The sequence below is a fragment of the Ciona robusta genome, chromosome 5, assembly GCF_009617815.1.
Source record: "Ciona robusta chromosome 5, ASM961781v2".
NCBI classification, from domain to species: domain Eukaryota; kingdom Metazoa; phylum Chordata; class Ascidiacea; order Phlebobranchia; family Cionidae; genus Ciona; species Ciona robusta.
The window spans coordinates 534,288-656,580 of record NC_143239.1 but is presented as its reverse complement, the minus strand read 5'-3'; the positions used below and the strand labels follow the sequence as shown (position 1 = coordinate 656,580).

Below are 122,293 nucleotides of genomic sequence, written 5' to 3'. Positions count from 1 at the left end.
TAGGAAATTTAATTATTTAAAAAACTTAATTAAAAATTTCAAACAAACGGTTTGTTAGAAATATATATATATTAGAAAATAGTTTTTTTACACAATAACTTTAAATTAAGTCAAAAAAACGAAGAAAAACTGCACAAAACGTGATCGACTCCATTGACTACAATAGTAAACGGGAACGACCCGCGAAAGAGAGACAGTGTATCGTGCTCTCTCCTTTGCCGACATTGGAGATGCGCGTTGTATTCTTTTTTATTTCTGTGATATGTATACGTGGTAGTCTGTAACTGTGTACGAAGTGTGAAACAAGAGAGCTTAGCTTTAACGACTACTTACGCAGCGTTATAAAAATGGTTGGTCAAGACAAAATGGGATAATTTTTAACTCTGTTTCTCGTCCCATTTAGTAGTAAACAAATAACATTTAAAGAAATATAAAACTATATCCTCACGAATCACATAGACCGTTGTTTATTGTTTAAAACACGATCAGGATATTATGTGCTAAAGGTGTCTTTTCCCATCCTACTATATATCTTTATTATTTAAATCACTGATTTTTCATTAGAGCTATTAAATCTCCTTTCATTTCTATGCAACAGCGTGGCATCAAAACATCTCTGTTCCTAAATTTTGAAAAACAATAAATGAATCGTTTAAAGACTTTCTATACAGTAGTACACCCATGTGCATAGATTACAATTACGTGTAGACACATTAACAGTAAGCTACTAAAAACACTGCTGCACTAGTGCTTGACATTTTGCAAAAAGTCACAACAGTCACTCTCTGTTCAAAGCTAAAACGCTATGTCGATGTTTTGACTGAGTTTGAATACGGCAATAAGCATGCTTTTAACCACTAACAAACTGTGAAGAAACAACAATTCGAAGATAAATTTTAATTGGTTTTTGATCATCAAATACAGCTTAAGTATTTCATAGGAAACTTAATATAAAGCAATAAGCCACCTTCCTTACCAGAGTGGAATTACAAAATTAATTTCTAGAATACATTCTTTGGTCTGGAGGCAAAAATACAAAAAATATCCTGACATTTTATCAAAAACGAGGAAAACCAAAATTTAAACCAGTGCTTCTTCAACGTTTAGTGGCACGAGCAAATTATTAAGCATAAATTTAATGGCGAAGTTTTGGTCTGGCAATCGTCTAAGTTATAACTTTTTGTAAGCATACAATAAATTAACTTAACTTTAACAATTAAAAACTTTCTGGACCTCAGTAAATCAAAACCAGTTAGGAGGACGTGATCCAGGGGTTGAGAAGCACTGATTTAAACAAACTGACGAGATTTAAATTGGAAGCAAAGAAGTTAGTTGGCCAACTGTGGCAGCATTACCACACAAATAAAAAATATTAAGAAAAAAATGTTAATTTTTTTAAAGCAAAAAAAAAATTTAAAAATAAAGTAGTATTCTAAACAATTTTAGTTGACGTGATTCCTGAAAAATGTTTAAATAGAAAAAAATTTAAATGATTAGTTTGGGGCAGACATGAATAGGTTGACAAATCATATTAAACATAAGGTTCCTTTTCCTGTGTAGATTGTATGAGCTGATTATACATATTAGTATTGCACAAATCTATATTGGTAGAATGATTGTAAATTAAAGCACTCAGGTGAAAAGTAACCACTAACAATATAGTTGCTAATAAGTGCAGAGTATCATTAATGTACCAGAAGTTCTTAAACTTTTTAAAATGAATCCTTACAGACATAAATATAATCTTCAGTTTACATTTTTTTTTCAATAAAGCAAACTTACTCATGGAGGGGTTTATTAGCTTGTACCCATTTTGGAACCGTACCCCCTTAACAAAAAGAAACAGGACCCCAAGTTTAAGAACCCCTGGTATACACTAGTGTACGTTCCATGTATAACAATAATGTCATCGTTTATATCGGACACTCTTCATGCTACAGAAGATTGAACACTAAAGTTAGATGAAAAGTTTCCACTGATGATGAAAAAAATTTAAATTCCAAATTTAATAAAATCCGATTGTTTTTTTCAAAACACCATTTTACTATTTTTTTAATATTTTTTCCTCGCAAGTGGAAACATGTTAAGATTTTATGGTTTCAATAAAAATGACGATTTTTGAGGAAAAAAAACAATATAGAATCACAAAATCATACAAGCCACTTGGTCTTTCTAGAGTAAAAAGAATAAAACTGTTTACAGTGAATAGAATGCACATCAATTCCTTGGACTACGACCAGGTTTCTTGGGTGGTAATAAATTGGTTTTCTCGCTAGAATCGTGTTGTTTTACCGGGAGGGGTGGGGGAGGCTATGAGAGATATGTTTATGTAAATATAAAGAGGTGGTTTACGTATGCATAAGTTTAAAACACTACTCAAACACATATTACAACACATCTCTCTAACCCAGTTTTTCTTAAACTGGGGTAAATTTACACCGTGGGATAAATTTCTGGATTTAGAGAGTTATTGACCTACCAATCAATATCCACATCAGTTAATGGGAGAGAAAAATTGTGCCAATCGTACTACCTTACCAGACATTAAACAACTCGCTGCCAAAAAGCAAGGGCATTTGTCGCATTAAATATAACTGATGTAATTAGTTGCATTCCCTTTTTAAAAATGAGCGTCATATTACATATTGGGGAAATTCTGATAAACATTTCTGTTAAAAGGGTAAAGCATACAAACAAGTTTAACAACCACTGCTCTAAACCAAAGTAATAAACTCATAATAATACAGTTTAACACAAAGATAAATTTTGATCATAATATGCATTATGACATCACAACTCACCTTCCTCGTGACAGGAGATGATTTTTCCTCGTGATGTTGATCCGTTTGATGTTTCACTGGAAGAGGAGGAGGACTCTTGTGTCCGGATACTGTTGTGTGATGTAATAAACACAATTATTCTAATAATTACAAACAAATAAAAGGCCAATAAATAAATTGTTACTGTCAGACATAAACATACCCCAGTCAGTTGTTAGGCAAAAAATAACAAAACTTAACGAAGGCAAGAAACTTAAACATCGGCAAATGTTGGAAAGAATGTTGTTTTTCAATCACACATTAATAAACAATGTCATTCAATCATATTGTAATTCTAACAAACTTTTTTTGGCAACTAATACTACCTATCATGGACACATATGTTACATGAAATATACATGGAGGGTGTGGCACTTCATGTGTCTAAGTAGCACTTATTTATTTTATAAATATGAAGATTTGGATCAAACAGTTTACCTGGTTTGCTTCCCAACACCCCGGGTATACCAACTTGACTTTTGGGTCTTCTTGGTCTCTGTGGTGTCAACTACAGATTAAAGTTTGATGATTTTAAAACAAAAACAAACAGTCATGCACATTCCATGCACAATAAACAATTTCCTTCAATGAAAAATCAACAATGAACAAAATCAAGAATGTTAGTAGCATCAATTTTAAATTAAAGATGACAAATAAATGTGCACGCTTCTTGTATAATTAATATATTCTTTGATTGTTTTTTTATCACGTACATTTACCTCAACTCAATTTAAAGACATAAAACAAATACAGCATATATTTTTAAACAAAAATCACAACCAACTACTCCATACATTACCTAATCTTAAAATTAAAATTTTTCAAAAACATTTTTTTTAAGATTTAAATAAATTAGCTAAAGTTTGTCACAAAAAGAATTTAAAATTCTACTCAAACTTTTGAACTTATGACTTGGATCTTGATGGAAGATTAAAACATCAGCGAATCATGGATGAATGTAAACCATGGATTGCTTGCCATCTTATGTGGGCGCATTATATTTCTAACATACCACCAACAACAGATGGATGCATCACCTCTTCCCGTAGTTCAACCACTCCACTTCCACTCCCCGTGGACGAAATGGAGGAAACACTTTTATCAAGGGAGTTTGTTGATCCAAAGTTGTTGACGAAGAATTCGGATGTTCGGCTTCCTCGCTTCCCAGGCTTATCAGCGGGTGCCGCTAGAGAGGTGCTTCGGGAAATGACGTTACTCAAGCGTGACGTTGGACGTTTCGCTGGCACTTCTGGTGGGGTGCTGATGAAACATAACGAGGGTGGATAATATTTTACCTTAATAACCAACAAGAATCTCAATCAACCTTTTACAATTTAAATTTATGGTGAAACTATTTTTTCTTACAAAAAACTGGTTGTTTAAAAAAACTTTTAAAATAACGAGCGAGTCAATAATTTTGGCGATTATAAAATACTTTTAGGTGTGGTGGAACAAACCTATCCAATCTAGTTGTCAGGATAAGTTTGAACATAATTTTAAACATCAAGTTAACAATAAAATAATAAAGTTTTGGTTAAATTGAAGCTTACCCATCTGTGAGATGGTAATGATCAGATGTGTTGGATTGCATTGATAGAATCGACTCCGGTCGTGGTTGTTTCATAGACATCACATTTCTTTGAGGAGAAACACGACGCACGGGTCGACCCAACTCAAACACGGGCTGAAAATATATATTTACGATTATGTAGTTTTATGTTTTATGTAAAATTGAAACCCTTAAAACAATAATATATGGACTTAAACATAATTTAAGAAAAAGTTCAAGATGCATTGTAATAAAATGAACACCAGGACTTTAATAATTTTGTTTACTGCAAAGTGCTAATTCTAATTCAGGATTCAAAAGTGCGGTAGGTGTAAAAGTGCCTATTACAAATTCTATGATAATAGTTTGGTTATAATTACCCTTTTTCCATATTGTTTCTCAACATAAGTTTTGAGTTCTTGAAATGAAGATTCCATGTTTTGATGGAAAGGTTGGAGTTGTGAGGGGGCAAGTTCGCCATGCAAGCGAACTCCTTCAGCAAGGAGGGGAACCTGGGGAAGTAGTTGTGTCATATATGATGTAACATATGTGTGCATTTAGCCAACACCAAGCTGCAAGAGAATGGTGGAGTGCTACCTTAGTAACTGGAATATACCAAGTTCTGCTACCATTGTGCATTTGTGTCGCGATAATGACAAATAGGTTGTCAATAACCTCCATATTTAAATAAGTAACCACATCTACATAATGTTGTGTTGTATGAACCATGTTAAACAAAACTTTATCCATACTTTTATTTTCAATGGAAATTATTGTTTTAAAATATAATAAAATATAAAATACACCTATGTACTTTATAATTTTATGAGATAACTTTCTTCTCTACAATGTATTTTATGAGTCCTCTTCGTGGTGTTTACTGAGCTCATGCAGACAAATTCCAAATGCTTGAATGAAAGTGAATTTTTCACATAGACTACATGTTGATTCTTTTACTGCATGCAACAATTTTTTACTGCATGCAACAGGCAAACCCAACTTGATAAAACATTTTAACTCCCAAAGCTTTACTTTAAACCTAACAAGGTCAAAATTTGGACACAGAGGATCCAAGTTTTGGCAGATCTCCAAACAAAGCTCATATTCTTCCTTGGACACCTGTTGTTTAGATAGCAACGATGCAATACCAGACAAACAAGCATTGCTACTATGTTTTATCTGGTTAGGTAAAGACAATTTCCTAATTTCTGCATGCAACTCCGATTGGAAGTTACACATCAACAAGGCCATGATCTTTCCATCCCATTTTTCTTGCAAACAGCAAAGTTTCAGTGAGAGTGTTCCATAAAAACATCATCTTGTTGTCCCTTTGAATGATAAACTTTAGCACGAACCTCACAAGCCACTACCACCATGAAGCGCAGATGATGAGCCACCTCTTCACTAAATTCTCCTATTTCTTCTAATTTATTGATGACATCAAAACAAGAAGATTCTCTCAATGAACAAAATCGACCGAATGCTGAAACAAAGATGGTTGCACTTCTATATATCACTCGCTTCATGTTGTAGTTTTGATGTCCTGAAAATGACTTGACTTGTTGAAGAACAACATTTAGGTTTGCCAAGTCATTCCCAATTTGATTACGTAATGCAGTAAAGTTGCTTCTTTCGTCATTGAGTTTTGTTGTAGAATGTGCCTTGTCTTGATAATCAACAAAAACATTCCCATCACCAGCTCAAAACATGTCTTTGATAAAACATCAGCCAAGTAATATCCCTGCTTCAGATCTTCATCACTGTCCAAGTACTTTATCATTTTATCTACTGGTTTAATAAGTTCGGTTCTCCATGGTTTGTTTTTAGTCAATGGCCGTCCCAGTGGAAGTTTGCAAGCATGAGCTACCATCCCGTCAAACGTAACCCCATTGGGTTGGGTGAATAAATAAATAAAAATACCTGGGGTTTATACTTGGAATTGCAACACAGTTGATCATGGTTTCTCCGAGGTTGATTAAGATGATGCAGAAGATTGTGGTGAACCATCTGAAGTACTTTATGATCATCAGCCGATCTTCCCTTTGAGAAACTTCATTTTCAAGAACAATGATGTGTTCGAAATCTGAATACGGGGTGATTTCTGCTCGTACCAAAGAACCCATTCCAACAAGAGCATATTTACAAGGTGGTTTACCCATGATCAAAATACATTCATCACATATGAATCTCATTAACTCTGTGTACCTTCTCGTAATTTTATCCTGAAGATTTTGAACATCTGTAATCTTTTTCTTTTCCAATTCAAGTAATAGATCACCTTCTACATTATATGGAATTATTTCAAGTTGATTAAAACCTTCACCAAAATCTTTCCGAAATTCAGTAAGGATGGTTTTTACAGTAGAAGCAAGAAAAAGTAAATTATAATCAAATTTTATCGTCCCAGATTTCTTCAAAGTACTGGAACAAAAACTTTGCAAATCAGTTTTAATTTGATTATTCTGTGGATCTCTTACAATAGCAGCATTTAAGAGAGCTGCAGTGCGGAGAGAATTTAGCTTTTTATTTTTGTTTTTTCTTTTATAAATCTTAGCAAGCTTATGAAATATTGGAGCTGATTTATTTGGATGAAGTTCTTTTCCACCAACATCACACAACTTCCTTAATTCTTCAACAAGAATCTTCTCATTCTCCTCAACATCATCTTCTATAAAATCAACTTCATCCATTTTAAAACCTTTCGTACTGTAAAGTTACTCAACAAAATAATACTAACTCGAATGTTCAATTAGTTTCCAATGCGCACATATACATACTACCACTACCTTGTAAATGAATAATGTTAGTTGGATAAATATTTACTCATAAAACAAGCTTCACTCATTTTAAGACCTTCCTTATTGTAAAGTTACTTAACAAAATAAATACCATCTCATTGGTTCAACTACTAGGTGTAGATTTAAGTTGTCATTACATTGTACTGGAGCAGTGGCATTTCATTCTTGGCAAAGACTGTTCTTTGTAGTTATAACGAAAGCTGTACTGTTAACCCTTTGGTTGTGTTTGTAAACATATTTTTGCATATTTAGGTGTGCCAGAGTTTGGTCCCTATTTTTTTTTGTCTTTTTCCCTGGTTTTAACTTTAGTTTTTGTAGGTCTGAAACTTGTTGGTAAGTACTCAAACTGGCATGCATTTCCCCAAAAAAATATTATTGTTTTAACTTATCAATTGAACATAGCCACATACTCTGGACATTTCCTCCTATTGGTTAATTTCCAACTATTTTTATATTAAAATGTTCATTGGTCTCACTGGTACCTGCTGTATCATATTCTTTACATAAAGTTGGTCTTTGGTAAAAGACATAACAACTCTTTATAACTTTTTTATATATTCACAAAAAAAGCATTCATTATACCAAATCCTTTTTTAAAAAATTTAGTAAAAAGAAACGGTTAAGTTAATTAAATAGCCTACTATACTTAGCCCTTTGATCATCATTTTAAAAATGTTTAAAAGGGGCATACCAACGAAAAAAATTTTTTTATGTATACTTGTATAGAAATGATCAAATGTAATCTCAGGGTACCTACAAAGTTTAAAAAAAAAACGATAGAGTAAAAATAATTCGACCATAAGAAAACTTTAACCAATTTTAGTCAAACCTACTGAAGAAAATTCAAATTTCTTTTGGACTTTTTAAACCAACCACTTTATTATATTTTAATTTACTTAGCATCATACATGATTATGCTGACTCAGCACTTTTTCAAATTTAGTTTACAATATAAACAACCAACTTTTTTTCAAAAAAAATGTTACAGTAGGCACCAGTAAGACATAATAAACATAAATATAAAAAAAAAACTGTTCAAAATGAACTAATAGGAGAAAAAGTGTCGAGTTATTATAGTGTGTAGCTATGTTCAATGGAAAAACTATAACATAATAAGTCTATGTTTTACAATATTTATATATACATTCACAAAAAAGAAGCATTTATTAAACTAAATCCTAAATAAAATTTGAATTTTTTCAGTACTTTAGAAACTAGAAATGATCACAATTAAAGGACATTTTTTCTTATGGGAAATTCCATGCATTGGGGCCACTATTTTTTACTGTGTTAACTGTCATAAAGTATTCCTAAAGTAATGGCTGCTCATAATGGATTTTTAAAATTTACTTAGAAAAGTAAACTTTTATAATCTGCTAAAATGTGGGTTACCTTCACAATGAGCTGTCTAATAAAACTTATGGTAGATTGCAATCTGCTCTTTGCTATTAGCTTAGCATTTAGAAGTCACCCACTTATTATGGTAATTTACAATGTTGGGAACATTATTTAATTACTTTACACCAATTCTTAGAAAGGGTAAAATACATAAAACTTCAGTTAAAGACATTCTAACCAACCTGTAGCGCAATGAGGTCTTTTAATCTTGAGACTTTTTCTAAATCATCTGAGTTTTCTTTCATGTAAGTTTCCGTGAAAAATGCCTAAAAACCAATGAACATTAAAATTCATGAAAGTGACTCTAAAATTGTAAAATATATTCCTACAACAACAAAAAATAATTAGGTTCAATATACAGGTTAACAGGTATAAAAAATCTAATACAAAAATTGAAAAATGAGCTAGTGAGCAATACTTTACACAGAGACCAACACAATAGCATATTATAGAAATCCGATGTTTCACAACACACCTTCTCATAGTTGGTGAATCCCCCCATCACCCTTGGGTCAACTACCCCGTTTAACTTCATGGAGAGTGGGTTAATGGGGAACTCGGGGTTCTTGTAATATTTTAAAATCATTTGTCGAATTTCTTCATTGGCAGTTTCCATCGCATCCATTGCATTTTCAAGCGGGCTGATTTCTCTCTGGGTGGAAAATAAATTCACATGATGTCGAGGGTTCCATTTTATTTCAAAGACATTAACTGAAAGCCCTGAATTTAAAGCCAGGGTTTTAAAGCTGATATCCACCAAACTTTCATCACTAAGAACCCACAGATTACAAACCAAATATCTTTCTTCTTCTGATTATTTAACTTATTTTAACATCCCATCTTTGTCACTTTAAATTGCTGGAATACCATTTTGTCTATATTCCATAACTAATGATGTTTCTATGTTATATGGTATACAACAACAAACTAACATTGGTATCCATCAATAAACTAAAGATACCTTCGATGTGTCTTCAATTTCAAACCACCTCAGTATCCCAGGTAGTTTGTACCTCGTTGTGTATGTGTATCTTTCAATCCACATACTCTGTATACGGCAAGAAATATATTTATAAGCAAAGTAAACCTTAGAATTTGAATAAAATCATTTTTTTTTTTAATTAATAAAATCTGTAATTTACTGCAGAAGCAAAAAAATTAAAAACTATTAAACAAAGCTCATAGAATCAACTTTTCTCACATATTTGTTTTATGGACAAAGCAAAGACCTTCTATTTAACACACTTTTGTCAGAGTAAATCAATAAATATTGGTAAACATATTAAATATTATAAAAGTCAATAGTGTTAAGCACGAACAAACACATAATCAACCAACCGCGAACTCGTTGTCTTTATCCTTGGGACCTTTCCTGAATGGCTTGGAATATTGGAACCTCTGTAGTTCGTTTACTTTGTAGAAACTACAATATAAAAGTGGAGGACATGTTTTTTAAGTTTTGAATTATTTTTAGAATCCATAAAAGCTGAGGATCTTAAATTTGGTAAACATAATGCTTAAAGAATCGGACATCTAAGAAATGCAAAATTTCTGGTAAAAAAACAGCGATTACCTTATAATATTTAAAATGATGCCATTCAATTACTTTTTCAACAAAATCAATAAATGTTTCAGACAAATTATTAAATTTGATAATCATGATGTGGAAAAACAATTGTTTTATGACATGTATGGAATGCAGTGTTTACCTTAAAATTTGATCATCTACAGTTTTCCCTTTAAAATGACTGGGAATTTCCATGATTGGAGCCACTGTAAATATCTGGACATCTGTTGGGTGTTGGGTTAAGGAGACAAAAGCAATAGGGGTAAATTACGTGGGAATTAGGGGAGAAAGGGGCATTTTTAGCATTATAGGCAGAGGTAGTAAAATTATGAACATAATATTAGGAAGTTAGAAAATCGTTACGAACCATAAGTGCAACAAACACAATAAGTAATATTTAGAAATGAAGGATACACATCTTGTTTGAGTTTTTGATGACATCATCAGGTGGTGAGGTGGTGTTCATCTTCTGTGCGTTTGGTAGATGGTTCAATGTTCGTGTGGTGAAGTCACATAGTGGTTCATATTCCTTACCCCGATATATGAATGTTCGGTTCTGTACAAATGATGAAGTGCTTGTACTTTTATGTTCCATGTTAATTTACAACAAACAAAGCCGACAAATTAAAGCTGATAAAGTCTTTGCAGTGTTCTTGAATTGTCAGTTTCCAAATGTCAGGACACAGTTATAATGGTTAGGGTGGCATTGTGTGCTAAATATTTCATATTTAATATCATCGAACATGGTAATTAAACAGCATGTATAAGGCGTATAATATCGCCCCCTTTATTTGTCACACGATGCAGACATTTTTTTTATAATAAATAAACTCAAAGGAAACATTTATTACAATTCCAACTGATATAATAAAACAACTAACCCTTTGAAATGCTGGGAACTCTTGTCCATAGAAACCAACAAAGAAATATTGTGGTTCTGGTCGTAAAGTATCAGTGATATTCCGATATAATTGAGCTTGTGTGGTCTGGAATAAATCACAAATATATTATTGTAGTTGATTCGGTGGATAACAACTTTTCATCCATAGCTACCACAAAGTAAGGATAAATTGCATGTTCATAACTGCTTCTCTTAATTGTAAACCATTCATAAAACAATGTTACCCAAAGATGCGTACATAACTCATGTTTGCCCACCATGGGAGGGTATATAAGCAACATTTATTCAATATACTAAAATAGTAAACACTCACCAGTATCTCTGATAGTTGTTGATATCGGAATGTTTCAACTTCATGTTGAACAGCAAGTTCTTTACAAAGTTTGATTCCTTCTTCCCACATCTTCCCGCGTTTAAACAAATCAATGGTGTTGTAATAAATGGCTTCCTTTAACTCCCTGTGTGTGCTGCAATCCCTGTAACGCTGGTTTGGTGTTTCAAGAACTTCATCTGACCACTGCACAATATAGTGATAGTAACATTATACATTTATGTCAGATCACCAAAGCTTTGCATTTAATTATCTAATATTTAGGTTTATTTGGAAAAATGTTATCAAGTACTGTCTCTGTCATTTGGAAGTTATTATAACTTACAGAAAGTAACCTTGCATGTTGTAACAAAGTGAACCCAGCTTCAGTGTAATTATCACATTCAGTATGTAGATCATGTAGTTTGAATAAATATCGAGCATACATCTCTAAGCGGTTGATATCTTTGTAAAAGTTCTGTAAAAATAATAAGTATTAATTTTGAAAAAACACACATAATCTAAACAATGAAGCTTGGTAAGTTTATAAAATCATTTGTTTAGCAGATATATTAAAAAGAAGATAATCTACATAAAATTTGTATTTCTCGAATACTTCTTGCTGGCATGATTAGAGTACATTCTACACTTAAATATAATAAACAATATTATGTAAACAAATACATGAACTCACAAGTAAATTAACTGTACAACTCATCCTATTATCTCGATTTTCTTCCCTGATAATATCTCGATAATCAAGCAAACGTCCCAACAGGGTCTTGATCAAATTCACGAAATCGATGCCAGATGTTCGAAGATATTGATGTTTGCCACACCATTCAGACATTCTGTTGTATACCAGGTGGAATATTAATTCAAGTTTTGTGAGTAATAAGGGTAGAATATATTCAAGACATTAAAGGTGTATCTATACACTACAGCTCACTGTTGAGTTACGATATTGAGGAATTTGACGCAAAAAAGAATACATTAAAATCCTTTTGAAGCATTCTTACAAATAAAATTTGCAAAACGTAGTTTTATAAATTAGCTCTCCAAGGTTTTTATACCTTATGCTTTATATTTAGGCTTGGTGTTTTCAAAACATAAGGTGCATCCACACACCTCAGTAAGCCAGCACATACAAAACTTACATTTCATGAAATATATCACGATATTCTTGATCTCCGTTCCCCCCTTCAACCAACACATCAAGTTTAGTGATCATCTCACTTTCAAACTGAAATAATTGATCAATGATTAATATTATGTAGCTAATATAACAGGATCTGATGAAAGTAGATGATATAAACAGAAGTTACCATCTATATTTCCCTATATTTGAAAGTTAATCATTTTTCATAAACTATATTGATAATCTTAATATTCATTAAGTAAGCTTACTCCTTTCCTTTTCTTACTTGCTCAAATACAAACACATTTCCTAATCGCACAAAAAAAATGCAACGAAAAGGTGCTATTACAAGTTAGAACACAAACTAGTAAGAGTCATTCAAGATTATATAAAAATACTATGCATGGTGATTAAGAGTTGAAATGCCATATCCACTCACTGATTTAAAGTTGCCAGTGCTATGTAGTTCACATTGCATCATATCAAAGAAGATTGGGATGGTGGCTCGCCTAAGGTCAGGTTCAGGTATCAAAGTCATTTCCAACATGGGTCCGACCATTCCAGGGATAAACTTGATCTTATGTGGACCTTGGAAGTAATCAACTCAAGTTACAAATATGTACATGTTGTTATATTTAAAAAGATTTGAACCTTAAACTCTTTAAGGTTAGACAAAAATACAAAATTTACAGTGAAAATAGTGCGGCAAAAATGAGATCAACTTTATTCATGTAAACTTAAATATAAAAAAACTAGTCTAGATATAGTTGATAGTTGATACTGATATAAGAGATTTAATATGTTTTAGTGATACTTGAGCAAGTATAAAAAGATAAACCTGATAAAAAACTAGAATGTTTAAATTTATTGCTGCTAAAAACTGCTAATGAATTTAAATCTAATCCAAAAATTAATAAAATGTCTAAAAAAGAGAAAATTAAGGAAAAAGTATAAGTATATTACCCAAGTTGAACCACATGACTCGAATCTCGTATCCCATCTCACAACGAAGATCACCATATCTGGATATTGATGGCAAAATGATACCTTCATTAGATTTCTTTAATGTTGAATATATAAACAGTTCTTGCAACACATGATATATATCAATTACTTTAATAAAGGCTTCTGCCTTGAATGTTAAAATACCAAATAATTGCCTGAACTAAACGACTTTACTTGAACAATTGTTATTGCATATAATATATTATTATTTTCTCTTGCAAAAACTTTCCAAATGGGATTTTTGTATAAAATATGATGATTTTTACTTCTTTTTTAAACTTTGTCGTTTGTTATGAGTGAAGTTTTCCATTTGAAGAGATTCTTGAGTTAGGAATGCAACAGCAAGGTGGAAGAAGTTGTTCCATAACTGTGGTGTAATAAGGAATTTGTTAGGACAGAAAAAGTTCAGTTATATATAAAACCACTCAAATTCAAAAATAAAACCACTCAAATTTTAAAAAATGATTAAAAAGTTACATAATTTGTTTTTAACTTTTTCTAGATAAATCTTCTTTAAGGTTTGTATAAAACAGAAAGAATGGCAATACGAGTTTTACTGCACTTGGTATATTAAATATATGTTATCACCTGGAATTGGAAAGATTCAGCATCAAGAAAACATTTGTTCAACGTTTTGGTAAAAAACTTAATTGCTCTCATAAATGTTCTGTGATAAAAATTAACTTTAATAATTAAAGTAAAGATTGGTTGGAATTTAGGAGAAAATATGAAGATCATATTAACCATTGTGTTGCTTTACTTCACCTAAATGTCTTGCCCAAGAATACACATGCTTTTAGACAACCAAGATAATAGCTTATATCATAACTGTTTCATGTTTCTTCAGTAAACAATGTAAAACAAGCTAACATTATTAAACGTTATACAACAAACAACTCACGAGTTTTGTAAAGAGAGCATGGTCACCCAATCTAATCGATAAACATTGTTGCTTATCAAGTCTTGGAACATGCTGAAAATTTCCATCAAGAAATCCTGAGAAAAATATTGAAATTACAACTTTCTGTTCATTATTGCTGTTTTCTTATTTTAAAAATGTTAGTTTTTTAAAGCTACATCAAACAGTTTTTCACAAAAAAAAATGCTGACAAATTGCATAACATGTATAATTTAATAATAAATTTACAGTTTTTTCTGAAAAACGAAAAAAATTATTATAATGAAAAACTTATTATTTATTTTTTTTACTTTAGTAGCTTTATGAAATGAAAATACAATAAACAAACAAAATTTTGTAGACCAAGCTTTACTTTTATTGTAATTATTTTACTTATTATCTTTTTGATTTGCATGTTATCAAAATATTTCACACATTACTGACTTCTCACCATTAGATCAGTTTTAGTTGGAAATGAAGAGAGATAAGCATCGTAATGATATTCCTCCATTTGTCTCAACATTGATATCAAACAAGCAACAAAATTTCCCTGATAATATAAACAAAGTGTGTAAACAGAATATTATAAAATATGTATTTGGGTAAACAGTACATCAACATGTTATATATCAAGGCTTGGTGAATAGAGTTTCATGAACGCATGCTGTTACAATACTTGTTTTAAATAGCACACTCTATGTGGTGGTTTTATACACATGTCTGAAATAAATAAAAAAAAAACAATATAAACTCACAGCTTGCTGCGTGTGTCGATCAAGTTTAATAACGACCCGTATAACCGTTCGTAACAACATGTTAGTCACTTCTTGAATATCTCCTTTTGTTGATCCCTGGGTTAAACACATCAATATTAACGTTTATATAATTGAAGAACCACCCAAACTAAGTTTACCAGAGATTTAATTTCATTAACTAAAATAATCCAAGTATTCAGTTATCAATTTAAAATATATAATGTTTACTTGTATAAATACACTTCAGTAACATTAATAGGAATTTAGGAAATTTTGATTTCACTAAAAAAGTTTGAAAAAAATGTCCAGAAACAGTTTCGTAAAATTTGTACACATGCTACTGCTGTTATTCTGTTCTTTATATTTAAACAACAAATATTTTAACATTTTAAAAATATGCGTGAAGTTCATTAGTCTTGTCGAGTCATATGATTTTATAGATCAAGGTATTTGTCTTCCCTGTTTAAACATAACTTCACTTTAGACATATCATATTTATCTCCAACTTTTGTGTTGTAAATTATTATGAAAAACATCAGCCACCAGAACATTTGGTATAAAAGGTATTTTTAAAAATCGTTAATACAAAGCCAACAAAGTAAGATTGGGGAAGTTAGGGTTTATGACATAACAGCTTTCAATTAACATGAAACCGCAATATTACATAAATATTGTTATTAAGTAAGTTGCTAAAAATAACTTACAACATTATTGGATCGTAACAAAGTTAAAATATCAGCAAGCAACTTTCCACAAGTGTCTAATTCTTCTTCCTTTTCCATAAGTTGTTTCAGATGATGAGTCATCATTTTTAAGAGGATGATTCGGCAATCTGTAACATAATCAATGAAAATAAAGCAGAAAACATTATTTGGTAAATTTCATTACCAAATGTCTATTAAAATCTAGATGTTTCGCTATTTTTATCACTTTTTACAGAAATTTAAATCAATGTTAAATTTTTGTTAAACAACAGCTTAGGCACAAGAGTATAAATTGCAAATGAGAAAATGATTTTATTTATTCCTTGTATACGTGCAGGAGATAGCCTTACCTTGCATTTTAAATATGTCACTATGCACGATGTCGAGCATGCATTGAACTTTCTGCTTTGTGAGTCGCTCAGCTGGAACATTGGATACGAATGTCTTCAAAAGTAAACTGGGAAAGTAATATGTTAAATTACTATTCTAATTTAAAGTTAATAGAAAAAAATATTAAACAGACTTTGAATGCCAACATGTTGTACAGAATTGAATGTAAAGCTAAACCGAACCACAATCACAGATGTAAACTGTGTTGTAAATTAAAACTAACCAGATACCCATGTCATATCATGACAACTTTCTTTTGCTTTTATTGAAAACGCTTTTTTTCTTTTTTTTAAATGACTAATGCTAAAGGCAGTTATGTTCTTTATAGTGCCATTTATTACAATTTCTCAAACTGTATGCTGTTACACAGGTTCAAGTGAGCCCTTAAAACGAGTTTAGTAAAAACTGCAATCAAATATTAAAATGGTTTAATTAGTAATTTCCATCAACCTTTCTTCTTGTGTGATCTTTCTATTCGTTAATGAACTTTCAAATTTTTTGAGCAAATCAGTAAAACTTTTTTGTTTTTTCTTTGTTGAAACTTCATTTTCATCATCAAGAGCATCATCAAGTGATAACTTCTTCCGTTTAGAAGGTGTCTTGGATGGAGTTTTTGCTTTTTTCGACTCTATTTGCTGCTTTTTACTTGGCGTTAATGAGATTTCTATGAAATTAGTAAGTGGGCGAAGTTTCCTCTTGGAAGGAGTCCTTCTAACAGGTTTGTCGTATCCAGCAAATGATAAACTACGTTTTTTATCCATTTGCAACTAATGTCATTAAACTACACTACTTCAGTGTCGTCTATCTGGGTGATGAAAATAAAATAGCTGTGCAACATTGTTAATATATATAATTAACTATATAAATGCCTTAACCTCAGTGTTAAACCACTATAATGTGATTAACTAATACCCAAATATATACTGGTTCCATATAATCAAATACCTAAACTAACTGAATTTAGCTGCATAAAATTTCTGCTATCTATCCCATATCCATGTACACTTAAACTATAGAAGCTAGCTGCACATTAGCCGAGTGAGCAAGCATGTAGAGCACAGCACTCACTAAAGTAAACCAACACATGACAAACAATCTGTTTAAACAGCCGCGCGTGACAGAGCAACTTAATCCAACCAATAGCAGACGTTTCCACATGAGCAGTGAAGCGAGACCACCATGAAAGCCTCAGGCAAGATAAAGTAAACCAGGTTCATGATTTGAGGAAGAGACTTGGACGCTCAACATTACCAAGAATATTCTTGAGGTTAATGCTTAGTACAAGATCACAAAATATTTACATAAATTCAAAATATTTACAATTTTTAATTAAAATACTATAACAAACAGGCGGTTTCAACTTCCAGGCAAATATCTAACTATTCCAACACGTATATAATATTCTTCTGCAGTTTTACTATTAAGCACTGAATGTAAATAATTCTTTTGTAAAGCTTCGGTATGCTTCCAGACAGAAACATGCTTACCTGAGTTCTTTAGGATCAAACACAGTGATGATATCTTTGATAACAGATGTGAGATACTTCATAGCTGTTGCCTGGTATAACAAATATGATGTAATAAACAACTTATGTAATGAATATTCACTAAGACATATATATACATCTATATTTTAAAACTTTAATTTGATGCCAACCATTGAAATGAATCTAAAGTTTTAAAAAAATAATCTAATGTTCGTATATTTAAAAAAAGAAACCAATTTATTTTTGTTATTTTTTGAAACAACATGTATTATACAGACATGGCTATTCTACTTATAACACTCAGTTTCCATACTGTAACATAAACTACAATTATACGGAGTCAAAATTTGCATAGATTTATTTCATCTACAACGCTTTCATAAATTTTCAACAAAAAATACACAAGTTTTGAAAGTAAGATATTTACCTGAAGAGCAATAGTTGGTTTGTCAGTTATTTTCATCAATCTGTTGATTGCTTCGAACACATTACGTATTCCTTTTTCAAATTGTTTCTTATCTTTATCATCAAACCTGGTGAAATATTTTGTTATTCCAACAATTCAAAACCAGAAATAATAAAACAACAATTTAATAAAGCGAACTTAAGATTACCACAGAAAGAGTTTAAGGTTGAGAACAAATTATGGCCCAGTTCAGAAGCTATAGGCTAGGATGTGAACTTAGTATTTATTGGATCTTGATTGTGAATTGTTTATTTCATTTTGTAAGCTTTAAACTTTCAGCTTTGAATTTTCAGTTATATATCAACGTTAAGCCTTATTATTTGTACCCTGCATATATCAACACAGTTCAACTCACTGTTGAAACAATATCCTTGATCTAACAATGAACTTGAATATATATTCCAAAGCCTTAAGTGCCTTCATCAGTGGTTCTCTGTAATTCTCCTGTTGTGCTTTATCAAGGTACATGACAAGAACCTTGGTCAGTTTTCTGTGGAACAAATATTATGTTGAAAAGCTTGAAATTTCACCTGAAAAGTTGGCAGTTAATTGTAAAACTGTGCCAACCACAGAAGCAGGCATTATTTTAACAGACAATGTGTGATGTGTCGTGTGAAATAATCATTGTTTTAGATCAGACAACACAGGTAAAATCTCGTTGCCGTTTAAAAATAAATTGTATTATTAAACATATGGAAGATAATTTGGACAAATATGTCAGAATGACTCTGAGGGTTTGAATAGATTTGGTAGTTTGAAAATCTTGCCAAAATAACTTTGCGAAAGTTTTAGTTCCAAGCTTATCCAAGTTTAAAGTGTTAATATGTGACATTTACTAAAATATTTGTGGCAGCATACACAAATTTTGTAGCATGATGGAATTTAGATAGAATTCCATTATTGGCGGGAACAAAAATAATTTTATTACATTTTGTAATAATGTACAGGTGTCCCAAAAACTTTTGACATTTTTTCACATGACCATACTTTTGACAATCCTGGCTAAAATAACCAAACAGTTTTTACTTGCTTTAAAAAAAACTAATTCCTAACATAGTAGTTATCAAGGTATTGCTTTAAAAAACTGTCAGTTTTTAGACACCATGTATTTATGAATCCACATTAATAAAATAGAATAAAAAAACAACAATGATTGTAAACTTACTCATAAGCAAGTGTGGCACTGAAATGTTCAAGTATATAACTATCCAACACTGCATGGAAGTGATAGAACTTCTTCTCTGCTATGAGCGCAATGATGTAGATCTGTAAATAGGGGTAATATTTCACAACGCATTATAAAATGACATATCATTTTCTTTATTTTCAATAATGATATGATACAAATATGCTTTTTCTGTGTGGCTTTAATTTAGGTTTGTTGTATTTTTAATTATTAGATCTTCATTTTAATAGCCAGATATTTAAAAGAAAAAATGTTGTTTCAACTACATCTACCAACATATATAAATAATGTAACAACAACTATATATTATTCACCAATGCATCAAACACTAATGCATCATAAGATCCATTATCAAGATGTTCCATCATAATATTGAACAAAGCATCCAACGTATCTTGAAGAAACTGAAATAATAAAGAAGTTTTAGATCAACAACTAATTAAACTGGTAAAACCGATAACTTATTATAAGAAATTGTCAGTATGCAGAAAAAACTTGTCATAATCCAAACTCCATCCCACCTTTACAACTTCCTCCCCATCAACTTTCATCAACGATTGCAAATTCTTTTTCAAATTCTTCTTCTGTGATTGCCATTTCAACAAACCAAGCAAATCAACTGCAACAAACAACTTTATTAATAAAAATAGAAAACTTCTTCCTCTTTAAAGTATTTATACCTAAAATATTATAAACGATGAAAACAAATCAGTTCACTTGATACAGCTACTTTCACAAATGGAAAACATCTCACCATTCTGTGTTAGTTTCGTGGAACACACAAGCGTGGATATTTGGAAAGTATCTCGACTTAACGTGAATCCTTCCACACGAGAGTTAAACAACCTGCTCTGACCACTAGGTGATGCACCAGGTTTAGATTTATAACTATCTAAGTCTGATCTTGAAGGAGGAAGAGAAAGATATTTTTTTGCATCGTTTGGTTCCAATCTACGTGATTCAACCTGGAATTGTAGGGGACTTTTATAACTTGTTAAATAAAATAACAAAATCAAAACTATTTATAAAAATAATTTCTAAATTAATTTTTTAAATTTACAAAAAGTAATGTGTTAAAATGTCTTTTATTTAACTTGACCATTCATAATGATAATGAAATTATGAAATTACTGAATAATCTATTTGTAAATCACAATCCAGAATATTTGGATATGATTATTTAATTAATATTTTGATTTCAATGAAGTGCAAACTGATGTTTACCGTTGATACATCAGTCAAAAAATAAAAAAATGGTTAAAATCCATCTCGCTCTAAAGCCATTGGAATCGTTAAACCCACCTTATACACAAGCAGGTTATGAACCCCATCTTGTAATGTAGTTCCTTCACTCTTCATCAAACGAACGTACGACAATCCAAAATCTTTCTCAGCTTTGTCTTTGTTCTCAAATGTTGATCGATGACGATATGTGAAACGCAGATGAGCGCTATAGAAATCCTCAATCGGGATTACAACCTGACGATGAAATATACAAACATTAAAATCCATGGCGCTACTTTCACAAATGCAAGAGATTGCCATGATATAATATATAAAACAGGTAGAGGTTTGTGATATTGCCTCTAATACATAAGTTCCAATGCCATTTATAGATAACATACTTTTAGACAATATTTTCCCCTTAACGCAACACCTACTTGTATGTTGAAGTAGAAATAAATGAATTAAAAATATTAATCCCTGTGTGGCAGTATAACATAAATCTTTCGCTTACAGGTTACCAAGTATTTTAGGGTCATTTTTCTGTTTATGGCTGACAATTTAGACAACCCATTAGTGACCACTGGGTTGGAGCAACCATGGAAATTTATACCTTGTATTAATTGTAATGTTGAGTTTGAATTGTTTGTTACTAGGAATAAATGAAACATTACCTTCACTGTCTCCATCCATTTTGGTGATTTATTCTGATAATAAATATGAGATCGATATTGACTTTCAGAGTTCTCACCCGAACCCATGCTAACCACCATCTGATAAACAAGTATGGATTTTACATCATAATACTAATTATGTCTATATAATAACTTGAACTATAGACATGAACAAAATTATTAATTAATCAATAAATTGATTTTCTATGTTGTTTCTTTATGAATGAAATAAAAAGTCTATGAATATACACTAGAATTTTTTTTTATAAAATGACAATGTATTAAAGATATTTCGTACTTAACCATATCTGCAGAACCTGTTACATTTTATTTTTTTATAAATGCAAAATTAGTATGGCAATATTATATTAAAGATAGAATCATAATAATGATTGAATGAACTAATTACAAAAAAAAAGCAACCAACACTTACAGGGATAACATGTCCTTCATCATTACACACACACATTGTAACTTCAACATTCTTCTGCGAACTTTTTATCCCTTTTTCAAATTCACCCTGTGGTTATTTAATGTATGAGTAGAATAATGGTTAGTCTAAGCAACATATTGAGCCAAACTTAAGTTATTTGCGATAAACTGCGTGTAAACATGTGTATACATTCATGGTATTTACAATTCTTCATACAGTGATTATACATTATGCATAAATAGAAACACTTATTTTTTCTGTTTCATTCGTTATTTTATCATTATTTCTCAGCTGTACATTACATATTAAATATAATTTCACATGTCAATACATATTATTTAATGCAGGGTTGTCTAAATCTTAAGCTTCACAGAACACTTAGGTCTTTAGGCTTTTTTGCAGCACACTCGATTTTAAAACCTTGAATTTTATAAAATCATATACCACACGGTCCACACGATGTGGTATATAAGGACCACATGCCAATATATTTTTATAAAATATTGTCAATTAGTGAAAGTTTTACAATAGTCTGCGCCTGATTTCAATACACTGGCTTCCTGGCACACAAAGACACAAACTACGATGTAGATGGTGATTGCATCACTTGTGTCACAAATATTATTATGACACCACCTAACCTGGACAATAGTAACATAGAGATCATTCCTGACATCACCGGGCATTATAATCTCAGGAAATCCCATCTTCCGAACTTCTGCAGTGGAACGATCAACAAGATGTTGGAAGTCGTGTCGGATCGTCTTCAAATCTCCGTGCAACATCTTCAGTGAAACCCACAAACCTTAAAAGATATTTCGCTGACAATTTTTCAAGAACTAATCTTCTGGCACAAAAAACAAATACGTTTTATTTAAACTAAAAGTTTTATCTGTCTTGTGCCGACACTGCCGAGACTGTTAAGTTGGGTTTAAGGAAATCTGCATTATTATTTTGTGCCAGAAGATCAGTTCTTGGAAAACGTGTTTATATAAATTTGAGCACGAGTAATACATTAACAAATAGAATTGTTATTTCAAATGAAGCAAGCACAGTGGCACGAGTCTGTCTGTTTGTTTATGGTAGCTAATATTATTAAACTAAACAATATTTGTTGATTGAGGGTATACAATAAAAAGTAGCACTCACATCTTTTAACCTACTATTATTTGTGTATGTTTTATTCAGAAGCATTTGGTTCTTTTTAATTGTTATAAAAAACACACAAGCGATTCTTGCATTAGAAATAGTAGGTAAACATAACTAACCTTGCCCTTTGTGGTTGATCTCCCTACTACTTATTGCTCTTGTTATAACTTGTTGCAAATTCTCATTTTCTCCCGAAACTCTGGAATAAAACTTAAGTGTTACTTGAATTTACATTATAAAAAATTCTAATCTGTGTGAGTCCATGCAACTGGCTGTTATGATATGCATAGGTTAAAATATCAAAATATACAAAAATAACTTTATAATATTATCCGATTTATTATACTGTAAAAATAACAAAAGGTTCATAGCCATTAATTAAGAATCCTACGAACTTATGCTCATTACCAATTTTACAATGCACTGAAAAATATGCAGAAAGTAAAAAAAATAAGCGGCAGCATAACAATGTCCTCTTCAGTTTGTGTTGATAGAGATACGTTAAAACTTTGACCTCTAAACACAAACTAAATTATTGTAGTCCAGCAAACAAAAGTATTTTTAACAGAAAATCTCGAAACTTACTGCATGAACGGAATGAACAGTTGTTTGTCTTCATCGCTGTCCTGTGTTCCCTTCATAATGGAAGTTATATCCATAACAGCAACCCCAAATGCTCGTCGTAGACCTGATGCTCTCTTCTTGTGATCGGCTTCCTTTAATTCCATTCGCCCTGAGTGATAACATAGAATGTTTATTCATATACCTCATGCTGACTGTCAGTTACAACAGAAATGTATTCTTACACACCAAACGCACATTAGGTTCCATATACCTTATGCTTGCTGTCAAGTTATTGCAGGGGTGGCTTAATTAACACAATATAAACATAGTGTATTAGTTGGTACACCCCGTGTTAACCATCAAGTTATAACAGGAACATACATTACACACATATAGTGATTGATGATTCATACAAAGTTTACTCGCTGTCCAGTTATAAAATGATTATAGATACAACTTTTCTCTACTATACTAGACACAAATAAAGTATACCAATTGTTTATATGGCCGCTGTATTATTGTACAAATTCCTAATTTAATTTAAACTCCTTATTATCCATGTATGACCTTGGTATTTTTAGCTGTTCAGTTAATTTACACATGACCATTATTTCTCACAAAAGCTTCCAAGCATAGAATACAAATATTTACCAAGTAAACCTAAACAAAGTAAGTGAAAGTGCTGCACTTACAAACCAATGAATAGACTTACTATAGGTGGAAAGAAATAATAATAAAAGATAACCTTAAAGAGATATCTGCAACACACAAGCTTCCCATACTAGACTTGCAAACCATACATGTAACAATGGAGGATTACAATTATCAACTTTATTTCCTGACGCATTACTCACCTATCCTTATAATCTTACACACAAGGAATATTTTTTCTCGAAGAAGATCCTTACTTCCAAGGTCCTGTAAAAATATTTAATGAACAAAAAGCAAATAAAATACTTGATTTGATGCATATAGAAGCACAATTTATTACAACTTGAATGTTATAGGCAACTTTCTCAGAGTAACAATAATAATACGCAAAAATAAAAGCAGTAAGGTGAACTAAAAAATGGAAGATAAAAATGTTGGTTTGATCCCAGAATATAAATGGTGGAAAGTCAGTCAATTTTTCTGGATCAAAGGTGTTCAAGTTCAACTGTTTATATAATACTGCTATAGTGGATCTTGTTTTTCCATCATTTGTAAAAACGAATACATACACAAAACCTTCACTTTCATTTTGTAATCCAGGAAAATACATGAATGGCTCATGTTAACCATACTCACAAACAGAGAAAAAAGACAAAGATCGTTCATTGTATAACCTAACAAATGTAACAATACATGACCCTGACCTTATTGTTTATGTGAATGACCTCATTTATGAACAAATGGTACTTTTAACAGTATTCAAACAACGAAAATATTTTTAAAAAATTGAGAACTTACTGTAAATATTGCTTTCAAATTATTTAACATATCAATGTTCTTTGGTAAACCTTGACTACCCCATCTCACATAGTAGTTCTCGCTAAAAAGTGAAACATATTCAATTAGTAATGCTAGAACTCAGTTTCAAAGCTGTTCTCACTGCAGTTGGAACATCTATTATGCTCTTGAAACATTCTGGATGAATTAAACTTCAAAATAAACACAACTTTACATTTTAAAAATTGCAGGTTAATAAAACAGACATGAGTTATTTAAGTATAAGCAGCAAGTACCTGATGAAAACATTCTCCCCTCCATCATATAAAGACATGAAGACGTCAGCTTCTTCACCAATCCGACAAACAAAGTTTTTTACAGCAACATACAAGCTGGTGGATGATGATATCATCAAATAATGATGTCATAAACAAATAAAAAGGTATAGCCAATCATACCAATGAAAACATTTTAAAAGTTGCGACATAACTTGTAAAGTTTCCAAATGCGATATAAAAAAGCAACATTCATACAATAATATTAAAGACATAACATAAAGATATCAATACTGGGGCTAATTACATTATGTTTGTCCAACAATAACTGCACCAATAAAAATGAGTATATTAAATATTATATGCAGTATAAGGTAAACATTTGGGGAAATAAATCAGATCAGTACCCTCACTAGTTACCAATAATAAGCATAAAATGCATCACACAATCTTAATGCTTTTTGATGAACTAAAGCAACACCAATAACAATAACTCAATTCTTTTTGTAAGTATTATATATATAAAATAAACATATAAATATATTATAGAGATATAAAAAAAAACATAACAATATATACATATTTTTGGTATTGACCTGACATATTTTAATGGAAGACCAACCTGTAAACATGAGATTTCCTTGCTTCTTGTATGGTCTCCATCACTTTTGTTTTATCGTGTCTATCTATCTTTTTCTCCTGAATCTTTTTATCAACTTTTGTAGAAGCAACTTCATGCTGATGGTAAAGTAACAATAAGGTTAACAACTTTTGTTTTTGCAATAGAACAAAAACGTTAATATTCATAACATAAAACCAAAATATTATGAGTAATAAAACCTAAGAATAATGATGGTCACTTAATAATTGTAACATGGTGAGCTCACACAAGAGTTATTACACAAATCAAAAGTTACCATGATGTACAGCATGGAACCATACATCCTTGTGTCTTGCCCAAGTACAAACAAACCGCGACAATGGTGGATTTAAGGAATGAATTCACATACTCACCATTCTGAACACTTCAAGTGAACTCAAATCCCGAATGTCAGCAAGTTGATACGTCTTTTCATTACGGACACTAAGATCAAGTTTAAGAAGACGATTTCCAACATCCACAAGATCAGCAAGTTGATGACAGATCTTTGTCATCTCATCAGCGGGAAGAGTTCCGGATAAAACTCTCTTCCTCTTTTCAATTATCTCCCTCATCATTGTTCGAACGTGCTTGAAAACATCGAGGTTGTCTTGTGCCTGTAGAAGAGGGATTTGTTACATTATACATGCTATCCATGTAATGTAGCAAGATGTATTTACCCTGGTAAAGATGACCAGAATAAAACATTAAAATGTCAGTATACAGAAAATGATTGCCTTAGATGTAAATGATGCATGATAGCAACAGTTTATAAGCATCCATAAAATGCTAATGTTATTAATATATGTGTACTAGACTATGTAGTTAAAACTTTATGTATTGGTATAACAAACAGTTTATATTTTGTAAATTATTAACTCTTTTAATCACTACGACAAAGTTAATAAACAGTAACAGTTGGCTGTTTATTAGTAATAAAAAGCGGTATCAATTTGGAAGAAAATAACAAAAATACTAAGCATGTGTGAACATGTGTGGTGTTATCTGCTTTGCAAACATACACTTGCAAGTGCATTTCTAGATTATCTGCGCCATGTTAGGAAATTATCAAACTACAGTTTAGTTGCAGCATACATGATACATCTCTATAATAGGGTATGTTTAACTATATAAAGTAATATATACCTTGTACATATTCTTCCATATGGTTCCCCACTCCCTTAGTACATTGGTAACTTCTTGTACAATAGGAAGTTCAGTTGGAATGATGTTTTCAGTTCGCCTGGATTGTTTTATGCAAAGTGAAAAAATGATTCATGCTGCACACTTTATTGACCCCTTGGATCACGACCCAGAAGTGAGTTTGTAACTGGGGGTTCATAAAGTCTTTGATTAACATTTTATATATTTACCAAATTTTGTGAACTAGTTTAGCCCAGTCCAATTGCTGCTACTCACTGCCACTAATTTATTTCTTAATATTTTGGGCGATGACAAAAATCGTTGCAGTTGAGGACAGCTACAACACATGTAAAAATTGTGTAACAAATCGTTGTTAAATTGCGGCACCCATTTTAAGAAATGAGATAGGTCTACATGATTCTGCATTATTTTATAATAATAAAACAGAGTTAACCAACACCTTACCCCCTTCTCTCAACCACTGCTTCCTTAAGATGAACATAGTTGGAAGGAAACACTCCCTGATTAAAATAAATTTTAATTGGGAAGATATTATAGGCTTATCAAAACAAAAAAACAAAACAAAGCTAAATGTTAGCTTTAATATTACTTCTTTAAATTCAATTCTAAACTCAAACCTTAAACAAATCCAATATATAATAAAAGTTAGAAGTCTGTAAATTAAATACAATGCATCTAAAGCTGTACCTGCATTTGAAAACAATTAAACGTTAAAACGGTTACATGACTTAAATCTTACCTTTTTACTTTTGTTTCCAATAACAAAACCTCTATACCATGTTCCTTAAATCAAATTAGTACAAGTTACAGGTTTTGTGTGACAAGAATATTTAATTAAAAATATTGTATGATATGTAGCAGGCTTAAACATTTTGACTACACTTAACACAACATGGTAGGCTGGAAAGTTATTATTTTACATGGATATTGATGAATGTATTAGGGATGTGCCAATTTACAAAAGATTCGGGTTCGTACGAACCCGAATAAACAGAAACGCTATTCGCACGAATCCGAATAGATTCGCGTGTGACGCCAGCAACAAAGTGTGACGTCAGCAACTTCACGGTCTCTTGGCGTCATGTATGTTGTTGAGCTACTAAGAGTTGGCACTTTTGTTCACTTAATGCAGAGCGCTAACTTGTTCATAAACGTAAACTTATTCGTATACCTAATTCAACTCGTTCGTAATAAACTAGGTCAAAGCGTCCGATCACGCGTCCACCGCATGTCATGTTTGCGCGTGTAACGTCGAGGTTACTTTAGGTCACTTACGCGTCTTTTTGAACGTCAACGTGATACACAAATAAACTGCATTAGCTGATAAATATAATGTTTGTTTAATGGAGGCATGGCCTACTAAAGATACGGCCCTATAAGTCGGTTTTGACTGGTCCGAGCTAACAGGCCTATTGTTTAAAATAATGCCCATTATTAACACATAGCCTTGCATTGTTTTGCGATTGTTACGTAATTCAAAATGTGAACTTTTTAATTAGTTTATTAATGTAAAACAATAATGAAAGCAATCAACGTATAATATGTAAACATCAGAACATATAAAATCAAGAAAATTATAAGACGAACGCAGTTATTTACAAAATCGAAAACGGTAAAAACACAGAAAATTTACTTTGTTCTTTGGCGCTTTTTAAATTCCGTTAAAACATTTTTACGCACAGAGTTGTTGTCAAGAATTTGTTTTTTGTTATAAAATATGTTAATTATTATTTTAACAGCAAATTTAACAGCCCATTCTTGATGTTCTCTGCACACAAGATTAAAATTCGTTAAATACTTTTTAAGAGCGTATTCAGCAGCATCCTTCACAGTAAAATTGGCAGTAACAAATTTCATAATAACGCCATCAATCAGATGAAGTGTGGCAAAACCTTTGCAAACAAATTGAGACAGCTCAGCTGAGGCAATGGTCAGACCGCCACGATGTAAAATATTAAAATATGGCGAATCACACTCTTTGCCAGGGAGGGCATGCTTGCATTCGTCACATTTAGATCTTTTGATTAACTTTTTAGCAACATATCCTGCAATCACGTGAGTTACTTCTAAACTGTCTTTACACAACTGCACTACGTTAACATCCTCCTCCATCTCTTCAAGTTTAGAAACAAATTGTGTAGTAATTAATGGGTATTTTTTTACGAGAAAATCTTCGTCCCAAAAACTTATATCCGCTTTCAACAAAGATCGACATGTTAAAATTTTTTCGGATGCAGATACTTGATATTTGTTTTTCCGATCTGGAATGAAATTGATGGAAAGACAAACTTTTTAGCGTTTAATAAGTTGTTTCGGACATTTTTTACCAAATGAACGTTATCGAAAAACAGATATGTATCAGTTGCATTATCAGGATGATTAATCGAGTACTGGTTTTTGGATGGAAACTGTTTTAACAGAAAGTTATAAGCAGCAACATTTGAAGAATGATTATCTGCAACAATACCTCTTACTCTAAATCCAACATTAGCCACTTCAGCGATACATTGTGATAAATTATTAGATAACCACTCTCCACCGATTTTAGTCTCCGGACAAGAACGTATAACTAAAGGAGTACTTGATTTTAAGCCTTGAATCATAAATACAACAATGCCTTTATACAAATTTCCATCTTCGTCAGCACCAAAGTATTCACCACTTTGAAATTGGGCAGATTTTTGCAGATACATTTCATCTACCAAAAGCACCACGTCTTCAGATATTTCTCCAGCATTTTTTAGCAGAAGCGCAGCCTTATGGATGTCAAGATTTCCTTGTTTAATTTTACTAAGCAACGAAAATGAAGGCAAAGGGAATTTTTCCAGCAAAAGTTTGTATGCCTGGGCAGATGTGTAGCGAAGCGCAAGACTAAATCTGACCATGGCTGTAGAATATGGTGGGCGACCTTGTGCTTTGTAATGTTGTCGCTTTTCCATTTCCTGTAATAACGATGGTTTCTCTGACTGAAAACTCCCAAGGTATGCCGGAAAATTATCTAATTGGGTAAAGCTAACAAGTTTTTTACCCCTTGCTGTAAACCAAGGCGGCAATGGTACCGGATTGCAACAGTATTGTAGCTTTACGTGCAAATCTTTGTCTACTTTTATCGCACCAAGTACTCGAGGAAAATAAATTTCAAAATCAAGCTTGTAGTACAACACATGATCCCCGGTTTTTCGAAAAGTATACCCTGGTGGACAAGTACCTGCAGTTAACTGATCAAAGTGAGCAATTTGGTCACGACTAATGAAGGTATCCATTTCATCTTCAGCATACGTTCGATGAAGAGGGGGCTTTCTGGTTGTTTCAACCGTTGGTAAGCAAGATGCTTTCTCAGCAAGGGCAATCTCGGACGGTATTGTGGGGACTGGATTCAGTCGCCAATTCAATTTTTATATTTCCCAAGGATCAAAAACTGCGGTTCAAAATGTTTGATGCACATCACATTGTTATTTGTTGGGTAAAAATTGGGGTCATTTACAAATCTAATCCATTGCCTTAATAACTCGGGTTTGTCGAATGGAAACGCAAACGCAGACAGCTTTTCGGGATTTGAGGCATAGCCAGATTTGCAACCATAAGCGGCACATTTATTTACCATTCTTACTATCTTCAAACAATACCAGAATAGAGTTGTATCACGATTTCTTGTACTTCTTCCTAATCTTTAAATCTTCGTATCGTTATCTTCATGTATAATATCATACTACAGTACGGACAGACAAAGCAAAAAAATGCAATTTTGAATTACGTAACAATCGCAAAACAATGCGAGGCTATGTGTTAATAATGGGCATTATTTTAAACAATAGGCCTGTTAGCTCGGACCAGTCAAAACCGACTTATAGGGCCGTATCTTTAGTAGGCCATGATGGAGGGGAGGTAAAATTTATTTGAAAACAATTACAAATTAACCGATTAATTAATTACAAGTTCACTAATAACTAATTAATAATAATTAAGCAGGTAGTTTGATTTTTATCCGCTATATCAGATTTTTAGGTTTTATTTAGTCAAGTTATTTAGGTGCATTAAAATCTCGGTAATCGGCAACTGTAATTTACAAAATATCGGTGTGGGTTTGAATATTGGTCGGGCTCTACTCAACGTGTTGCAATAATTAAAACGCACAATCAAAGGGAGATTATTAAAGCATCTTTAAAGCGTAGTTAAAACAAAGTAGACTCCCGGTTTCTTTCTCACATTCCATTTTTTCCACCGTTAAAACAATAACCTTGCATCGTCTTCTGCGCATATATACCACATACTTGCTTACGTCACACACGTGTTACGTCATAGAAGGCATTATTCGGCGGGGAATTCCTCGTGCTGTGGTGCAATCACGAAAGCAACATGTTGTGTCGTTGAGTTGAGCATCAATTTAAACTGATATATTTTATGACGTGCGTAATAAATATTCGCACACGAATCTTGCGCAATATTCAGGTTCGCGCGAATATCAAAACTGTGCTGTTATTCGGCGAATCTATTCGGGTTCGGGTTCGCCTTGGCACATTCCTAGAATGTATATTTCCAGAAAATGCATATTACTCTGACACAAATAAGAAAAACTGCATATAAGAAGTTACAATATTACAAATCTTGTGTCATGGAACAAAACATAACCCGGCAAATTCAACAATTTGTTATCATAAACGAACCTAATGTTTTTATGTTACCTTCATATTCTTCGATTATGTGAACTACATCTCCCACAGATAGATTGAGGTGGTTTTCAGATTTGGTGTAATAACTGTACACAACTGAAAAATAAAAAACGGGATAGCTACACTGTCATTTTGACTCATTTAATAAAACAAAATGTTATTACAACTTCTATAAAAATTAAATGGAAGCTAGCAGTCTGAATATAATGATGAATTCCAGCAGAAAAAATAATTCTCAATGCATGATTGGCGTGGCAAGATAACAGTTAACTTTTATGTTATCCAATATCCCATATACTTCCTGCTCATGTTTTGGACAATTAACAACGCTCTTTTAAGGTCGGTAAGCTAAACATTGATTGACACAAATTGAACAACTTATGGACTTATTGTAACGCAATGGCATTAATAAACTAAAAATATGACAAAGTATTCTAGTTGTAAATTAATGGTGTTAATGTAGATCATGAGTTAATAATAACTAGTATGGTGTAAGTGTACTGGGAAGCAAATGTTATGATTTCATTTTTGCAATTGCTTCTACTATTTATATTCAATTGCAGGAAAAAATTACTAGTTTAAATAACAAACGCCAAATCGCACTTTGGATCGAAAACATATTTAGGTACCAATTAAGTATAACAGCTTACCAACACCGTACTTTGCTTTGACCGGAAGAATCCAGCCTGAACCTGGCATTTCTAAGACTTACATTAATATCCAAACATTTTAACACCAACTGTGCAAATTAAATGTTAATACTAAAATAAAGATGTTGTGAAAAAATTGCAAGACTCTTTGGAATTACGTTTTAACTGTGCGTAAATTCTACGGAATTCCACTTTTTAAATCGGAATGTAAATCGGAGTTTGCAGTAATGTTAAATATGTGATTATTAACTATTCAAAATTAAGATACACGTCTAAATTATTAAGTTAAAGTACAATTCAATAGTTTATACATTGATTTACTTTATCGAAAATTTACAATATTATTATTTTTAACTGATTTCCGTAATTTCCACTGTTGTTCTGATGCATAAAATAACATCTAAACAGGAGAGCACAGCTCCAATAAATGGTCACGGTCGGAGTCCGTAAAAAAAAACATTTTTTGAATGAATGAATAAATGAATGAATGAAAATGAATGTTACTTACTTTATCCTCGCGTGGCCGGAAAACGACAGTCGTTATCATACGGGTGTAACACCTCGTGCCGGCTTACGAGTTACCATATATGTTACTTTATGGATGATTATTTTTTTTACAGAGTCTGGTCACGGTCTATAATAACATGAATAATAATGAATATGCGTAAACTTTAAATAAGCATCGTAAAACTCCTGGAACATGTGTTTAGTTGTAAATTTACAATTGTTAACATTATCGTTTGCTGCTGTTGTGTTAATCGTTGTGTAGATTGAGTAACCCACACACCCAAAGTTGACAGATACTATATATAGGCGGTCTTTCGATGCTTCTGCGGAAGCGTGATCGGTAGCTAGCAGTTAAAGTCATGCAATGCAACTGTGATGGTTTGGGATCGATATTTTGAGACACTATGGTTTATAACACTATGCTTAGTTAGAAATATTTCTCAGGGTGCAAATAATGAATTAGGGTTTAAGATTAACCTTTCCGCTTTTGATTAAACAGGAAAGTAATCGTTACATTCATTCATTTACATACATTACAATGGTTGGTTACTCTAATTATGCTTAACATTTATTGTATGCTAGTTTTGCGGTTAATCGAAACGTTTTTGTTCTAAAATTCACAAATTATTAATTAATTTTGGACAAAATTAAAAGACTTAAGATATTAAGAATGAGAACTGAGATGAGCGGAAACTAACAACCGGAGAATAAAAACACCAAAACAACTGTTCGACGAAAAAAAACTATATGATCACCTAATTCGTGCCCTAAAAAGTAAGGAAAGAAATTTTGTTTTAACCACAGATATTTTAGATATTAATATTTACAAATCTTAAATATATCTTTTCATAATATCTCTATGGTTTTGGCGATATTTTATTTTTGTGACTTGCTGTATAAATACGGTTTATTTGGACGAGAGGTTTTAATGTACTAGCAGACCCTGTGTATTTTAGCGTCAAGCTGCCAAATGCATTGTATTATGGTGCACTATATTTCATTTGTATCTCAGAGATTAAACAACACGACCTTGTCTTGCTTGGCTAAGTCTGTGCCTATGCTTTTCCTCGTGTAATTCCTTCAAGAATAGTACATTAGGGTGGGGAAGATGGGACACGTTTTATTTTATTTTCTTGTCTCATTTGGTAGTAAACAAAGAACATTCAAACAAACGCATCGTCATGACCCCCAAAAACGTATCCTCCCGACTCTCATAGACCGTTGTTAATTGTTTAAAACATGATCGGGATGTTTAAACATTATGTACTAAAAGTGTCCCATCTTTCCACATCCTAATAAGTTTAGTGAAAGTGTAGTGGGAAGTTAGCCTATATACATTATGCGTATTAATTTATTTATAAATCAATACGCATATTGTAGGCTGATTTAGGTATTCACTAACTATGGCCGGTGCGAGCAGCCAATTGATATTGTGCCGATCGAAATGGCTACCAGCCGCGAGCACGTTGGCCGCGAGGAGAGCTAGCAACCCGGCTAACATGAAAACGAAGGCGGAAGTAGAAAATATACCCTTATCTTTAATTTTACTTAGTAATATAGTAAAGGCAAAGTTATATCGAAGTTTACCAAAATCAAAGCTACCGCACTTTAAAATGGAAACTGTACTTATTTAATTACTTTGCAAGTCTTGATTATATTTTCTCCATGTGTTTTACATGCTATAGGGTTATGTTTTAACAAACATTATAATGCCAATAACATCGAGTAGCACACACATTATTTTAAAGCGTAAATATATCATCTGTTCTTGCTATTTAAATTTTTGTGGACTATACCAACGTTATCTCAAGTCCGTTGTTATTCATTCCGATGGAATGCGTAAGCTTGCAAAGCGCGTGGGTTGCGACTTGCCACAAGAGATTTGATATCTTAATGACGTTAACGCAGATCAACTTCCTGTCGCCACTGTGGTTCCCGAACCATTGTATTTGGTAACTGTATACGAGTCAGGGATTCCATGCATTTTGATTGAACTGTCAATCAAATAAAATGTGTATTAAACCACAGGCGTTGAGGTTAGTTATGTAGATTGTAGATATATAAGCTCAGCACCTGCGATTTTCTGCACCTGCAGGTAAATATTTTGCTGTATAAAAACACACAACATTAGATTAACGTTCGAAACTTGGTTTACGTGTCCGTTCGGAAAATACAGAAGGTTAAATATAAGTGTAGATATGTGGTGGGTAAGGAAGCATACTTCAGAAAAAAATAATAGTTTGTTCACACATAAGCGCACGCCGCTGTGTCAGGAATGTATACAAAACAATACCAAAAAATATATGTGTTCATGGACCTCTTTGGTACGTCATCCGGTAATGACGTCATAATCGGTGCGAACACAAGATAGGCGCGTCATACATGACTGCGTTCAGATACATTAAATATCCTTGGAATTTGTTTATGTTATGACATCAATACAAACCATGGTGCCACCAATAACAACTTGGTAAACCAAATTTTTCCGTAAGTTAAGATTTCTTTAAAAGTTAATTTGTTTTCGCTGTGCAAGAATTGTTGCTTTGTCACACTTTCCCGTTTCGCCAAATGTGACGGCATTGTACGATCTTATTATTGTAACAGAGGCTTGAATAAACCATCTTCGTATTGTTCTGTGTCGTCCGATTGTTCGAGGTATATTTATATTTTTGTACACCCCATTACTAAGAGAAATCTCAGTCACGCCGTTATGACAGAGAAAGGGCCATGAGATTGAACAGTGAGAAAAAGCGATCAAGATCTCGCCGAATGAGTTGTGCGAAAAACGTTCTGCCCACCACATCGCCAAAACATGGTTACGTCATAAAAATTCTTCAGCTGAAAAACGGAGCTCGCCGATTGGCGGCAACTATTTATTTACGGGACTGAAATAAAACGTACGAGAGGTGAGGAAGTTAGACACTTAAACGACAGCGATAGCCTTGCAGGGTAAATACATAGAACTGGACACTAATAGTTACGATAGTGTTACGTCAGGCATGTGAATCACTGCAGAATATATATGTCAATAAGGTAGTGTTATTCGTTTATCACGTAATGTATGTTTGGTAGAATGAAATATCAAGTCTTGATCCTCTTGTTTAGTGGCGGTAAGTCACCAACATTTTGTTATTATGTTGCATTAAACGTTGTATAAACGAATTGATCACATGTTCAGGCATAGTCGTTAATTTGTCTACCACTTTTCGCTCGCTGTTGACTTTTGCATGAACACGTGAGAAGGTATAAACACAAGTCTGTGGTTAATATTAACGTGGGTTCAACTTATAGGCAATGTTTTAACATTTAAAATTAACATAGGGTAAAAGTAAGTATAGCAATTAATGTATATAATTTATATAGCTTCGAGCTCGCGGATAATTTTAGAATAGGGTATGGATACAGTTACGTTGTTGAATGTACAATATCTGGCCCTATATAATCATTTGTCGTTGATTAATTCAATTAGTCCTGCGTTTTTTGTTTTAGTTTTACGCTCACTCAGTCAACGGTGTGGTCGTCACAGTTGCCATGGTGATGTAGGCAACCTGGCTGCGGGTCGCAGCGTATCAGTGACCAGCACATGTGGTTTGGGGAGGAAAGGGGAAATCTATTGTGACCCAGGTACAGACTCATGTACGGCGCCAATTTGTAGACGCTGTGGTACCGGCGATCATCCGGGCTCACACATGCTCGATTCACCGTTCACCGGATCTCATACCTGGTGGCAATCAGCCAACAACGCCGATGACGTTACGATCCAGTTTGACCTGCAGACGTCTTTTTACTTCACACACTTAATCATGTTGTTTCGGAGTCCACGGCCTGGTGCCATGACTTTGGAAAGGTCGGTCGATTTTGGACAAACTTGGCAGGTTAGTCCTGATGTGTAATATATATATATACTATATATATACATGTGCTAACGGTGTCCTGTCTTCTCAACGTTTTATAAAACCGAAGAATTAACGACCTTTAGTGACTTGAAACTATCGATACGTCATAGTCATCGGGTATTTATAAACATTGTTGTAGTTGAATCACGTGACTTTTAGATTTACCAACGTTTTGCAAGTAATTGCAGCGAAGAGTTTGGTATGGATGACGATGTTGACGTCATCAACGCTGCGTGTACTTCCCGATATTCAAGTCCATGGCCATGCGATGGTGGAGAGGTAACTGTTGCTCTTTATTTGTTTTTTATTTTCGGTATATATATCATGTCCGTAACCTTTAATATACAAAAGGTTGGAGAATACCTTTATTATTTAGTAGGGTAATTCTATGAATTTGTACCCTATCTTTATAACCTCTGGCACCGCGGCAGCGCGCATTCCTCTAAACTAGGGGGCATAGGTTCAAGGCTCGTCGATGCTATCATTGTGGGCGTATCAGTTGCTCCAACCCAGTGGTTACCAGTGGGCTGTCTAATTTGTCAATCACAAATAAAAAACTGAACAAATTCCACAATCACCCACAAAGTTACATTCGTGGTAACTCGTAAGTTGGGACGAGGTGTATGAATACCGGCCATGCTATAACTTTTGCCGTTTTCCGGCAACGTAAAAAGTTACATTCATTCAAACAACACTTTTAAAAAATGTCTTATAACACGAGGTGGTATTTTGCGATTTGCATTTCAGGTGCTGTAATTTGCAAACAGTCGGGTAAGATTAATCGCTCCAACGCATATGTATATATTCTTTAAAAAGTAAATTTATTTTCATGAATGCACGTAAAAGTTTTATTTTTTAAATAGTAAGCGATATGTACTTAAGTGTCCCATTTTTACCTCACATATAATATATCATCCAACAACAATAATTATGATGTCATATTTAAATTCCTCGTAATTCGAAAATAATAGAAAAAGACTGCACAAAACATTTTAATGAGATCAACTCGTGCTTCGCTGTTATCGCGGTTAAAGGTGGGTCGTTACTTACCTCATACCTGTTGTTCTGCCCAATGTATTTAAAGAAAAGCCTATTACTAAATTACAATCGATGTACTCGTAGAAATGGTACAAATAAGCGTCGATTTGTATGGACATAAAGTATAGTAGGGTGGGGGAAGTTGGGACACATTTTAACTCTATTTTCTCGTCCAACTATATGCTTAAGAATCCCATAGACCGTTGGTAACTGTTTAAAACACGATCAGGATATTCGGATATTATGCGCCGAAGGTGTCCCATCTTGTCCCATCCTACTATATATATTTTTATGGTAATAGGACACGTCTAGCGAGTGTAGAGCCGCGTGCATGAAGGCAATCCCCGGATCATAATCGTTGGTAAACTTGTAAACACTTTCACTCAACCAAATTAGGAGTTAGGACATCACGAACGAAATGACAGCCAACTAACGTCGGTCATACCAGTTCTGGTTCACCGCCGAGAGCACGCCGCTGCTGACACAAAACAATGCCCCTTTGTTACAATTCAAAAGATCGAAAACAACGCGCGCGCGACTTGCAAACGAGACAACAAATTCGGACTTTTTCGCGTTAACTGTAATCACAGAGGCGAATTAGTTGTGACGTCAGTTTTGCTAATGTTGGGCCCCTGACGTATTTGCTTTCTTGCAAGATGCCTTATCAAGATTACACAACTGCATGTGAATACAAATTGACGACATCGACCTTAGGGCTAATTCATTCCTTGTATGTTTTGTTTACTAAGCGGAAAATAGTTAAGTTTTGCATATCAGTGTCATTAATTGCTTATATTTCTGGGATGAACTATGAATATTTGAAAATGTTAAACTTTTCGGCATATCTCTGTTTATTCAACTAACTAAACCGTAGACGCTATCAATTAAGTTAATAATAATTCAAATCGCTCTCGATTTTTGAAGACACAGTGAAACATATTCTTACAATACAAATAACTAAAAAACGTATATAAATTGTTCGATTTAATCCCTCAGTTTTTTATTAGTCAGAAGACACGATGTCTAGGCGGTTTGAATAAAAACCAACAAGTTATACTAGGTAGATATTTGTTCCATGTGTGGTGCTCGGCGCGGCAAAAGTTCACGAATTAGCGTAGCACATAACAGCTCTCGCCTCGTTACCTTAGAGGGCTGGACACACCAGGAGACGCTGGTTGCTACTGCAATCGAGGACGTGTATGTCTCTTGGAAATAAAAACGCTAATTGCTCCAATCTAGTGGTTACTTAGTGGCCGATCAAACTGGTAGTCACACAAAAATAAAACAATCAGCCACAAAGTTGCATATAATAATTCACTAAACAGGGAAACGGTGGTACGTTTTATGCCTGTTAAGGCTAATTAGGCGATCATCACTTTATCATAAAAAAATGTTTTTAACAAATTTTTTTAAAGGTAATTCATCGAGTAATGAATCCTGCACATCCAATCGATGATCCTTACAATGATGAAGCAAGACATCTTCTTAAGATAACCAACCTCCGAATAAGGATGTGGAATCCTCAGTTATGTACGGGATGCACCAACATAACTTCTGACTCGCTCGTCATGGAAGACAGAAGCATCCTTCCCGAAGATGTTGGGAGTATCTTTCCCCCATTCTCTGTGTATGATCTGATCATACGTGGGACTTGTTATTGTAGTGGACATGGTGATACTTGTGTTCCTCTACATCAAGATGGAACAAAACCAAAAGATTCTGAGCAAAGTGTGGTAGGGACATGTTGTGAGAAATTATAATGGACTGTAGATAAAAAACAAAACTTTAAAAATTAAGCGTTTTTTTTTTTTTTTTTTTTTTTTTTTCTATTTTATGCATACAATGCAGTTGTTTTAATAGGTAATATTTTACATTATTTTGTTCCTTTTTTTAATTTTTACAAAATAAGCAAGGTCATATGTCAGAAAATAAATAGAAGATAAAACTATAAGAACATCCTGTAGGAAGACCCATGTCCCATGTTGACATATTACAGGTGTTCGGAAAGTGTATGTGTGAGCACAACACAGCTGGTGCCCACTGCGAGCGTTGCATGGAAATTTACAATGATGCTCCATGGATGGCTGGTAACGGAGATACTGGAGCTGCAAACCCTTGCAAACGTAAGATTTGTATGAACTATGAACATGACTTATTGAAATATGGTTTGTTGTACTATAATTTAAATAAGTGGAACTGATTATTCCACCATTTTTCTGACCAGTAACATCAGAACCTATTTAAAAAGTTGATACAATTGTAGAAAAACACTAGTTTGGATAAAGCAATAGCACAACGAATAACACTTAAGTATTACTCTGTGGCACATTGTTTGGTGCGCTCTTATGAGCATATGTGTTTTGGACAAGACACTTAACGGCAATTGCTTTAAACCAGTGGTCATTTATGGATTATCTAAATTTATATATTATAACAAAAAACCACAAAGTTGCATACGCTGTAACTCATCCCCTTGCCTTGCTCCACAGGGTAAGACAAGTTACATTTATATATTTAAGAAATAGTCAATGAAATTTATGTCACAACATATTTTACCAAGCAAGAGATTGATTACCTTTTAATTTTTTTTTGTATTGTGATGTCACAGGATGTAACTGTCACAGTCATTCACAACGATGTCGGTTCGACAGTGAGTTGTGGGAGCGAAGTGGGAATCGAAGTGGTGGAGTGTGCATGGGTTGCCAACATAACACACGTGGACGTTACTGTCATTTATGCAAGCCTGGCTATTTCAGGAGATTAGAAGCAGATTTGTCAGATCAAGATATTTGTAGAGGTGTGTCTTTGCATTGGGGCACTAAAAATGTTTCTCTGTGATTAAATCTGGAACATCTACATCACCTTACATAGAATTTTGTAAACTGAAACCTGTAATTAAAAGCTGTGCAACTTTCAGGAGTTAGTTGCTGTGATTAATCCAAGTTTAAGGCCAAAGTAAGGCCTCAATATTTCAGTTTGTTGTGAACAGATTAATTGGGTAATATTAAATTATAATAAATCTAATATTTTGCCTTCCTGCAATGTTTTATACACTTAAACTTGACATTAAGCTGAGTCATAAGTTTCTTAAAACAACAATCCTTCTTTCATGACATTCATAACGACAGCCATATCAAAACTTCACCACATATTATTAGTGAAAATTAAAAAAACATTTGAAAAGTTTTTTATTGTGTCAGAATGCCTTTGCGACATCACTGGAACATATTTCCACAAACCTAGAACCAGAAGACAGCAAACACTTCCTTGTGATACGATCACAGGTCAATGTAGATGTAAACCTGGTGTAGGTGGAAGAAGATGCGACAGATGTTTGCATGGTTATTGGGGCTTTGGAAGGCATGGATGTAGTGAATGCCTGTGTGAACATTGCGATGTGGTAATTAAGTAACAATGCAATTTGTTATCTTCTCTATCACAGAAAGGATCTGGTGCTACGAAACCACAGACAAAAATTCAACCAATTGTAAAAGAATGTTTTCGTAACAACAGATCCTTACTGTATTTCTTTACACAAGAATCGTTTTTGACTCACCAGATCAGGGTCAGATAATTACATCTGTATCATAGTATTGAATCATATTAATTAAAAACAATAGAGGTGGGAATTACAGTAAATTGTCAGATGTTAAAATATGATGTGGATAAACAAACAATGTATGTATCTGTATAAATCACCACAGCATTTAACTTCTCCACAGAAATCGGGTAGTTGCATTCCAATATTCGAACCTGACCCATCTTCTAACTTTCCTGGTTTTGACAATTTGGATGGTCCTTATTATAGCTTTGATGAAACAGACTTTATGTAAATATTTGATATTATTACTGACTTATTTATTCTCTCACAATAAACCTCTGAATTTTATAATAAGGATGTCCAGTGTCCTATGTTTTGTGACCCCAATTTGTGGGTAATATATTGCATTCCTACCAATCTGGACAACCCGTTAATAACCACTGATTTGCAGTTATTTTGGTTAAGTCTAGTACACATATACCCATAATGATAGAAATCCTTTACAAAGCCCCATGTGACACTCTAAGATAATTATCTGCATTTGTTTTCACAGTCATTATAATCATATGTTTACGATGTTTTAAAATTGATATTTCTTGCATGTTATGCCACAGACCTCATCGTTTTCCAGAGATAAAAGGCATGGCTGCTGGATACAAACCATTACCAATTGTAATGTCACGTGGTCAGGTATTGGGAACAAGGATAAATTATGCGGAGAGAAGCGTTCTTCCTTTGACAGTTGGAGCAACATGGAGAAAACCAGGTACCTTGTTTGTTTTGTCCTGAACACAACAGATATAAATAACAAACCATAATCAATTACCTGCCAATTCTACAGTGTCAAAGAAGAGCTAACAACGTAAATAAAATGTTTTGTAAAACTTTTATATTTGGTGTTTACAGAAACTTGTTCATGTAAAGAGAGAGCATGGAATGACTTGACTTACTTCTGCAATGCAAAATTCGATTATGGTGAGCTTTGGTTGAAATGAACATTAGTCTACAGTTTGATATAAATTAAAAAATGAATGATTTGAATTCTTTCATAAAAATCATGTAGCTTTTATACTGAGATCAATTCTATTATACTAATTATTTGTATTAAACCAATCAAAGATGATCATATATAAGAAAACTGAACCACTAAAAATGCTACCAGTTTCTTAAGTTTCTTTAAAGTGGCGCTAAATCGGTTCACATATTTTCCACTGTAGCTGCCAGAGTTCGAATCCGAGAAGCCATCGACCTTGGTACACATGCCAGACTTTTGGTTTCCGTGCGACGAGTATTTAAACAAGGTTCGGTAAAGTTTCGACGGGGAAAGACTGTTATGTATCCAGAATCATGGACAGTGATGGGATGCACATGCCCTGTGTTACTGCCTGGTAAGAATTTTCATACATTAACAACTGTATTCTATTATTGAATTGTCCTATATGCTTATGCACAAAAAGTACTGCTTTTTATATTGGGTTAGGCAGTGTTTTACCTGCAAGCGCTTTTGAAATACTTCCAAATCCTTACATGTCGTTGTTTAACCTAAAATCATACTTAATATAGTTTAGTAATTGTTAAAAATATAAATAAATTAAAGTTAGATTAACTATTTACGAACTATCTGACCATGCACCTGGAAAACTTCCAAAGGAAATGTAATGTCTACGAGTTTTACATGTTATACAATTCAATATTCCATCAGCTATGACTCTAAACACAATTCAATACTCTGTGCGTACAAATACTTTCTAAAATGCTTTACACTAGCAGTTCTTATGCCTTAACAAACCTATACTTCATTCTGCGATCACAGGTCGAGATTACTTGGTAATTGGCCACGAAGATTCAATTCAACAAAGATTAATGATCAACGTTGAAAGTTTAGTCACAGAATGGCCACAAAAAAGGAAATATTTTGCTCGAAATGTTAAAAAACAGTTTCGCAAAAAGTGTGTGTGACAACGAGAAAAGTTTAAAATCTGAATAATGATTATTTTAAACTTATTTTTCTCAGTTAAACAAGATTTTGTCTTTCCAGTTTCGTATGTGATGTATTTGAGGTGTATGTTACTTTAATTTGAAGTAATGTGTGAGTTTTTTTTTGTGGTATTAAGTGACAAAAGAGTTCAATGTTGTATTATAATGCTGATTTTACTAAAGTATTGCTGCTATTACATTACAATAACTTCGAAACAACCACATATAATAAAATTTGTATTTCAGAACTATAAATTCATTTATTAAATCAATTTTAACCAATGCAGTGTGTCGTGTACTATATAATTACTAGATACAGTTTGGGATCATTGTACAATTTATTTGAGTGTGATTTATTCATAATTGCTGCAAATATTCATTTGTTTTTTAAGTCTTTTGTTTGCATTCATTGAGACTTATCGCAGTGATATAATACACATTGTTAGTTTTGTGAGACATTTGTCAATCAAATAGTGTAAGAAATGTTAGAATGCCATCATATAAACTTATCAGTATTTTGTATTTACTTTAATCCAGTGGTCACCCATGGTTTGTCCAAGTTGGCACAACCAGTAAAAAATAATCATTATCCATAAAGCTAGTAATGTGAAGCCACAGGACATTATAAAGTCATGAAGCACCCATACAGGCTAGGCAATATATATCTATAAGGCAAGAGTTGCCCCCCTCTTACATGTGGATACACTACACCATAACCACATTTGTGCAATCTATTAATAAAACATGCAGAAAAGCTATTCGGTATTTTAAGCCAAATATGAGATAAATTTAATCACAAACAGTCTACTTTTTTCTTGTGTATTTGTGTTAATAAAGGAACATTTTTATTGAGTGCAGTTTATTTCATACGCAAGTAATCTGTACAACATAGCACAACATTCTGTACACGTATGATTAATTATGTATTTCACATTATTTATAATAACATACCAACATATTCATGCGATATACAAACGGTAGCACATAAAATATAGAAGTGATAAAAATGCTGCATCCTTCTAATTTTTTAAAGGTAAACGGAAGTCTATAATCGGTGTACAGATACCGAGCTAAATCCATAATTACAGTTGTTCCATTCAAAATGGCACAATTTTCAAGTTATCATTATTTAATTTGGCAAGATCAGAGTCAGCGGCACTTCTTACTTAAACGCACAATTTTTAAATTATAGATTCAGCACAGTTAGAACTATCTGTACACCAAAAAAAATGACTTTAGTTTATCTTTAAAGTAACAAAATAATTAATGTGTATTTTTTACTAGACTCAGCAAATTGTTTACTGAAAAACTGGAAAGTTCAAATCAAACATATTTCCTAATGCTTTTAACATTTCTTCACAATTGCTCAATTATTAGTGGGCAATTGTGAAACTCTTTTTTTTAAAATATCAGTGAAAACTAAACTTTAATAAAACTTATGAGGAAATTTCTATTCTTTTACAATTAAAGGCTCTATACCGATAATTTTATTCTCTTCCCAAATCGAATCCATTGGAGAAGTCTGCATAGTCTGTAGCTTTGCTTCTTTCATTCAAGTCATTGTCGGGTTTCTCAAACCAATCATTCATCTCTCTCTCCAGGTAATAAGCTGGAATGGAAATGTGTAATATAAACCGGACACTACTAAAAAGAAGGTAACTGAATTTAAAATATTGTCCAGTATCAATAGTTGCAATGATGCCGTAAAGCGTATAAATTTTTACTAATATGGCAATTACCTTCTGTGTCTGACACAACTGTCCTCATATCATCTGGTTCACCATATGGTGATCTATCAATAGTTTGTTCTCTCAATTCTTCAGGATTCATATTACAGCTTGAACGTGAATCTTGTATCAGATCATACTGTTCAGCTGCAGTTAGTGTTCTGTATGTTTCCCTTGCTTTTCTTGATGGAACAGTTTTAATATAAACATTTGATCCTCTGTTTAAATCAGCCACTTTCCCAAGAGAATCTTTACTAACTTTGTAGGAATTTTGTGCTTGATTTGCACAATCAACCATGTACATATCCCTTGTGTATGCATCTCTTGTTGCACCTACATCATATTCCAGATTCTTGCCTTTCCTCATATTTATCCATGGCTTAGCAATCTCACCATCATCTAAACGCGCATAACGAACATGATAAACTTGATCCTTGTGATCTTGGTTTTCCAGGTGATTTCTTGGATCTCTCATACGCTGCCTCTCACTTGTACTTTCATAATCGGAATAATTTCTTTCTGATACTCTTTTTGTGCTCATTTGGTTACGGTCATGCGTGTAGTGACCACTTTGTTGGTGAACGACCGGACTTTCGAAAGCAAAAAAATCATCAAAACCATTTTCAACACGACGGCCACGTGTAGCATATCCAACTTCATGTTGCGAGTAATTTCTCTTTACTTTTTCATTGCTTTGGTCACAGGCGGTGACATGGTGTTGTTGCAAGTTGTTTTGGTTAGATGATTTCGATTGCTTTGTACTACCTCCATCTTGGGGAATGATTTGCATAATATCATCAACGATAACATAGTTACGTGAATTGTCAGTTGAAGTTGATCCCATCACAGCAGTTGAATTATCACGCATATGATCAACAGTAGTCGAATCATTGTTTCTGTTCTCCACCATTGCCACATGTCTTGAATGTTGTCTGCTTAATATACAAAATTAATTAAAATTACATACTCCATACATTTTTCAATTGTTTTTGGTGTTTCTGTATGAGTGAAACAGTAGAATAGAAAATAGTGTGTACTCACTCTGTTCCATGTACAGATGCATTCACCAATGATGAATTAGATTTGCTTTGTCTTCCCAACTCTAGATACTGCAAGTAGAAGAATAAGTTACAAACCCTTGAATAATTAAATGTAACTTACTTACCCTCATGCCGCGGAGCAGCAACAGTCTTCATACTATGGATGTTCTGTTTCATACACCTCGTGCTAGCTAACAAGTTAGGTAACTTTGTGGGTGACTATTTTTTGCGGGTGCAATTCTGTATTTGTTTGTTCTCATATATGGCTGACGATTTAGACAACCAATTAATGACCACTGGGTTGGGACCTCCAGGTTAGAGGAAGATCGTTTACCATTGTGCCACAGCGCCAGACGTTCAACCCCACAAAGATACACACGTGTTAACTGTATATGCGGACGAGGTATATAAAACAGAACACTCATTACTGAAATAGACAATACAAAGTTAGGTAAATATTTACCCTCAATTTCATGTCTAATTCTTTTTCTTGTTGATCTAAATCTTCAATAGTTTGTTTCAACCGGTGAGTTCCTCTGACAGGTCCCTCTTCAGTTCGGTCTGCAATTTATTTAACATATACGTATTTAAAAAAGAGTTAAATTCAATTCAGGAAGAAGTAAGCTTAATTATCAACTTCTTAATAAACTGCAAATGGCTGTTGCAATTTAATGTTGTTTAATATAGCTGAAGTAAATTTCAATTACAAATGTGAAACACAAAATATTGAAGTAAATTATACAAAACCCACATTTTTATATTATAACTGCATACAGTTGGCATCAAACTATTTACTGAAATAATGGCAACAAAAAAGTACTAAAAAAATATCCAAGAAAAGAGAGGAGTTAAAAGTAAATAGTATTTTGTATTTTAACAAACCTTTCCCAACACTTCTTGTACGATTTGATGTCAAGATGTTGTGACGCTTAACGCTGTTGTACCTCCATCTGTATTCATCCTCATTTGGGGGATCTGGAAGATGACGACGAGACTGAGAAATATCATGATCATATCCGCTTAACTCTTCACTCATCCTTGAGGAGGTGGAGACAGATCTTGAAAATGAAAACTTTTGGTCATCCTTAACATCATTGTTGGGTTTGCCACTTCCAACCATGTGAGTGTGTGGCGTTGAACATATGGGTGAAGTTTGTGATGGAGCTGGAAATGATTTTGCAGATGATGTTGTTTGTATTATGTGTCGGGAATCCGACGGTAAGTGAGGATTATTTCTCATCATATCAACATGGTGATGACCTCTTTGAAAACTTTGTTCACATACATTGTGTCTTGTGTTTTCGTAAACACCAATAATATTACTTTCTCCATAGTTGGGTTCCATTTGCCTATCCCGCCTTGAACCAGCACTGTAACAAGGAGGAATGTTTGGTTTGGTAACTGTTGGAACAGATAATGATCTTCGAAGTGGGTTTGAATCATTTATTTGTTCTTCAAATGAATTTCCATCTGAAAAAACTTACTATTAATATGTGAAAGTTCTTTAAATATCCTTGCATGGTTAAGCTGGGAATCACAATCCCTGATGTAGTCTTGCTGTATATATTAATACCTATAATAAACGTTCTTTTCTGTTGTTTTGAATAATGTGTAAAGAATGGCAGGCATACGCACCATACACAAGTACAACTTGTTTTAATATTTAACCAATTTTCTGACCTGTTTTATTCGATAGAATATTACCTGTTTTATATCTGTTCTCTTCAGTTCTGTTTGTGTATCTGTTTACACCCCTGATGGTTGGCCGATGTTTCATTATGAACTGATCACGATTTCTGACATGACCATACCTGTTTGAGTTTAATTGAAAATCACCTGGACCTTCTTCATATATAATGGAGTCATCAAAATCATCGTGGATATATTCATTGTATTTGGAAGGATGGTCATAGCTGTAGTTACGTGGCCACTGGTTTAGACCACTTTCAGTGTACATTGCGTTATAATTGTTTTCACTTTGACTTCTACCATACTCGTAGCATCTTCTTCTTGGGTTGTTTTCAGGGCAATAGTAATCTTGCTCATAATTATATTCACGTCTCATGTACATTGGTCTTGGTAAAAAATCTCTGCTTTCTTGAGGATAGTTACTATGATATGCACATCTTTGTGCTTGATATCTTTCCATGGGTGGTTGTGGGTTGTTATAGACATTTGTGTATCTTTTTTCATGATGTATGATGCTGTCTGTACCCACAGATGCATCTACTTTTCCATGCATAGTGTGTGTTGAGTGAAGATCCGTAGTATGGGATGAATAAACCCTTGGGAATAGAATGGTATCTTCAGGATGTATTTGAGGTTGTCCAGAAATATTGGTTGATGTTGATTTATCTTTATGTACAAGAAGTGGGATAACTGAAGAAGATCTAGGTTCCTTTGTGACAGGGTGACCTTTCATAAACTGACTTTGATGGTTTTGCTGGGGAACTGGTGCTGAATAATTAGAACTTTTAATGTCAGTCACTGGTTCCTGTGGATTTACTAAACCTCGTGCGCCCTTTAAAGCTTCAATTAATGCTGTGAGTTGACAAAGATCGATGGATGGAAATATTGGAGCTACTTCCCTGTCTGGACTTACTTGGGTGGATGAAGAAACTGAATGAACTTTCTTCACTGTTGAGCGTTCAGTTGGCATGTTCAGTTCATTTTTAGGAACAATTTTTGTGACATGGGTTTCATCATTTCTTCCGAGAGTAGAGACTGTTCCACAAGACACACATCGAGGTAACGGACCGTATACATTGTTTATTGATAATCCACAGAAGGAATTGGCAGAACTAGATACCTGAGGTGGTATTGAAACAACTGTTTGTTTCTCCTGCAAAGGACAATTAGTTTTTGATATATTAAGATCATTTGAAACAATGTTAGTTGCTACATCATTATTTACAGTTGAAGTGAAAGAAGGCTCCGAATTTCTTCGAATATTATTCAGCTTTCCATCATTATCTCCATCTTCATGTTGTGAGGGTGGAGAAAGTGAAACAGATCTAACCCATGTAGAGGATTTGTATATTGTATCTGGTGTGGATAGAAGAGAAGACGCAGATTTGGTTTTTGTAGAATTTCCAGGCTTGTTTCGCCTTGGACGTGGAGTTTCCGTTGTTTTCATCAACAGCTCTTCAAAATTATCAGTTGATGTTGTTCGGCGGAAAAATATTGACTTTTTAATTGAGCTTCCTGATCCAGGGGGAGAATTGGACGACCCTGGCTCTTCCATCTCTTCAGGATAAATTGGAACTGAGCTTGTAGCAGATTCAAGCATCTCATCTTCCATATCACTACCACTGTCTTCACTATCACTGTCAAAATATTTTTTACCATGGACCGCATAAACTTTATTTGAGTTGGGAACACTCATTTTACTTTCACTGTTCTCATTTGAAAGTTTGTTTGAGCTACCAAAATTATTTTCCGATGTAACAAGAGGTGAAACTGGTAGCCGAGATGTATTTAAGTTTTTTGTAGTAAACTTGTTGTGGTAGGTGCCCTTTGACTTCTGTAGGTTCTGCTCAATTTGCATTGACATATTCTTTACTAAGTTGCTTGGTGGATCATTTTTTTGAGTTTCATTCATTTGTGTAGAAACTTTAAATTCACTTGAAATGTTTTCACTGAATTTTAAAGGCTTTTCACTTTCTTTTTTAGTTTCATTAGAATTAGAGATGGTTATTTTAGGAATAGATGACGCTGACTTGTTGCTTTGATTTTCTGATAAAGATCGTGTTAAGGACGGCTTCATGTTGACAAACATTGGACTTTGCTCGGACATTGTGTTAATTACACTTGAGACATTATCTATCTTTTGACTAGATGTCTTTGACTTTGTTGTAGATGATAAAGATTTGTGTTTATCATTTAGATCTTTATTCTTCCAGTCTTCCTTGTTGTCATTCTCAGTTGTTTCCATATTTAGTGTATCTTTGCTACACACTGTTGTTGCGTTAGTTGAACTATGGAAATCTGCTTTCCTCCGATTGCTGTTGTCTTCTAAGAATAAAAATATATTTATCTAGCACATAGATTCCTAAACATTGATTACACTTTCCTAGCCAGGCGTGGAAGATGTAGAAGGGAGTTGTGAAAGAGTATGCTCATTCTTTACAAAATATTTGTTAGTTATAAAAGGGTCATTTACACCCTCCCCACTAAAATTAATTACAAATATGTATTGTGATAGTGTTTACTTTTAGTTCTATTTTCCACTGCGTTAAACTAAATGTTCTGGCCGGTTTGGCAACACCAATAATTATTGTGCGACGCTAACACTTAAACGTGGCTCATTAACATTCCTGTGTTTCTTGCATAATTCTTCGTACTTGTGTAAAGTCCTACTGTTGTGTTAGTCTTACTATTGTGTTTTACTGAGACGTTGGTTTTAAGTTGAATAAAGCCTATGATCAATTTTGTTCATCTAATAAGTTTCCGACATGTATTGTGTTTAGTGACTTTAAAATTAGTTACTACATCTTTTTGGCTTTGATATCGGGGGGCGTAAACTTCAAGATGTCAAGATGCTATATGTAGAAAGTCAAACACTCACTACATGGATTTGAATTTGATAAACCCTCATTGTTAGTAGTTGAAGATCGACTTGCTTCATATTCTGATGAAGATAGGCTAGAAGGTCTTGCCACTGACGACAAGTCACTAAAAGGTGCTACGCGCTTTAAACCTGTGTCACAATTAACAAATACTGAATATTTTACTGTATAATTTAAAATATACTAAATTTTTTGTTGTATAATGAAAAAAATCTGGTAAACCAATGGCCTAACTCTTTTCTGACTAAATTGATCTACTTCCTTACATGTTTAATGAGAAAAATGGCCATGAATTATTTAATGAATTATGATTAATTGTCCAGTTAATGTCTAAGGGAGATCCAATGTTAATACACATAACATAAATAAATATACAAAACACAATTTTGGTGTAACTTTGCAGGTGCACAACTGGGAACACTTTCATTTTTGATTACTTTGATTCAGATTTTAAATCATAGATGCCAATGTGAACAACCTGATTTTTGGTAACCAGCAATTTGGAGCAATAACTGTTTAGTTTCCTTTGATATATAAATACATTCTGTACTATACAGGTCAGCTCCTACAACGTGGTGCATCAGGAAAACCTGCGATTTCATTCATACTTGTGTACTTTTATTTTACCCTTGGTTACTCTAACCAAAGAGGCAAAATAAAATTAAGCCTATTCTAGGCCAGTATTCACTTTTTATATCAAATATATATATTCATACTTAAAACAGGCAAAATGGTTTTCTGAATATTGAAAGAAAAAGTAATCCTTAGTGGAGTACAAACCTCCTGATGTAAATGCATCCCTTTCTTCCATCTCTTGTAACAGATGATCAAAATCTCCCTCTGTATCATTCTCTATCATATCGTAGTCAGATTTGTTGTAAAATTGATTGGAGAACGAAGTTTGAGCTTCAGGTCGTAGAATATATGGGGATGAAATGCCTGTAGAGGTGGGATTTTTGTTTTAAAAGTTGTCGCCCTATTTTAAAACATCTTTTACTGTTAATGTAGTCAATTTGCAATAAGCTTACAAGAAAGAAAGGACACAAACTGTATGTTTTATATTAAATGTAGCAACCACTGACTGCAACTGGTGTTAACAGTTTAGTTATCAACAACGAACTATATGTACGTACAACTTAATACTATGTTCTAAAAGAAGAAATAAAGAAGCTTTCCCGTAGAAGCAATGATGTCATAGTGTGTGATTTTAAATAATGCAAGATATTGGATTAGAAATCAATATCGATCGATTTAATTAGTTTGTGTGCATCGATTTTAAACTCAAAACTCCCCAAATAATTTCGAAATAATTTAATAATTGTAACTACTTTAACAGCCACACAAGGTTTGTTCACTTTAATTTATTTACTTTGGCTTGTTATTCTACATGGGAAACACAATAACACAACATATAAAAATGTATTTAAACTTCCTGGAAATGTACAGTAAAGTATAAAATACAGGAACTTTTGTCACCCGACATACTGAGGTCACATATTTTTAACCCGAATTAGAATATTGTCTATATCAGCCATGATTGTGATGGGGTTTAAACCTTTTTGAAGGTTAAGTGCTCTATGCCAAAGTTTCAGAGAAATTCGGGAGACCAGAAATTTCTGTATTAAAAGATAAATAAATATTGTGTACAGCTCAATATCAACACAGACCTATATTTACATAATTTATCATTGTTACAAATATATTCGAGCAATTAATTTACAATACATACCTGAACGAAATCCATTGTTAGATGAAGTAACAAGGAAGAGTGTGTCATTATCATCAAGTTCGTCCACACTCCATTCTGCTGGTCCATCACTGTCAGCAATGCTAGATCCAACTGATGATGTACCATGGTGCATTACACTTTCTTCATCTTGTTTAGAATAAGAATTACCTATCCATCCTTCTGCATATATAGGTTGTATGCATTATTGATTGAACCACAAATAACCAGATGGTGATTTATAGATTTCTATTTCAGTTTAAGCTATTGAGATGATTGCTCATTTAAAGTGGCTTTACATTGCATTTATAAAAAAACGGTAGTTGTAATACTGATAAACGTTTTAGTTTTATCTGATTCATATTTTTAATAAAGTTTAGTTTATAATATCATAAATTTAATGTATTCAGAAAAAATAAGGTCATGGTTACATCTGAAACAATACTAGGAGTTACTTAGTGAAGTAACAACAAAAGTTTAAAAAATGAGCAACCCTACAACTAAATTTACTCACTTGTTGCTGCATTGCTCTGTTTGTTCGACAACCCTTCGGTAACCTCAGTATCTTCCTATCATGTAACAAAATATTATTACGCAGTGCAAAAATGAATGAAGCACAAGGGCTTTTTTATAGCCACAACCAAAACATAAAAAGTGGCTTTTTTTATATTTACCATTGTTTGATCGGTATAAGATGCATATTTCTCTAATGTTTTTCCATTGTTATAGAAAAGTGATTCTTTGTTTCCACATGCTTGATCTGACAGTTTTGTAACTTCCTCTGATGTTTGCAACTTCATATTTGTGGGTTGTTTTGTAGACAACTCAATCGATACATTGGTATCATTGCTTATTGGCTTAGAGCATTCTTCAATATATTGCATGTTGTTTTTACCACTTGTAATCTTGTACGGGCCATCATTAACTTGCTTGTTCGGTACATAAGGTTCTGCCTTTTCCTTTAACATATGTGGTTCACTTCCTAAATCTTTATTTACTTTGGGTTTATGATCTGTGTTCATATTGAGAGAGATCAATGAATTTGATGTTCTTGATGTCTTTCCTGAAATTTCTGACAACTGTGATGTTGATTGATTGAACACTTCATTATTTACAGTCATTAATGATAAATTCTTTGTAATTGGTTGATTTTCACTTCTAGAGGCAAGTTGACTTGTGATTAGTTGATTGTTTGGAGTCAATGACAGATTGGAGGTGTTTGGTTGATTCATAGCATGTTGAAGTCCTGTCATTGACTGTTTTTTAGCATCTGCTTGGGGTGCTCTGGTCACCTGGTTTTTGGTGTTGCTACATTGAAGCATATTGATTGGTTGACTTTTAACATCGGTAGAACGGGGTGGTGTGATTGGTTCATTTTTTGCAATAGAAGATTGAAATGATGTGATTGGTTGGTTTCTAGAATTGGTAGGATCAGGTGCTGTGATTGGTTGGCTTTTGACATCAATGGATTTTAGCTCTGTGATTGGTTGACTTCTATCAGATTGGAGTGCTGTGGTTGGTTTAATTTTTGAAGTTTTGTAAGATTGTTGTTTCTTAGAATCATGTTGTTTATTGTTGAGTCTTTGTTTGTTGCATTCTGTGAAAGACATCACTTCTTGTTGCTTTAATTTTATCCAAGCAGATTTTTCGTTGTCTTCTTCTTCCATTTTTTTCCGAAGTTCATCCTGCACCAACTTATCAGTGGAAAGCCTTCGTACCAACATCTCAGAAATGCTGATCTCTGATATACGAGCTTTATGTAGTGGAGGATCTGGTGTTCGAGATAATTGCTCTGTAAAAAAACATTTCCGATAAACAACAATAATGGTGTAAATAAACTTGTAGAAACAGCTGTGGTGTAACAGCCTATCTTGACTTTTGTGGAGGATCTTATCAGGTACACTAAATACATATTTGTTACTAAAGGTATCCAACATGCAGCTGGAAAAAAAAATTCAATTGTTGTTCAAATATAAAGCAGAAAATTTAAATCAGTTAAAGTATAAAGCAGAAATTTTAAATCCGTCTAAAAACTACACACATACAAATTTCATAAGATACAAAGTTCTGTGATTAAAAAGTTTCACAGTGTTATTTATTGTGTATATGGTTTTTCAAATATTTTTTAAACTGATAGACAAGAATAACGTAGTAATATTTAGCAATTATTTAACTGAGAAAGTCTAAGTATCTGTGTGACTCTTTTAACAAAGTTTGCTGTTACAACAGCACTCTTCACTTAAACAATATTGATTTTATTTGCCAGCTCTGCCACCTGCCACACTTCCACTGACTGAACCTTTAATAATTTATAAAGAAAAGTTTCCAATATTTTTCGACTTAAACTTTTTTTAACACTGACTAATTAAGTAGTTATATAAACCATCACACACAATTGGTTTCAAAGTTATGTAAATGAAATGTAAAAAAATATAACCAACTCATGAAATTAATTTTAAAACATATAAATTTATTCACTCGCTCTGCTCTTTTATAAGTATTTAAGTCAGATCTTGTGGTAAACATTTGCATTTAAAGACGATAATTTAAGGTTTTATTTACTCCTTCAGAGTAAATATTCTGATTAATCTGTATCGTGCAGTAAGCCTAAAAGTATAGAACAGATGTTTTACATTTATTTAACATACCAGGTTTTGTTGGAAGCTCAAACGATCCGTTTCGTAAAAGTGAAGAAATTTCTGAAAAAGAGCGGCGCCTCCAAGATGAATTTTTTTTGTGTTTATCAATAGAAGTGGATGAATCTTTGGATCTCTATAAAAGTAACCTTAATGATAAATAAAGGGTGATGTTAGGATGCGGGGGAGGTACCTGAATTGGTATATCGACACTGACACTTCGATTAATGTTTCTTCTTGCTGGATGGTTTTTCATCCAAACATTTGAACGAGCTGCAAGTTCACGTTGTTTGTCGCAGAATTTACACAATATTTCACCCTTCTGAAAAGTGTAACAAGCTTAATATGTCATCTCAAATAATTACCAAATGCTTATCTTGGAACAAGGGCCATTAAGAGTCTTTCCCAATGAAATCTACGCTCACATTTGTGGTGAGTGGTGACATACTAATGACCTAAAGCCAATTCCCCCGACCACCATTAAATTGGTAACAAAAGTATGCATAGAAGATATGTGTTCTTACTCATGAAAGAGCGTCGCTATGCTAATATAAGTAAGTGACATACCTTTGCAAGAATAGATGACGAAACATGACATTTGTTACATATCTTTCTATTACATGATGTGCAATTTGTATTTGACTTTTGCTTTTTGCTTTTATCAGAGACAAGACAAAGTTCGCAGCATTTTTCCAGGGAAACATCTTCAGGGAAAGGTAGAACTTTAACTTGTGTAGAGGGGGTGGGTTTGTCTGTATACGTAATTTTTTCATTTTCAAAAAAGATAAGTTAAGTAATTAAAACTTCGAACTAATAAAGTTCCGAAGCGTTTAGATCCCAAGACAAAGAATGTCCCATCTTACCCCATAATATTATATCATGGTTAAACAATGTTTGAATAAAAAAAACAACAAAATAAGTTGCTACTCAGAAAATGGCATTAAAATCTTGAAGCTTGATAAGAAACAGTTTTATTGAAAGAAGGCAGTGTCACTACATTTAAAACGCAATCAAAACAATAAAGCTCACGTCTATATACTTAATTGGTGGAGAGAAAGACTACTTCAGTTCTTATCTCACAGATGGCGCAAAATGTTGCAATAGTTATCATGGCATGATCAAACGCCAATTGTAATAAGACTGGCTTATCTTACAATATTATGTACACGTTATTTCACATAAACATCGATTACGCGTTTTACGGTTGGTTTTTGTATGCATATGTGAACGTTAAAGGGCCAAAGTAATCCCAAAGTTAGTATAGACGTTGAATAACCCTATAGGCCACGACCGCTAGGTTTGCGATGATCTAAAACTAGATAAATAAATGTAACTTGGTACAGCGATAATCCTTATTATACCGATCTTGCCCAAGGACACATACTCCTACAATGATAGCAGTGACCAGCTCTGTACGCATAACCTCTAGGCGGGCGTGCTTACCAACTGTTCCACTGGGCAGGATTGTAACCGATTTTTGACCGTTCTGTTCTTTGTATGCGGCTAAACATTTTAAACAAACATTGCTATTACCATCCGTATTGGCTTTCGCAACTGATGCAACCCGTTTTCGTTCAACGGGAACAGGTCGATTTTGTTTGCTTCGTTCTTCTTTCTTCACGTTTGTACTTGCAGTTGGTTTTGTTGTCAATGGTTTTTCAGGTTTGGTTGTTTGCTCGCTATGCACGAAAGCGTCCACTTGATTCCTAATATTCCTAAAAAAAACATTTGCAGTAACTCACATAAACACGTGAACAGCGTGACTATACATCATAAAGTAGACGTTTTCATTGAATATAAAAGATTCTAATTTTTCACCTAACTTGTACATATATATTAACTAATATACTACAGCGCCGAGTTAAAGTTCTATTTAGTTGGGTATTGAAATTTGATAAAATGTTAGTTTGTTTATAAGGCCTGCTGTGGCATTTAAACCGACAATTAGCTAAATAAATGCAAACGCTTCTCAGTTGGGCGTAACGTTTCTAGAGTATATAATACGTATTATAGGGGGTAAGATGGGATACTGTTAGCACTTAAATACCATATTTCCCGATAGCGTTTTGAATAATTAACAATGCTTCTTTTTTCCTTGTTTAATACCAATGGGATGTCCCATCTTACCCCATCATATTAGCATAAACTAAAGTGATAGATTCCCGTTTGTAATAATTGCGAAGTTTGTTTGCCGCGTCTTGTGTTACAATTGCTTTTATCTTATCATTGAAAATGATGGGTATAAAGAAGGTGTGTAAATACGCACTGTATATAACTATAGTTGTAAATTTTGACTAGTCAAACCGTAATACACTTAACAACTCACTTTACTTTCCTTGTTTCTAGTTGTTCTATTTGCTTTGCTCGAGCGGCCACTTGCAGAATCGCCGCCCTTTCCTCTGGGTTTAGATGGCTGAGGTCAAGCCCGAACAACTCATCATAACCGGGTGGTGCAGAGAAAGCTTCTCGCTTTTGGTTTTGTGGCATTGCTATCGATTCACTCTGGGAAACAAAACCATAATTGAAATAAAATATCGTAAAAAGCAATATAGAACAACCACGACAACCTGTTCGAAATGTGGCGCATTGAGGTCTGAACGTGCATTTTATTGAAGAGACAGTTAACGCGATCAACTGCGAGCTTTCTATCATAACTTATACACATTTGTTACAACACGAACTCGAATGGTAAAAGCGTATAGGGTATATAGGATTGTTAATCTATACATTTACAATACTACATAGTTAAACATACATTTGCGTATTCCTCGTATATCGCTCCCAACGCCCAAACCTTCTGCACCAAACACACACCTGTTCAAACCCTATCCTGCAGATTCATGCACTAAAAGCCACAACGACTGAAGAAAAAGGGAGTAGCGTTGTTTCGTGTCTTGGTATAAATAATGCATCTGCTGCTTCACGAAAGAGCGCTGTCCCTGATTAAAGCTCGTGGGTCGATGAATCGAATCGATCGAACATGCGATGTTTTATTGCATTTACGCAACCAAGGTTCCAATTACCTTTAATGTAACCGATCCCTATACAGTACCAATATGAACAAACACCCATGCGGAATAATGTTGAAAAATAGCAAACATTCTGACTCGGAAATGACCAGTTCCACACCTACCGTATGAGGGTGTATGGAAAACATCATTTCAACTATTATGAAGCACTGACGAACAGTTGTGCAATACGTCCAACATAAACCTAATATAATACACGGTCTGCATAAATGTTTATAAAATAAAACAGTTTAGGGCCAGAGTACCTTGGATATGGTGGTCGGCGGTGTACGAGTTTGATTGGACCTCGTGACGTCATCATGCACATGAAAAAGCCGAGTGTTGCTGTCAGTGACGTAACTTTTAATTCTAGAAACATTTCCAGGATGGTGAATGACGTATCTGGACAAAGGTGACGTTTTACGAGGCCGTCTCTTTTTAGCTGACATTTCGCTGAATGCTATATGGTTAGTAGAACAACAATTCACTAAAACAATACGCATGTAACAGTCCTGAAACAACATATAATTCTGGTTACAAATCTCCAAATTACATATTCCGCCACCTGCTGTTTTTTTATGCTTATGTAATAACAAGCTAATAGCTGTCTTTATTCTGTGAAGCATTTTTATACCGCAGAAACCAGTTTGAAACACCAACAATATTCATCCAAACTTAATATTGATCACCTGTTTCTCACTGACATATATACATCTCTTTTATCGAATGGTGTTGTACAATATGCCAACGATCTATAAACTATATTGGAATCCGCCATAAATAATTCAGACAAACTTACAGCCGTGTATTATGCAAACAAAGCTTTCATGCGGTCCGTTTGCGATAAGCATTATTGGCTCAAATTGTCCCTTCCACACGTTGGCCCAAGGCGCATAATCAAGCTGATTACCTCCCAAATCACGTTATTTGTGAGCAATCAGCGTTTTTTTTTCCAGAATACAAGTTACTGGTAGCTTTTCTGCAGTTTAAATGCCAAGTTTTGGCTTCAGTGCGTTTAGACTGCGTGTGATGTATCATGGGAGTGGTTGGGCGAAGAACTTCAGACGAAAATATTATTTTCTTAAGGACCAAAAAAGTTAGACAGAATGTAACACGTGATTGTATTCGTTTACATAGAAGCACTTATTCTGTGAATACCATTATTGTTTTATATAATATCACTTATATGAAAGTTGTATTGTAGAGAAATATTAAATTTATCCAAAGTAGCGAATTCAGTCAAATGAACAGAAGATTTGTGCACCCTAGTATATATGGACAGGTATATGCTCCACCGCAAAATCAATTTCTACCAGCACATTGCCCAATACTTCCACCTCCTGGCTTTATTCTACCAAATGGTGAGTTCGTGACGTCATCATAGGTTAATTGTGACAAAACCGTAAAGGGCGGATTCAAACCATTGCTGATAGCTGGCGATTCGAGAGAGGAGAGCGATTTACTAACGTCACTTTCTCTATCATCGCTAGCGATGCAATTGACAAAATATCATTTAGAAATAGTTTCCCTAAAATTAAGTTTAAATCAAAACGTAAAAATGAAATATTTTGTTCTAGGAAAACTATATTTGTGTAAATAGTGTTAAGGTGGTTTTCTACTATTGTTAAAGGCCACACGAAATTTTGGTCACAAGAGTTTGATATTACACAGGTGTGTTTAATGCACTTTTGTTTGTAGAAAAATGAGCTGTATGAAATACAGTGGCAGATATAACATCAGCCCAATTCTTTGGAAAATTTGTCAACTAAGCTAATATTTTTAAAGTCAATGCCCGCATTATTTTTTTCTGGTTATTTTCCTCTGTTTATGTCGAATATTTATCCTAAAGCATTAAGTTTTTTTTTCGCCAAACAGAACAATATACCACGCGATTTAACATTTGTGTGTGATTCGTTTGTCGGCCTGTAACAATCGCTCTCGGCTATTGTCAGCGCCTCTACCACCCGTAGTGTGAACCCCACTTAGAGATATAAAGTCTTGTATTTTTATTTTGATGTATCCTTTATTTAATATTACATATAAAAACCAAAATCCCCCATTATACGTACCTTTTGCTCTCTTGCTACAACGAAACCACCTTACGGGAATCTCCCTTTGGAAATACTGACATGTTTGAATGGTTATGAGTTTATTACATGTCAAGTTAACCCATAACGATTCTTTTGTTTATATTTTGTTCTAAACAGAAGTTTGTCAAGTTCCTTTGCCGCTTCTATCATATCCCCAGTTACCATACGGATTACCAGATGCGTATGGAAGATATACTTCATGCTACATCCCTCAACCACCTGGCTACCCACCAACTACGTACAACGTTGCTCCACCAGGTTTAATCTATGTGTGGTTTTTACCACACCCACTAAATTTGACAATATGACAACAATATATGTTTAACAGTGTTGCTGCTACTGTTGGCACATGTGTCCTTAAGCAAGACATTTTACGACAATTACGCCAATCATGCCAATCCAGTAGTCACGAATGGATTGTCTGTCAGCCATGCAGGAAAACCATCATTCAAAAGTTACAAGTGGTAATTTGTAAACTGGCATGAGATGCTTGAAATAGAACATCTGTGTTATAATGACTGTTGTTTTTCAGCTTTATTAAATGAATAATCTAAAATTAGAGTTGATATTTCAACCAGGAATGCTTCACCTAAGAAGTCCATGGCCAGCAATGGTTGAACCCCCCCACCCCCCACCATATCCACCACTTAGCTATGCAACACAACACACAAATACAACTCAACAACCTGAACCTGGAACCAAATGTGATGGTGGTCACGCAACTGGATTAGCTACGACTGCAACTCTTTTTGGTAAAAATTGTTAGTAATGACGTGTTATCCATGAATTGTCGGGTTCTGTGGCACACTAGGTAATGGGTTCAAGGCTCATCGCTGTTACCATTGTGGGCGTATGTGTCCTTGAACAAGACAATTAACGCCAATTGCTTCAACGCAGTGGTCATCAATGGGTTGTCTAAATTGTCACTCATATAATATAAAAAAAAAAAAAACACAAAGTAACGTACATTGTAACCCTGGCCATGTGAGGATAAAGCAAGTTATATTCATTCATTCATTTATTTAAACCGTCCTTGTGATTGAGTTTTTAATAGTGATCAATGATTTTGAAGGTGCGAAAAATATATAAAAAGAAACAATAAAAAGCATGTAATAACACAGCGACAGTGATCATGACATGGTGAAGAAGTATTGCTAATAAACAACCTGTTTTTTCGCACATATTAGCAAAATTGTGTCGATTTGTGATAAATCCATTTTTGGAGAAAATAATTTTTTACCTAGGCTATTCTTTCCTATCAAACATACAGCTCCTGTTGCCCCATAGCCATTTATTTATTTTTACATTACTCTACAATAATTTGTTTTCACAGACCAGCAACAAAATACTCGACAAAAAAAACGGAGACAAAGAAACATAACCAACAACCAATCAAAACATATTCGTAAAACATCATCCAATCGGATTCGTTACATCACATCATTAAGAAAAATTAATCGTTCTAAACATTTGATGGTGAATAACCCCTCTTTGCAATATTGTTTTGTACATAAACTTAAAATAGATGACTTGGTGAAAAGGTTTACTTACAATTATGCAGGCCTAATAAGACAAATCATAGTTCTAACATTGGTATTGGTTTGCACATCAAGTGCAATAGCTTTATACATCTCATGGACACCTTTAAAATGCCAATTATTTGCACTTTTTTTTCTCTTACATGATACTGTGAATCACACATAATGTGAAAATGTATCAGGACACTGGGTTTAATTTTAAAATGCTAAAAGTGACCTGATGTAATACTTAGTGTCTTTTTTTATTTTTAGAGAAGCAGACGAATGTCAAATAATTCTCACCGAAAATCAGTTTCTGTTGAACCTGTTGAGCTGAGTAGCATCGCAATTGAAACAGGTTCTGTTCTTAATATATTCTGATACCATCGCGCCTAATACAAATCTAAAAGCTTACAAAACATACTTATTAAAACATGAGAGTATTAATATTGACTTTTATGAATGAATGTAATTTACTTTATCCTCGTGTTGCCAGAAAACGACGGTCGTTTTACCACGAGTGTTCATACACCCCGTTCCATCTTACGAGTTATCAACATGGTGCGGTGTATGAAACAGAACACCCGTGTTTAACGATTGTCAGTTTTAGGCTATGACAGAATAAAGTAAGTTATTTTTATTTATTCATTTATGTATGTAACCTTGTAGGTGATTGTTTTTTGGATTTTTTTATGTATGGCTGATAATTTGGACAACCCATTAGTGACCACTGGGTTGGAGCAATTGCTGTTAAGTGTCTTGCCCAAGGACACATACACCAACAATGGTAGCAGCATCGAGCCTTGAACCGCTGGGTTACAGACAGGCGCGCTAGCCACTACAGCACGGCGCCGGACATAGTACTAACCACTGTACGGCCCAAGGACACATATGCCCAAAATAATAGCAGCGACGGACCTTGTAACCATGATTATTAAAAAATACACATGCCATCATGGCCAACTATAGCCTAAATTCCCTCCAACCCAGGTTTGTAGCTGAAACCATCATGGGCGTAGATGCCCTGGGCCAAGACACTTAACGATAATTGCTCCAATCCAGCAGCTCCTATTGGATTGTCCCAATTGTCAGCCATACATAAAAAATCTCAACAACTACTCGTAAAGTTACATACATGCTAATTGTTAGCGGCAGGGGGTGTATGCAACAGAACACCCATGTTATAACAACTGTTGTTGCCCTGCAATGCGAGGGTAAAAAAGTTAAGTTTTTATTTATTCATTCATAGATTAGAATATTAACATGCTTTACAGATCATGGTGAATATGAATCATGTGATGAAAATGATGAAATAACCCAAGACAATGAATTTGTGTGGGATGCTAAACAAAGTATGGATGAAACAAATATAAGTGAAAAACAACAGTTCAGTGAGTTTTATGATCCCTTACTGCACCAAACCAGATGCATAGTTTTACTTATTCTTAACTCCACCCAATTTGTGATCACTGAGTTGGAGCAATGTCCGCTAAGTGTCTTGTCCAAGGAGACTCTCGATGACAATACGCTGCATAGTGTGCACTCATACAGTGTTTTCTGCACCGGTCAACTTCCTGCAAATATCATAAACATTGTTAGATATATATATCTGACACAATACCATCGTAGTAGAAATGTATTTGGGGTTCATTGATGGGTTATCCCATGCTTTCTAACCATTTATATTAATACGGTGCTGTTTTATTAATGTGGGAAGTTTACCTATAACAGGACAATCTTTTATTTTCATCATGTTTTATTCCAGTTCATTCGAACATAGAACCTCATCCCAAAAACCCTGACTACACAATCATCACAAATGACAAATCATTTTCATATGTCAACTATAATCCTGATGTTCTTCCAACTAAACTGGATAGGATGTGGTTACAGGTGGGAATAATAAAAAGAAAAAGTATTTTCTAAAGAATTATTTTTTTTAAATAGAATAGACCAGTTTGTGTGCAGCTTGATCAGTTCATATTAATAAACTATCTTCTAAATAAACTTGAACTTCTAAATAAACTTGATCAGTTCATATTAATAAACTATTAATAAGCATATTTAATTATCGCTTCTCAATGATGTTGTTCTTACTTTTTAATCAATGTAGTCCATCTGAAGAGTTTTTTCTTGTAGTTTTATGTTCTATTATTTTGAGTCAAATTATGATAATAGTATTATACTGGTGAAACAAATAAATGCAGTTGGGGCTGCTTATTTTAACAGTGCTGTTTAAAGTTTTTTGTGACTCGTCTAATATCTTTACACAAATTAATAGAAAATTTAAACTTTTCTATGATGTTGCCAAGTATAACTAATGGAGGTCAACCTTCGGGCTGTATTTGTTAGGTTAAGAAGCGCTACATCAAAACAATAGGGAAGTTTTGGTATTTTGGTTAAAATTTGCCTTGAAATTTTATTTTGTTTTATACTTATTTGTCTATAAAAAACTTTTGTTTTATATCAATTAAAGATTAATCAAAACTTTATTCAAAATTTACTACAGATTGGGCCAGTGCAAAAACAGAATGAAAAGATTCCCAAGACTTCTACAAATATCAACACTTCACTTGATGTTGCATTCAAATCACCTCGAAGTGATGAACGTCATTCTAATAAACAAACCGATTCTGTCAACAGGAACAGTGCTTGGAAGGCTACAGGCAGCGGATACAAATGCTGTAGTGACTCAAACCAACCAAAAAAAGTTGTGCAGCCATGTCAGCATTTAAAGTCCTGTTTGTTCTGTTGTTGCACACCTTGCTTGCAGAAGCAGGGAATAAATCGAACATTTGAAGCAAATCATAACCTGGAACCAATAATACAAGATGATTCTGAAGTTTGGGATGAAAGTAAGAATAGAGCCACAAAAAAAGGTGATAATAATCAAGATTTAAACTCCTCAAAATCTTTAGTTGCTGGTGGCGAAAGTGAAACATTAAAATTGTGTGTTAGTGGCTTGTGGTGGGACCAGAGTACTAATGCTGGTTTCACTGAAGCAAAAGTTGTATCTGAAAACAGTAACTCAGCCACTAGTGATGCTGAACAAAGTGTTGATTCGTCCGAGATAGAAATATCTGGACCATTTATTCAAGAAATGGATGATTTAGTAATAGTAGACACTGCCCCAAGTCGCAACGTATCATCTCACCACAATGAAGAATATGATATAAATCACAATGTTTCTTTGAATAAAGAAAGTCCAGCATGTGACACCACTAAAGATCGTAAGAAACTTGATGTTGACTGGGAAGCCATACGTTCAGTTGTACCACAAGATTATATAACAAGATCATACACTGATGAAGGGACAGCGGAAGTTTATGATATCGGATCAAATGTTGTTGGTGGTGCATCCTCATCCTCGCTGTCATCATTCGTGGAAACAAGGATAGCTGATGATGATGAAGCAATTGTTGCAGTGATTGATAAAAACAATGCAACAGACATCCGTAATGTACATGCTGGTATGGGGGAGGAGAATAACATGGTAAATACTTCATATGATACCTCCACACCTGTAAGAACAGTTTTTACCACCGTCCATGGTAAACGTGTTATGACACCAACTACTTCAGCAAGGGCAGGTTGGGGAAAGCAAGATGTCAAACTTCTTTTGCTGTCGAACAGAGACAACTCAAAAATTGATTCAAAGTCAAGCAAAGATGAGGATATTGCTAACAGTGGTGGTAAAGATGAAAGTCATTTAATAAATGAAAATACCATTTCCAATGCACAAAGTACATCAGCAGCCACTTTAGTACGCAACAAACCATTGCTTCTTACTTCTCAGGTTCGTACCTCACGAAGTGTCCTACCATCAAAAAAATCAAAATCTGTTCCTACCAGTCCTTTTCGAACCTCCAGCATTCCTCAACATCTAACGCTTTCCAGACTTTCCTCAAGTTACTATGGTACAGCTGATACAAGCCCTGCACGTTTTAACAACATTACCTGTGATGGTTCGCCTATCTCATACAGTGTTAACCCCTCCAACAAATCACCAGATACCACATACTTGTTAACACCAGCATCATCAGTGTTGGAATTTCTTGCTCCAAAGTCAAAAATAGTTTCTAATGAAAAGCAAACACAAGAGCTTAAATCTCAAACACATAAAATCGCTCAAAAGTCCCTGGTTAAATCAAAGACAACTTCTCAACTAATTTCTAAGAGTAATTGTCAGGTTCTTCAGAAAAAAACAAGAAAAACAATGCCTCGTATTGTAAAGAAGACAAACACTTTAAAACAAAAACAAACATCGGATTCTGCGTACACCTCTCCTTCATCTTGTCCTAGTTCACGAACTATTACACCCGGTGTTTCCCCTGATAAGCCACCAGTACAATTGGGAAGTTATGGATCCAAAACTGTGGTGAAGGCGAAGCATAAAAAGAGTGTTTCATCTCGACCTAAAAGTTCCGCAGCACGAAGAAATTTGACTCCAAACGTTGATAAAGAAAGTTCTAAACCAGTATCGACAAAAGTAATTTTCAGTGAAGATTCAAAATCTAGGTCTTCAAAGTCATCTACAACAACTGATGCATCTCTTTCCATTGTTACCCAGAGTAAAATAAAAGTAGCAAACCTAAGGTTAAGACAGGATGAAATTAAAAAGAAACAACTTAGCAAAATAACATCAGTTACAAAACCTACTACTGTGGTTGGAAAAAAACCACCATCGCGACGTTCACCTCGAATTCGCAAGGAAAAGCTTTCAGTAACCAAAAAAGCTAACCAAGATTTAACGGATGATACAAATAATGTACAAACAAACAAAAAGACTGGGAAATCCCTAGAAAAATCTGAAATTTGTATAAAGAAGAGTGTACTGTTTGACAAAACAGAAAATGTGCTGCCTTCTTCTTGCTCTGGATCAAAACTTACGTTAATTTCAGTCGGTAAAACTGAAGTTTCATCAACACTAACAAGAGGCCGGGTAAAATCCAGCATCAAAAATATTGTCAACAATTTGGTGAATCAGTCAGTTTATCAGAAGCCTGAAACAGTCTCTTCTCCAAGTTTAAATGCTCTTACTTGTGGAAGTAAACCAAAAGCAGTCCAGGCCACGGAGGATGAAATAGCCTTCCCAACTAGTCCTCAAGTAAGGCAGAGACCAAGCTCTGTGCCAACTACCCCAACCCAACAAGTCGTTCACTGTCGACAACTGAGCGCAAGTTTATCAGATGTGTTTTATGACACAACGGTTGAAGAAAGCTTCTTGACATCAGTGTGCTCATTTTTTCCTGAACCTGTGAAGAAACCTTTACAATCAAGTGGTGAACAATCTAACAGATCAAAAGTGCAGCCCACTTCTACTTACATTGCTTTCAGTCAACCAACTTTTACACCACCACGCACCAACCTAGAAATGAAAAAAATCCCAATCAGACCGAACAGAACTAATCATTGTGTCGTTGATTCTAGTTTGAAGCAACAGCCTCGGGGACAAACATTGAGCAAAGATTTAGAAGATGAAGTAAGACAGAGCGCCCAACTCTTGTTAAATTCAGTTTCTACAAATAAATCGCACTGTATTTTGTCAACCACACTTGAAGAAGTCAAACAGTCACCAAAGGTAAATTTATTAAATGTAAACAAAGATAAAGTGAATTCTGAACAAGCTTTTCCTGATTCAAGCCGGCGGAAATCGTTAGACATTGCAACGCAGACCTCTGAGGAAGAAGATTCAAACATAGTAAAAACCTCGGAACAACAGACATCATCGAAATTGAAACTGAATGTTCCACCAAAGAAACCTCCACGTAGTGCAAGTCCTAACTCAATACCATCAGCCATAAAAGAGTCTCGTTCAAAACCTAAAACTCCTCCAGTGGGAATAAATGCTAAGAATACAACACAATCAGAAAACTTTCCTTACTACCATCTCTTTCCAGCATTCACAGGAATATCTCCATTACGTCAACCGCCTTTTCTATCACCAACATTCATTCCTGTCAATATTGATCACCAATTTATCAGCAGTCCAACATTTCCTGCGTTTGTAGTGGCTGGAGAAACACAACGGTCTTCCATATCAGCTTCATCTGGCAATGATTCCGTGTCTTACCAGATGCCAACAATTCAACAGGCTTACTACCACTCATCTAAAGGGCCGAGCACTTCATATGCAGCATTGGGTGTTCACCCTGGATATCCTCAGCCTTCAAGAAAGAAATTAGTGAAGACAAGCAGAGCTTCTTTATATAAGAGTAACCGTGGCTCTAAAAACACCCCAGTTTACCCACATGTACCTCACCCACGTGGTCCACCAAGCAGAAAGGTAAACCCTATTCGTCGCCGACGTTCCTATCCAGGATTGCTGAGTTCAGCTGCTGTGGCAAAAGCAAGACTTTCCAGGCGAGTCGCCACTTCAAACATGAGACAACAATACATTAGCAACAACCTTAACTTCTCTCATCCATCTGGAAGGATACAAAGACGACCACGATTTGTTAGGAGCAGTTTAACTGAAGATGTAATATTAGAAACTTTAACAAAAGGAGCATTATCACCAACATTTTTAACCAAACCATCAACAAAAAAGGTATAATTTTAACTTTATCATATGTTAAAATTACTCTCCGCCTGGGTTAATAAACTACATAATGCAATTATTTTCAGGTGATCTTTCAGTAACTGATATTTGCATTTTTCCAGATAAATAAAGAAAGCTTAAACAAAAAAGAAACAAATGAGGCAACATCCATTGCTGGACTTCCTACCAAACATGGTAATGTTTTAAGTCACAAATGTTACTCTTATTTAGCTCAATATTTTCAGGAACCAAAGAAGTTTTAAAAGAAGAAAATAAAAATGTAGATTTAATTAAAGATAATCTGCAAGAAAAAGATGTTTTACCCGCTCCTATTATGTCTTCTGGCATTAAATCTGGTGAAGAAGTTCCAACAGGACATGTGAGAATAGAGTAAACTTCTAAATAAACTTGTTTGGTTAATGGGTGATTTGAGGGTGTAAATAAACTATACTCTGTAAACTATACATTGATTCCTATCTACTACCCAAAGTAAGTTAATCAATAATAAAATACAGTAAAAAAAAAACGAAAAATTGCCAAGCACTGTTGTAAGTTTTGAAAAAAAAATTGTTCAATTGATTATTGTAAATACTGCATTGCATTCTATACAATGTTTAATTTTTACCTTGTTTTAGCACAAGATTGAATTGAATGACATCTCTAACCAGGATCAAAAAAAAGGTTTATGATGTTATCCTTTTTATTGCTTTTTATTATTTTTACAATCACAGGACACGGGAAAGCAAAAAATCCACTTTCAAAAATAAGACGTTTAATTTCTGTTAAAAAAGGGAAATATTTTCATAACTTGACTGTAGCAAATGTTTCAACTGCAATGGATGCTTCAAGCAACTTAAAGAGAAGTAAAACTGACAGCAGACTTTTGTTTGCCCAACAAAAATCAAGTGACAAACCAGGTAAGGGTGATTCATATGAAATTTTCTACAGAATTCCACTTCATCCAATATCATTGTGAAATGTTTAACAACTCTTTAAATTGTATGAAAACCATAATTTTTTTGTTCCACATGACCTTCAAATTGAAAGATTAGGGTAACATTTTTAAAGATGAAAATTATATCTAATTTGGCAGATGATAAAAAGGATATTGTAGTAAAAAAGAAACCCATCTATGATTTGAAGGGGGCCTTGTTGAAACAAAGTTTTGTGGCTATTGCACCTATGGATATAATTTCTTCAAATAATTGTGTAAAAGGTAATAATGTCCATGCTTATTGTGATGTAGTTCAATAATCCATCCAAATTCTTATATCTTAAAAAAGCCACTTGGTGTATATATGGTGTGAAAATGCAACACACAAATCAGGGAACAGTCGTACTATATATCCTAAAACCTGTTTCTCTATCAAAGTTTAGAAAAAATACATTTTAAACGTGGGAGTTTTATGCAATAATTTTACTGATGTGTTATTTTTTACCACAGAACTTGAAAGCTCTGAAAATATTCCTCAGTGCTTTGAAAAGAAATCTATGGGGACACCTGGTGTCCGAATAAATTCTGAGACTGGTGACATCATCGAGGTACAGAAATGTCCGGATATTGAGGATGGTGCTCACCTACATCAGTTGTTGTCAAGCACCGCTATTGAAAATTGTGACGACACTACACTATCGGATGATACTTTGCAACCAACTGCTTATCGAAAACATGACACAATTAATCTGCAAACTGTCAATGAATCAACAGAAATTTAAGCAATTTTTAAACTGTTGTATTCACCGGAGACCTCCCTCCAACTTATTGTAAATACTGTATATTATTTTCCTTCAAAATACATTATTTTTGCATTCATATTGTAGATTGTAATTTGTTCTCTGATGTCACGAAGTATTAGCTGATTAGACACTAAAAAGGTAGGCTGATAACTAGATGCACCTAAATTTAAAGCTCATCATCAATAACATAATTCAATGTCTTCAAGTAAAAGACGAAGGTTAGTTGGTGAACGCAGTGGCTTGGTAGTAAATTTATTACACATTAAAATAAACCATTATATGCATATTAAATGAATTCACCAATTTATCTATGCTACATTTATGATACAAACATCTTATCACAGCGCATGGCGGATAATTTAAATGTAAGACAGACACACTTTGAAGAGCGGTAAGTCAGAACTACGTTGATGGATAAACTATATTTTGTGTGACAACTCTGTTTCTGTAGAGGCTGTAAATCTTAACAGCCACAAAGCTTTTTAGTCACAAACACAAAAGATCTGTCACTGTATTAATGTCTGAGGGACTTAAAAAACCGCACCTGAAACTTCAGAAAGTAGGCAGTGATGACCATTTATTTTAACCACCACAGGTCTTCTACACAAAACAATCTTTTGCCTCACATTTAATTTCAACGCAACATTGACTCCATTAAAACTAAAACCAAATCCTAAACTTGAAACGTCCATACACCAACCCTGTATTGGACGCGGAAGCTTAACATGTATGAATATAAACAAGATAGTTGGGCAAGCACTGAATTTGATGAAACAAAACCTTTTAAATAATTGTCAAGATAAAAATCAAAAGACCCATTAACAACAATAATAATATTAATATAATACAACGACCAACTTTTAGCCTCAATTATTCAAAATGACCTTAACCTGGTTCATACAATGGAACCACTATATAAAATTAAAACACAAGCTGCGCAAGAATCTTTTATAAAGCACAGAATAATATCAGGTTTTCCAACACCCTCTTAAATATTCCATCCACACTTTGTGGTGTAAATTATAGAGTCTCCCCGACAGAAACGCGACACCCGGGTTCATCTAATCTTCAACATCATCATCACCACTGTCCACTGCCAGTAAAGCAAATTTACTTTCCACAACAAATTCAACTCTTTCTTCCTTTCCCACCAATAATGGTTTGACGGGAACTTTTTCATTATGTTCTTCTTCTGTAAATTAATGACTTTGTATTAATTATGATCATTTATACAAGAGTAACATACAACAAAACACAGGTGTAAACTGTTGCTAGCATGCAGACTATAAACCAAAAAACACCCTGCCGGTTGCCTTTATCGAAGTATAATATATTTTAAATGAGCATTGAGTCGATATCCTCTGGTTAAACACATGTGCTAAGACATCAAACAATACTGATATAAAACCTAAACTGGACGCTCCAAACATACTCTTTAACAGAACGGTTGTAGTACAGTTAACAAATAGTTTAAAGTTTTTGCAGTTTGCATTAAAACAGGTATTCCAACCAGACATTAAGGACATTCCAATCAAAATAGAGAAACACATGGTATATATTAGTTACATGTTTCAACAACATTATCACCAACCTCCATCAGGACGATCACATTCGGGACTGGAATCCCAACTTGGATCGCGTTTTTTTTGTGTCTTTTCCTCTCTGATAAAAGAGAAAAAAATCAATACAACTTTCAATATTTGCTTTAAAATTGTTATAATATGTAAAACACAGTATTGGACGTTACAGATACACCAATAAAGATTAATCTTTATACAAAAAGGTACACTATCATTTACAGTTACTTACTTTTTATTTTTCTGCATTGATCGAGGCTGGTTGGCTCCACCCCTGTTACTATGGTTACCTCTTCTTCGAGGATTATCACTCACTCCATCCCCCCGCCTCCGATTTTCGACACTGTTCCATCCTTCTCCTGATCTGTGTCGAGCTGCATCACCTCTTCCTCCTTGCCTTGGCTGAAAAGATAATTTTTTGGTCATTTTCCACAATTAAATAATAGTATATCATATGTCCCCACATTTAAACTTTCTTATTAATAAAATCCTGTCAAAGTTTTTTGTGATATTTTAACTCACTTTAAATTGATCTTGTTGATTCCTCCCTGTTAAATGTGATGGTCGATAACGAGGATTACTCTCTCTTCCATCACCGGGTGTCGCTCGGGAGCGAACATCATCATCCGCTGCTCCTTCAGGAGTCCTGCCACAAACCCAATCCCCATATTAATGATTAAATTTACATAGATCAATTCCACGAACCAACAAATACTAAAAATCTCACTAACATAGAATAACAAATATAAAAAAGAGAAAATGATTATACCACAAGTTTCCTAATATATTATGACTTGTAGTAATAGCAGCATCCATATTCCTTCCTCACCTTTCTTCAACATCCTCTTTACAATTTCCTTCTGCTTCTTCTCGCTCGCCTCGTGCATCAGATCTTGCGGTGGATCCTGAACATTTAACATTATGCATCAACATAATACATCAACATATTACATATCAACATTTACAACCAACTTTAATACAATGAAAACAGACAAACCAACCGAGAGCAACAGATATGGGTTCCTTGCCTCCCCAAGCACTCTGTTTAGGAGCTGGTGCTGGTTTATATTGTGGCTTTCGTGGTTCACTGCTGATCGGTGGTGGATGGTGCACGTGTGTGTCTGTGAATATAAGGTGTTTTTATTATAACTGTAAGTATGAAAAAATTTGTTTTATATTACTTAGGATTAAAATGTTTGCTTTGCCATGTAAACAATTTCATCACATATCAGTCTATTTAATATTGGGTAAAATAAGTTTGTTTTGTCACCGTGGTCATCAGAAGATCTTGTTGAAGATGTTCTGGATCTTCTTTTTGGTGAAGTTATACTCATTTCATCTGATCTTTCACTCAATCTTCGAGGATAATAACGCACCTCTCTATGAATGCCACTATTAATATTCATGTAAATATCACATTTAAAATGCATCATCTATCTAAGCCAACAATTTTTAACCACAATCACCAAACCAATACCCAAGAGAGTCATCGCATAAGTGAGAAAACTTGTTCAATAAAAACACCAGTTACAATATAACATTTGAACCCAAATTTGCAATAAAAATTTTCAAAATTTTGGTTTGTCCTAGCCCACAATGCTTAAATATGTGTTTTACACTCCATGCTCATGGACAATTGTTCATTAATAATAGATGTGATAACTTGCCATGAGGCTGTTAAGTATTTAATTAGTTTGAATTGATGTGCATAAACTGCTGTCATATAGCGCTTATCATAATACGTAGATACAAACCTGTCCTGTGGTTCTGGTGTCATCTCCTGCTCCTGGATTCTTATTTTCTTTTCAATTTCTCGCTCACGAGCCGAGGTGTCAACTGGTTTAGCATTACCAAATATGGAAGGTCGTGTTGGGGTGGGCGGGGCTGGCTTTGGTTGTTGAGCCCTAATAACAAGAGAGCAATGATTATCGCAAGTCAAGCACTGGTTGTGATGAGCATATGTGATAAGACAATTGAATACTGCATAAAACTATATTTTAAAAACAACCCTTACACCATCCAAACCAAATGTGTATTTCTGGTTGGCAATGATAACTATGAAAAAAATGTATCTTTAATTAATTTATTCCTTCTGTTTTTTATTCAAATATATATGTAAACAAAATTACTTTTCAAGAATTTGTTTTTCCTGTTCTGCAATTTTTTGTTCCATCTCTCTTTCACGGGCAGCAGTGTCAACTGGTTTTGCCGATCCAAAGATATTTTGTGATCTGCAGAACCAAAAACATTACCATTGTGTAGTATAGCAATAGGTAGGGATTTATAAACATGTTACATATTTTGCAGCAGAAGTTTTTAGGCAGTTTTGGCAAGACAATTATACTTTTGGAGCTGACCAAAAATACAAGTTTCATTCCTATAATAAAGCAACACGCAAGTAATTCTATGATCACAACCAAGAACTACAGAATTTACCGATGTAAGAAAAAAATTGATGTAAAGAATCAAATATAGAAGTTAAGGCCACTTACTTCTTCTGTGGTGCAACACTGTCTGGCTTGTCAGCAGCTAGGCTTCTAAAACAAAAATCTCAAAGCAAACAAAGAAATAAGAAAAAAATTGCTACTGTATTTATAGACAGTATAACGACATACTACCACACTGCTAATACAAGATTGGAAAACTTATGTATAAATGGGATTTTCCTTTGATGAGCATATCCGCTTCTTTCATTTCTCTTCTACAAGTCACATACACAAGCTAATATTTAACTTCTTACTGTTCCTGTTTCAGTAACTTTTCTTCCACCATTCTTTCACGAGCAGCCGTATCAACAGGTTTAGCGGATCCAAATATTGAGGAAGATCTACATGTGTAAGATACAGTGGTTACATGTACTTCAAGTTCAAGTGTTTAACCATTGAGGCACGAGTTTTATTGTAACACATTTTCTGTTTTTTTTTTACTGACTGTTACATATTGCTGTTTAGCAACACAGGTGTTTGTTCTAGCAAAAAACAGTTAATTGTTCTTTATAAAAATTGAGTTTTACATGTTTTTAACATTGCAACATTACAAGCCCACCTTGTTGTAGCAGCTTCAGGGTTGAGAGGTTTTTCACGAGGTTTAAGATTGAGTCGTGGTCTTTCTTTCGGTGGCTCTCTACGTTGCATCCATTGCTCCGAATCACCTCCTCTGCTAAAACTTGATTCATATCTTCCATCGCGACCACCTCCATATCTATCCCGACCAAAACGGGAACCACGGTCGTTCTGGATGAAATAACTTAATTACAAAGGGCTTTGGCAGACCATTACATGCGTGAGGACAAAACGTTTTATGCTAACTGCTCCAACTCAGTGGCTAATAATGTTTTGTTCAAGTTAGTGGTCTACAGCAAAATATTCACAAGGCATAACAGCTGCACATTTGGTAACTTGTAAGCAAGATTGTATGAAGTCACCACGAATGGATAAAAAATACAAAGCAGATTTAGACAGTGTTATAGTATGACATAACATAGGATAATATACATACCTGTTCATAACCTCGACCTCCCCATCTGCTATCCTCACCTCTATTGGAACCTACAACATAAAACAAATCGTTTCATCACATATCTTGTATGTAATGGTAACTGCAGTCTTTAGAGCATTATGTTTGCGATATTAAAATAGAATTTGTAAAGAAAACAGTAAATAACAAGCCAAAGTATCTTTTATAATTGCAGGGTCGGCAGCAATGGTTAACAAATAGATGCTAATGATTTCAAACCGATAAAGATTACTTTCTTAAAAATATGATACTGACAAAAAACAAAATTCCGATATATATATATTTAATCTCTCTGCGTCACTTATGTCACCATGGTTATTCACTGCACTGCTTGATATTAAATATAAAGTACTATTATAATTAAACTTTTCATCAAGTGATATTAGTTTATAAATATAAAAACAAACATTGTATTGTTACTGTATGTCTACTTTCGATGAGAGAAAACAAACTATATATATATTAATATAATATATATTAATATAAAACCATAATAATGACCTGGACCTCCATTTAGATGATCATTGGAAGTTCTTCTCCAATTTCCCTCCAAGCGATCCGGATCACCACTTAAGCTTCCATACCGATCCCCTCTTCCTTTTCCCTCTGTGGATCATAAACAACCTCAATATTTATTATTACAAAACAATACAACTCTATTCCAGTTAATGACAACTGAAGCGTACAAAATATTGCTGATTGTGAAGGTGGTATATATTCAAAAAACAAAAGGCTACAAAAACAATGTAGATTAGAGCTTAATGTGATGGGCTCGCTAACAACAACGTCCCAAAATATCCTTCAGCATATAATGGCAAATACTCTAAAAAGAATAATCACTTTTAATTCTAAATAGTTTTAATCTAAAGGGTCACAGAAAACTTAGAATATTAAAAGTGGCCAAACATTTTTGATCAAACAAAAACATTGGTACTGGATGTAATCTAAAGAATGGTCATTTCATTTTATTAGGGAATATTTTTTAATTTTCCTTTATTAAAGTCATTTTTTTAATTTTTGTAATTAAATTTTGTTATATAGATCATTGATATAACAATATATATATATATAAGGAAATGATGAAGAAGCAACGAACATTACCTTTATTCTGATTGTCAGCAATATCAACACGAATAACTCGCTTTTGAAGAGTTTCGTCATTCATTTGCAAAGCCTGGATCAAAGACTGTTTATCAGGGAACTGTACATAGCCATAACCTCTAAACCTGCCGTTCTCCTCTTGCAGTCTTACGTTCGTCATCTGTAATAAATTAACATATTGTGTCAACGTAAAAAAAACATAATAAGGTTAACATAACACGATTAAGTCTATTAAAGTGGTTTCCAAAATCAAGAAGAAATATTCTAACGTGTGGAATTGTGTAAAAGCTTTTTTCATTGCCTTTCCCAACTCATACTTGGTAAAGCATAGTTAGAGTGATTGGCGAAAGGGGGAAGTTAGGTTTTTCTGAGGAAAACATAAAAGATGAACCACTTTATGGTAACGATGTTATTCCATGTATATGGAAGCGGTCAGTGAGGTCCATATGTTAATCATTTCCTATTAGTAATTAGCACTGTTGTAACAAGCGTTAAGTTTGTCTAGAGGTAAACCTACAATACGTTTACGATAGGCGACTTCTAGATTGGATTAATGACATTAATGTGTAAACTTCCGTGGTCAGTCAGGTTTATGTTGCTGATTCGCGCAAACACCAATGCGTAAAAACAAGTTATTGTGGCTGTGAACCATGTAGCATGCACTATTGTATGTAAAGGTCAAAATAACAATATTTATGTTGTAATGGATTTGCAATACATTTTTTAGTGCAAATTCGTACAATGCTATGGTGTATGGTTAGGATGAATAGTCTTGTGAAATAACAAAGCAATTATATTTAGTGTAATCTAGGTTTAAAGTGTCTTGCAACTATAGGAAAAGCATTCTAGGTAAGTGTAAATACAAAAACTAATTCTATTAGCTTCCAGAATAATGTTACAGAATGAAAGTCGAGCATGCTCTCATGGTATTCTATGAGCTGCTTGTTATCATTTCTTACCGAATTTTCTGGATCACATATGTCAAACAATATTATTATATACTTACAGGTATATCTTTGAAAAATTCTTGCAGAACAAATTCATCTGCATCATATGGCAGATTCCCAACATAGGCAGTGTAAGGACCACTGTCAGGAATCCTGCTTGTGTCAATTTCAACTGATCTTGATGATCGTGGAGCAGTGGGAAGTTGAATTAATTTGTTCTTGTTTGAATTATTCTGATACGGCATCGCTGCAAATGTAAAATATAGTACACAGATAACAGGGTCACCTTATTATAATTAAAAATTAAAATCTTATATTTGAATTAAAATTAATATAATATTGTTTTACAACATTTATATTAATATCTCACATGTGCTCATTGATCGAAACTCTTGGTCGGCTTCATCCGCCCAATCCAAGGTTGGTTTGATCACACCAGGGGAAGCCCCAGGTGTGTCACCAAGAAAGTCGTTCAAAGATAAAGTTTTAGTGTTCTTCGCCTTTTTCTTGCCTTTCTTTCCTGCTTTGGAGTAAAAACAGCAGAATTACAAAACATTTTAATCACATTGCAACTATAGGTGCAGAAAGGCAAAGCAGGAAAATTCACTTTTGACGATTTTGGTTTGCTGTAACTTCGAGTGCTTGTAAAAACACTTTCCGAATCACCCACAACGAATAGGCTATTTAGGTTTTATAAACAGCGTTTGTGTAATCTTATATTTAAACAATTCGGCCATGTATTTTATGTCAAAATCGCCCTTTAAATTAAAAAAACTGTTTGTCGCAGGTTTGCTAGGAACAGACTGGTTATGTTTAGAGGCCAGATAAGGTAGGGGGGAGATTCTTCAGTAACATCTTCCCTTTTAATTAATAAAAATAGTCACATTACTCACCAGCTGTTGGGGTCGCCATGTTGCCTAATCAATGTCAAAATTTAAGACAAGTTTGCAAACCCACAGAATATGAACGGTGAGTTATTACGTTAATCTAGAACACAATTTTATTATATTAAACGTAACACGTTACACGTAAGGGGGGACGGGGGAGTAAACTTCACTAGCACTAAACTAACCAACCAAACATTTTGCTGACATAGTCCACCACACAAAGCAGCATAACAAATAAATTCAAAATATGTCAAACAAATAAAGTCAATCTACGTCGACAGCTTACTCATCAAAATTTTAAACTCTAAAACCAAAACCTCACACTTGTACCAACACCACGCTGCGCATCCTGTTCAGTTTTGCTTGTTATTTGTACGAGCATAAAGATATTATACCGTAGTATTCTAAGCTGTTATAAGGGCACGCAGTGATACATTTTGGGCTTAACCCGTATATAAACATAATTATATACGGATTTTAGGCATGTAAAATACATTTTAGGTGCCTTTTGGTTAAACAGTTGAGCACGTGGAATATTCATACATTTTAGTAAACGAATGTTCGAATCTAAAACCGCATTGCTATCGTTTATTTAAAAATTACTATCGTTTTTTTATCAAGCGGTGGGTCCAAAACGTACCTGAGATCTTAAGTAACCCAGAGGTTACTAATGGGTTGTCCAAATTATTAGCCTCAAATAAAAAAGCAATTGCGGTAGCCTAAAGGTGGTCTTGCCCAAGGACACATATAGCGACGCCAACTTCGTCCCATTTCGTTGGATCTCCACTGTAAAAGATAGGCGCACAGTAGTTTTAGGAGGATTTAGCTGTTCATTTTAAAGCTACACCAACTATTCCAGTTTATTAGGCCAGTTTAGTTTTTGGGAGGTTATTAGGTTAACGCTTACAGTTTAGCACTTATTTAGGAAAATTAACTAAAGCAGCCAGCAGGGTAGGGAAAAGAACATTTACACTTTATTTTTAAAGCGGACAGTATTATTCGAGTTATTTACGTGCATTCCTAATAATAAACACACCTATTAATCAAATTTAACAATGATTTTAAACTGTCCCGTCTTACCCTCTGTTTTTCGAATTTGTAAAATTTCACCTGTTGTGCGAGTTGCTTAATAACTCCTCGCATGTTTATTGATATCTTTTTAGGTGTCAATTTATTAAGGATGATAGTACCAATTTGTGGTATTACCCAAAAACCACCATCTATTTTGATTTCGGAAATACTTGGCAATATATGCTTAAGTGTCCCATCTTCCCCCGTTGTACTATATCATTTTAATTGTTCTCATTTAATAAAGGTACGACAGTACTAATTCGTAGTATCATCAAAGAACGCCATGTAATATGATTTTAAAAATATTTGGCAACCCATCTCTGAGCACGTATGTGGTTATGCAGATCTCTTTTCGTGGATCAGTTGTTCCTGTTGTTGTTGTTACTTTTTGCAAGATTTTTTCCGCACTTATCTTAATTCTTAGTGATAGCATTTATATTTCAATCTATTGATTGATATATTTATAATTTTTAAACTGGATTTTCAGATTCAAAACTGCATAATTAGTGAATATAATTACCTATTACTTTACTGTTTAATCAAAAGAGCTAATTTCAAAATGCAGGCCTACCTTAAAATTTAAGGTAAAGATTGCATCTACAAATATATATATAACGAGTTTACAAGTGGCTTCTCTCATCTGTGATAATACCACAGAAATAAAAAAGAGTAGAACGCGCATCTGCCCAAAACCGTGATATATTCTTTTTTCTACTTACGTGACCGCCAACTCCGTCCCCATTTCGCTTGGTCTCCATTGTAAAAGATAGGCGCATAGTAGTTTTAGAAGGTTTTAGCTGTTTATTTCAAAAACTACACAAACTATTCAAGTTTATTAGGCCAGTTCAAGTTTATTAGGCCCTTACGCACACTTTTCTTCCAATTAGAACTTTAATATGTTTAATTAAATGTTATTTATTTAATTTTGAAATTGTATCGTCTGTAGGGTGTAACGGTCACGCCTTTGATCCAAAACATTATTTCTTTCTTTTTTATCAACAAGCGTGTTTTAACAACTGTTGTTTTACCGTTACTACCCGTCTTTTCGCTTTTTATCAACTCTCTTGTTCTTCGTTATCGTGACCGAAGAGACGAAATAAATTTCATTCATTCATTCATTCATTCATTCAGTTTAGATATTTGGTAGGTTAACGCTTACAGTTTACCACTTTTTAGGAAATTTAACTATTTAATAATTTTACTTAAAAACCTTCAAACAAACGGTTTGTTAGAAATATATATTTATTGGAAAATAGTTGTTTTACCCTATAACTATAAATCAAGTCCAAAAACGAAGAAAAACTACATAAAACGCCATCGATTCCATTGACCACAATGATAAACGGGAACGACCTGCAAAGAAGAGAGAGTGTATCACCATAGACAACTTATATTATAAGTTGTCTATGGTATCACCTCTCTCCTTTACCCAGAGCCATAGAAATACCGAGTAGTCCAACCCATTGTTACGTAAAAGACAAATTGAACGGCAATTTGGGTCCAAAATAACACAGTAGGTATAGGGAAAATCCATGTTTTTCGGTAAATTACAGAAAAACTTATGCCTAAAAACAAATTTAAAGGTTGAAAAGTGTAAAAAACATGTGTTATTTCTTTTCTGTATCAAAAAAGTCAAAAAATGGAATTAGAAGCGGTTGATTTGTGACATTTTAGTCATTTAATGGGGGTAAATTTATATATTTTTTCAAAACAATGTTTGGTAATAAAGGTAAATAGAAGCTGTTTTACGCCTTTCCACAAAAGGAAATCGCAAATAAAACTCAACAAGTTCGTTTAAACTCATTTCGAAAGTCACCGCTTTTGCTCTATTTTGAACACACATAGACGGCAGTTGGACTACTCGGTGTTTCTAGGACTCTGTCCTTTACCGACATTGAAGATGCGCGTTCTATTCTTTTTTATTTCTGTGGATAATACTGCATACGATCTCCAAATTAACGTGCACTAAAACCACTACTCTTATATCCCATTATCATTTACTGTGAATAAAAATCGTTTGGTTGGTTACTTCTGATTTGTTTTTGATCGACTCGCCCGTTATATTATATTAAAATAATGGATTAATTAATATTATGCTAACTAGTTTAACACTTGCTTACTCATTAGCTCTTTGCTCTCGTGTGTGAGTGTTTTCTTTGGTTTTCTCATCACTTTAGAAAGTGTGCTGCTTACTCGTATGTCGTGTGATAAACTGTGTGCCGTGTGGTATTAATTAATAAGAATTATTATTATATCATAATAATCCAGAATACATTTTATTAAGTTTTTCATTAACACAGTTTAACAGGATTGCGCCATAATTAACCGTGGTATATATCATATGCATTTACGCGAATTGCTGTTGAACCACTACGTAACAATTTTATTTATCCCTTCGAATACGATGGCGAAGATCAAATTAAAATAACGGAGAGAAGGAAATTATTGGGAAACGACAGTCGCACTGAATTGTATTTCATTAAAGTAAATTAAAATGTAAGTTGTCAGTTGCATTAAAGTGTATGTAAAGACACTCACCACCTGTAGAATAATACTGGGAGTCGTCTTAAAAAACATTAATGCCGCACTAATCTAAGCTATTGTAGCCAAATTTTTGACATAATTGACTGCAGCTGCAGGCCCTTATAATTGCAACTAGGTATCGCACATACTATAAGTGTGATTTTACATGTTTTACAAACCTATATTGTAGCTAACATGTTTTACTCTTGCATCAACTTTATTTTTTATAAAACTGACACCACTTGTGTATTGTGGGGAGGTGTCAGAAGTTAACGAGTCAACTGGTATATTGCAAGACTTACTTTATTAAGTCAACTTTAACTTTCATATTTTCAGATTGAGTAGGTAATTTTTGTGGTTAATTTTAATATTGGTGTCTTGGACATGGGAAGTCAAGCGGTGACAGATACAGATATGGATTTGTATTGTAAAGCAAAATCCTATGTTTGCTCTACATGCGAAGTGACATTTTCACGCTATGAATCTCATTTAAAGTTAAACCATACAGATGTTGACAAAGTGTTCTGTTGTATTCAATGCAAAGATATCTACACACGCTCCTACAACTTAATCACATGTTACCATTGTAATTCAATTGTTAAAAATACGAAAGTTGCTGTCAGTCAAATAACTGGTGGTGGGATCAAAGTATTTTGTTGTGGAAACTGCATGTTGCAACATTCAAATGAGGTTTCTAAGCCAATAGTAGAACTGTCATGCCAAATGTGTCGCAATCCAAATGTGCCAATTATAGTAAATGTATTGTATAATGGACGCACTCACAAGTTGTGTTCAAACAATGCTTGCTTGGTCAAGTTTAAGAAGTGGTACAAGTTGGAATTGCACAGTTGTGTGGGTTGCAATGATCAACTGTTTGATGGTGATGACCAGCAATTTATACAGCACCAAGGAAAAATAGAAGAATTCTGCTCAACTGAGTGTTTAAATTTGTATAAAGAAAACAACAAAAAACAATCAACCTGTTCCTGGTGTAAAGCTACGCTTAATGTTTTTTCTATGATTGAACGTGTTGGTAGTGATAATAAGTTAACTTACTTTTGTTCACTCAGCTGCATGTCAAAGTACATGGTGAAATTAGAGGATAATTATGACGTTTTGTGCTCCTATTGCAACATGGAGTACATGGTAAAGTTTTATGTGGTTATGTCAGATGCATCAATTAAAGGGTTTTGTTCAATTAACTGTGTGGCAAACTATGAAAAGAAATTTAAATTTATGTCAATTAAGGAAACTTGTAACTCCGACAATGAAAGAGTTTTTCCCAAGCAGAAGGGCTCAGATGCTGACCATCAGCTTTCAGAGTGCACACATTCTGGTAGTAAATATGTATGCATAAGTTCTACTTTGCCCTCCCTAACCCATCCTTCAGCATTTATTAAACAATTAGGGAATCCAGGAAGGCACACTAAACTTGTAAAAGCAACAAGAATAATGCCGGCTGCTTCACTCTGTGTACCGGTAGAGTTGTTGCCAGAAAGTGTTGAAAAAGTGAAGCAATATTTTGAAGATCACAAGCTGATAGGTGCAGAAACACAAACATCCCATCTTCTCTCTGTCACTGATCTGAAAAAGAAAAACAAAGCTGTTATGTGTAAGCCGTATAAACAAAACAAATTGATTCAAACTGGGGATATAAATAGAACTTGTGATGCATCCACTCAAACACATGGTGAATGGTTGCCAACTCTGTTTCCAATACCCATTCCTGTTCCGATATATGTCCCATGCCCTGTTAAAATGTTTTCAGAATATGTCCCCCATCCAGTGCCTCTTCCAATACCAATACCTGTTCCTGTTCTTTTACCAACCACAATGTCCAATGTAGATTCATTAATTAACTCAATCGACGAAATTCGACAGAAATTTCCAAATAATCCAATTGAAGCTGATTTGTTATTGATGGCTGAAGCTGTGTCTAATGAGGATAATGAAAGATGCAGAAATATGATGGAAGGAGAAGCAGAGGATGTGTTGTCTATTGCTGCCAACATTACCGGTATTGTAGATGTTACGGAGTTAAACGTGGAGGATGATATTCCTTCATTGGTAGATGAACCAAGTGCTAAACGGAGAAAGAAATCTACTAGTACAGTGTCAAATATTCCTTTTCATTTTAAGTACGGAGTAACAGCATGGAAACGATGGGTTTTTAATTACAACCGAACTTCTCAAGCTGGTCGCATTCCAGTTGATCTTGCGTCATTATCACAATTTGAAATTAAAGAGGCATTGGTTAAGTTTGTAAGAAGTGTTAACCGCCCCGATGGACAGCCATATCGTGCTGACAGCATTTTCTATTTACTTATGGGTATTCAAGAAGATCTGAGTCGATCAGGCAGATTAGATAATATATTTACTGATCATAACTATGCTGCTGTAATGGATGCATTCCATGGCACTGCTCGCAGTTGGATTCCTGTTTGTTCTCCATTAAGAGTTGATACACGAATTTGTGAGGAACAGTTATGGCAGTGCAAGCAACTTGGTGCACATTCACCGCATTCTCTGTTGTTTACAATGCTATACTTTACCACAAAAGGATTCTTGCTCAAGACAGCAGACGAACATAATAATCTAACACTTTTGAAAGTGATGCAGCGCTCAAAGTGTATTGTGAGAAAAAGTAATGTGTTAACGGTATCATCATGTGTAAAACATGGAAAGGATAGCAGCTTATTTGATCGAGCCCTCAGTCAAAACAAAAATAATCCAATGAGGTGTCCTGCTGGACTTTTTGCCTTTTATTTTTCAAAGTGTCCTTCTGTGTTACGGTCCAATTCAAGTGAATTATTCTACCTGCGACCTGAACAAGCATGTATTCCAGAATCACCTGTGTGGTACAGTCCATCTCCACTATCCACCAAAGACATAGAACTGATGTTGTTCAGAATACTCATGGTTAAGGAAGTGCACGAGTTTTGGATAAATAATCAAAGATAATTTACTAAACCTAATTCTATGTCTTCAACATAAGTAAAAAGTTCACCAACGAAACAAAACATCAATTGCTAAAGTTTTCTGGGAAAAATATTGACATATGTTAAATATTTTGTGGTAGGCTATTATTTATTAGCTAATATTCTCTGTCTTTTTCCAAACCTGACAAAATAGGTTTTTGACCTGATTTTGTGGCATTAAAAATTACCTTTGTCAATTTACAACCAATACTTCGCTGTGTGTATACTGTGTATTCTGTATTGTATTCAACAAATTAAACACAACTATTTTTCTCTGTTTAGTGTTACAGTTCTTATACGAAAATATTTTACATGTTTTCTACGTTCTTGTTTCTCCATGAAGATTTTATGTGTTGGAAAAAACAAAGTTAAATGGACACAGTTTTAAAACTGTTACCAATTTGTTTTTAAACTATTACTAAACCTCTGTATAAATGTATTTACTGTTAGTGTTTACCACCACACTTTTCAAAGGCTTATTTCAATACATTTTGCTAACATTTAGTTGCATATATTTCTTTACACTGATTTTGAATGCATGTTAGCATTAGGTTGTTTTATATAAAAATTATTATAAAAAAAATTATACAAATTAAACTAAGAATGCAATGTTCTCACACTAACCTAAATATAAAAAAAATCAAATTGAGAATAAAAGTCCTGCTGATATCAGATAGTTATTATGTATTAGCTATAGATCAGAAACTTATTTTAACCATTATAGAAAGCTAAGTATGGTAAGATATTATATTGGAGTGGATGTCGGTAGTCACAGTGTACGAGCGGGGTTGGTTGATAATGACGGGACGTTCATAGCAACAGCTGAAGAGGGAATTACTGTGGTGGAACCAAAAACAAATCAATACATTCAATCTTCAGATGAAATTTGGCGCAAATGTTGTTCTGTTATCAAGGTGTGGTTAAAGCAGTTGTTTGTGAATCAAAAGTAAACAAATCAAAATGTTTAATTTGGTTTCTTCTTAATATAAGATGATAACTTACTTTATCACTTTATTCTTCAGTAACAGGAAAACAACACTTGTTATAAGATGTTCTCCTCATACACATCATGCCTGCTTACAAGTTACCACATGACTGACTTTAAAGTATTTTGCCCAAGGACACATACGTCCACAATAGTAGCAGCAACTAGCTTTAAACCCACAACTTGTGGGTCAAAGACAGACATACTTACTCCTCTGCCACAGTGTAAAATGATTTCCCTATTATGCTTTGAAATTTTTACAGTCAGTTGTAAAGAATGTTGATCCATCAAATGTTCAAGGCATTGGTTTTGATGCAACATGCTCATTGGTTGTGCTTGATCATGATTTCAAACCTGTTCCTTTAACCAATGCAAGTAGGGTAATGTTTTTTTTATTTTAAATGCAAATGATCTATATGCCTACTAGCACATGTCCCATAGTCCCATAACATAATGGTGTAACATACTTGATCTGACTACATCATATTTTTCACAAGACTTTAAATCATGTCTTTATTTAGCAGTGTTTACCAGCAAACATTAAAAACTTTCCTTTTATTTTAATACTCCAAGTTTAACTTTGGAAGATGAATTTCAGAAAGCAACAATGATGACTTTAACATAATAATGTGGATGGATCACAGAGCTAAAGAAGAAGCTGACTTTATCAACTCCACAAATCATGAAGTGCTGAAGTTCGTTGGAGGGAAAATATCATTAGAAATGCAACCTCCAAAACTGCTATGGATTAAAAAGGTTTACTATATTCGTTGGTTATTTACATTTGGGAAGCTGAGACTTTTTAGAATTTAAGGTAACACAACAAATTCCCATCATTATGTATTCGTTGAATTTGTGTTTATATTACTTCAAGTCTAAATACAAGGGTAATGTTAAAAATTTGCATTAAAATTAAAAAAACATTTATTTCTAGTGTTGTGTAAGAAATAGATTGTGGTATTGTAGATTTTTAAACTCTGAGTGTAAACATTTCACAACAATTTTATAATTTTTCTAATTTCTTTGCATGCATTTGATTTTGATCAAAATATTTGATCTATAGAATCAACCAGAATGCTGGACAAAAGCTCACCACTTTTTTGATCTGTCTGATTTTTTGACCTTCAAATGCACAAATAGTTTAACCAGATCTTCATGTGCTGTTACATGCAAATGGTTATATTCAAGTGAATCTGGATGGAACAAAAGTTTTTGGAAGGAAATTGGTTTGGAAGATTTAAATGACAACAACTTTTCAAAAATTGGTTTGTCAACAATAACTATGGTATATTTATGTACTAATACTATGTAGGTTTTACGTTTTAATTCAACACAGGAGTCATATCAAAATCTAAACAAATATTTTCCGACAGATACGACTGCTAGTGTTTCTTTTATTTTTTCAATTATTGTTAATCTTTAAATTTGTTGTGACCTTTTCTTAAATAACCTGCTTTAATGCTTTATCCTGTTTCAATGTTTATGCCCTAATATTGTGTGAATTATTTTTGGGAAAGCGAGGAAAAACTTAATAAGGAAATGAAACAAGAATGCCCAGTCAACGTCATTTGCTTTTGTATAGCTTAACTTAAAATACTGCATGGTGGTGCTATTGTATAAAAAAAATGAACAGCATCAAACGTAATATCAAATTCGTAATCCGGGTTATTATGTCTTGCTCTGTTAACTGTAAGGAAAACATTTCTATTGCTATGATACAAATATATTATTTATATTTTGTCTTATATACTAGTTGGGAAAATCATGTTACAAATGCTTTTAAGTAATGTTTTAACACAGGGAATGTTATTCTGCCACCTGGAACAGCAATAAAAGGTGGACTTACGCAAGAAACTGCATCGAACATGGGATTATTGGCCAACACTGCAGTTGCTGTTGCTATGTTGGATGCACATTGTGGTGATTTCTTACTTCTTTACTCTCATTTTTAATATATTTACAAAATGCTTGCTTAGAAATAAAACTATTTCAATTAAATAATTTCTGCTAAGAAAAAATTTTGATTAATATTAAAAAGTATTGGCTGAAGTATTGGTAGTGAAAAATGTATGTTTCACAGAACCACTTTCCAATACTTTAAAATTAAAATTAAGGCTTACATAGGTGGACTTGCAGCAGTGGGAGTTGGTGGCCATGACTTGAACAACCAACAACTAGATATTACTGAGTGTATGGCACTGATATGTGGTACGTCATCCTGCCATATGGGGGTATGTATAAGTATAACATGGTTATTTGTGTAATAAACATTGTTTTGCCATATATATATATTATATGTAATATATGTGTATATATATGCTTTTTGTCATTTATATTTTATATAAAGTGGTCATAGCACTTAACATGTATTTTTACAAAAATATGTTAGACCTGCCTGTTGCAATATGATTGGAATAAGAAGTTTACTAAGCTGAATAATTGTAATTTTAATATTTAAAAAGTTCCTAAATGCTTAGATAAGTTCGGCACCAATATTTGTACCTGGTGTGTGGGGTCCTTACTATTCTGCAATGATTCCAAAGTTTTGGCTAAATGAAGGAGGACAAACTGCGTCTGGAAAATTGGTAGGAATTTTTTAGTTTTTAAATTTGAAACAATTTAGTTAATTAAATCTATTTTGCCAGTTAATGAAGGAATGCATTAAATGAATCTTAGGCAATATTTGAATCATATTCAGTGGCATAATTGTAGACTCAGCTTTTGCACATGTGTAATTCTAGCATAGTGACAAAGTGGTTTCGCGGCCTGCCCCCAACCTGTCCTAGAGGTTATGGGTTCAAGGCTCACCGCTGCAACCATTGTGGGTGTATGCGACCTTGAAAGACACTTAACGACAATTGCTCCCACCCAGTGGCACTAACGGGTTGTCTAAATTGTTAACCATACATAAAAAAAAATCCAAAAAATAATCACCCACAAAGTGACATTCGAGGTAACTCGTAAGCTGTGCTTGTTTTACATGTTGAATTACAAATAAATAATATACACCCATTCCCGGTACTTTATATGACTTATTTTTAATCCAGATACTCCAGGTGGCTAAACTGTAAAGACGACGGTGTGGGTAATACATCAAACTATTCATAATTGTTTACCTATTTTGTTGTTATATCTAGATAGATCACATCGTACAAACACATGTGGCATTTTCTCAGCTGAAGCAAATGGCTAAAGAGCGGTGAGTGCTACCATTTTCTTTTGTAGAAACTGTTAAAAAATATAATAATTTCCAACCATACCAAATAAAAAGCAGTTTATTCATGCGGTAGACCATTTTATGCGTTTTAATCTACTTTATGCTTTATTTAAATGAATGCAAACACCAATAAATTTGGCCACTTGTTTGTAATAATCATTTGTCTTACATGGCAGTGGGAAGAATATATATCACCTTCTTAATGATATTGCATCTCAACATGCATCAGATTATGGTGAGCTTGATGTTGATGTCATGACAAGGAATATTCACATCCACCCAGATCACCATGGCAACCGATCACCTTTGGCTGACCCAACATTGTGTGGAGCGGTGTGTGGATTAACATTGGATACTTCCTTACAACATCTTGCACTTTTATATATTGCTACTATGCAAGCTCTTGCTGTGAGTATGTGAACAATTTGTTGTAGCTTAACAGTGACTAATGTTCATCCCCCACGATACCGTACAGTGGTTAGTACTATGTCCGGCGCCGTGCTGTAGTGGCTAGCGTGCCTGCCTGTAACCCAGAGGTTCAAGGCTTGATGCTGCTACCATTGTTGGTGTATGTGTCCTTGGGCAAGACACTTAACGGCAATTGCTCCAACCCAGTGGTCACTAATGGGTTGTCCAAATTATCAGCCATACATAAAAAAGTAAAAAAATCCCCAAAAAAATAATAATTACCAACAAAGTAACATACATGGTAACTCGTAAGCTGGCACGAGGTGTCAAACCCGTGTTATAACGACTGTCGTTTCCCTGCCATGTAAGGATAAAGTAAGTTACATTCATTCATTTATGTCTGGTGTATAAGAGTAAATCAGTATTAATACTCGTGGACAGTGGACATAATGTCAATTATGCGTGTGTTAATACCAACTTCCATAATTACAGTTTGGGTCAAGGCACATAATTGAAACAATGGAAAAACATGGTCACAAAATTAAAGCTTTATTAATGTGTGGTGGTTTAAGTAAAAATGAACTTTTTGTAAAAATTCATGCAAATGTTCTAGGTAAGTCGTTACATATTATAATGTTTTTAATTCAAGTCAGGATATTTTTATGTGTATGTATAATATATAAACATGCCAATATTTTTGTAATTTTATTTTTGGAACACACAGCACATTTGATTTAAAGAACTATTTTATTGCAGAAAGGCCTGTGGTTTTAGGCAAGGAGAGTGAAACTATGTTGCTTGGTGGTTGCATTTTGGCAGCTTGTGCATCACATAACTTTCCTTCTATACAGGTTGGATATTATTTATATTGTTTTGAGCGTCTATTATTTGGCAACATCCGTTTTTTTATATATTGTTATGCATATACAAACCAAGATAAAATTTCCTTCTAAAAATAGTTAAACGAAGAGTAAAGCAATGAACGTCTTTGTATCATCCTAATTATTAAGTATTTAGTTCTTGTCTTTAACTGTACTTTAACATGAAGGATGCCATGAAAAGCATGTGTCACTCAGGCGGTGTTGTTCATTCAAATTCAAGACTGCAAGGTTTTTATCTAAAAAAATACAAGGTCTTCCTTGCTATGATTAAAAATCAGCAATTCTACATGAAAATTATGAATAAATAAACATAACAATTGGTATCATTGCTTAATTATGTTTTAATTTATATCCAGTCATATCTCATTTGTTCATATAATACAATTATAATTTTTGCAATTGATAATTTTAGCGGTGTTGTTGAAATTCAGTGATTGTTATTACGATATTGGTGCTTTAAATGATGTCTTCATCCCAGCTTTTTTTAGTTTCTTAATGGGCAATGATCGACAGTGCTACTTTTTACTAAAGTACATTATATAATATTTCAATATATTCGCATGTGCAACGACATTTTGTGATAAATCATGGAAGTTCCTAGATACAACAAATAAATACTCCTGTTGCACTACTCCTATAGATCCTTTTAAATACATCTTAATTCTCAAAACATAAATTATATGATGTGATTGAGTTTTAAAACTACGTAATTTGCATTTACAACTTTTTAGAGTTAAGGACGAAAGCTCTGTTTTAAAAACATGTAATAATTTAAAAAATTATGCTGTAAACGCAATTGTTGCAATGTATTTCTCACGAACTGTACAATGTATGATTCGTCTATTTCTGTAAATAAAGTCGTAATACACGTGGCTTTCCATTACAGCTATGCTATCTTGTTTTTTATTGGGGCAACTATTTTCTGTGCATCTAAGTTCTTATTTCGTGAATAAAATATAATATTAATATAGTAGGGTGAGGTAAGACGGGGCCTTAAGCACACGGTGCAAAATATCACCTAAATTGTATGACAGTTTTGCGTGCTTCCACAAACTATTACTAATATACCCTTCAATAAGTGCAACAATATAAAGAAATATAATAAATAAAACACAGGAGGAGTTACTTAGTGAATCGTACACCAGGTGTAGTTTTAGCGATTTAAAAACAGACTAGGAAAAACGGAACTGTTTAATCGCTAAAAAAACCCTTCGTGTGTTTTATTATATTTTTTGGGTTGTTGTTAATTATTAATAAAGGAATGGTTGTACTAATTTGTGGTATCACCCAAAGTCATACATTTTATTTGAAGAAATATTGGGCAATATGTGCTTAAGTGTTCCGTCTTCCCTCGCTCTACTATATATTATGGTTCGATTTCAGTCAAGAAATTAAACACCTAACGCCTGGCAACGCACACAAAAACAAATGTTCGACGAAAAACGATCTGTGTGACCACTTACTTACGTGCTTGATAACTGTTGGCAGAAAAGGATCTACAATTTTTAAATGGCCACTATCATACCAAACAAGAACAACTGTTCGACAAAAAAAATCGCCCTTACGTTGCAAACAAGTTTAATTGTTTGACAAAAACAACAACCTATTACATTCACGTTGTTAGACCTTTTTTATTTTATCGCAACATACAGCATTTTTAGATTTTCAATATTTTTGAAGATTTCTATGCTCAAAGCAGTTGCGGGATAAATTTTTGTACACAAAATGTTGTGTTTATGCACTTTGTAGTTTTGCCGGTTAAAATGGCAGATTTGGCAATATTTGAGACTGAAATTAATACTCTAGTGAAAGAATACCTTTCCTACATTGGTCTTGATACAACGGTGCAAGCATTTCAGTTGGAATGCAATGAAAAAGGAAAATCGATTCCTATCCATAACGAAGTTTTGCAAGATGCAGCTAAATTAACCGCACAGGTATTATTATATCCAGTTTATAATAAAAAATTGTATATATACCTACTAATTTGCAATATAAATTTTTTGCATTTGTAAAACCATGTTACAGTCGGTCATCCAACGTTTGTAATGTGTTTGCATTTACATGTTGAAAAAAATTACCCACATCAAACGGACAAAAAGTAGCACACTTGGTAACTCATAAGTAGGCACGAGGTGTATAAACACCTGTATTATACCGACTGTCCTTTTCCGACCATGCGCGGATAAATTAAGTTACATTCATTCAAATAAAAAACATTAACCTTTGATTTGATTTACAAGTGAATGTGTTATCATAAATAAGTATTGTCCATACTAATCAATTATTCCGACCTCGTCTGGTACTTTTACTCCACAATGCTATAACGTAAGGGCCCACGTTTAATATGTAAGCTTTTAGCTGAGGTATATCAGCGATTATTTGTTGGTTGTTGATAATTAACAAAAAACATTTAGATAACGATTTAAATGTATCACTTACCGGCAAAAGAAAAAGTACCATTAACAACAACAAGTGCTTAGATTTTTTACAAATCAGAACACCCGTTTTATATCTCAAGTTAAGATAAATAAGTAACATTAATTAGTTCATTTTTTGCAATCCTCATTCTCATTGGTAAAAAAGAAAAATTAAGAGTACTGGTGTTTTGGAAGGATTTAAAACAATTTTTCACATTAAAATTTTGTTTAATTTTAGAACAATTTGCTGTTAGAGTTTGACAGTGGTGAATCATTAAACTTTTGGAGATTGTGGGAAGAAAATGTCCCATTCGAAATCCGAAGTAAAGACCAAACATGTCAAAGACTGGAATTCTACATACAAATTCACTTTGCTGTGTATCCAATTCGTACTGGATCAGCAACTGTTGTGAGTGCAAGTCTTTTTTAAACTAAGGGAGAACTAATCTGTTACTACAACTTTAAAATTTCATTCATAAACTAAACATGTGGTGCAAGACAAGTACTGTGTATGCCACTAACTGTCCATACTCAGTACTCTTTTAACTCTAAATACACAACTTACGCAATTCATATCAACATTGCAGCAGACGAATGGACGACTACAGAATACAATGACATTGTTTAAACAATATCTGGAAACTAAAGGTAATTTGCATTATTATATTAACTCCAACATTATGAGTTATCATTTTCTACAAGAAATATCCTACTGATTGTTGCATATAATTTTATATCTGTAGTATAGAAAAGTGGTTGTTTCATATGTTTAAACACTTTAATTTTATCTTTAGTTTTGTAAATGTTCAATACCTTATTTTCCAATCCTTTTATAAGTAACATCATATTTCCACAAAGGTTCAGATCTTAGTCAAACCACCGAGTTCCTTCCATTCTACGCGCTTCCGTTTGTTCCCAACCCAATGCAACATCCTTCTTTCAAAGAACTATTTTCGGTATTTCATATTTTGTTTAGCAATTTTTTTAAAAGTTTTATATAATATACCTATCATACTGCTACGTAATGATACCATCTGTGTAAATTAATACAATGCTGAGTAAAGCCCTAAAATATGTTTTTTCACAAATTTATTGCATAGGGTATATATATATACAATGTAAATTTTCAATGCTTTAATAGTTTTTATTAAACTCTATTGTTTTATTTTATTGTTTATGCGGATGAGTTCCACTGTTGGTTATTTTTGAATTAGAATGTGGTAAACATTAAACACACATCGTGTTATCTTTTATCATTGTATTATATTTTTGTAATAAACTGAATTCTCTTTATCAGACCTACTGGATCCCAGAGTTACGAGGAAGAGTTGATAAATTCTTAAGTGCTGCCCTCAGTTCATCAGAACCACCTGCACTTATAGCTCTTGTTGTATCCTTAATGTTTACTATTAATTTCTATATTAATATAGAAACATTCTCTTAGTTCGGGCAATCTTATGTGTTACTTATGTTAACAAATATAAATTCAAAGTTATTGTTTTGTAAAAATTGTTTTATTAATAATTTAATATATATAATATAAAATGTGTTTAAATTGTTACTTTTCCTCAACAATTAATTTCATGGTTTAGAAAAACAGAAAAAGATTATCTATGAGTGAATCAACAAGTGAAAAAACGGCCAAATCTCTGCAGCAAAATCTTCTACAAGCAGAAAAACGAAGCGGTGCTTATATGAAGAGGTTTAATAAATTGCAGGTGAGAGCTGCTCAGCTACATTATGTCCAGCCTGTATATAACATACAAAGCTACATAGGGATGTTATTAAGATATGATTGTACTTCCTGGAGAACAAATTCCCAACGAATGAAAAATAATTATAAAGAAAGTCAAGTTGGCTTCTGTTAAGATTTTTAGTTGCTTCACTTTGTTTTAATATTTTTTGCTCTCCTTTTCTATAACACATCAATCGAATGGGGTTTTGACATTAAGCTCGATTTTTACCTTTTTTTTAAAAAATGGCGCTTGGATTCGGCTCTGCACATCCATATAAGCTACATCATGTTGAGACTGCTGTCTTCCAAACTCCCAAGCTGATAATAAAATCCAGTCTGTGAAAATCTGCAAAATCAAAGTTGTTTTAAATAAAGCTAACACACTATTGGGGTTAGGGGTTAGTCATCAGTCTATAGTCATTGGATGTTAAATGTGTTTGGGGTATGGACCCAAAGTGATTGGTTAAATGTTATAAGTTTGGGTTTAACAATTGCCAACCTTAAAGTTCGCTTTCAACATTTTGCTTTAAGATTGCCACTTCAAGTTGGTACAGTCATTAGGAATAATCAGTTCATATTCATATATACCTACCCGATATTAAATATGATTCTTTCTCTGCATCGCAGGCTGACTATCACACACTGATCAGCATCACAGCTGAACTTGTGGATTCACTTGAACAAACCGTCCACGGTCGAATGGTAACTGTTGAATATTTACAAAAAGTTTGTGCTCGGTTATTTAGTGGAAGATCAGCTGCTGTTGGAAGTAGTTTCAACACAACCAGTGTTGATTTTACGCGACCTGGTACAGCTTCGTCCATTCTTCGTGCTTCTATTATTCCTGAGAGGTGATTATTTACTTTTAGGGGAAATATGATAACTGCTAATTATTTAAACTTTTTTTATATTCGGTTTTGCTATGTATTCTGTAAAATCATCCTATTATGGACTATGTTTGGTTTGTTATAATACAAGAAACAAAATAGAAAACAATTCTTTACCCATATCTGATATCTCTATCTTTTAACATTTGTTGTTTAGAATCGATAAATCAGAGTCCACACTTTTGCCTTCACTGGATTACAGTAAAATCAAATATCATTTACAAACTGGGCCTGATCGTACTAAAGCATTTCTTCTACAAGCTTTAAGATGGAGATTAACAAGGCAGGTTAAATTGTGAATATATTTGTGTGATTAACATTATTTTTGTATGCTTACATGTAATACTTGCAATCTTGCGGGATGTATAATGTGTGCAACTTTGTGATTTATGTTTTAAACAGATTTCAACTATGCAGGCTATTTATACTGTTTTCCTGTGTTGCAAAAACTTTGTTCGTATATTTATTACATGCTTTTCAAATCTTTTATTAGCAGACACCAAAGCCATGAAAAAGTTATTGAACTATTTTTTGTATATATATATGTAGGTGTGTAGTAATGGTCCAGCCTCGGCCTAAATTTCAGGTCTAAAGCCATGCAGTAGGATCTCACCTATGGCTGAGAATGTTAACAATATACAATTATAATATTTAACCTTCCTACACAGATCTTCACCTGGTGAACAGCGTGATACTGTGCTTCTTGCATATATTGACAATGACTTGTTTAACTGCAATCCACAAAATTCTTCCTCAAGTTTTGGAAATTTCAACATGTTGTCGTTATTTGATTCGTCCAATGCTGCGGTTCGTCAATATGTTGCAAGATTGTACAATGCTTTGTCATCACTTCAACAAGGTATTGATATAACTCTTTTTTTGGTTTGAAGTGTTACTACTTTGGGTTAATTTGTCCTTGGTGATTTGAAAGAGTTTGTAGTAGTAATAGCATGGATAAGGTACATGTTGTATACCAGAGCTCGGTGCTGACAGCATGCATGTTCTTAGACAAGACACTTTTCTGTATTTGCAAAATCCCAGCAATCACTAATGAGTTCGTGCAAGTAGATAGGGAGGCTTAGGTGTGAATACAGATCCGAATATTCGTCGTTGTTCGGCCCATTTTTATATATTTAATCAAATCCGTATGAATACATGGTCGAATACGAACACTTTTTGTTGCCAACAAATTGCCACACACTACTAAATGAGCTAAATCAGTAATTTTGGATTGTTTCTGTATAAAAAATCTACTGCCGAACAAGTGATGTAAGGATCCCCACCATTCTTACAGGCCGAGCATATTTGTGTCTTGACCCTGAAGCTGTTGGAAGGTTACAGGAATATTTGTGGAAAGGAAACCACCAACACAACACCATTGATCCAATATTTGAGGAACATCTGCTGGGTTGTTTACAAAAACTCAGTCTTCGAAGGTTGTTACAGACAGTTATGATTAAAGGTAAAGATTCATTTGCCTTAAAAATATTTATTTAAGTTTTTTTTTTCGTTTAAATAACACATATGTTATTTTTTCCTTTAATATTTAAAAATGAAAGACTGCAAAACATGTTGGAAATATTTGGTTTTAACTGAAACAACCTATTTGTTATGCATGCCTGCTTAAAAAATTAAATTGTTTCTGCGGTTTTTACACTTACACAAATCCTTTGCTTGCAATAACAAATATCTTAAACTTATTGGGTTAAATTTATTTAAACAATGTTTTTATACCAGCATTGTATAAACTGTATACTACATTATTTTGACCTGAGTGTTATAAGGAGGCCTATTTTACATTTCAGTTGCAGATCTGTGGGTTGCAGATTTGTTTTGTTTTTATTCCTCCATCATAATGTATTTTAATTGAACATAGGTGATTTGATACGATGGCTTGTGTCCACACTTGCGGACCGAAACATTGGTTTATCAGATTATATGTTGGAATACGCAGTTGCTTTGCTCATGAACTTGTGTCTGAGGAAATCAGGGAAACAAAAATGTGGAGAGAATGCCACTCAAGTTTTAAAGGTAAAAATCACACCTCAGAAACTCTATAAGAAATAAGTAAAGCCCTGCCGTTATTGGTTTATTCAAACCGATAAAGATATTTTAAAAATTTTATTTGCTGATAACATTAATGCACCTAAAAACTTAACTTATTAAAAACTAAATATCTGATAAAGCTAATGCAAATAATAAAAACTTAATATTAGTTCTGTTAAAATTTTAGGCACAAGGTGTATAAAACAAAACACCTATGTTATTACGACTTTCATTTTTCTACCAAGCAAGAATAAATTCCTAATGTTGAAAATAAATTACATTGACAGGTGTTAAGTGATTTGCTTAGCCATGAAAACATGGACATCCGACCGTATATAAATGGAGCATTATACAGTGTGTTGAACAACCCTGTGGTAAAGAAGGAAGCTCATGTCATGGGCTTGGAAGAAATACTTCGGTGATTATTTGTTTTATACTTTACTTCTTGTGTTAACCACAATCTATTTGAACATAGTTTTTGTTTACCTGTTAAACTTGCTGTATCGTGTTTATCCTGTGAAAATGATATGAAACCATGAAGCCCTTGTTTCTTATATATAGTTACTCTAGACCAGGGTTTATTAGCTGCTCAGTAATCATCACTTTAATAAAAAACCTTGTTTTTTCGTTAAATACTGGCTATTAGTTAACTGCCTTTACTATAATTGATATAAACATGTCACTAACCTTAAAAAGTTCATTTTATTGATTCAACTTGATCATGAAATATTTGATGTTGCAGAGAATTCATGGAAGGTGAACAAGAAGAGTTTCGTCGTCAGCTTGAGTTTATTATTAAACAACTGAATAGTGATGATGAAGGTAGCGGTGGTGGTGGTGGTGGTGTGGATGGTGAAGATTCTGATGATGATGGGAATGAGGATGATGATGAGGTGTGGAAAGTGTTTGTAATATCTATTGAAATAATATATTCTTTGTATCTAAAAGTACAGTACTGCAATATGTTTTGATAATATTACAGAGAGCGATGAAAACCGTGTATTTATTATTTTAAAGCTTAATATTGTAAGTTTTTTTAAAGATAGTGCTGCTGCCAAAGTAAAAAGAAACAAAAACACTTTCCAGTTGCATGAGTAGCAGTGGGAAGTAGCCACGATATTTTTAATATATTTGGTATTCCAAATTGGCCAAAGTAAATTTTATGATTGCGTATTGTAGTATAGTTCAGCTGTTATGTTTTCACTCCTGATAATATATTCATGTTGTGTTTACAGGACCAAGATGCAATGGAAGCAGATTTAGATAAAGATGAAATAATTCAACCTCTTCCAAGTGAACTATCTGGAGAAGAATTTCTTTGTTCAGAATATCTTGGTATAATGACAAATATTGGAATGGTAAGATCAACATACTACATTATATTAAGCAGTATATATAGTGTTGTTCCGTAAGGCAGCTTTATCGTAGAATGTAAACTCCTACATCTAAAATGTAAACGAGAATTTAGATTTTTCTGTAATTATCATTATCTTCTTTTCTCAAGTAGACTAGTTGATGAAGTACAGTAGTTAATTAAGGTTTTTACTATATTTTATATAAAATTGAAACAAAATTAATAATTATTGTTTAGAGATAAAGTACAAAATTTATAAATACTTTTTTGATTCTTTTTCTCCAGTCTAACAAGATGGAAAGTTTAATCGCTGAATCAGGGATTCCTCAGAGGCCGGTAACTCCAGGTCATCAAAGGAACTCGTTACAAGTTGATCAAGATGATCCTCGTGTTTCTTATTCAAGCACTGTAAGTATATCACTAGTTGATGGCTGTGTACATAGATATTGTAACATTGCTTGCCAAACAGGGAATTATATGGTATAAGGTGACTTGGTGAATGTAGGCATTGTATAGATGAACTGTTGCCAACAGGCAGATTAATTCTAAACAACAGCAATTTATTACATCATCAACACTTTGATGTTCTATACAGATCAACTTTTTCTCCTCCAAAAAATTATTATTACCTTTGCCAACAACTCACATCTTTGCATGCTGAAGATCTTAAATGTACGCCAGTATTAGTTAAGTGAAGCCAACTAACCAAGACAAAACAACAGTTAAAATTAATAGCTTCAGGTGTCTTGAGACTTTGGTTGGTGGTGGAAATGACTGGCTTTAAATTAGTGTGGACCCATGTAAACAAAAAGAATACATTTACTCAATTTAACATTAATTTATTTAAGTTGGTTGGAAGTTTAAACATCTCCACACCCCCACCTACTAGTGGAAAAGCAGAGAGTCGACCTTCATCACGAAGAACAACATCACGGTCGTTAAGGTGAGGATTTCTTGCTCACTAGTTTAGGTTAAATATTAAAAATGATTAGCTTTTATGATGATTACTCATTTATCCTCGTGTGGATGAGTGAAACACTTAGGTTAAAATAAAGGTGTCTTTTTTATTTTTATGTGACTACTTCTTGTCTCTATGGTTGCCAACCCAAACAGCCCATTAGTTTTGTGGCCACTGGGTTAAAACATTTATTACCAAATGTTGCACACATTGTCATACATACTACGAAAAATCAAATTTGTATTTAGAGATGCTCGTATGTGATCAAAAAATACCACCCAAGTCCTAAATATCAAAACAGCTTAGGCATATTGAACACGAATGACTAGGACACAAAATGAACATTTGAAAAAATTAACTTGTTTTTAAACGATTTGGATGTTCCAGGTCATCCAATGAATCACGTACTCGACAATTGCCTCTACAACATGAAACATCTATCTTAAACACTGAAGCATCTGGTAGAAATATTAAAACACCGTATGTAAATATCCTTCCTTGTAGGAGTAAATATTTGACACTTAACTACTATTGTCAGGGACATTTAAATACTATTGTCAAAAATCGATTTAAAGGTCTTTTTTTGATCTTACAGTAAGTGTTATAGGCCACCTATCGCTGGGTACATCTTAAATAAAACTGAAAATTTACTTGGCAAAACTTTATTAGCTAGGGTTGGCTGCACATTGTGGTTTGGGATGTTAAAGTTTTGGTAGAATTCATGTATAGTTTCATCTGTTTTCAATTCATTGTCTGGAATCTTATCTGTGTTATACCATTAAAACTGCTGCTAATGTCATAGTCAAACCATCAAAACATTATATGAACACCCACTTGTTTGCCTTACAGAGTAAATGATTACATAAAAGCATTCAGCAGTCGTCCAAAACTTCCACGAACACCAGATGTTTATAGTTCTCGACCACAATCTGCAAAAAGTAAAACTCCTCGTCCCCCGTACTCCACAGGAGAACCATCGTCTTCTCATTCATCATCATCCTCATGGAAGACGGGGAGCAAAAGTTCGAATTCACTCAATTGAGAATTTATTTTTGCTAATTGCTTGCGTAGCCTGTTTGTTTAATAAGTTAGTAGTGTACAAACTACAAAGCTGTTTTATTTTTGTAGCTTTAAAGGTTCTTTATTTTGGTCGTATATTATAAGGACATTTGTTTTTTTGTACACTTTCATAATAATTTAGTTTTTTGTATTTTGCAATTACACTTTTTAAATAAATCTCAAAGTCAATGTAGTGTAATTTGTTGGAGAACTAAAGACTATTTATCATTGCTGTCCGACACATAATTCGGAAGAACTTCTGCAAGGTAAAATTTTAAGTGGCGTTAGGGGCTAAGATTCATATCGAGTTCATTTTACTTGAGTTATGAGCATTGGGATCCTTAATTAACTGTTAATTAAGTTTATACACCATTCAGTTAAAAAAGGTTGAAAATAATGACTAAAGGGAAATTGTGAATTTGTTTTGGTCAAACAGAAAAGTTTTTGTTAACTAGGCAGTTTAAAATCTAAATATTCTAAAATTATGAAACATATATGGATTTGGGTTTAGTCAAAAAATTAAACATGTGATTATTCTACTCTTACTGAAGTTAAAAGGTATATGAAGTTAACAAATATTCGTTGTTTTGCAAACTAATAAAATCCAGTACTGACATAAAACAACCAAGACAAATTCATTTAATTTTTGAAACTTTTATGTTCTTATCTTGTTTAATACAACATCAAATCTTACTATGTTGTCATAAGAATTGCTTCATCAGTTACTTAGACACATGTATTGCTCTCATGCATTCACATTTACTCAAATTTCTTCTCATATGAATGATTTTTTTCACAAATGCTGATTGCTTCAACAGAATTTGCTTCGTTGTATTTTAACTTAAATCTTTGTTTCCTTCACCAGCAATTTGTAAGCGACAAGGAGATTAAAATACATGATATCCCACAACATGGACAACTATTATTACGATTTAAGTGACGACACATATTTATGACTACGTCGCATGGTTAGTGTGAGTGTGTGAGGTAGGGCTGGTGATGATTGGAGCGAATTAATTTTTCCTCAGTTGTTTTTTTTGAAGAAATTTTTATATTTTCTTGGTTAACGTTGTGAGGGAGATTTCATGATAAAAGCAGCCATCAATATGATAACAAGAGTTTCTGTGCAAAGAAAGATCAATGTAAAATAAATACTAAGCTACTGCAATAAATCTCTGATCACCGACTTAGTTCAGTTTAGTATCAGTTATAAGTTTGTATCTGTATGAATGTGTTTATTCAAGGCCGCTGTCCGCTTCACAGTGTGTTTGCGTGGTATCCAGTTCATAGGTGGCGCTGTGGAGCAACGTTACCACCCGTTACCACGATGCTTCATCTTATGGTGCTTACATTGGAGTAAGATGCGCTACCGAGGTGGTTTGTTGGTCATTTCGCGAGATTTACGCCGTTCAGAAAGTTCGGACACTGAAGAATCTTCATCAAGTGAAATCTGAAACTGAAACCGATTGTTCTGAAGTTGTGAAGTTGGAACAGGAGTCTGTATGACATCATCATCGCTTTCATCTCCTTCCGTCTCTGTTGACGAGTCATCAACCACTGTGACATCACAATCACTGGTTTCATTCGGTGAAGGTCTGTTAAGTTGTTTACAAGAGAGCACAATTAAATTTAATGCATTTATTTGTTACTGTTAAAAAATTAACTAACATATATTTCATGGCATATTTCATTCTCTTGTTACATTTTCACTTGTACTTACAAATTTGGTAATCGACTTGCATAATATTCTCTGTTAGAAGCGAGTTGGTTGATAATATCTTGTGCATATGGGTTCACAAGGTCAGCCCAAGTCTCCAACAACGGATGGACAACAAAATCAATGAACATCACCTGTATATGCAACATGTTGATACAAATCCAGACTACATACAAGTCTATGACATGTTATGGATGCCACAGTGGTTACATCGCATGTCATACCAAATTCAAAGCTCGCCCACAATGGTCACAGCATTGCCTTTGGCCAAGCGCTGGGAATATTAACCAACACAGTGGTCATTAATGGGTTGAAAGATATTCACAAATAAATTTTCGAACCCTATCCGTACGTGGAGTGAGGTGTATGTAGCTACTATAAATGTAGCAAAATAGGATACTAGTGTTATAATTCTGAACTGCTTTGCTATGCAAGGATAAATAATGGTGGAAAATAAAACTGACATACTACTTTTATATTAGAAATAACAAACCTGTGATCGTTCAATTGAAGTATTGTGTCTGTCACACAGGGGGCTTATCTCCAGCCCCGCCTCTCTCTCAACATCACCTTGCATCCAAAACTCATCAATAAGGCGAGCCACCCACTGCTTGTAAGCTTCTATCGGCTTTGATGAGTTGCTTAGGTCAGCGCAATGAACCATGTTTTGCAATACCTACAAACAAATAATAAGTTTAAATCATTTGTTGCTGCCACCCGTATTATATAATAATAACAGATCACTTCTCTTTTTTTGCCTACCACATTTCAAGGACCTATTTATGTTGCTTGCATTAGACATTTTAAATGTCAGTAGGTAAAATACATGAAATAGCTAAATTTAAAAAAAAATCGTTCTAAATCTTAGTGATTGTGGTTTATGTATCATTTTAAAACATTTGTACATATCAATAAGTGTTGAAAATATAGGGATGTGTTTTGCAATAATTACCTGTATTCTGTCAGTGTAGTTGTCAAGCATAAGGACACCTGAGGCGGCTACTTTCTTTGTTTCTACCATAGTTTTAAGGTTGGCAAGAAGCTGCATATGTTTTGACATATCTGTTGCCAGAACCTGTAAGCAGGTATTAGTAAGTAAAATGCAAATCTACTTATTTTGGCGCTAATGTATTTCGTACAAGGTATATCAATATAAAACACACTATGATAGTTACACACTTACCATGTCAATCGCCATCTTCCTTAAACTCTGCCACTGTTTCTGAGTAAAATGTTCAAAAACATCGCAATGATCTTGCTGCATAAGTTTGAAACCAACAGCAAGATGGTGGTTCTCCAACACACACTCATCATTGTACATTATAGCAAGTTCAGTGCCTGAAATTCAAAAAGGACTTTTTTAAGCTACCTAGCTCCTAAAATAGAAAATGCCGCTAGTTTTAATAGGTTGCACAAAAGATATTTTATTATTACATTGGCTTTAATTTTATTTTTACTATTGTGTAAATGTAGTTAACAGCTGATAAATCGTTTGTTGAACATCAGGTTTTATAGACTGCTATTTATTATTTTTGCTTGTTTTATAAAACTAAACAAATGTAGTGTGTGAATGGCATTAGTTCCCATTATTATTTCATTAACTTATTGACGTACAACATTTTGGTTATAGCTTATATGACATTTTGTCATCTCTCACCTTTCACATATCTATTACATTCTTGTATATGAAACTAACACCTTCTCCTACTTGAGGAATCCCTTATCGATTCCATCAATACATAAATAGAAACAACAAAACAAGAACTTACTATTTGCGCAATGATATTGATTATTGAGTCCAGGATGATCCACATCATGCATCGCACTCGCTACAAGAGCAGCAAGAACCTCAAGGTCAGTAAAAACGCTCTGTAAGATACAAACATGCAATATTACACATCATTGTGGGAATTAATGATAAATCTATATCCAAGATCACAAAGAAATATATTACTAAATATAACTTAAGATATTGCACATAACATAAGGATGCTTTATGACTTTATAAAACAATTATCAACTTATTATTGGCTGACTATTAAAATTAATATTCTGTATGACTTTTAATTTAGACAATCCAACAGTCGCCGGTTGGAGCAATTCCAACTAATTGTTTTCCCCATAGACATACATGCCCCTTATACCAGCAGCATCGTACTTTGGACCCATATCTTCCAGTTATAAGGCTCTACCCCCACTGCTACAACACTAGTAAATATTTACGTAAATGTGGATGTATGAAGTAAAAACAGTAATTTCCAAAACACCACTCACATCAAGTGCAGCAGAAGAAAGTAAAACATGGACAGATTGTGTAACATCAGCTGCATGTAAGCTGTTATGGTATGGAACCTTCCTATAATGGTCCTCCAATGTCATCATGTATGTGAGAAATTTCACAGGTGATAGCTTGAATTTTACGAACATATCACGTTTCTGTTAAAAGAATCATGATACTAGTTGATTCTATAAAAGTAAAGATTCTCAAATTGTTTTGGAGGGTCGTGGGACCTGGATAACATGTTTGTAGCGTATCAGACTTTTAAAACTAATATTTTACATAGTTTGAGAAACCCTGTTTATGGTGAGAACAATTGTTACTTAGTACGTCAAACATTTAAAACTAAAGATATTGAAAGTTAAACAAGGCTGGGTGTTCGAGAATTTTGGATTTATATTTACCATGGCTCTTGTTACTTACTTTGCATATTGTGTACATGATGCTTGTGAGAGGTCGATTGTTGCTGATCTCGGCGATTTTAAACAAATCCACTCCTCCCCAAGTATCAATGTCTTCCAATTCCTGAAAAAAAATTGGAATTTAAATTTGACACATCCACAATAATATTTTTCATACACAAAAGTTGTGTGCACACAAAAATAAGGCCCAGGTAAATTAAATACTGCTAATTAAAGTTAGAAAAAAATGTTTATTTATACAGTAGCATACTATGTTAGTCATTGTATAAAAAGGAAATGAAACCTTAGCAAGTGCTTCTTCATTGCTGACAACAACTCCATACATTGGTAGCTTCCTCCACCTGGATATTGTATCTCTATGTCGGTTCATTTGTTTAATACCTGGTAAGAATTAAAGTTATTATATATCTATATGTGCTGCTGGAGATAAATATTATACAAATTGATTGTTTAGGACCAGTGACACACACACACCTTTAGGTGAACGTATATACGTTATAAAATGTAAAATTTCTTCTTTAACATTGAGGATAATTGTAAAATAACATTTAAAAAAACACAATCAACCTGTTATATCTCCCATTATTCTACCAGCAGGATTTAGATGAGATTTTGTTGTTTTCCCGATAGCTCCACAATTAGGAGAGGCGGGTCTCTTCTCTCTGTCATCTGTCGGGTCATGGTTTGGTGACATCACGTCATTCTGGTTATCTGTGATATCATAATACATGTTGTGAATTAATATGTAAACGACTTAGTAAACAAAATGTTTCATGACAAACATACAATCAAATAAATGTTTACATTTTTTTCAAATATTTAATCAACAGTGGTGCAATAAACAATAACACTTAAAAAATTATTTTTAATTGATTTTCAGGAAATTCTACACTTTAAGCTTAGTGAAAAAAACAACTTTTTAGGAAAAAACAATCAAACACTTGTATTTTTGAATAATTAAAAGGGTTTATAGTTAATTGTGAAACATTTAATATAATATACCATGCAACCAAGTCCTGACCTATAACAAACTCTATGACATATATCTATGATGCAACGAGTCCACACTGAGCAAGTTCCTTTACATTTCTGACTAAACTACACAACTAACCTTTCACTAAACCCATGATTAGTCCAAGAAGTCAACTAATGACATAAGATTAATATAGCTTACAGGTAGTATGTAGTTTTTACATATGAAGGCCTAATACAGATTGAGCGCAACTCACCAAGGAAAATTGTTGAAATAAACTCTGAAACCTGATTCCCTGATTTGCTCATGCCGGAGAGTTGGTTTAGTTCTTTATTCAACATCCGTTTAAACTAAACAAAACAATTACATTAAAAAAGAATACAATAAACATTAACTATGGTGTTTCCATGTATCCAAAATAAGATATTATTGTAAAAAAAGTTAATTGAAAAGTCAACTGACTGTATTGAACAGGTCTACTTATTAGGACATATAAAATGATATTTAAATATCTTGAAGAGCACATTAACAGTGTGTGGTTTTGGCAGAAACAAATGATATCATACCTACATCATCATTTAGAAATTAATTTTTTTCATGGAATCCGATATATTTAAAGCTAAATTTTAGGTTAAACAATGTATCCACTACCTAAAATATTAAACAAATATAATTGTAACCACTACCTAAAATATTTTAGTAAACATATTGATCCTAATATTTCAACTGACCTTGTTTGAAGCCATTTCACTGACAGATCTGTGTGTTTGTACCGCATCAAGTTGTTCTAAACACCAGTCCAGCTCTTCAACTGTGTTTACTGCTCTTTGCACAAATTCTTCTGTTCCAGGGACCACATTACCTTGCTGGTTTACTGGGATGGTCGGACTTGAGTTGGACGACATCTTTCCTTGACTACTTGGAGATCTGCATAAAAATATACAGTACCTATTTGACTGGGCTATTCCTACATTAAGGAGAAAACAGGTTAAATGCAATAAATACAGACTTTCAAATCTTCATTTCTCAAATGAGGTTTAATCATTTTTAGTCTAATCATTTAACCACTACTTGATTAATGTGCATGTTATCAACATTTCTCTCACCTGTGGTTAATTGGAGCACTATCCTTTTTCTAATATTTCAATAATATATACTTATTACATTTTTGTTTACCCAAACAAATTTTTTTTAAATATTTTTAAATAAAGAGTATTTTTAACTCAACTTACTTGTTATTAGTTGGTGGATTGATGTTGGTTAACATGATGAAATCATTGCGGACTCGGCGCAGACTTGCAAGCACCTGTTACAATTCTACTTTAATTAAGTTTTTCAAGTGAGTTACATGCTTTTAACGCACTTATAGAGTGAGGATGATACAGAATTTCTGACAAGTCAAGATATTTATTTACTATTGAACAGATTGGGTTTTTAATGTACGTAATTCTAAATAATGAAATAAATCTTTTGAAATTATTTGTATACATCATAGCTTTTTTAAATCAATTATTAAAAACTTTACGAAATTCAATTATAAGGGCTATTCTGTCAAGTGGAAAGAGGAAGAATGGAAACAATCATTACAATGATAAATAATGTTAAAGTAAGGAGAAAAGAACCTTCATTTCCTTATAACAAAAATTACATTTACTGAGTAAACTAAACTGCCAACTAACTAATAAATACTAATTTAAACTGGCATGTGTAGACTTGTAGAATAAATACCCCTAATTTAAACTGGCTTTTATAGTTACAACAAACTTTCTAAACTTTAAACCGGAAATTATTCGAATGTTTTTAAAGTTAATAACTTTTAGTTGTAATCAAACATTCAAATGAGTCTGAAACATTATCTGGAGATATGATGAAAAATATAAAACACATGAATAATTTATACAAGCGTTTACTTTCAGCGATTGAAATAGGGTTTTGGCTCAATGCTGTGTGCGTGTGTCATACTTTGTTTTAAATATTTACGAGGAGAGTACATATGATACATTACCAAAAAAACTGTGCAGTAAAACACACTTTACAACATCATCATAGACATCAGGTAACACTAACTCTTGTGTAGGTACCGTAATGTAACGAACCTATGCCTTTAAAAATAATAGCTTTACTAAATCTTTTCAAAATAATTAATGTAACATTTAAGCAAAAGACTTTTACGGCAAGATAAAAAAAATCACACTTAATGTTGTTGATTAATTTTAATATTTAAACAATGGATGAAACGTTGACAAAAATTGAAGTTTACGACTCACCTGAGCAAATGGGGTGACAATGAGATCCTCTATTCCATGCCTACATATGTTCAAACATTAATATCCCACTTTATAGCTTTGTGTGAAATATTTATTAGTTGGTTGTCAAACGAGGACAATTATATTTACTCCTGCTGCCAGGCATATTATACTTTTTTAACCAATGTTTTAACATCCTATTCGGGATGACTGACAATTATGTCTTCATATAAACAGGACTCATTAGGCATATCATTTTATGTTTAGTCAAATTTTAACGAGAAAAAAAAAATTAGTAAAATGGCACAGCCAGTCCAAGTTAAATAGTAACACATTGTTACGATGTGACCTAGGAGCAGAGCTTAACTTACATATCACTAACAACAGAGGAATTTCTTGAGCCAATTTTTGGTGACGACTGATCAAATTCACTGTCCGATCTGTATAGGAAAGATTCTCTTCGCTGAGAGTGCGGAACCGCAGTTGAATGAAGAATCATCCCTGGAGATGCCTGTGCATCAACCGGACTTCTTGCAGGAGCTAATCCGTTCTCAACATCAAAACTGTCAAATTAATGTAATGCTTAAACGTGAAATAGTTATAGCTAAACTGTTTCTTTGTTTCAAGGTTTATAAAACCTTAAATGAGTTCAGAGACATGTACTGTACATGGTTGCCAGCTATTTTTTAACTAGGAATAGATATACAGTTCATTTTTCATTTCTACCTGTCAGCAGTGTTTGTACTAATTGAGTGACAATTAGAACACCACAAACAATAATTGCTTTATAAACACCAAGTGAATATTAAATATTTTCAGAACAAACCTAAACTTTGGAATCCTTATATTTGGTAATGATGCGCGACATTTTCGACTAATGCGTGGGTGTAGTCGAATATAACGATGAATATTGCTATGAACAGATTCAGGATTGCTTAATCTTGCTCTCAATGGTAGCAAAATATCTCGACTTTCAGCTATGATTGGCTCAGGTGAACTATTCAGCTCAGACGCCATATATAATAACACTTCGTACAAACTACAAAAACAATATGTTCAACACAAAGCTTATACTGTATGATTTTAGTTAAAACAATTCCTCAAAGTGACTCAAACTGTTAAAGGCATATTGTTATATAACTTTCTACCTTAGCTTTAGCCAAAACTATTAATAATTAAAACGCGATAACTTCTAGCATAATAACGTGAGCGCAGCCTAAAACCGTCGCTGGCAGCAAAATAACAACCGACTGTAACATTCCAACCAACGTAGCATCGCACACAGAACAACCTGTCTAATCAATTACTACACAACACTCTGTATCTGTCGTTGCCTCTGGTGGTGCACTGCGCACGAGACTGGCGGCGAGTATCAGATTATAGCGACATTATGTCAGTTTTATGTGGCTGACGTACAGACAACAGCATCAGCACATAAGAGTTGCCGTTAGTTGCCACAAACTTCCGTTTTGACTCAAATCCTGGGCAACGCCAACGCAAGTATGGCTTACGCGTGGCACACACATGCAAACGCGTCTAGCTAAACCAACAACTTTGCTTGAAACTTTGCACTACACAACAACTACCTTTAAACAAAGCCTGGACTAACTCACCATTAGCAATTAGAAAAGGCCCACCATATGGGACATGTCACTACGAAGTGCTTATGTCCTGAAGCAACGTTCTGTTATTAACATTGCGTGATCGATAATCGGACTCTTACTTCATTTAATCCCTTCCAAATTGTATTCGTGATAATACACGGCAAAGCTCAAGTGGCTGTGGACAATTACAGTGCTTACTAGCGAGATATCTGCTTTCGTGTTTTACGCTGTAACTAAGTCATAGTACAATTGTCTAATAAAGCAGAGGTTACCCTTTCAACGATTGATGTTTCGGCGCAAATGTAAATTATATATGATTATACAAACCTGTGTAGCAAAGATTGCCGGCGAAGGTTGCTATCTTTCTCTGTGTCCTCAACCGTGAAAAACATACCTCTTTTGCTCTTTATATCAAGGGTAACTGAAAGTTTAAGCTCGCACAGTTCGCTGGTTACTAGTCAATTTAACAGCCCGCTTGAAGTTAACTAATGTAACCTCAGTATTGGATAGGCTTGCTTTGCGAAATACGCAATCATACGACGCTATACCTACACACATGGTTCACCCGAAATACTTTTACATCATTGCACCAATAACTGCTTTTGTCGACAATTTACCGCTAGTTTAGAGGCTGTGACGTCCATGCAAGAGAATCGCTGTCGTTTAAACGGAAATTGAGAGGTAAAGGCGCGTGCATGCAGAAACACAATGCATCGTGCCGATGCATATTTAGGTAGGTGCTACTGTGCTACACTGGTGACGAGGAAACTTCCAGTATACGAGACGAGTTACATATCAGGTGGATATAACAACAATAGGAAGAACAAAGCGCTAACGTTCGGTAGCAATGAAATTTATTGATTGTTCGTGTTTGTTCTCTAGAGACGTAAAAACACAGAGCTGTTGAAATGGTTATCTTTAGAACACGCTACCTATCGTAAACTATACAGTTCACGTTCGCAGTCAAGTTTCACCAACCGGCAAACATTTAGATGCGCACGTTTGTTACGCAGAACAAATCAAATAGAAATCTTTAACAACTAAAGGTTCTGTCGTATGTTTACATGTTAATAAATTGTGAAACAAAAAATAAACACTTTGATAGAAAAAGCCCACTATTGTCGTTTTACGTATGCTTATATATGTATGTACAAGTAGCTTACTTGAACGAAAATATCCTTTTCAGTTTTGCGTTTGGGGTTGGAATATTGTATACAATGTTGAGTGGTCCTGGTCGCATCTTCTTTCGAAACATGCTATCATAAACACTTGGATGAATGCAACGCTTTAAATTATTTAAATTTCGTTTTCAACGCTTGTGTAGCTTCACAACCAGCATGATACTTGGTCACCTATCTCTCATACACCAATATATAAATGAGAACCGGTAAAGTCTTTACTGTAAGTATACCTCGAACTTATAGACATTTGGTCTGCCAAACCTCATCTGTATCACAACCCACAAGTACTAGCGTCTTTAATGAAGTGTATACGTCATATACACATGGGATTTTAGCGAAGGAAATTAGTAAATGTAAAACAACTCTCGACCAATACAGCTAAAACATATATTGATTTCGCGTAACCCTAAGAGCATGGTTACAATGAACACATATAAAATAAGCTACCGTGAAAGCAACGGGTGCGGAAACAATACATTGAATAAAGAATTGAATCTTTATAATGGAATCTCATATTGTCGTAGTAAACCGCAATAAGTACTGAACCTTTCTTCTATCCATATCACACACGGTGCGTAATGCATATACTAACTCCCGGTGATTCATAAATCTATTAAAACCTGTCGAGGTCCCACACAGCTGAATAAAATGATGTATTATATGCTACCAACGATGGTCGAACCAAGCATTACTTGTACTTCGTTAAATTATTTCGCATGATTAAACAACCTATGTATGTCTAACATCGGATTAAAACCTCACCAGACATTTGAGTGGTGTATTGATTTAATCCTACGCATATCATCAGCGGCTAAATAAGCTCAAACAAAGCGTGCGGAGGTAACTTTTGGACGGATGTCAAATAACGAGCAATCGTTTATCTTAAAATGATGTTTTGGGGCCCTGGGCTATAACTCTATATCCGATAAAGCAACAAAACTTTGACGACTCAGTCAATTTTCTCACGACAAGTGCCGAGCCTTGCCAATAGTATCGGTCGTTAGGTGGCGCTGTATGATCGCTTTGTTTCGACGTGTGGATTTGCACAAAGTAAAACTGAAGTGCGATCAGTAGTGCTTGTGAACTAATGGTGGGAAATAAACTTAATAACAAACACTGTCAATTTGATTAAATGTAACTTGCTTTATCCTCGCGTAGCTGGAAAACGACAGTCATTAAAACACGGGTGTTTTGTTTCGTAAACTTACTGGTAATATCAAAATACAGCAAGTATGTTTAAAAACCACAGCCACTGCATTGAAATACTGCAGTGGCAGCTTGTTAATATCTACATCCGTTACCACAAAACTATCCGAGATAAGTATTTTACACAGTAGACGATTACCTAAGCCCGAAGTCGTTTTCAGTTAATTGATCCTTCGCCATTGCGAGTATTTCACTTTCGTCGTAGGTGAGGTATATATCATAACCGAGCGGTGTCCGGACTACGTTGATTGGAATAGGGCACAGCAACATCAGACTCTGTATATCGGAGGGTGAAGTGTCAGGACCGATAAGATCATGGCGATGGAAGCCAGCGTTCTTGAACGAATAATTAGTCACGTGATTGTCCATATATCGAAATAAAGAGTTGTAAGCATGAGAGCGAACTCCGCTGGAAGACTTTGCAAACTCTGGTGTGGATGCCGACTTCACCATCGGTGTAGGTGTACGTTTACTACAATAATCCTGTTGTGTGAATTGTTTATTTAGGGTTTCTGGGTTTGTTCTTGCACGAGTTTCTTTCTTGGTTGCATCGATTGCATCGTCTCCCTTTCGTAATACCTCGGAGTGAGATGGAACACTGATTCTTGGTGTTGGATGACGCAAATCATCAACTTGTTTATAAACGTTATCAAATGGACTACTTAAATGACTGTCTCTTGTTTTTATGTTAAGTGGGGAAGCATTAGATTCGGTTCTTTCTCGAATATTTTCCAAGCGCGTGGGGTCATTGTCATTAACAATCGATCGTTCCCTTGTTGTTAAACGATCAGCTTTCCGTCTAGAATAGCTCGAGTGTCTGTTATTCAAGTCTGAAGTTAAGGCTCCCTGCGTTCTAGTTTTGCAATCATCTTGGTGTTTGTAGAATACGTCATCTTCACCTGCGATGGTTGAATCTCTTCTGGTAAAGTTGGAAGAAGTCATCAACGAGGAAGATGACCCAACATCCCCTGATCTACGATCAGCAACATCACGAGAGTACATCCGCATATGACTGGCATCGTAAGCCCGATTGCTCTTTTCTTGATCTGTAAGATTCCGAAGACGAGTTCTTGCTGTGGCCATTGACTCATGATAAGGAAGAGGTTTTAAGATTGGATCCCTCGCACATAAACTGCGATTTCGCCTCACTTCATTTGTTTTGCTTCCACCTGCAGTAGGTCGCTGGCGATAGTATTTTTCAGCTTTATCAAGCGGCATATTTTTACACAGAACTTGTTCTATCTATCTTAGACTAGCTTTTAAGCAACAGCATAATAGGACGATATACAACGGCATTTAGCTGTTCGAAGAGAAACCTTTGCTTAGGACATAAGGAAGAAGTTGGCTGTCAACACCTTTTTGACAAAGCAGAAGCAGCTTAATCAAGAGACTGCCTTGCCCACGACAAGCCCAGCATGACTATTAGAAATCCTAGTATGACAAAATGTTAACTACATACTATTGTTACGACGAAGCAGCTAGCAATCCCAAATGTGCCAATGACATCACTGGTCTAATGAAGTGCATCTGATAAACTCATTAAACACAACGCAGTCATGAGGAGGTAAAATAAACTTAAAATGTACCTATAATATCTGCTCATCAATAGCGCTTTTTTGTCATTGAAACGAAGAAATGCGAACACAGCATTTGTGCTTGATACCTAAGCATTAACGTGTGCGAGTGAACATAGAAAAATGTACCAAAACTGAAATTAAACTTACCGTTTTACTCTTCGACGGTTAGGACATTCGTAACTTCGTGTAACTGGCGTACATGGGTTACTGCTTACACGTTTAGTGGGGATAGGTATGGGCCGTGATCGAATGTAGGACGACCCTGGCTCCAGTTTCCGCAAAATAGTAATCGGAACTTGATTTTGACTGGAGCATTGCCGATACGTGTTTATACCACAGGTAGATTGTCGGCCCTCGCATTGAAAAGCTTGCAGTAAGTTTGGTTCCGCTTCATCAATCAATGATGACACCTGCTCTGTAGCCAATGACGATTGTGCCAGGGAAGGCTCCACCATTTCTATTTCTCGCATAACTTGATTCCAGGCAAAGTTAAAAGTAAATATATCGACACTGGGTAAACAAAGTTCTCTCTCTGAGTTTTATAACGAAGGCGAAAAGTATAATAAACAAAGGTATCCACTTCACTACATCTATAAAGAAAAAACATAATTCAACATAAGTCAACACCCACTGACCGTGACAGTACGAACTTGACACCAAGTACAGAAATTGGGGCTCAAAGAAGATACGCTTGGGTGGTATGGTCGTTTTTGCGTGTCAAGTACTTCGCTTTCAAGCCATACTTATTTACTTTGAAATGTATGACGTACGAATCGCAACCATTTGTGGTAATTGTTCCCTTGCGCCACCTTTGTGTTAACTCGGCCAACAGAAAAACTGCATAAGCGCAAGCCTGATCTTTGCTCGCCAAATATTTGCTAAACTACACTTTGACGAGAAGCCTTTGGAGCTAGCAAGGAAAAAGTGTAAACTTGTGGCAAACCATTTCCGTTCTACAACAGTACCGTTTATACGGTACTTTATCGACAGGTTAAATAATGATCGTGTCGTGGGGCATTGACTGCAACCAAATTGTGCTGTGCAAATCATTGGTTTAATACATATACGGTAAATTGATGCAATATAGTTTACACTAGAATGCTAGATTACTTTTACCACGTAGCTGACTTATATTTGTGTTCCTTTGTACGTTCTAATTTCCTCAGTCTTGAGCATATCCTTATTTCAGGCAAGTCAACAACGTCTGTGCTAACGATTCCCGGCATTGGGCACACAGCATACGTTGCCGTATAAAATTTCATATAATTGATGAGCAAACATCAAGCTGACTATTTGTAGATACCTGAAGTTAACTGCCCAGTGAACTATATACCGACTTACATTAAAGGCATGCAAACTAAGTTACCCATGCATAATTTTCGTATGTTATATAGCTGTTGTGTATCACTGTTAGGCTCAAAAGACTGAACTTCTCGGCTTACAAGAACCTTAATAGGAACGTTGCGTTAAATAACTAACTTCAGACCTGCATATTGTTCTGTACCTGGGGATTGTGGTTAATTAATTACTCGGTGAACCGAAATACTGTTGAGAGGCGTGAAGTGCTGACGTCAAACCGTCTCTTAAAACAGTGCGTTTTGTACCTTACACCCCTTCCCTAACAATATGAGTAGGCGAACTAGCCCGAGCAGACACGCTATCAATCATACGCTTATGTGACGTAATTCTGCTTGTAAATTATTTAGACAACTCCAGTGAAATTATAAACAAAAGTTTATAAAACAAAAGTTTTTTTTAATTTCATACGTAAAAACGAACGTGAATACAACGTTTATACAGCTATGACATGTGAAACTGTGCATATATTCCGAATTTTCGTACCTTCCATATGAAAACAACAGGTAAGTCTAACTTACAGCTTAGACTCGATCTTTTTAAACACTAAATACCAACGTTTTAAACTCAGATCATGCCTCCACTACTCGAACAGTTTCGTTGCAGATAAAGTATATATCGTAGTATAAATGTTTGTACAGACTATCCAATACACTGTAAGTACAAGCTACGATAAAATTGCGCTGTTGGTATATAACGCTATACACACGTCTCTCAATTGCGTGTAGTGTTTGCTTTATGACCAAAGAATTTAAGTCGGTTATTACCCTCGAGAATAACCAAAAGGCAGGTGGAAGGCGGGAGTAATACGTGGATGGTCTTTAATACAAAACCTAGCTGCACAAGATTTTGTATGACCACAAATATCGATCGATTTCATGCCTTTGCTCCCTTTCAGTACGAAGAACTACACTGCGGGTGGCCGCAGAGGCTTGTTTATATCCAAATATGCTGGCTGCAACAATATTTCTCATTTACAATTTAAATAAGGTTTAGAATAAATTTAACTCTATGCCGAAAAAGTACATTTTTAAGAAATATTTAAACTTCAAAGAGAGGCCTACAATAAAATCTAAACTCCTCGAAGGCGACTCTACGTCATTAGATTTCAATTTAACGTCACAGAAAAACACGTGATACTCCCGACTACGCATATCGCAGGTCGTATAAAACAAAGTTTGCTGCTTATAAATTGAATGTACAATGATTGATAACAGCAACTACGGTTCGAAACTTTGACCAGAAATGCCAAACGAAACCAAAGAAGGGGGACAAGCGCTGACCTGGTGTCGTGTAAACTTAGGTCCGGGAATGACATTTGGTCTCTGTTCTAATCCTTCTACGCATGCGTGTAGTAATTTTACATGACACTGGTTTCAACAAAAACAAAACTTTACGTTGGTGCATAAGATAGTAATATAGCTAGCGAACCCGAAACCCATATTTAAGCTGAATTAGTTTCCAACAGTTATTGATGTTTAGGTTTAGATAAAATTGCGACCTGAGTTTGCCTAATAAATAATGTAGTATATATTTATAAACCTCACGCAGTAACATTTACCCGCGAAGTATATAAATAAAAACGGCAACAGTCAGTTGAAAACTGCTTACATTGGTACAATATAGGTTATTTTCTTACCAGATCCATGAATGTCTCCGGTGTTGCTGCGTAGCCCGTGCAAGTAAAGGGTTTAGAAAACAAGGCTTCTTCTTTGCTGCTCTCACTCCAATCCTTATCATTTCTTCGTCCTCTTTTTCACAATTCTCGTCATCATGACAACCTGCTTCCCTCGTTGTACGCATTGGTTTGTATATTGGTTTAATTGTTCCACGGTCACATAGAGTAACAGGGCGGTTAACTTGTTTAACAGTGGGAGCCCATGATACCTTAGCATTGTGTAAAGGTTTGGTGGATTGCAGGTGTGGTCTTGTGTAAGTATCTTCAGTGTCGACACCGCTAAGTTGTATAGTTGGAATCACGGTCGACGACTTGCTTGGGAATGTTGAATTTAAACGTTGTTCTCCAAAGCGATGCCCAGACATGTTGTTTTGGTCGTATAAACAACACATCCAACAATATCTCCATAGAGGTATTTGATGTTCCACACCAAACATTAATAATAAAACATATTCCACATTGTAACCGATGTCTCTAATATAACCACACTGTTGCAGAAAGAAAAATAAAGTAAACCGCAATTACAGAGTTTGTTTTAACTAACACAGCAATAGTACTATATATATCTACCACAGCATCGTATTCTGTTACATGGTGGCACTGCAGGTCTGTAAAACCTGTTTATGTTGCTAAACGTACAAAGGGGCTTATGGGAAAAGGGGCTTATTGCAACGATTATTTCTGCAACCGCAACACTGGTATTGCTAAGTTTACAATATAATCTAAAAATGTTTTCTTTATCACATTTGGAATTTAAATGACAAATTTACAAATAGTTAAAAAGAATTGGTTGGAAGAACTACCTACGTAAGTGGTTTATAACAGCTTAATTATAAACCATCTCTGTCACTTTATAAGTTCATGTTTCATCGTCGGAAAACGTAGTTTTATTCTTTGGTCGTGTATTTTGTTGTACCCATAGCGCGCCAAAATAAATGTTACTTACTGCCTTTTTTTCTTAAGCTACGACCTTTGTGTCACTTTTAATACTGACTTATTCTACCCACTCACTCAAATTGCTGAACTTAGCATATTTTGTTAGTGTTATATATACAGCACATTAATATACATTAAATACTGCAATAACATCTCGTGCAATGGTGTGGTGTACCACATCGAGAAAATCAGTTCACCTTTGTAACCAAACTTGTGTTATTCGACTGCTGGTATCGTTGAATGACTATCATTGTTAGTAATGCTCCTGAATTGAAGCAAGTAACCGGAACGTAAAAAGAACTCAAATTGAAGAAACGTAACAACTAAATTAAGGTTGTATGAACGCCCGAATGGTTCCGCCATACCCACAGCAGACAAACTAACGTTTTGAAGCAAATAGTTAACATCCTGCTAGTAATATAGTTTAATACCTATAGTCTTCTAATCTCGTAAACGTCGATAGAAATTCTGATTAGAACTAAAAGTGACAAACTCATTACTAATAGTTTAAAATCCTGCATGCACCTTGCGAGGACTGTAATCCAACGAAACGATTTTGGACAATATTATCAATACTAGTAACTCGCCCTTATAAATTTTAAACCATGTTACAACATATCGATTACTGCATGGCAAAGCTTCCTTTAGTAGAGCCAATAACATAAATAATTCACATACAGGCCTTGCATGGGAAAACCATGTTCGGCGTACGACGATAAAATCAATATTTCAATTTCACGTAATAAGCAAGGTCGGTACATTTAAGCAAATCATTTCATTAAAAATTGCACCTTGCACTCGCCTGACCACTAGGCTTAAACCCTTACACCCAACGAACAAAGGTTATTTGTGACGGGCATAGCTACTTACGCTCGAGGCAAGAGGTTTGAGCGGCACACAAAGATATCTACTATATGTTTACCTTCACACAGTATTATCAACATAAAGAATGCGTCATTATCTACCGTTGTGGCGCTTTCTGACACTTCGTTTGTAAATTTTCTAAACAAACCGAGACCAATAGAAAAGCTTGGTTGGTTTAACCTGAACTTAGTTTTTTTACTGAATTTACTGAAGTTAAGCTACGCTCTGCATAATCAAAAACTGAGTAACTTGGTTAGTTTAAAACTTATAACATCTGCAGAAAGGGCAATGGAATCTTTCGGTAACTCATTTCTATTGTTGCTATGTTAGTTATAATTGTTTAGATTTCATGGCGAGTTAAACACGTATAATGGTAAAACAGTGAATAATCCGCAGAGAAATAACTACTGAAGAGTTTCTTACTTGCGGTGGTGCACGAACATCGACGTGCGAGCGGTTTACTAACAGTGAATTGAAACCTGACACCCTTTGTATTATGACGTGCGAGAGAACAATAGCATCGCTGTTGGGCAACGTAAGGGTTCGTAACAATTGCTAGTATACTACCGGCTATTGTAAGATAAGAATGCTGAATATACATTGTGATTATAGGTTAGGAGCATGATATGAAACATCTGCTGGGATCACAGCGTACACACATATAGTAATCCATACAAGAAGTTTTATGTTAATACAAATATTACCAACTGAAAAGCAATCAGTTATGCATAAAGAGAAGATAGCTTTTAAACGACTGTTGTTTTAGGAATCCTGCTTTAAAATACACCGGTATGTAGTTAGTGGTCGTGTAACTGTTACAATGCTATGGATACTAATGTTAGGTTTAACTGCCATTCATATTTGGGTATCAATACGTTGCAGTAATATACCCGTATACATATTAGCTAATTCAGTTTCGCAGATGCCAATTTAACCATGTTGCAATTTGAACAAACACTCAAACCCACAATGCAATATTTACAAACATGTTTCATGGCACACATCGGACGAGCATTAGCTTCACGATTCAACAAAGCTTACAGCAACTCTACTGCCTATGTGCAAGTGTTCTTCTACAATCTACAATTACAATGGACCGTCCTGCCTATTTAATTTAATTTAGTGGGTTAAGTAACTACGAGGATATACAAGGGAAATTAAATACACTTCACCGATCTGTAAACTTATTTCAAATTGTCATTACCAACATATTGAACGCTTAATTTCCAAAATAGCATTCATATAAATTCATAAATATCTCGCAAGAGCTTAAAATTAAGTGTGGCGTATGGACTCCTCGCCGTTAATCGAGCGGAAACGCAAACAATGCCACCAGAAGGCAGCGACCGCCTTAATTGTTCGACTGGAATGCGTTTCATTTTTTGAAACAATCGCGCATTAACTATTGTATTAGGGCGTTAGGCTTTACATGATTATATTTATGCCTCTCTACTGTATTGTGTGCTAAAGAAATCACAAACTATTAATAGAATAAACATATGATGCGTGTGGAGGTCAAGGCTGCTGTATAACATGAACATGAACACCACGTATATATGGAATAAATTATCAACAAACCTTGTCCTCGCGACGGTAAAGCGACGTGCATCGCCTCCTCTCATCATTATAATTCTCCGAGCTGTTTGTGGGGATGCTGGTGGACTAACGCCTCCTTGCGGCATCAACCCGCTCTGCTGCTGTGCTTGCCTTACTTTCGCTACTCGGTGTTGATGTTCCAGCCGTCGAAGGGTCCCGGGTGAAAGAAGTGGGGCGATACTCATTGGAGTGGGAACGAAGTCATTTTCGCTGTAACTTGGTGACTTCAGAGTCATTTTTGGGATGTGGCATCCTCCTCCATCGTTAGGAGTCCCCTGTCGAACACGTGTTTTGTTTCCCGGTGACCCGAGCTTATGCAAATTGGGAGTTGGAGGCTTCTCTTGTACAGGCTTGAGAGTTCCAAAACGTCGGGCGAACGCTGGTGAGGATAGTGGGCTAAGTTGGTCTGGCTCGCAGGTTGGAATCGAATTTGCAAACAATGAGTTGCTGTTGCTGTTGCTCATCATTGAAGATTGAATAATACTTGGCTTATTTCCGGACATGTTCTGACTGCTACAGTTACAATAAACACAAAACAAAAACCTGCTGTTTTATTGAAAAATAAAACAAAGTTACAAAGCCATAAATACAACGACAGTAAACGGTTCAAGTCATTGCAAATCGTTCTTACGCTTATATTACGCGTATAGGTATGGATATGCCACAATCAATATAACTTCGAATGGGGTATACTATACATTCGGCTCAGCAGTTACGAATCTCGTTATATCGACCATAGAAAGCTTCGATCAATAAGAAATCCGAATTAAAAGCTTTTGCCGTCTGAGCTCAGCGTGTTTTTCAATGGCGAAATACACGACAAGCCTCAGTGAAAAGAAGGTATCTTGTTTACAATTCTAAATTGATAGCTAAGTAATAGCGATACGGTTTAGTCTATGTAAACGCATTATGCACATTGCACAGTGCGCATAATGGCATATCTAAGCTGCTAAATGTACTTACATTGATCCAACTATTTACAACCGATTCATTATTGACTGCTTTCTAACTGCGTCTTTCTCATTATTGCGTAAACACTCACGATGGTGGCCAGCCTATAGCGTTACATTATAAACTAAACAATATCACTGGTGCGTCCTCGAGAGAAATTACGAAACAGATTGCGATCCCTGAGCGTCTACTCAAGAGAAGCTATTGGCGCGCGTTTGTCGTGCTAAGGTTGACTGGTTTAAACTAACACGGCGTCACAAATATATACAGCGTGTGATATATAAACCTTGACACCGCAAATCGTACAAAACCTAATACCATTGAATGGCGTCGTTGCTAGGTAAAGCTTAAAACAGCACAACACATGACGTTACTGTCCTGGGATTAAGAAACCTTTAGAGTTAATATAACATTAACGAACCACTGACAAGCCGCGTTTTAAAATGGCTGCTAACTTTACGCTTGAAATTCTAACCACCGCACGTTCATTACACCGTTCTATGAAGAGTATACAGTACTAAATAATGCAAAGCGCATACCATATAATAGATACGGAATATGCAATAAGTAATCGCAATCCATAAATATTTTATTCAGTTTACAGAAGAGTATATTTCTAATTTTAGTTCTAGCCATGCTGTATGGTTATGGGTGCTGGCTGTACAGCAGACTAACACAAAAACATTGGAAAAATACAAGCACTATGTACTGGAATAACTGGATAACAGAGCAGTGTAAAATCTAATGAAGTTTTACGAGGACCCATGGAATTTTTGGTAAGAGTCTCTGCCCAAATATATACAATAAAACCTGCTATAAAAGTCAAGATCAGTCACGTTAAGTCAAATCCATCAAGAAAGTTTAAAAAATAACTTTCATTAAATCTACTTGCCTGCTTTGTAACACAGTATTAAGATTTAAAGATGAGATTTCTGCACAGAATAATTCAGCGAATATGCCGAGCGGTATGTTCACGGCCTACACTCATTATAAACTCAGTATATTTGCACATGTTTCGAAATGCCAGAGGCCTTCATGTTATCGATACAACATCGTGTTAATCTACAGACAGGCCACAATATCTGATTATTTACACGTGAAAATAGGAATTCTGTTCTTAATAAATCTTTATAACATACAAAACGCTTCCAGAATACAAAATTATGTCTTTAAAAGAATATTAAATTTGAAACACATTGTTTAAATTAAATATTGGGTTTCAATTATTTTAAGTAATGTTGGCGCTATACAATAAAAACTTCTATATGGAACCAGGAAGTATTGTGACATTAAGTTAGTTTGTGTCAGCTAGCGGAAAGTTAAACAAAAACAGCAGTCGCTAGAAGGCGCACGTAACTAATTTTATG

The 122,293-nt window shown here is 34.1% G+C and overlaps 9 protein-coding genes and 2 long non-coding RNA genes across 36 annotated transcripts; 5 read left to right on the top strand and 6 right to left on the bottom strand.

Moving 5' to 3' along the window:
• Positions 1–882: 882 nt before the first annotated feature.
• LOC149735288 (dedicator of cytokinesis protein 1-like) lies at positions 883–32,411 on the bottom strand. Of its 5 annotated transcripts, none has more exons than XM_089878181.1 (49): positions 32,243–32,410; positions 31,587–31,688; positions 27,662–27,705; positions 27,367–27,422; positions 26,905–27,001; positions 26,133–26,375; positions 25,741–25,856; positions 25,140–25,235; positions 24,865–24,946; positions 24,270–24,333; positions 23,437–23,584; positions 22,971–23,050; positions 22,344–22,507; positions 21,703–21,789; positions 21,270–21,368; positions 20,674–20,850; positions 20,126–20,336; positions 19,893–19,990; positions 19,686–19,775; positions 19,351–19,451; positions 18,541–18,675; positions 18,147–18,252; positions 17,720–17,790; positions 16,193–16,299; positions 15,843–15,970; positions 15,139–15,234; positions 14,835–14,933; positions 14,387–14,481; positions 14,074–14,152; positions 13,752–13,852; positions 13,444–13,502; positions 12,920–13,068; positions 12,500–12,585; positions 12,037–12,193; positions 11,689–11,820; positions 11,346–11,549; positions 11,013–11,117; positions 10,546–10,687; positions 10,274–10,355; positions 9,903–9,987; positions 9,526–9,612; positions 9,040–9,216; positions 8,747–8,830; positions 4,749–4,880; positions 4,370–4,503; positions 3,832–4,079; positions 3,258–3,327; positions 2,802–2,890; positions 883–2,310 (listed from the first exon to the last, which is right to left on the bottom strand). In XM_089878181.1, the coding sequence occupies exons 1-49, from the start codon at positions 32,289–32,291 to the stop codon at positions 2,273–2,275; spliced, it is 5,481 nt and encodes a 1,826-aa protein (XP_089734307.1). In that variant the 5' UTR covers positions 32,292–32,410; the 3' UTR covers positions 883–2,272. The 5 variants fall into 5 exon arrangements, with proteins under 5 accessions (XP_089734307.1, XP_089734304.1, XP_089734305.1 ...); XM_089878178.1 differs by having other exon boundaries at positions 3,857–4,079; XM_089878179.1 differs by having other exon boundaries at positions 3,258–3,315; positions 3,857–4,079.
• Positions 32,412–35,585: 3,174 nt separating this feature from the next.
• LOC149735287 (netrin-4-like) lies at positions 35,586–43,655 on the top strand. Its single transcript, XM_089878201.1, has 12 exons — positions 35,586–35,859; positions 36,239–36,624; positions 36,805–36,924; positions 39,099–39,416; positions 39,680–39,806; positions 40,292–40,480; positions 40,884–41,083; positions 41,406–41,512; positions 41,839–41,990; positions 42,131–42,199; positions 42,442–42,612; positions 43,038–43,655. Exons 1-12 carry the CDS (start codon positions 35,811–35,813, stop codon positions 43,181–43,183), a joined length of 2,034 nt encoding a protein of 677 aa, XP_089734327.1. The 5' UTR covers positions 35,586–35,810; the 3' UTR covers positions 43,184–43,655.
• Positions 43,656–44,043: 388 nt separating this feature from the next.
• On the bottom strand, positions 44,044–58,440 carry LOC149735286 (uncharacterized). 10 transcript variants are annotated; one of them, XM_089878158.1, is made up of 17 exons: positions 58,173–58,440; positions 57,225–57,400; positions 56,342–56,613; positions 55,466–55,650; positions 55,116–55,220; positions 54,911–55,034; positions 52,937–54,054; positions 52,777–52,831; positions 52,266–52,445; positions 51,317–51,475; positions 50,536–50,667; positions 47,673–49,982; positions 46,851–47,438; positions 46,432–46,529; positions 45,970–46,037; positions 44,941–45,863; positions 44,044–44,810 (listed from the first exon to the last, which is right to left on the bottom strand). In XM_089878158.1, the coding sequence occupies exons 1-17, from the start codon at positions 58,428–58,430 to the stop codon at positions 44,689–44,691; spliced, it is 6,873 nt and encodes a 2,290-aa protein (XP_089734284.1). In that variant the 5' UTR covers positions 58,431–58,440; the 3' UTR covers positions 44,044–44,688. The 10 variants fall into 10 exon arrangements, with proteins under 10 accessions (XP_089734284.1, XP_089734283.1, XP_089734281.1 ...); XM_089878157.1 differs by having other exon boundaries at positions 55,092–55,220; positions 56,342–56,604; XM_089878155.1 differs by having other exon boundaries at positions 55,092–55,220; positions 58,173–58,439.
• A 482-nt stretch (positions 58,441–58,922) lies between these two features.
• Positions 58,923–69,869, top strand: LOC149735284 (uncharacterized). Of its 4 annotated transcripts, none has more exons than XM_089878174.1 (14): positions 58,923–59,267; positions 60,117–60,254; positions 60,575–60,748; positions 61,330–61,472; positions 61,787–61,871; positions 62,788–62,904; positions 63,279–63,406; positions 64,023–68,063; positions 68,177–68,249; positions 68,300–68,433; positions 68,690–68,735; positions 68,786–68,971; positions 69,148–69,270; positions 69,499–69,869. In XM_089878174.1, exons 1-14 carry the CDS (start codon positions 59,150–59,152, stop codon positions 69,768–69,770), a joined length of 5,778 nt encoding a protein of 1,925 aa, XP_089734300.1. In that variant the 5' UTR covers positions 58,923–59,149; the 3' UTR covers positions 69,771–69,869. The 4 variants fall into 4 exon arrangements, with proteins under 4 accessions (XP_089734300.1, XP_089734298.1, XP_089734301.1 ...); XM_089878172.1 differs by having other exon boundaries at positions 58,925–59,267; positions 60,114–60,254; XM_089878176.1 differs by lacking the exon at positions 58,923–59,267 and adding an exon at positions 59,498–59,577.
• Positions 61,329–63,366, bottom strand: LOC149735285 (uncharacterized). Its single transcript, XR_016385039.1, has 2 exons — positions 63,236–63,366; positions 61,329–63,087 (listed from the first exon to the last, which is right to left on the bottom strand). It is a non-coding gene; the product is annotated as an uncharacterized LOC149735285 (long non-coding RNA).
• Positions 69,870–70,351: 482 nt separating the features above from the next.
• Positions 70,352–78,108, bottom strand: LOC149735283 (uncharacterized). Of its 6 annotated transcripts, none has more exons than XM_089878193.1 (18): positions 77,826–78,105; positions 77,303–77,455; positions 76,992–77,179; positions 75,986–76,145; positions 75,386–75,490; positions 74,867–74,916; positions 74,414–74,601; positions 74,109–74,195; positions 73,861–73,905; positions 73,498–73,599; positions 73,123–73,272; positions 72,639–72,760; positions 72,370–72,489; positions 72,198–72,273; positions 71,891–72,014; positions 71,601–71,770; positions 71,383–71,453; positions 70,352–70,983 (listed from the first exon to the last, which is right to left on the bottom strand). In XM_089878193.1, exons 1-18 carry the CDS (start codon positions 77,842–77,844, stop codon positions 70,853–70,855), a joined length of 2,061 nt encoding a protein of 686 aa, XP_089734319.1. In that variant the 5' UTR covers positions 77,845–78,105; the 3' UTR covers positions 70,352–70,852. The 6 variants fall into 6 exon arrangements, with proteins under 6 accessions (XP_089734319.1, XP_089734320.1, XP_089734322.1 ...); XM_089878194.1 differs by having other exon boundaries at positions 77,303–77,452; positions 77,826–78,104; XM_089878196.1 differs by having other exon boundaries at positions 72,639–72,748; positions 77,826–78,101.
• A 2,555-nt stretch (positions 78,109–80,663) lies between these two features.
• Positions 80,664–85,118, top strand: LOC149735282 (zinc finger MYM-type protein 3-like). The gene is made up of 2 exons (XM_089878191.1): positions 80,664–81,386; positions 81,750–85,118. Exon 2 carries the CDS (start codon positions 81,798–81,800, stop codon positions 84,372–84,374), a length of 2,577 nt encoding a protein of 858 aa, XP_089734317.1. The 5' UTR covers positions 80,664–81,386; positions 81,750–81,797; the 3' UTR covers positions 84,375–85,118.
• Positions 85,119–85,125: 7 nt separating this feature from the next.
• On the top strand, positions 85,126–90,765 carry LOC149735280 (FGGY carbohydrate kinase domain-containing protein-like). Of its 3 annotated transcripts, XM_089878202.1 has the most exons (12): positions 85,126–85,305; positions 85,640–85,751; positions 85,975–86,132; positions 86,440–86,641; positions 87,177–87,296; positions 87,501–87,607; positions 87,854–87,961; positions 88,514–88,575; positions 88,770–89,001; positions 89,494–89,614; positions 89,758–89,852; positions 90,050–90,765. In XM_089878202.1, exons 1-12 carry the CDS (start codon positions 85,126–85,128, stop codon positions 90,188–90,190), a joined length of 1,638 nt encoding a protein of 545 aa, XP_089734328.1. In that variant the 3' UTR covers positions 90,191–90,765. The 3 variants fall into 3 exon arrangements, with proteins under 3 accessions (XP_089734328.1, XP_089734329.1, XP_089734330.1); XM_089878203.1 differs by lacking the exon at positions 85,640–85,751 and having other exon boundaries at positions 85,164–85,305; XM_089878204.1 differs by lacking the exon at positions 85,640–85,751 and having other exon boundaries at positions 85,168–85,305; positions 86,021–86,132.
• LOC149735281 (uncharacterized) lies at positions 87,459–88,927 on the bottom strand. Its single transcript, XR_016385037.1, has 4 exons — positions 88,789–88,927; positions 88,493–88,604; positions 87,879–87,950; positions 87,459–87,594 (listed from the first exon to the last, which is right to left on the bottom strand). It is a non-coding gene; the product is annotated as an uncharacterized LOC149735281 (long non-coding RNA).
• A 765-nt stretch (positions 90,766–91,530) lies between the features above and the next one.
• Positions 91,531–100,530, top strand: LOC149735279 (lisH domain-containing protein ARMC9-like). The gene is made up of 18 exons (XM_089878192.1): positions 91,531–91,819; positions 92,541–92,711; positions 92,890–92,950; positions 93,161–93,258; positions 93,600–93,692; positions 93,895–94,020; positions 94,665–94,888; positions 95,082–95,207; positions 95,593–95,783; positions 96,219–96,386; positions 96,801–96,955; positions 97,258–97,388; positions 97,713–97,863; positions 98,206–98,328; positions 98,610–98,732; positions 99,173–99,267; positions 99,670–99,762; positions 100,132–100,530. Exons 1-18 carry the CDS (start codon positions 91,619–91,621, stop codon positions 100,322–100,324), a joined length of 2,523 nt encoding a protein of 840 aa, XP_089734318.1. The 5' UTR covers positions 91,531–91,618; the 3' UTR covers positions 100,325–100,530.
• A 550-nt stretch (positions 100,531–101,080) lies between these two features.
• On the bottom strand, positions 101,081–120,537 carry LOC149735278 (3',5'-cyclic-AMP phosphodiesterase 4C-like). 3 transcript variants are annotated; one of them, XM_089878189.1, is made up of 16 exons: positions 119,958–120,537; positions 108,349–108,540; positions 107,999–108,038; positions 106,964–107,037; positions 106,463–106,658; positions 105,988–106,081; positions 105,326–105,469; positions 105,042–105,139; positions 104,760–104,861; positions 104,333–104,494; positions 103,828–103,927; positions 103,242–103,396; positions 103,011–103,133; positions 102,552–102,734; positions 102,062–102,192; positions 101,081–101,936 (listed from the first exon to the last, which is right to left on the bottom strand). In XM_089878189.1, exons 1-16 carry the CDS (start codon positions 120,476–120,478, stop codon positions 101,708–101,710), a joined length of 2,544 nt encoding a protein of 847 aa, XP_089734315.1. In that variant the 5' UTR covers positions 120,479–120,537; the 3' UTR covers positions 101,081–101,707. The 3 variants fall into 3 exon arrangements, with proteins under 3 accessions (XP_089734315.1, XP_089734316.1, XP_089734314.1); XM_089878190.1 differs by lacking the exon at positions 119,958–120,537 and adding an exon at positions 116,541–118,338; XM_089878188.1 differs by lacking the exon at positions 119,958–120,537 and adding an exon at positions 112,108–113,356.
• Positions 120,538–122,293: the final 1,756 nt, after the last annotated feature.

Coding starts and splice junctions, on each gene's coding strand:
- LOC149735280 (XM_089878202.1), top strand. CDS start 85,126: ATGGTAAGATATTATATTGGAGTGGATGTCGGTAGTCACAGTGTACGA. Junction 87,297..87,500: donor TATGTTGGATGCACATTGTG/GTGATTTCTTAC, acceptor AGGCTTACATAG/GTGGACTTGCAGCAGTGGGA. Junction 87,962..88,513: donor AAACTGCGTCTGGAAAATTG/GTAGGAATTTTT, acceptor TGTTATATCTAG/ATAGATCACATCGTACAAAC.
- LOC149735287 (XM_089878201.1), top strand. CDS start 35,811: ATGTTTGGTAGAATGAAATATCAAGTCTTGATCCTCTTGTTTAGTGGC. Junction 36,625..36,804: donor ATTTTGGACAAACTTGGCAG/GTTAGTCCTGAT, acceptor CGTGACTTTTAG/ATTTACCAACGTTTTGCAAG. Junction 36,925..39,098: donor GGCCATGCGATGGTGGAGAG/GTAACTGTTGCT, acceptor ATTTTTTTAAAG/GTAATTCATCGAGTAATGAA.
- LOC149735283 (XM_089878193.1), bottom strand. Junction 73,906..74,108: donor AAGTTACTGAAACAGGAACA/GTAAGAAGTTAA, acceptor TTTTTGTTTTAG/AAGCCTAGCTGCTGACAAGC. Junction 72,490..72,638: donor AAGATCTTCTGATGACCACG/GTGACAAAACAA, acceptor TTATATTCACAG/ACACACACGTGCACCATCCA.
- LOC149735286 (XM_089878155.1), bottom strand. CDS start 58,430: ATGTTGTTTCAGGACTGTTACATGCGTATTGTTTTAGTGAATTGTTGT. Junction 51,476..52,265: donor TAACAATGGATTTCGTTCAG/GTATGTATTGTA, acceptor CCACCTCTACAG/GCATTTCATCCCCATATATT. Junction 46,038..46,431: donor AATTAGACATGAAATTGAGG/GTAAATATTTAC, acceptor TTCTACTTGCAG/TATCTAGAGTTGGGAAGACA.
- LOC149735288 (XM_089878178.1), bottom strand. CDS start 32,291: ATGCCAGGTTCAGGCTGGATTCTTCCGGTCAAAGCAAAGTACGGTGTT. Junction 26,376..26,904: donor TATGGAAGAATATGTACAAG/GTATATATTACT, acceptor CCTCTTCTACAG/GCACAAGACAACCTCGATGT. Junction 19,991..20,125: donor CACGAAACTAACACAGAATG/GTGAGATGTTTT, acceptor TGTTTGTTGCAG/TTGATTTGCTTGGTTTGTTG.
- LOC149735282 (XM_089878191.1), top strand. CDS start 81,798: ATGGGAAGTCAAGCGGTGACAGATACAGATATGGATTTGTATTGTAAA.
- LOC149735278 (XM_089878188.1), bottom strand. CDS start 113,186: ATGCCGCTTGATAAAGCTGAAAAATACTATCGCCAGCGACCTACTGCA. Junction 107,038..107,998: donor TTGTCACCCCATTTGCTCAG/GTGAGTCGTAAA, acceptor GAATTGTAACAG/GTGCTTGCAAGTCTGCGCCG. Junction 104,862..105,041: donor ATGAAGAAGCACTTGCTAAG/GTTTCATTTCCT, acceptor ATTTTTTTTCAG/GAATTGGAAGACATTGATAC.
- LOC149735284 (XM_089878172.1), top strand. CDS start 59,150: ATGAACAGAAGATTTGTGCACCCTAGTATATATGGACAGGTATATGCT. Junction 60,749..61,329: donor TACGACTGCAACTCTTTTTG/GTAAAAATTGTT, acceptor TTGTTTTCACAG/ACCAGCAACAAAATACTCGA. Junction 62,905..63,278: donor AAGTGAAAAACAACAGTTCA/GTGAGTTTTATG, acceptor GTTTTATTCCAG/TTCATTCGAACATAGAACCT.
- LOC149735279 (XM_089878192.1), top strand. CDS start 91,619: ATGCACTTTGTAGTTTTGCCGGTTAAAATGGCAGATTTGGCAATATTT. Junction 93,259..93,599: donor CTTTCAAAGAACTATTTTCG/GTATTTCATATT, acceptor TCTCTTTATCAG/ACCTACTGGATCCCAGAGTT. Junction 95,784..96,218: donor TTTGTCATCACTTCAACAAG/GTATTGATATAA, acceptor CCATTCTTACAG/GCCGAGCATATTTGTGTCTT.